The sequence below is a fragment of the Amblyomma mixtum genome, chromosome 3, assembly GCF_055824585.1.
Source record: "Amblyomma mixtum isolate Tamu chromosome 3, ASM5582458v1, whole genome shotgun sequence".
Classification (NCBI taxonomy): Eukaryota; Metazoa; Arthropoda; class Arachnida; order Ixodida; family Ixodidae; genus Amblyomma; species Amblyomma mixtum.
Window position 1 is genome coordinate 423,737,538 of NC_143014.1, and position 144,179 is coordinate 423,881,716.

At 47.7% G+C, this 144,179-nt stretch overlaps 1 protein-coding gene and 1 pseudogene across 2 annotated transcripts; one reads left to right on the forward strand and one right to left on the reverse strand.

Moving 5' to 3' along the window:
- Positions 1-16,089: 16,089 nt before the first annotated feature.
- LOC149357918 (uncharacterized) lies at positions 16,090-19,334 on the forward strand. The gene is made up of 2 exons (XM_089577993.1): positions 16,090-16,147; positions 18,544-19,334. The coding sequence occupies exon 2, from the start codon at positions 18,584-18,586 to the stop codon at positions 19,295-19,297; it is 714 nt and encodes a 237-aa protein (XP_089434119.1). The 5' UTR covers positions 16,090-16,147; positions 18,544-18,583; the 3' UTR covers positions 19,298-19,334.
- A 13,112-nt stretch (positions 19,335-32,446) lies between these two features.
- On the reverse strand, positions 32,447-78,480 carry LOC149357919 (uncharacterized; annotated as a pseudogene). Its single transcript, XR_016291902.1, has 6 exons — positions 78,185-78,480; positions 73,209-73,363; positions 72,143-72,474; positions 67,934-68,053; positions 62,525-62,584; positions 32,447-37,170 (listed from the first exon to the last, which is right to left on the reverse strand). The product of XR_016291902.1 is annotated as an uncharacterized LOC149357919 (transcript).
- Between the last annotated feature and the right edge of the window lie 65,699 nt (positions 78,481-144,179).

Sequence of the window (144,179 nt, forward strand, 5' to 3'; positions counted from 1 at the left end):
CCCCCACTTAGCGTTGTGCGCTGCGGAAAAGCTTGAAGGCCGTCGCAATTTTAATTGGTGATTACGTCACCGTTTGAAACGCTAGGCCAAAAGGACTTCGCATACTTTACCTGGAAGTTTCACACATTCGACCCTTTTAAGCTCGTCGATTTATAAAACCTATGCAGTTGCCCTTTAAGGATCCCCAGCTGGTAGAAATTATTCCAGAGCCCTCCCCTAGTGCGCCCCTTTCTCTTTTTTTCTTTTACTCCTACCCTCCTCCCCCTCTTAGGGGGCTGTTCAGGTGTCCATCAAGAAGTGAGACAGTTACCGCGCCATTTCCTTTCCTCAAAAACCACCATCAGAACGTTGTTTATTCCTCGCGCTAATATTTCATCTATTTGTGGGGAATGACGCAAAGAAAAGGAAGGCATTCTCAATAGGTGATTAAATGACTATAGACACTCAGTTTTACTGCGTGTTTTCTCTTTTTATATGATGCCATAGAATATTAGAATACATGAATCACCGTGTGGTATTCGCCCACTGCCACTAAATAATTTAGAAAATAATTTTTTTCCCATGCTGTTTTGGTTTCATCAACCGAATGATGGCTGTGACGTGAGTTCAACATTAGGTCACGTGATGCACGAGAAAACTAATACAAACGCTGATACGTTGTTTTTAATCACTATAGCACTTAAATCAGCCGGCTTCAAGACCTATAATTAAAACCAACGATGTATCAGCAGTTATATTGTGGTTTTATTGCACCTCGTGCGACCTAATTTCCACTACACGTCACAGCCATCGTTATGTTGGTGAAACCGAAACAGGGTCAAGAAGAAATTCAAATATAAATTATTTATTCTGTGTTGGTGAATACCACGCGGTGCTCCATGTACACCATTGTCTAACGCGTCGTTTGAAAGAAGAAAGCACGCAAGCAAAAATTTGATGTCTATGGTACTTTGTTGAGTTAGAGGAGGTCTAACAAATTGATTGAAGATTTACGCAAATATGTAAAAGGGGAGGAGCAATAACTCAAGATTTCACATAAACCTGACGTATAAGTCTTTATAATTGGCGGTAGTACATTACAGAAGCGTCCATTAGGCTTCTTCCCAGGCACCAGACTTCCTGTAAGTTTGCTGTCGCATATACTGGGTACCATCTTCACACTTCCCAAAGCAGACAGCTGCGGGTGGGTAAATCTATGCGCTAAATCATCTCATTTTGTCCGAAAACAAGAAGTATGCCGGGATGTAAAAAAAAGTGGGGCTGAACAGGGTCCCGAACCGGTTCGGAACGGTTCCTTTGAATTGTTCCGGTTCGGGTTCAGTTCCAAGATGGCGAAAAAAATATGGGTTCGGTTCAGTTCCGGTTCCGGGCGAAAATTCGGGTTCGGTTCCGGTTTCGGGTTCGGGTTCGGTTCCGGTTCGACACCCTGGTTGTAACCTCATATATCGCTGTTATCATCGACGTTTTTTTTTTTGTATAGAAACCAGCACTTCTCCGAGCCGTGATATCAGTTGTGCGGACACGCTTCATCTGAGTAATCGTTCCTTGTGTGTATTTTCGTCCGGTGTTAACCTGTACATTGCGCTTCCCGGCGCAACGAACAATCAATCAGTCCCCGTTCTTGCCTCTTTGCCTGGTTCAGCTAGGTTGCGGAGGATACCGAATACCTTAGTTGTTTCAGAAGCTTCTTTTAGGTCGAAGGCGACTGTAAAATATTCTTGTTTGTGTATGAACACCTCCCGCAGTGTTTTCAAGGCGTATGAGATGGTTTTTGTCGCGCACCTTCTACTAAGCCCACACTGCTGTATTTCAGTGTTGCTACACTTTCCAATGATTTTGCGATTGGACTTATGGAGAAGGATTTAATTAAGTCCATTCGACCTATCCTCGGAGTGCTGCGTACTTTGTATTAGGCAGCTTTAGAAAGCACCTCAACTGAATCCGCAAGGGCGCTTTACCGCATGGCAAAATGGGCTAAAAATGGTCTTTGCTCCAAAATCAACGCCGTGTTTTTGTCAATATGGCACCTGGAACGAGAGCGCGACATGCGTGCTCACATTTTAACAAAGGCCGCGGCCTCTGATATGCAATGCTGTCCTGACCAAGCGACCGAAAGGTGGCCTTGAGCCGCGTTCCCGCTCTTCCGAAGATGCCAACGCGGCGGCATCGCCCTCTGCACCCTCCATGGATGATCGCCCCGCTCGATGTCAAGCAGGCTTTTCCTGCACACAAAGTGATAGATCTGCCCCATGAAGGGCCCGTTTGCTTTTGTTCATATGCGTGTGATGTTTACACAGTTCGCACGTGGATCTATAAATCCATTAATAATAGCAAACATCGCATTAGTCACTTCCGATTTTCAGCCTTACACCAGAAGAGCGCTTTGCGAGTAACTACATCAGTCCATGACTGAATTTCGTTGCACGTAACAGTTCTGTAGGTTTGCAATCGGATCATATGCACCGATTAAAAAGTTGGGATTCAATATTTTAATCTTATGCTCATCAGTATTGCTAATGTGGCATCACGAAAGGACCTATGCGATTTGCTTTCAAACGGTCCTTGAAAGCACATTTCAGAACATCGGAAATTTTCCGAAACACACGCACAAATTCGACTGCAGAAACAGGCCAAAAATATGATTGCGTTACACGTCTCACAGAAGGACATGTTAAACCGTCCAGCAGCTGGTCCAAGTAATCTCCATTGGCCCGCAGCTGGTACCAAGCTGCAAATTGCTGCTTTTCTTCACAGCCTGGCATCTACTTCTCATGTCGATCGTTCAGCATACCCATGTGCGCTTTCTCCGCCCGAATATAGCGTTGAATGCGAAACTCCTGCATATTGTTAATATAGCGCATATCCAAACGTATGAATGTGGAAGACGAAAGCTAACATATGCCTCCTGCTGATAGAACGGCCCGGCAGACGAGCAATAAAGGCTTGACCGGCCCAGCATCACCTTTGTTGGTCTCTCAGAGCCTGTAACCATGGGAGAGTCCACTGTGAGTGGCACTTGGGTGACGGACTTCATGCATTGTTCACAGTGCGCACGTTCGTTGGTGTACGCTTGACATTCGAAGAGAATAGGTGGTGCAATCTCAACTGAGCCGCAGTTGTCACAATACGGACTGTCTGCTTGCTGGAAACGGTATCGTAGACTGTTCGTAACTGCAACATTAAGACGAAGGCGGTGATGAATTGTTTCTAGATGACGCGGAAGTCCGAGTGGAAGTCTTGATCTCAGCTGTGGGTCGATGGAATGGAGAAATGGGTAATGATGACTTGGCGAGTTCCAGAGGTGGTTCTTTTCACCCTGGGTATATCGTTTGGCGAGTTGAGACGTATCTGATTTTGTGAAGAAGATGCGCTTATTGTCATTGTGTTGTAGACCTTTGCGGGCCGCTTCGTCTGCTCTCTCGTTGGCCAGGATGCCGCAGTGAGCTGGAATCCATTGAAAAATTATATAGTGGCCTTCAGCAACAGCCAAGTGGTGCAGGTATCTAATTTTGTGAGAAATTGGCTGGTGATTTTTTGCTCAGCAGGTTGCAAAAGGTTTGTAGCGCTTTTTGCGGATCCATGAAGGTTCGCCAGCGTCCTGGGTTATGGCGCAGGATGCGGGAGACAGCTTCTTTTATTCCGTATAGCTCTGCTGTGGTGAAGGATGTCCTACTCTGTAGTCGCCATGAAAGCATTTGGCCTGATGAGAGCACATAAAGGCCGCATGATGAGGAGTCGTGAGAAGTTTAGCAATCAGCGAAGATGTATGTATCTTGCGAATACTGCTCAAATAAGTAGTTCAGAGCAGCTTGTAGCAGCGTAGCCTGCGGCATGCCGTTCTGCGCAGTGACACCCGGTATGAACTTTTCATTACCACAGGTGACAGTATCCAAGGAGGAAAAGTTGGAGCCAGTAGTTCACGTGGCTGACTGCAGGCAGGAAGATGCAATAGCTGCACAGCTTAACCAAAGCCGGAATTGCTGTGTGTTAAATAGACTCGGTGCCGGAATTGTTTATTCCCTTGAAGTACATGACGTAGATGGGTTATAATCGTTACCTAGGCTGCGATTACTTCGAGCGGGAGACATCCTGCTTCCGCAACTGTTCCCGAGGTGCAGGAGCTGTTCGGAAGGCCAAGCCCGATCCGCAGGCAGGTGTTTCGCGCTGCTTCCAGCGTCCTCTTATTTGTTGGAGACATTTTCTGCAAAATCGGTAAACAATATCGCAAAAGACCATCAACATAGGCCTTATAAAGGAGTACCATAGAGAAACAATTGCAGCCCCAACGTGTTCCTGCCATGAACTTGAAGATTTGTGATGGTACTGTTACTCTCGCACGGAGGTTTTTAACATGGGATGTCCAAGAGAGGTTTTGATCGATGACCATGCCGAGGAAGCGTTGGGTCCGTACCTAGGGTTGCAGCTTCTCGCCAAGAAGGAGCGGATATTTGGTCATTTTTTTCGTGGTGAATGCTATAGTAACACTTTTTTCCGTGGAAAGATGCAGCCTCGGGGAGTCAAGTACGTGGAGATATTTAGTAATGCTTCCTTTCCTTGACATAAAATGAGTGCCAAGAAGAGGATAACAAACGCAGTCTTGCCAGGAACACCCAAAAGCCGTTCAAACCGAATCTTGACCGGGTAGGTTACGAAAAGGTCCTTTATGCCTGAGAACTCTCGTGTCAGCTTTCATGGCAACTTTGAGCGCGCAGTCTCAAGTACGGCCGCCGTGGTGGCTCAGTGGTTGTGGTGCTCAGCTGCTGACCCGAAAGACGCAGCTTCGATCCCGGCCGCGGCGGTCGTGTTCTGATGGAGGTTAAATGCTATAGACACCCGTGTGCTGTGCGACGTCATTGTACGTTAAGAACCCCAGCAGGTCGTAATTGTTCGGAGCCCTTCATTACGCTGTCCCTATAGCCTGACTCACTTTGGGACGTTAAAGCCCTTAAAACCATTAAACCATAAACCAATCGCAAGTACACTAGGTCTACAACATGTCCCACGTTCTCAATGTTTATGAAGGTAGTTAACTTGCAACTCTGGTCCTGGTCACGGCACCTGTTAAATTTGCTTCTCTGGTCATCATCCTGGTCACAACACCAGTTAAATTTCTTCCTTTGGCCGATGATCGTATAGCACTTCACGTCTTCGTACGCTCGTCCGGTGACACGTTGCCGGTTGGGGCAGCAACTCCAAACTTCTTGAGAAGCAAAGGTTGTTTATTGAAGACGGGACTGGATACAAGGACTTGGAGAAAAAGGCGGTTTAAAAAAAGGCTTTTTAAAAGAAGGGCTGTAGAAAAGCGGCCGAGACTGGGATTCGGCGCGCTCCCCTGCTCTTTGATCGCAGCGGGTTTTAACACCTTCGATAATTGGGCGGAGCTTTATCAAATCCGCTCTCGCCCCATTCCAACCAATACTGCCGCGATGGCACTGTACATACAAGTGGGCGGAGCCCAGTGCTCGCCAGAGCCCGACTCTGGCGGACCGCGCACTTTTCCTGAAACATCCGCACTTTCCGAGGCGCCAGCAAAGTCGACTCCACCGCTTAACGCGACAGTCGGGTGGTTTCAGAAAGCGCCGACCTTATTGTCCCCCACCCCCACTTGACAGCTCATCTCTCTTCAATGTGAAACGGTCGCCGACCCTCTGCAGCCCTGACAAGGCTGTTCGCGGTCTGCTCCCCGTTTCCCGCGGCCTTGGAGAACGTCCGAAGCGCGCAACGCGCTGTCTCCATTCTCGGCCCCTCAAGACTTCCGGCGGACACGGTAGTAATCGGCGAGACGGGGGAAAGAAGCTACTGGCGCCGTAGGCGTCTAGCTTAACAAAGGTTTTTTTTTTGTTTTTTAGCGCGTTTGTTGCGTCTTGCGTCACCGATGGGTCACGTCATTTTTTTATGCAGTGCAGGAAAGGATAATGGGTCTTCACGATGAAGCGTGGGACAGATTTCATTTCATTTATTTTACCCTCAGGGCTTTCGCATTACAGAGGGGGTGAAGACCATCTTCTTAGGCCTCACAATGAAATCTGGATTCATCATATGACCCATTATCCAACGCCGCACAGCATGGATGAATGACGTCTCTTGCTAGTCACCCACGTCGCAGCGAAAGTGTTAAGAGAGGCAAGTCTTTACTCCTCGCCAAATGTAATCCGGATGTGACGGGCTGCTCTCTGGTGGCAACGCAGAATGTCGGTAAAAATGGGAAGGTCTGAGAGTAGCAACCACGTCACGAAGCGGGCTGCGATTCGCTTCCTGTTTTCGTAGGGGTTAACAGCGAGAGAAATCCAAGCGAACATGAAAGAATTATCACAGGATTCCGCACCAGATTCGCACACAGTGAAGAGGTGGGTGGCTAACGTTGAAAATAGGACGCCAATCTGTCACGTATGAACCCTACTGCACGGCCAGCCGCAGCTGCGCTGTGGTCACACGCGTATGCGCCGCCAGAGCTTTACAGCGCTCAGCTGGGCGTATCCAGTTACCATTCGCGCAACTCAATGGTTTTTGATGGATAGCAAATAGCTAAACAGTGTTTTTGCCTAAAAGATACCTGATTGGGAAGCCGAAGAAAATGCAACCACAAGTCGCCGGTGGGATCTGAACCCACGACGTCCGCATGGCGCACGCACGGTGCTCTACCAACTGAGCTATGGCGGCGGCTGTTCAACCTTCTACTTAGGAGTTTATTTTTGTTACGTATAGTATAACCTTGAGGGCGTTCACTAGCCTCACCATCGACCATAGAGGCAGACGTAGAACGCCTTTTAACGCCGTTAGTGCCAACGTGATCGAATGGGGAGGGCGGCAGCTGTGCGAAGGCCTTATATACGATTTTATTTATATTTACAATACCCTCAGGTAAAAAAAGAAACATTATAGAGGAGAGGAGCAAACATAAGGCATCGGGGAAAAACATACAAATCATAAAGGCATGTCATAGTTATAGCACCAAAAACACAACATGGTAACTGCGTCGGAAAACGTGTCAGAAAAAAAAGAAAACAAAGTACAACAAGACATGTTGCATAGAATCATTGACGAAAAGAAAACGCAAAATCTAATTCTAACGAAAAACACAAAACGGCAAAATGGTCGAAAATTACGGCTCTGCACAACAACAAAAGACTGATTCGCCAATCAGAATTCAAACTGATTCGCAAAGAGTGGCACTGATTAAGCAGCTGCGACGGTACAGAATTTTATGGCTGTTGGCATAAGTGCGGCGGACGTTGAGGCATCAGTATTGAAGGCAGGCGATAAAACGCCCTTGGCACAGACGCGACAGTGCTCATTCTGTTCTCGACAGGCTGAGAAAGGGTATAACATCCTGCTTTCGACTTGGAAATACCAGTAGCAAACGAAGGTTGCTTCCTGCACAGAAGCTTTCTTCACAAGCGACAGTGTCTTCCATTGAGTGCGGTTACTTTTAGTGACGCACCAGCATGACTGCAATTATTGTGGCCGGGGTGCATTGAAAAGCATTGCTGCTTGGGCCGTGGATGTATTACCTCTTGAAGTTCGTGGTTTTAAAGGGACGTGAAGGAGAAATCAAATTGGCCTATTTCGATAGACAGCTGCAACATTTTAACGACAAGAAAACCACCCTCACCGAGAACAGATCATTTTTAAGCAAGAAAACGCCAAAGCAAAACAAGGAAAAACTAAATACAGGTGTCACCGCTACAAGTCGATTTTGCAAGTCAGCAGTGTGCGTCGACAGTAAATTTATTTCGCGGATCTCCGAGGTTATGCAGCACTACCATTCACTCCAAAACGGCGGCAACCAGTCCTCGGTGTGCACACGTCGCGAGCTTGAATCGAGCGGCAGAAAAATTTTGAACTAAAACTTTTCTCACCCATTTCCACAGAAAATGTCGAATGTGGCAAGGGAGCTTAATTTAAAGGGGCTCCAAAAGGGTCTCTAATAAATTTGTGGTATGCCTGGAATGTTGAAAGACGCTGCTTCGTGAATACTGTCCAGGAAGAATTTTTTTTAATGTGCTTTGAGAATCTGAGTTATCAGTAGTCAAAGTTTGAATTTCAGCGTCTTCGCGCCTTTCCCTCTACTCTCGTCACTTTTTGCGCGCTGGAAGGTCGGCGCTCCATCGCCAGCCCCACCCACGGGGGCGCAGCTTCCTGACCCGCCGGAGCCACGCGGCTTGTTGGCCAGCTGCCTGAGTACTTAATCTATCCAATAGCCATCTGTGAACTGGTACACGCAAGTGCAAGCGACGGAGGAGAGTGCGAGCATTAAAAAGTCGCTGGGAAGGGCTCGCCAGCTTTCGCGCCATATTGTCAGTTCTCTACTGCGTGTAGAAGTGTATTATTCGGCTCAGGTGCTCATGACAGCAGAATGCAGGGATTGCAGGGATTGAGCGAGTTTGATGTGCCCTCCTCGGAAGGTGTGTCAGAGCCCCTTTAAGGCTGCAGTTCTTGTGCCTATCGTTGACACCGTACTCCCGTTGCGTTGAAACTCTTTCGCTATCACTGCCTGTCTTTCAGGAAAGCAGACACAGTAGTGCTTTCTTGAACAATTTTGAAACCAGTTTACGCAAGAAGCGCAGCAATGTGCGAAAAAAACTGAATCGCGACATTTTCAGGCACTTCTAAAAATGCTCTATAGCTATAGCTGGTTGCAAAATATGGGCATGCGCGCCGCTCCCGCAAAATGCGTAGGACTCCAGGTTTCCTCCGGCCCATGTAGTGTTACGCGTATTCATAGTCAGAGCGCCAGATCTCTCGAGCAAAAGGTAGTGCTTGGTGTGTTGCACGAGCCACACTATGTGGCCCAGCAGAAAATTCGACCGGACCCAAACCGCAAGAGAAATTTTTGCCTCAAAAACACTATTGCTATGTTGCCATGCTACAAAGGGTGGATTTATGGTGGCGAACAGTCACATTTGAAACATCTATTTCTTGGACATTTTTCATTGAGAAAAAGGTGTTCAGAATGGTTATCCTGAGTAAAGTTTCCGATAAATCCTCCCCTGCAGTCTACTATATAGGCCCTCTCCGTTTCTGTCACCTGTGTGAGTGGCCTTCGGAGTTGTGAATCAAAAGTCATTGTTGCCGCGGCCACAATTACAACACGTTATGATATTACATTTTGCGTTCAGGGTCAAGAACTCAAACTTTTTACTATATTTTCCCATCCTCACTGCTTCATGGGAAAGCATTCCATGCATGGCCAGCCGCAGGAAAACATGTATTTCTTGAACTTTTTACATTGAGAAAAAGGCGTTCAGAATGGTTATCCTATGTAACATTTCAGTCTTTTGGAGGGAGACGACACCAGCACCCCCATAAATCCTCCTCTGCCGTCTACTATATGCACTTTGACCCTCTCCGTTTCTGTCACCTCTATGAGTGGCTCTTGAGATATGAATCAAAAGTCATTGTTGCCACGGCCACCATTACAACACGTTATGATATTACATTTTCCGTTCAGGGTCAAGAACTCAAACGTTTTACTATATTTGCCCATCCTCACTGCTGTATGACAAAGCATTCTTTGCATGGCCAGCTGCAGGAAAACATGTTATGAAGATAAGTATAGTATTTAAGACCAACAGCAAAATACTGCACATTTTTTCTTATTTTCACTGCTGCAGCAGAAGGCGCTGTTGACACAGCCAGCTTCCCGAACATAAGCAATGGAGGCAGATTGCAACACTCAGCAACAAGAGCTGCATTAAAAGGCAGGTTTAACACTAAGGTGGGGTGTTACCATGCATGGCAGCATTGCTCACGTATCAGCCGAAAGCAGACAAGTGCACACTCATTCAGCATAAAGCTGGGAGGTTTGTGCTATCCACCAGAGAGCGCGATTAAAGTGTGGCCAGTATGTGGGACACTTTATACGAGCATAGCATGCAAAAAACACAACATCAATAACCTTGCTCAGGGATCTTGTGCATGAACCTCTAGACTCACTCTAGCAAAGAGGAAAGCATATTTGACAGCTGTCCACTCAAAAATCATTATGCTCTCAAATAGAAAGTGTTGCAGAGTACCATTGAAATATAAGCCTCGTACCAGCAAGATGGACATGTAAGGCTCCCAGGGTATAGCCATATACTAAAACATTTCAGGAAGCTTAAGTTTAAAGGCAGTACTTTACACTGGAACAAGGTGGGATAATTTGTTCGGAAGCTTCATGAAATACACTGTGAGATCCAAGACACACAGCATAGAAAAAAAGAAATTTAAGGGCTTTCAGGCGATGGGTATGTGAAATCTTTTAATTTTAGAATGTTGCCCAAATCTCTTATAAAATATATGGGTATTTAAATATCTTGTTGCGAGGTTTATTGTATACATACAGTGACTTTGTTTCCAGCGACACTTTTTTGTCCTTTGTCAAGTTGTTCAGTAAGGCATGTTGCGGGCTAGTTGGTTTAGCATTTTGAAATTTGGGATAAAACCACCTTGGCGCAAATAACTTCACAATTTCCTCATCTTGTTTGTGCTTGTGAAATTATTTGTGCCAAGGAGGTGTTATTCAAAATTTCAAGTTGTCAAGTTGTATCTTCACATTTCTAATACTCCATTTTATCTTCGCACTTCTAATGGCACTTCTAATGCATATTTTGCAGAACTCCTCGTTTGTTCATGTGCTCACTGCAACGACTAAAATTTCGGTGCAGTTACTCGCAATACATGACCGGTGACAGCTGCTGCTGTGCAGTACACTGGAACGAAGGACTGCGTCATTGAGATTTTTCCCTGGCCGTTGCATATGTACAAAAATGTAAACGTTCCTGAACGACTAAGATTCATTAAAATATTCGTCCTCTACTTGCTCATTTCATGGCGTTTACGTCTTTCATATCACTGTCGTGTACTGCTTTGCTGGTTTCGGACTGATATAGTTCTAGACTTCGTGTGATACATTGTTTACTTCGTAAATACGCAAAAACATGGAAGCATTGGTATCAGTAAACACGATTTTTAAGACATGCGAATCTACATTCTTTTATTTTAAAGAATACATATTTCCCTTGTCTAGACAGTGAGTAGCTTTATCTAATGCACAATGGCATTTTCAATGGCAATGCAGTTATTCTTCTTGCGTTTGATCCCTCACCAAATTCTATGAGTAGGCTGCGCTGCAACATGAGCTCCCCCCCCCCCCCCCCCCCCACGAACAAAATTTCTGGCTACGCCACTGCCAGGGAGGCTTATAATCTCCACCGTCTGAAAACAACGTAGTCAAAAGTGGCGACGGGTAGAGCATGTCAAGATGGGCCACCGCAGTAATTGAAAGCGAAGATCACTTCCCGCACTTGCAGGAGTTTAGATAAGCATTTTTCCCGCCTGCTACTAATTGTGACCAGGGCCGAGCAGATGGAGACGGCGCGGAGACGACGCAGTACGAAGCAGTAACTGAAAGTAGCGGCCTGTCTCACACGGGTATTTCCGCTTTATTACCGTTTCCGCTGACGAACACCGGTATAGGGCACCCTAAACCGGCAAGCAGCCAAGCGCCACCCACGCCGGGGCCTGTGCCCATGCGGGAGCACGCTCCTTCGTTGGTTTTGAAACGCGCGCGCCATCGGCGCGGCGGCGAAATGTAAACATGTTTGTAAACAGAGGAGCCCATTCGGACAAGGTGGCGCCGAGCTTGTTTCCGGCTTCACAAAATGTCACGGGACGGCCTCCCTAAATTTTCCTTCCTCCGAACTTGTATGCTTGTGTGGGCCCTCTTGCATTGCCCAGGGGGCGCTGCGAAAAAGGTGCTAAAGAGCGCCCTCTGCCCTCGGCTGGGTAGTACCGGGCTCTGGCACGGCCGCTAGATACAAAGCGCAAAGCGATTTGCATCAAGCGGCCGTGGCTCTGGCGTCTGCTTCGGAAAGCGCGTTGGCAGTACGGACCCGCGACTTTCGCTTGTGCTGTGCCATGACCTACAGCGAATATCGGGCGCCGAAGATTTTTTCAGGGCTGGCACGCTGTGTAAAGGGAAGAAATTATGCAACGCCAAGTACGTGTACTCTGTTCAAGAAATAAGCGGCGAAGTTTCAGCGCGGTGTCAATCGCAAGTGAAGAGAGTCGCGTACGAAGTTGAACTTCATGTAAGGTCTGCACGCTTCGAGATTTAAGCGCACCAACGCGTTGAAATATTTGCAATATATGAATTCGCAGCAGCGCTAAACAGACATGTATACGGGACTGCTCGAGCGCTCGACGGTACACGCCGCGCCAGCACCGGTCTTTCAGCATGCCACGAAACGGTGGGCCTCCTGCAGTCTTTGTTCACTGCATCTCGCTAAACAAGTATACATAGTCATGACTGCCTTGTAGTAGCCGCCGTCTGTTCCTTCAGCAAATGCTAACATGATGCAGTGCATATATGAGCTCGCAGCCGAATAACGCTGCAGCGCGAGCTCGTGCGCTGCGCGCTGCGCGCTTGATGTCGTTTTCTTGCTGTATTAACACGTTTTGGCGGGCTAGTTGGTTAAGCATCTTGAATGAACAGCGCGAACGAAGACGAGCACAAAAGACAAGAAAACGGACGACACAGCGCTGACAGCGCTGTGTCGTCCGTTTTCTTGTCTTTTGTGATCGTCTTCGTTCTCGCTGTTTATTCAAGATTCTTGATGTAGCTTTTCATCCTTAAAACGACATCGCTCGAACACGTTCGCTGCTATCAGTGATGCCGCGCTGCCACATACGTGCTGGTTTGAGGTCGACAATGTGCACATTTCACTCTCGACGCTGGGCTGCTCGTAGTGCGCAGCGAAATCGCACCTAATCAACCCCCCCCCTCCCCCCATTTGTGGTCATTTGCACGCACCTGGCCACCTCACCACGTTGCACCGGTCGAATTGTCAATTGTCTCAGTGGTCGGGTCTCTAGTCGTGAATCGCCAACCATGCCTGCTGATATGCCGATTTGCCTTAATAGTGATTATCTGAAGTGAGATGTTGACATGACATAATTATACCATGCATTTTTTTTGTGCTCTTTGCTGTGTTGTGCATTTCCTTGATATGATCTCTAAATTATGCTGTTCGGTTCTCACCTTTTGCTGCTTGCTCTGTTGTGTATTCCCTACTGTTTGGTGATTGTCATGGTACACTTTTTGCTGCTTTGCTGCTTGCTTGGTCCAACTGCCTATGTAGCTAGACAAGTTGTGTTGTAGAATGCATAAATTCTCATTCTACGCCTGCATATGCGGCTGCTCGCTAAATATACATTTTTTAAGAGAGGTAAGCGCCAAAAGAAGACGAAAACAAGGAGGATGAGACCGGCTGTAGACCGCGGAGAAGATTGTAGGTACATATGAGGGATGACTGGCATTGTTTTGCTCGTTACCCACAAAGTGGCTTGCATATGCTGGTGTTCGGCACTGCATCCCACGATTTGCCGTCCGGACTGCATGTGCAAAAATAATGAATTTCAGCAATGCGGATAACCAAACAAACATAAAGGGAGGCGAAGCAGCCAGCAAACGCGAAGGTTCGCTTACTCAGTGCGTCGAACTGCAGCTATCCAGCGCGCCCGGCGCTCCGCTTCGTGAGACCTTGAAGGAAAACGGTGGAATTTGATATTGGGATTCAGACCTTCTTGATCGTGGCAGCCCACGACGCAGCAGTAACGACGGTGATGCTTTTTCGAGACTGAGCGAGGTCTCTCGGGCGGATCGGCGTCGCAGATTCCTTCTGCTGCCTGCATTTCGTCCTAAGGCACACGGAGCGTCGGTTTTCTAAAACCTAAGCCACGGCCAGGCCGCGGCGTGGTTGGTCACAAGTGACGAGCCTTGTCGCACTCACAAGAGTGCAGAAAAACGTGCGAATCGACGCAAAACGCAGGCTAGAAAGGTACGCCGCCATAGCCAGCGCTCACTACTACCATAGCCTCCTCTATTTTTTCTGTGCCTGGTCAAAGGCTGCTGAAGCGCCGTCTGACTCCGCCGTATTTCTCCGCGGGGCGGCGCTGCCAGCCCAGGATGGATGGGCGTGCGCGTAGTTGCGGCCGGCTGCATGGGCTTCGGCGGCCGCGGAATAAATGTGGCCTTTGCCTACTCCACAAACGACCAACTCGTCCTAAGACATTACCAAAAGTATATAAAAGCAAACATTCGGCAACACAAAAACGACGTCCGCAACTATGCAAGAAAGCGCGCAGTCCTCTAACCGAACATTCCTAAGATACACAATCAACATCGACGAAACCAGCACACTCAGAGCCGGAACAAGTTAGCAAAAACGCGCCTAATCCTTGTGCACTGAAATGCGCAGCAACCCGGAATAAAGCGGCGCTAAAAACAGATTTCGAATTAGCTGAATGAAGCCCGGCCGGTGACAGAAGCAGACGGCCTGCACAAGGCGCCGAAGAAAAACAACAACACAAGCGCTTGTGATGACGACAAATCAAACGTTGAATGCGTGAAATACCTCATTGCTAAATAGGGGTTCAAGTTTGTTCTGACCAGAAAGTTTTCTTCGGACCCCATAGAGTCGTTTTTTGGCTGGTTAAGGCGGTCTGCAGGAAGCAATGATCAGACAGATGCTAGAGCGGTACTCGCTGGCGTAGAGAAGACCTTAAAAACTGGGTTAGTGTCTGCTTCCCAACACAGCAACGTAATAGAAACGGAAAGGCAAGCACTTGGAGCACTGAACAGTGCACAGAAACTTGCAGTCACCCAGCGCGCGGACGACTTTCCACCGCAGGCGAAAAGTCACCTTGAAGACCTTCTCAGGACACAGAAAACGTTGCTGCCAGCGCCAGACACTGCAGCACTTGCGATGTTAGGAGGTTATTTGGCTCGCGTCGTTCAAGAAAAAATTGATTGCAGCAGCTGCAATGCTCTTCTCACGCGACGAGCCTCATCTGCGCCAGTGACAGTTTGATCCGTCTTCAGGACAGAGGAGGCCTCCTTTATCCTTCAACGCAGTTTTTGTATATTCTGTACGCCCTCAAGAGCTACGTCGAGGTGTTGCTCAATAAAAGACGGTTCTTATCAAAACCCTGCAAGCTGCAGTCAACAATGCAGTTGAGGCTCTTGCAGAACATGGAGCACTGAAATGTGAGCTTGCGTCCAATGACCACCACAGCCAGCTTCTGAAACTCATCTGCGGAAAGTTTTTCCGTCCTGTTTTTGCGAACTATGCCTTATCGGTGACGGACAGGAACGATGTAGTGAAACCGCTGACATCAAAGAATCTATCTAGAAAGATTTTGAAGTTGTGGAAACATTTTTGCATGTATGTTTTATTCTATATACGACAGTAAAAATTTTTCCATTCACTCATCGCTCACAAAAATGCTTCCTTAATGTTTCTGCTTATATATTGGGTCAGATACGACCTATGCTAAGAATACGTGTTTTGTACAAAGAGGCACAGTAACAATTACCGTCGATATAGCTGTAAACTTAGACATTCATCTCGGTACTGGAGCAACGTTCGATATGTATGCCCGGCCGCCGATTTCATATTTTCCTTGATGAGCAGCTTTTACTAAAGTACATGTGCACATGGCTTAACAAAAACAATTTAGCACTTTAACGATCGTGTCCGCACATCAATCTTACTAAACGGAGAGTAGTATACACAGTAGCAGAATTGCGCGCCGTCTTTTACGCTGCGTGTAACTCCTGCCGCGTCGTCTGCTCTATCCTGGGCTGCGCGCGCCATTCGTCGGCAGCTTCGCGTACTAGCACGAACGGCGCCTAACAACGGCGTTTCCCGCGATTGAGCGGGCATGAAAAAAATAGAGGAGGCTATGCTACTACCCAACCTGGTACTACCCAGCCAGCTTTTCCTTGCTGCCACCAGGCGCCGCCACGTTACCTCAAACTCCAGCGCAAGAGGAGCTTTCCCTTTAGAGTCAGTGTGTTAACTCTATGTGAGATCAGTGGTGGTGGTATCAGTGGCGCTCACTCGCGCTTCTTATCACTACATTCTTTGCATGCTTGACTACAATACATTTTTGGAGTAATACTTTAATTTTAAAAGTACAATACAACTTAAAAAATGAATAAGGCAAAAATTATTGCTACAATTCTTGTTGAATCGTCTTTTTAGTTCACCGTAGAGGTTTTGTGGCGCTTCAATCGAATCTCCGACTTCAAACGCAGACCACCGTGACGCAGACGCAACGGTCCGCGCCGAGGGCAGAGGTGACATTTGAAAACGGAAAGGTAACTTTTTTTTGTATAATTGTATCGTTCGATTGATTCCTGCATCGCAGAATAGAATCTTGCTGCGAACTTTTCGCTGCCTGAATTCGTGCCAGCGCTACAAGTGTATACAACCGGCCCAACTTTTAGCTGCCGTTCGTAACGGCCACGCGTTCCGTGCTCCTGGAGCCTAGGAGGGCGCAAACTTGCGAAAATATCAAATCTAAGCCCTGGCTCCCCAAGCCCGCGCTTAATATTGAGCTTCCTGTAAGTTTGCTTCGTCGAAAAGCGCAAGAGTGCAGAAAAAGCGGCTGTCGCGCGACCTAGCTAAATATTTGGCCGGCTGTACGTCTGCGAAGTCTTTTGTCTCACGTTTTGAAAACGCCTTATTTATTCATGCACGCTATGAAAAATAAATTGCGCTGCTGTAGGTATACCACGACGATGGTCGCATTTTTTTTATTTAATTTGTTTCTCCGGCAAAAAATTTTCTGTTCTTGCAGAATTTGCTTGTCCACATGGTAGACCTACACGGCATCGGCGCTGTAATTTGCGAGGCACAATGGCTTGGTGGTACCGTTGGATGGCGTGGGGTCGCGTTTATGCGCGAAACATAGGTTAAAATACGCGTGTTCTGGGTGTACTGAGGGGGACGGTGGAGACGAAAGCCGAACCTGTAGAGAAGCGAAGGAATCCCCTCTGCTCGTGTTTGTGGTTGCGCGCAGTCACGTACGCCGCACGAATGTGCCTTGAAAGTGACAACATGGCGATGTTGAGCAGGAATGGTGAGAGGTCACAGCGTTGCAGAACGCCGTGTGCGCTGGGCTCGGCTCAAGCCGGGCTCCGCGAACGCGCGCGCGAAGCCTACAAGGACGACGCATTTAAAAGAAGATTGGGATGCGAGCGATAAATTTTTGGTGGGAAAACGGAAAACCACAATGGCCCCATGCGCCGCTGTGCATACGCAGTGGCCGGTGCGCGCCCCTGCGCAGCAGGCGTATACGTTGATCGGGTATATATCTGCACTAATACATCTCCGCTTTGCCACAGAGAGAGAGACTATTTGATGAAGAACTAGGCTATGCTAAAACTGTCTAATGGTTCGTTCACACCGGGCATTCGGGTTTACCTGTACTGCGACTTTTAGAGGGGAAAATGTTGCTCGGAGTGAAACAAAAAATCAAAAGATAGGGGAAAGCTTCGAGCCTCTCCAGATATCTTGTTTGGCGGCCGTGGGGCCTTCGCGCGAGTGTCGGAGTCATGACGTCGTGTCCGTCAAGAGCAGTACAGCGCTGCGCGGGCTCGATAACCCATGAGTTGCGCGTGGTTCATTGAGAGTCAGATGGCTTAACGGCGCGGTACACGGTAGCGCACCGATATGTCGGATTCGTGTCGCTGCATGGCGGCTGTTGCCTTCGCGTTTCGGCTGCTTCGCCTTCCGTGGCGCGCGGCTTGCCGCCCGTTGACGTGGTTTCTCGGGAGCGTCCGCTGCCCGGCCGATGTGGGTGATAGTCTCGTTTGCGAACGGGTTAAAGCTGGAACTCAAAGCAGCGACGCCGGGCCGGACGGCGTCTCGTCTGGCGGCGAAGCCAATGGCTAATCACTGACGTCTGGGGCTGGGCGGAGGGGACCAAGTCGCCGTGCATTGGCAGCCGCTTGGGAAGGCGCCTTATGTCAGCGTGCGCGTTGTGCGTCGCCGTTGTGGTGGAGTTTGTTCTTCGATGCTTTGCACCGTGCTACCGCGCGCATTGATAAGTGTATTAAGGCGAAAGCCTTTAATGCCTCATACTTTCGTGACCAAGTTGTATCAGCAAGTGTGTCCGCGTTTCGGCGTCACCACTTAAGAAAAAAACTGTCTCAAGGTTGGGAGGAACCAGGGCCTTTGGCATTTGAAGTGGAGATGCTAAAACTCCGCCACGAAAGCTCAGGGTTTGAGCATGAATAAAGGCGCATGTAGTGAATGCATGGGTTTCATAAATAAAATAAAATAACTTAAAAAAATAAGAAAAGAACAAAAATGAAAAACAATAAAAAACAATGTGTGAAAAATGTAAAAAAAACAGCGCGCCCAGAAAGGCTTTCGCCTTGCAGCACTTTAGAGAGCTAAAGTGCCCTCTGAATATTTAGTTCCTCGCCCATAGGTCGGACACTCACGTGCAGTGTTATTGCGCTGTCCCTGTAGCGGTCGCTTGTGAATATGGGAGTGCCTTCCAGCGCCCAGGATTAGGCGGCTACCGTTGATGTCTCGTGCCGAGCGCGTCATTTTCGCGGATAAAAGTAACAAAACGTTGGACAAGAGAGATACGTTCCTTGAAGAACGTGTGATTATCGGTTCTTTAGAGAGATAATGAAGGCAGAGCAGGGGTCCTTCGGATATCGCCTTGCCCATCACGTTCGCCTTTGCTCCGCTCTTTCAGGTGCTGGCGCTTTCAAGCCGCTGTGTTGGACGCACAAGCCATGTCCGGGGGCCGCCGGTTTTACGATTTCTCCACTCTGCCGGACGAAGTCTGGCTTAGAATTCTCGTGCACCTGGACACCTGCTCGCTCTTGGCAATTGAAGACACAAGCAAGCGCTTCGAGAGCCTTGTGTATGATGCCGGTGTTCTAAGGGAAGTCCGCTGCAACCCCAACGTGAGCCATGAAGCCATGGCAAATTTCTTCACACCCAGGCGAGCGCAGTTCGTCAGGAAGCTGAACCTCGACAACTGCATCATGACTGACCCGGCCAACGTTATCCGCTGCGCTCGCCTGTGTCCGAATTTGACCTCATTCAGCTGCTCGAGCTGCAAAGTGTATCCCGCGGACATCGTCTCTCTGCTCATCGCGCCGGAGAGTTCGTTGGAGAGCCTGACGTGGTCTCTGTTCCCGGATGGAGTGTACCCCGGTGCGTACGCCAACGTTTGGCAGCTGCTGGAAAACAACCCAGTATCTCGCGCCCAGCGCCTCCGCTTCATGACTGTCGAAACTGGGAAGCAGGAGGCCACCGCAGAAATACTGGGAGCCATAGTTGAGCGCTGCAGCGCCCTGGAGAACGTGGAACTGCACCCCTTTGACAGCGACGACTACGTGTCTATCGCGTGCTTCGGGGGCATTGCCGAAGCCCACCACGATCAGGATTCGCCATGTCTGCTGCCGCTCTTGATCAGTTCGTTGCTCGCATGCTTCCCGTAGACAGGGCCAGCGGAAGTTGTGCAAAAGCCGGCTTCACGCCCGCTTCTAGGGGGCGTGAAGCCGGCTTTTGCTCCCCGGCGTTTTTGAAGTAAAGTTGCAGCCGCCACAATTTTCCCAACGCCTTCATGTGTCCCTGATATGACAGCATTGCCGGACTGCGGTCCACCGCCACAATGTTGGCTTGGACGCATTGTTCTCTGCTTGCATTCGTTCCGAGATTACGGTTCGCGCAATTGCTGGCACCTTTATTAAGGCGTATTAGTGTCAGTGTTACTAGTCCGCCCTTGCAATGTTCGTTTTTGGAGAGAAGGCTTTAATGGAGAACTCAAATGAGGGGGAGCAAACACAGCTGTTTCTCTCCACAGGTAACAGCTGCACAAACGCAATATTAAGGCGAAAGCCTTTAATTCCTCATACTGTCGTTAGCAGCCATGTCGGCAAATGTGTCCGCGTTTCGACGACACTACTTAAAAAAAACGGTCGAGGCTGAGAATCGAACCAGGGCCTTTGGCATTTGAATTAACTACTTATTTGGCATTTGAACTAGTCATTAACCACTCATGACTAGTTAGTCATGATTTGTTAATGACTAACTAGTCATGACTGGTTAGTCATTAATCACTCATGAATAGTTAGTCATTAACCATTCATGCCTAGTTATGACTGGTTAATGACTTGTTTGTCATGGCTGGTTAACCATTACTAGCTACTCATTAACCAATCATGACTAGTTAGTCATCAACTAAGTCATGCCTAGCTAGTCATTCGACTCGACATAGACCACATTCACACTATCAATCAGGTGATAGAGAAATGCGCAAAATATAACCAACCCCTGTATATAGCCTTCATTGATTACGTTACGAGAAAGCATTTGACTCAGTGGAAACCTCAGCTGTCATGCAGGCAATGCGGAATCGGGGTGTGGAAGAGTGTTATGTGAAAATATTGGAAGATATTTAAAACGATTGCACAGCTACTATGGTTCTCCATAAAGTCAGCAATAAAATTCCAATGCGGAAAGGTGTCAGGCAGGGAGACACGATCTCGCCAATGCTCTTCACTGCCTGCTTACAGGAGGTATTCCGGGGGCTGGAATGGGAACAGTTGGGGATAAGAGTTAATGGAGAATACCTGAGTAATTTGCGATTCGCTGATGACATTGCCTTTTTAAGTCACTCAGGACAAGAACTGCAAAGCATGATCAATGAGTTAAACAGGCACAGCAGAACGGTGGGGCTAAGAATTAACATGCAGAAAACCAAAGTAATGTTCAACAGCCTAGCAAGGGAACCGCAGTTCGCAATTTGTAGCGAGGTGCTGGAAGTAGTAAGAGAATATGTCTACTTAGGGCAGGTAGTGACCGCAGATCCGGATCATGAGAGGGAAATAACTAGAAGAATAAGAATGGGGTGGAGCGCATATGGCAGGTTCTCTCAGATCATGAATGGTAGCTTACCAATATCTCTGAAGAGAAAAGTATACAACAGCTGTATCCTACTGGTACTCACCTATGGGGCAGAAACGTGGAGGCTAACAAAGAGGGTTCAGCTTATGTTAACAACAACGTAGAGAGCTATGGAAAGGAAAATGATAGGTGTAACGCTAAGAGATCGGAAGAGGGCGGAGTAGGTGAGGGAACAAACGCGGGTTAATGATATCTTAGTTGAAATCAATAGGAAGAAATTGGCTTGGGCAGGGCATGTAATGCGAAGGCAGGATAACCGCTGGTCCTTAAGGGTAACGGAGTGGATTCCAAGAGACAGCAAACGTAGCAGGGGATGGCAGAAAGTTAGGTGGGCGGATGAGATTAAGAAGTTTGCGGGGATACAGTGATGGCAACTGACAAAGGACAGGGTTAATTGGAGAGACATGGGAGAGGTATTTACCCTGCAGTGGGTGTAACTAGTCATGACTAGTTAGTAATTAACCAATCATGAGTAGTTAGTAAATAACCAATCATGACTAGTAAGTCATGGGTCATGACAATACCCAATTAGTCATGGCTAGCCAAACCAAGTAGACCCTTAGCCGCCTCGTGTGTGCCAATGACCGTGCGGCCAAAACTGCGTGGAAAGGCTTTCGCCTCGCGCACTTCAGATCGTCAAAGTGGCCCCTGAATCAAAGAAAAAACGTTTAACATCGTCGCCGTTCCCAGAATACGCGTGTTTAAAATCAGCCAAAATGCACCTTTAAGCATGGTAGAGAGAGGCTAGCTGGGCAGGTGGTTCTTGAGAATCGCCAAGTGAATGAGGGGAAAATCCTCGGGGTGCTTGCCAACGTTTCGAGAAAAGGATATCGTCATACCAAGCAGTAATATTAAAATTAGGGGCACGCTTAAGCTCCGCCTTATGGGTATGACGCGGCAACGTTAATGGTTTTACACTTTCTTAATTAGTAGATTTCTCTAATTACACATTAGCATACTAGACGTGACAGCCGACTTATAATGACCATCAGGTTCGTGATGAGTCCGCTCGACTGTAGTCTTCACGCACAAAAGTTTCCGAATCGTTCTGCACATCTTTCATCTTTGCGGTGTAGAGTACACGCGCCACAGCAATTCATTTTGGATTGACGCACCTCTGTACTTCCTCCTCCGAACCTCGCAGGTTCGGAGCTGTACACATTGTTCTTAACGTAGCTTGAAAGAACTCGCAGTATAATTACGGTACCCGGTGCTACATTCTTACAGCGCAGCTGTTGTGGGTGATTTCTGCGACCCAGTGAAGAAGGTCTTCTGTTATTTACGTATTTGAGGCTAACTGAAGCATTAAAGAGACCTCCAAAGGTGGGTCTTCTCGACGACCGCGCTGCGCTTCTGCTTCGGCAGCATTTTCAGCCATGCGCAGATTTCCTATCGTGATGAGGATTGCTTCTGGCTGCTCGCTTTGTAGCGGGCGCACACGGCATGTGCATACCAGCCGGTTGAGAGACACATGAAAGAAAAAAAAAGAAATAAATATTGCCGGCTATCAATTGGTTTGATCCGGAGGAAATTCGATAGCATGCGGATATCATCCGCCAATCTATTCCAGTTCTCACTGTATTCCAATTCTCAGTTCGTTCTTTCACTTCCCCATCTATTCGATATCTGATTCTATTGCAATTCCGACTACGCAACTGCGCGAAATTTGCCCCATTCACAGATTGCGGTGGGTCCTCGTACCACTACCTGTGCAGTGGCGTACCGTTCAAGCGATGCACCACTGCACTGGCGGGTTTCAAACGCAGCCTTCGGTGGGGCTGGTGGAACGCAGGTTGCGCTTCCCGACCAACACGGGAAGGATTGGCTCCTGCAAGCCTCGTTTTGCACTGAAAGTTTTCTGGCAGGCTGTATGTTTAATGCGTATAGGCCTGCTGTTTTCTGGGTCATTTTCTTAGCCATTTCACTGTTTGCTGGATAGTTCGGGCGTCTCCCTGCTCTCCCCCTACAGGTGGAGAGGGGGGGATAGGAGGAGAGGTGGACGGTTCACAGGTGGTGAGAGGATAATCCACCTAAGCACCACTCAGCTGGTGGAGGCTTCACACAGACACCGACGGACAGCTTTCGCCTTCATGACCCACCTAATGGTATCGCAACAAACACGAAGATAAAAACTAGGACGGCGCTTAACCTCCCCTTGAGCGTGTCCGCCTACTAAAACAAGAGCACTGCTGGATTAGACTAGCCTCCGCATCTGCCCGGTTGCGACTTGTATCTTCCAACTGGACATTTGAAGCTGTGTAAGAACCGCTGGAGAAGGTCCACCTTCATTCGACTGCTCGACGGGCAGCCGACTGTTACAAGGCAGTCCTTGATTCCTTGTTTCCTCCTCCCAAAGGCATATCTCTACGTTACACGACATGCCGTTGGGGCAGAGCATATTTATGCACGCCAATTCGGGTCTTTCAGACATACTGCGCAATAGAAAGGCGCTTTTCCTTCTCTACATTGAAACGCGGTAATTAATTCTACCCGCGAAACCAAGTTCATCAAAAAAAAAATTGTCGCTGCTATGGCTTCGACGACGTTCTATATGTAGACACAATTGGGTGTAAAGAAAACCCGATGCAAAGTAGGTCATTAAGCCTGCTCTGAACTCGTTTTCATTTGGCTGTCGGAATTTCGGCGACATTCAGAGATCAGTTTCCAAAAATGTGAGCGGCCGACTGAGCTTTTCCTTCTCGTTGTTTTTGTGTTTACCAAAGCAATATTTTCACGCGTTATTCCAATTTAAGCGGCTTTGCAGGCCCCTTCCTTCCATGTGCATAGCCCGATATAATTCAAGAATCAAGAGCCGCCGTGGTGGCTTAGTGGTTACGGTGCTCGGTTGCTGACCCGAAAGACGCGCACTCGATCCTGGCCTCGGCGGTCGAATTTCGACGGACGCGAAATTCTAGAAGACCGTGTACTGTGCAAAATGAGTGCACGTTAAAAAAAACCAGGTGGTCGAGATATTCGGAGCCCTTCACTACGAAAAACCCCATAGCCTGAGTTGCCTTGGGGCATTAAACCCCTAAACCATAAACTATCAAGAACGACGTGGCAGATGCCTCTGAGAAGAGACCCTCCAGCCAACGGCGACGAACGATTTTCACGACCCCCAGGTTAATACGAATAAGCAGCGGTTGTTCCCCACTTATCTGCCCCCTCCTGCGATTTCATGGTAGCAGCTCGGTGAAGGGGGAGAATGGGTCGACAACTTTGGCTGGAGAGGCTCCTTCGAGGGGCATTTGCCACTACTTCTCGAGTTGTATCCGATAATAGCAGACTAGATGCGCACACTGAGCACCTCTTAAGCTGCAGGGGGTACGGGCCGGCCCTCGCACACTACATGATGAGTCCGAGCCTGGCTCATTAGCTATTTAATAAGTAGCGGGTCCGGGCAGGGCTTTGAGACTCGGGGTAATACAGCTATCTCACAATGAGGCCTCAGCAGTGCTCTGCTCTGAAGGCGGGACGCGTTTAGTCACCCCCACCTAGGCATGGATTTCATCGCCCTTGTGAATACCGTCCCAGAAATTGATAATTGGTTTTAAATTGGTTTCTTAAGGAAAGGAAATGGCGCAGTATCTGTCTCGTATATCTCGGCAGACACCTGAACCGCGCCGTAAGGGAAGGGAGGAAGGTAGGAGTGAAAGAAGGAAGAAAGAAAGAGGTGCCGTAGTGGAGTTCTCCGGAATAATTTCGACCATCTAGGGGATCTTTAAAGGGACTATGCAATGAATTAAAAGTCACTTGTAAATGTTTTCAGTACTTAGAAATGATGCTAAGAAGCATTCACACCAAGTGTGAGTCTTCGGAACTGATCTGGCAATTTATTATGAATTTTTAAAAACCACGTTTTTTTTAAATTCGCGGGCCTATTGGTGCCTTCGTACTGACCTACTTTGAAACTAAAATCGGGAAAATAGACGTCACTAGTTCCGTGACGTCGGCAGGCCACCACACGTTGTCATTCGCTGGAGCCACGGCAGCCTTGACGTCACGGGTACGCTTCGGTAGCCGTGAAAATCGTCTGCTCGAGCTGCCGCGCAACCCCCTCGGGCACGAGCCAGGGCATTGCCTTGACACATATGTTTTCAATTTACCTCTGCCGCCTATTTCTGTAGGGAGTTCGGGAACCACTCGCAGTGCCTTTGTCGCAGTGATAAGCAAAGAAAACCGACGTGCGCCGCGATCCAGGAAGGCGGAGAGAGACGGGAGAGACGCTGCTGACGCTGTTGGTTGCTGGGTGCGACAACCGGAATTCGCAAACCGAACGTCAGCGAATGACGTAATCATGGGCGGGGCCCAGTCCCAGAGCTGTTTTCTTTATTTTTTCTTGGTGCTCCGCGCGTATGAGTTGAGGGGGGAGAGGAGCAGCGTGATTTTTAATCGTCTATAACTTCGTTGTTATTCATGCTAGCTCAAAAATTCTTGCGCTAGGGTGACGAGTGATGGAATGCCTATCTGTCGCCTGCTTTACGTAATCGCAATTAATTTACTGCATAGTCCCTTTAACGTGCACTGACATCGCAGAGCACACGGGCGCCTCTTGGGTTTCGCCTCCATCGAAAAGTGGCCGCCGCGGTCGGGTTCGAACCCGGGTACTCCGGCTCGGTAGACGAGCGCCTTACCACTGAGCCACCGCGGCGGGTAGAAATTAATAGGTTGTTTCAAAATTTGGTGCTAACGTAGTGATTGCAGACTAGTGCGACAATAACCGTTTAACCTGAGCAGCTGAATCAGAGTGACGGAGGTCCTGCACACGTATGCGCGAAGTTATGAACGTTTGAGTAGACGACTGCGCGTGCTAACGTAGGCTGCGCTATGCTTGGGGCTTGCACTGCGGAGGTCTTCTAATGCGCCATTCAACCTAGTCTAGGAGGCTTTGTGCTCTTTAGTTCTGCTGCTTCCAGCCCCTACTTGATTACGCACGTTCATCATTACACGCATTTCCGTGTCTCAAGACCACAGTTATTGGCTAGAAGCGCATTTTTTTTTTCGAATCCGCGCACCTAGACCCAAAGCTCCAGAAACCCTGCTGCAAGCCATACAAGAGTGTCCCTTCTATCCAGGAACTCCAGCCGCATCTCGTCAGGGCGAACGTTTAAAGGGTCCGTGAAACTGCCTTCAAGGTGCGTACATTATATGCAGTAAAAAAGACTATTCAGCGTTCATACCGCGTACAAGTCTTCAAAGTCGAGACGAGAATGGAAAAATTTGCGAAATTCGCCCTACCTCGCGGTAAGGTTCAGGGCCGAAGGTGCGCGCGAATTCTCGCCTTCGCAAGGCACACGTGATGCCACCTGTCAGGGGCTCTCTTAGGCTGGCCGAAAACCCCACTGACGTTTGCAAACGAAGCACGCGAAGGAGACGGCGTGCACAACCGGCTGGACACCTTGCTCCCTTCCACAGCGGAGGCGGAGTGGGCGGCGAAAAAGAAAGTAAACAACCCGGCTGTTGATCGCTGGCGGGGAAGATTCCCCGCCTGTTTTTCTGGCTCGCTCCGATGTACGAGTCTAGAAAAGTCGGAGGCCTGTTTTTAATAGCCAATATTTATGGTGCTACAAATGCTAGAATTTTTTTTTTCAGGGAGACCTATTAAATATTTATCAGTACTTCGACTTTTCTTACCCTCGCTGAAAACCGTTGCAGGGACCGTGTATAATTTTGATATAAAATATATATCTTGGTAAATCTTCAGTGCTGTTGATTTTTACGTCAGCAGCAGAATGACACACAACCTGATGAGAAGCAGTCATGTTTATTTATTTCCAGTAGGAGTACAAAAAAACATGCTCAATGATTCAGTGACAGGTGTTTACGATCAAATATTTTCCGAGTTCAAAGACATTGACAAAACACGAGTGGCAAACGCTTAATTACGTAACGTCTTCTAACAGCTGTGTACTGCTTGGTACCAGAAGACGGGCAGGGAAAGATGCTACAAAGCAGACGCTCTGCACAGGGCAGCCATCGCGCGCCAATTTGTCACGTTTGTTGTAGAAATTACAGCGGATGTCCACATATAAGCTCAGAACTGAAAGTTTCGGGGGATGGACAGTTTTATTTGAACGGCGAGGATGCAGCCTGCTGCATGACCGTCCAAACAGCTGAGGCCGGCGGTGGAAGCCTGAGGAAAGGCTGGACGCCAGCTGTGCCTGGGTTCCTCTCTGTCTCAGACGTGATTGCCCGACTAGAAAATACTTTCGGAGGCACCAGGTAGACTTCTGCCTGGAAAAAAAAAGCACGTGTGTTAAGCGACTTCGCCCGAATAAATTCGCACCTTGTGTTCCCCTCGCAGCAGCTTTTGTGGTAACAGGGTTGCAAAGCCAGTAACACCTGATCTTAGTGCTTGTGAGAATATATGGGTCGTTTCATCACCATCAAGATCACAGAATATATTGACACAACTGAGCGAAAAAATCGCTTCGACACGCCGCAGCACTTTAAAAATAACTTCTTTCTTACTATTTAAGGACCAAGTCAACCAGCACTAAGCGCCTACGAACGCTCACCTCCGCTGGAGGCACCCTGCGAAACTAGAGCGAACGAGCCCGCCCTTGCCTAGTAGCAAAACGCAAAAACTCTCCTCGCATCTCCGCGCGAAGAAGCCTTGCGGGGTGAATGCTGGATGCGGAGAAGTTCATGGAAGGAAGGGTTCCCTCATTTTTTTACGGCGTGAGCCATTGCACAGAGCCCACATCGAGCAGTCGCGTGGATGATGCTTTTCCAAGGTCACCGATCAAAGCGGCCAGGAGAAAAAGATGAGAACGAATGGAGAGGCGGCGATGGTAGAAATGAGGAAAGTAAGGGGTAAATTGCACTCTACTGGCGCAAAGCCTACAAATGAAAACGACGCTTGCCGCGCTTGCGCTGGCGAGGCTCGCCGTCGACAAGACCCAGTTGCACTCGCCGCTGAATGAGAAGCCGGTCGGCGGGTTTTTAGGCTGACCGAGTACCGGCCGATGATGACCTCGCAGCACCAAGGCCAGCGCCGGTGACAGCGTGTATTAAGCGGCAACTCGACGAACACTTCCTCGGCGTACCTGCGGAGCGCCTGCGCGCCCAGCAGCGCGCGGCGACGGACATCGAAAACGGGCCTGCATCTCCATGCTCCTGGTGCTGGCTCGCTCCAACTCGCGAGCCGACTGAAAGAACGGCAAGCCGTGAATAACGGATCGTTGGGGATCTCAAAGGCTTCCAAGAAAACTTGAGAGAACCTGAAAGAGCTTCAAGCCATGAAGAAGAGAGTCCCCGAAAGCCACCCTGTCCTCCGATTGTTATAAACCGGACCCCCTTTCGACGCGCGCGGGAGCGCCCGTGCGCAGGCGCCCATCTGACATGCACAGCTATCTGCGCCCCGCTCCCGCCTGTTCGCGCGTCGGGCATGTGCAGACAGGCTTCATCGTACGCCCGTGCGCGTAGTGGCCGTTGTACGATCGCTTTTGGGCGGATTCGCCAAGCAGGCGGACTGGAATAGACCTCTCCCTGATGTAAACAGTGTGACGTCAAAAAAGGTGTGCCCCGATGGGCAAAATCGTCGACTTTCGGTTCTGAACCGGTTTTTCTGGTGCCGAGCGTTCCCCCACAACCTTTGTTTCCCGATTCGAATCGCCTAGCAGCCTTTCTTCTCCGGGTGTGAGCCTTCTCGGTACGGCGCAAGTTTTGCCCATCGGACCGCAAACACGTGCGCTGATGACGTGGCCAGGAGAGGTGTCCCCGTTGCGTCTTCTGCGCAGCCATAGCGCGCTAGCGCGCTGTGCCGGCTGCATTTGGCGAAGACGCCAAATGCAGCCGGCATGTGCGAGCATGAAAAAAGACTGGAATTGTTAGTAATGTGCACACAATACATCACAGCCCGAATTATAGATTTTAGTAAAGAATTAACTATGTTGCGCCAAAACACTGAACAGAAATAAAAAGAACAAATTCCATATCGCAGCACAGTGTACGCCAATGCATGTGCTATTGTTTTCCTTATGTAAATTGGGCATAGTGCTTTAATAGAATATAGCAGGCCGGCTATTTTGTGCAGCCTTTCACAAACATTAGCCAAATGAGCGTTCCAGGACATGTTAGAATCGAAATGGACACCGAGATAATTGACACTTGAGAGGTATGGAATAGGAGAGCAAGAGCAATTGTTACATGCATTACTGTGCCTATCTGTGTCAGACATTCCTTGGTGCTTCTCTCTTACTGTCTCTTCAGCTAAGCAAGACATCGACTTCATAACATGGCTCAGTGAGAATGCTGCAAAGGCATACTTATGCATGTGACTTTTATATATTCAAGATAGTATTAGCAGGACTGCTGGTTCATCTTAAGCACAAAACCCGTCAACTTCAAGTTGCAGTATAGAGATGCCATGAAATGACAAAAGCCATCACTGCTTTTCTGTTTTTCTTTGGCATTCTCTGGCCTAACTTCATATTGGTCTTTTCCAAATTTCTGTTGCCTGTCAATGCCTCAGTTTATTTTTCTTTGAAAGCACCCTGGCAGTGATATGGGTGTATTTAGCAGAACATGTTGATAGTCAGCAACTAAAAGCACTCTAAAATTCAGCACATGTTAAGTGGTATGAACATCTATTAACAGTTAGCAATGCTCACTTTAGCTTGCTACCTTGGGAACTGGTCATCGTTACATTCAGCCATTCTACATTTTACTGATCAGTGAAAATAACTTTAGACATTGCTTTAACGCTGTATCAGAGAACGTATGCACATATACCTGTCACATACTTAAATAGCTTATTTGTAATTTCATTTTATTGCACGGCATCATAGCTCCCTTACTGGAGATATTGCAACTTGAAGTTGGTGGGTTTTGTGCTTAAGATGAACCAGCAGTCCTGCTAACACTATCCTGAATATATAAAAGTCACATGCAAAAGTATGCATTTGCAGCATTCTCACTGAGCCATGTTATGAAGTCGATGACTTGCTTAGCTGAAGAGACAGTAAGAGAGAAGCACCAAGGAAAGTTTGACACAGATAGGCACAGTAATGCATGCTTAGCTTTTCAGTGCATGAGTTTAGCTGGCTACACCTAGCTTGTGCAGTATGCAAGTTAGCCTAAATGCAACTGTATACCATCCGACAAACTATTGTGTAAATCTACCTCGATATTACTTGAAATAGATTGTGAGGAAAGTTCTTACGCATAAGATAGCATTGTGTTGGTTTGCTGAGCTGAGCAAGTGGCTAAGCACTTCATTAGAACTTATTTTAACGTTTATTATACCTAAAGAGTACTAAATGACAATACTTGAGTGGTGAGCTAACATGATCCACCATGTAGGAACTTGATGAGTTTGTAATTTACTAATAAGAACTAATTAACCATTAGCATCCAAGTACAGCCATACCACTACAAAGGAAAGCTTTGTAGGTTTTCTTTGTAGCCTTATGGCTTCACTTGAGTTGATACGAATGAGTAATTACTCCCCTATCACAAATTTTCGCCTTGGGAGATTTACCTAATTCTCTGGATGAACATCATTTTGCATGAATTTCTAGAGTGACCAGCTCAAAGCACAAGAGGATAGCTAGCCCTGTGAGTTGGAAGGCCATTCCAGCCTTTTGTGGCAAAAACAACAATGAATCTTGAAATGCAGTGGCATGAGCTAACTGAGACACAGCACTGCCTGTGCAACTAGTGCAGAAGGAACCATGAGTCAGAACAGATTAGTTGGTTATGTGACAATAAACAGTTAAAAAAATCAGCAGTTTCTGCACGACATGCAGAAATTTGAAGATTCACCTTTAGTGCTCTTACACTGGAGCTTCAAAAATAGTCTGAGAGAATAAAACAAGCGGCTCAGGTCTGAACTCATTCCAGAATTTTAGTTAAGTTAGATTTGTGGCATGCACCATTAGAATACCCAAGCTAATGCCAGACAGAGGATTTGAACACAAGCAACTTGGAAGACAATGATACTAAGGACACGTCGGGGTGTAAATATCATAGGTTGTAGGCGGGTGTATGAGGATTATTAGGTGAGTATTTGAACCAGTATACAGTGAATATACCTTTATTGGGAGGCCTTATAAGTCGGCAAAATCTAATGCTGAAAATAAAAAAAATATTGGTGAATTCTTAGTAACATTAGCAAACAGGCCAATCCAGAGAATGTAAAATGTTGTTTAAAGAACTGAAATGCTCGTGTTGATTGCAAGGTGGCAGACCCCATAAAGCTGTCAGTGAAGGCATATGATAAAACAGTGAAGGGAAGGTAATAATGCAAGTAATAAAAAGCTGAGGCCCAAGAGAGTGCCATGGGGACGTCCGAGATTGCAGGAAAAGGCAGGATGCCAGGATGGCAAGGGAAATCTGCTGACGGCTGGCTGTTTAAGCTTGGATCCAGTTAGGGCTATTCGATGCAAGTTAAAGAATGAGAAAACCAGCCTTACATAAATAAAGGACTCACATGCTTTTTCAAAGGAAAAGAAAAAAGCATCATAGGGAGATGTTGCAGTCGAGGTGCATGTCGTGAAGAACAAGAGAAAGATGGCTATTGCAGAAATGTTTTCTAAAAGCTTGCCGATTTGTATGAAAAAATTTAATGGGCCAAAACAATCTAGCAGGGGCAATAGTATGAAATGTGTTTTGTGATTTGCAGTTTTGTGATTTTCCAATGCCCCAAAAATGGGCCTTAGGTGCTGGGTGATGAAGGGTAAGAAACACAGAGGGGCCAGGCTATGATGAGGCAGGAAGCTATCTGCACAGCATGCACTAGATACGCCTACACAACCTGCTTTCTCTCACATAGTTGCTTAATGTAAATTTCACAGAACTTAATCATAGGGTACGCTGGGGTGAACCAGTGGCAAGTTGGGATGTCAAAACTGTGCTAAGGGACGACGACAGAGCAAGAATTGCTACCCTGTGCAGTGGTGTTGTTCCCATTATCTTTGTTCCTAGCCTAGCTTTACCAGCTCCACAGAGCTCATTTTGCAGTCTGCAAGTAACCATGTCCGTAGCAAGCAGTCACAGGCAAATGAACGTAGCAGATAGACATATGCAAATGCATTGCAAATGCATGTAGACAGATAGACATATGCAAATGCATGTTGTCTTGTGAAACAAATTGTTGTGGCTGGCCCAGGAAGTGCTGCTGAACAACTGCTTAACACCAATAAAGCCAATTTCGCGAGCAGGTCTGCAACAATAGCATTGCGAACACATCCAGTTTCGTACCACTGATCTCCGGATCGAAAAGGACCGTGGGCAAAATCAACAACAAACACTATCATTGCCCATGAGGTTTTTGAAGACCACTGCATTTTTCTGATTGCAGCGGAAACCAACATCCCACTTAAACTGAATACTGCCAAGCATTTGTCAATATTGACTTAACACTGCTAAGCAGAAAGAGAAAAAGCAATGGCAAAGGTTTTCTCAATATTTTTTTCTTCCTTTTCATCAAGACTCATTATGCCCAACTTGCTCTGTGGACAGTTTTCATTGCATAAGCTGCTGCCACACTTTTTTTTCTGCGCTACATCAATTGAAATTTTCATGAAAAACAGACTGACGAGTTGGCATATATTAGAGATTTGTACACTGTCAACCAGCCGTGATTTAAAAGTGGTAGTGATTCTTGTTTGTAATCGTGTAATACCATGTTGTTACAACCTAAATCGAAATGGCTAGAGGAAGTGTTCAGTCACCCATTCATCACGCCGATATATTTATTGCAGGCAAATGTGCGCACAGCCAGCAGGAAATAAAAAGAAATGATGCTCCCGAAGATACATTTGCACTGTACCGATGTTTTCACACAGGTTACACAGTTCCTCCGGAGAGTCGTAACCCGAGCACCCATCATCACAAAATGTACTGAATGGAGCTCCAAGGCGCAGAAGGATGGCGACATCGCTGTTGTCGCCGCAGAAAACAGTCCGACCGCCGTGCAGCCAAGCTCGCGTCACGTCGCACACACGGCAATTCTCAAGCACAGTGACAACATGAATCACGATCAAAATGGTAATGAATGCGTAGCAGAAACAACGTCATGTGCACGCTTCGGTCGCGATCACTACAGCCATCGCAACGAATGCTTGGTTTGGTTTGGTTTATTGGGGTTTAACGTCCCAAAGCGACTGAGGCTATGAGAGACGCCGTAGTGAAGGGCTCCGGAAATTTCGACCACCTGGAGTTCTTTAACGTGCACTGACATCGCACAGCACACGGGCCTCTCGAATTTCGCCTTCAAGAAATTCAGCCGCCGCGGCCGGGATCGAACCCGCATCTTTCGGGCCAGCAGCCGAGCGCCGTAACCACTAAGCCACCACGGTGGGTTATCGCAACGAATGCGACTAGCTGCACAGCGCCACGTTCATTTCAGCATTCGGAAAGCAGGCGTGCGTAGTAAGCTCTCGCAGGTGCACATTTCACTGCCTTGACGTAAAAGCACTCGCTCCGATCGCAATCACTTTCACTACGCGGACACTCATGCAAGTACAGTTCACCGTGAGCAGCTGTTACTTGCCGCTGTGCGTGATGATCCTTGCAGGAATTAGGAACGCTTCTAACAACCACACACAGCTCCATATAAACACTGCGTGACACCGCCAGCGCGTAGGTGTTGCATCAGTTTGAAGAGGCGCTCTGTCAACTCCATCAGCGTCGATGATAACAAAATTCAACTCCGGAAACTGTCGCTCGCCGCTGCTGCACGCGGAGAAGTTCGCAGTTGCTCTGAACACTTGTAATATCAACATGATTGTGGCCAATATAATATGCTTCGCGGTATAGCTGCCGCCACTACAGCCATGACCTATGCCTCGATCCCCAGTTCAGTCGACGGACAGCCATCTTGCCCCGGCAGAGTTCCCGTAAAAAGCAGCCAATCGCTACAATCCGGTCGCCAGGCAGATCCACTCGTCCGCCCAAAAGTTGAAGTTGACCAACTTTCCATCCGCCCGCCGGACGGGGCGGATACCTATTGTCTGGTCGGGCGGTCCGCCAGTCCACCTGTCTGGCGGATCCGCCCATAAGCGACCGTACCGTACAACGGCACTTAGCCGAACCTTCAACTTCCGGAACTGCTGTCTTGGACGAGGTTCATGCTAGGTGGGCAGCGCTTGAGCGGGAGCATGGGAAGCTTCAGCACGAAGGAAGCACCGCCGCCCTGCCACTGGCTCACGCCGATTATTCAATTTGGCCGTTTTATAGTTCTGCTTACTTTAAGCCTCCTGCTTGCGTCGATAGAGCCCCGTGGACGCTCCGAGAGTATTCTTGTACGGATTTGGCAAAAGTCGCTGCCACTGCAAGAGTCTGTCCTAACCGAAGGACACGCGAAGTTAAAGACTCTTACATTCATTTCACACCGAGTGTATAGCCAACCAACCAGGTGTTCTCGCATTCTTCATCTGTACCGACTGCACCTTAATGAGTCTACTGTATGTTCGCAAGTCAATTTTAAAAAAATTATATCGGAAGTTACTGCAATGTTTAAGCAGGGCAGCGCAGGTAGAAGTTTCTGAAATGAGCTAATATTAGAGATATAGCAGCCCGCTATAAAGTGGATGAGAACAACAAAATTATTAGTTTGAAGGCGAAAATAAAGAGCCTGCTCCCAGTATTGCATCCCTTAAAGGGATACTACATTAAATTGCGACTTTCTGTCAAATCGCCGAAAATGTATTTAGAAGGAGCGATTGTCTAGGGTTGCAGTCTTAAATACAAGCATTTTTGCGCGGATGGTGTTATTTTGCAGGTTTTGTGCGCACGCGCCAGTTGCCGCTCGGCCAGGCGGGAGGAGTGTGTGACGTCAAACGTCTCGCGGCGGCCTCCTCCGGTCGCACCGTGCTGCCACCGGTTCAGGTGCCGCACCTGGACGCTCAGAATTGGTGGCACGGAAACGTGAAACACAGCGAAAGTCACAGCCTAGAAAGTGGCAGTGAGAGTACATTTATATCATTCAGACATCGAAATGACCATGGACTAAAGGCATGGCTATGCCCCGCAGCCTCACAGAGCAACGACGAGTAAGATGAGCCTGGAGGATGACATATAGCCCAGGAGTGCGCCCCGCAGTGGTAGATGTGGGTATTATAATACAGTTTGATATTACCCAGACAAGTTTTCCTGAATTAGTTATTAAAATATTTTGTTTGACGAAGGTAAATCAAGGCATCACCTTCATTAATTGCTCCAGCCACACAAAATGACCAGCCGCACCACTGGGAGGGGGCGGGAAGAAGTGGGGAGGGGTAGAGATTTGAAATAGGACTTATACAACAAGTAAGCAGCGCGAACAGGGGGGTGAGTGCTCGACATATACAAACAGCCAACTTAATTGCATTGCACAGTGATAAAGTATGCGGCACGCAGTTTTTGTAACTCGAGCATTGTTACTACGCTGCCAGACTTGCGTGCGCAACTCCCACGAGGAGGATCTGGCATGCGATTCTCGTGGCATTGTCCTGTTGTTAAATTGCCAACATTGTTACTCTCTGATGGTTTTGGGTTACCAATATTCCTCAAGAGAAAAGTCTACAACAGCTGTCTCTTACTGGCACTCACCTATGGAGCAGAAATGTGGAGGCTAACAAAGAAGGCTCAGCTTAAGTTTAGGACAACGCAGTGAGCTATGGAAAGACAAATGATAAGTGTAATGTTACGAGATCAGATGCAGGCGAAGTGGGTGAGGGAATAAATGCAGGTTAATGACATCCTAGTCAAAATCAAGAGGAAAAAATGGGCTTGGACAGGACGTGTAATGCAAAGGCAAGATAACCGGTGGTCCTTAATGGTAACGGAGTGGATTCCAAGAGAAGGCAAACGTAGCAGGGGGCGGTAGAAAGTTAGGTGTGCGGATGAGATTAAGAAGTTTGCGGGGATACGGTGGCCACAACTGGCAAAGGACACGGTTAATTGGAGAGATGTGCGAGAGGTCATTGCCCTGCAGAGGGCGTAGTCAGGCTGATAATGATGATTTCATTTCATTTTATTACTCTCAAGGCCGGTCAGGCATTACAGAGGAGTGGGGAGAAAAATAAAAAATAAAAAGAAACAAACAAATAAACAGTTGCAATTGATAAGCATTAACAGTATCCTTTAATTTCTCAGAATCCTTGATGACGACAATGTGGAGGGCAGGTGATTCCAGTCCGAGGCAGTTTTCGGGACGAAGGAATTAAAATATGGGACAGTCCTGCGCTGTGGAATGTGCACCTTTAGGTGGTGATCTCTGCAGGATGATATGTCCACCAGAGGAATAAACAGGGACTGCTTTAGGTTTTCGTTGCCGTAATATATTTTATGAAATGTGCAGAGGCGTGAAATGTCGCGCCGTATGGCAAGATCCGGAAGATTAAGCGTTCTTTTCATTTCTGAAGCACTGGCATGGCGGGAATAATTAGACAATATGAATCTTGCAGAGCGATTTTGGACGGATTAAAGCAACACAATGAGAGAGTTAGTGTATAGGTCCCATACTGGAGCAGCGTACTCAATTTTTGAACGGACGAGTGTTTTGTAGAGCAGTAGTTTCACAGGGATAGGGGCAAGGGAAAAGTTGCGACGGATGAAGCCGAGCATGCGGTTGGCATTGTTAGTAATATAGTTTTCAATATGAGCCTTCCAGGACAGATCATCTGTTATTTCAACACCAAGATAGTTATACTTGTTAAATTGGGTAAGTGGGGCGTCATCGAAGGAGTATGAGCACGGAATGTTGTGACTAGTCGTGCGCGTAATTCTCATTAATTTACATTAGTTAACGTTTAGTTTCATAAGCCAGGTATTACACCAAGTTCCAATTATGTTGAGATCATTTTGAACAGTGCATGCATCATCTGGGTTAGAAACTTCTCTGTATAAAACACAGTCATCAGAGAAAAATCTTATTTTTGAAGTAACTGAGAAGATCATTAATATAGATAACGTAAAGAAGAGGTCCTAGAACTGATCCTTGCAGAACGCAAGAGGTTATGGGGGAAATGGGGGAGTCATGATCGTTAGCATTTACATACTGACTTCGATTACTAAAAAACACTCAATCCAATTTAAAATACCATTATCAATACTTAATTTTTTTAACTTATAAAGCAACAGTTGGTGTGACACGGTGTCAAAAGCCTTTGCAAAGAAAATATATATACAGTCAATGAGAGCAAAGTGGTCCAGTGCAAAAATCAAGTCATTAGTGAATGCAATTAACTGAGTTTCACAGGAATGATGCTTAAAAACCATGCTGTGAATCTGTAAAAAACGAATTAGATCCCAGATAATCAGAAAGGTGTGAATAGATATGTTCAAGGAGCTTGCATGGAATAGACGTTAAGGAAATGGGTCTGTAGTTATTAGGATTATGAACATCACCAGACCTGTGGACCGGAACCACCTTGGCAATCCTCTAGTCGTCAGGCAGTGATGCGCTGCGGATGGACTGCGTAAAAATTTCGGACAACACCATGTATGAATATAAAAATGTACTCTTCAAGAACTTGTAACTAATACTGTTGACTTCTGCAGCTGAAGCAAGCTTTCCTTTCTGAATAAGCCTGGTAAAACCTTCATCACTGATAGTTATAGGCTCCATGTTTGGTTTGGTTTATGGGGTTTAACGTCCCAAAGCAACTTAGGCTATGAGAGACGCCGTAGTGAAGGACTCTGGAAATTTCGACCACCTGGGGTTCTTTAACGTGCACTGACATCGCACAGTACATGAGCCTCTAGAATTTCTCCTCCAAAGGAATTCTAGCCGCCGCGGCCAGGATCAAACCCACGTCTTTTGGGTCAGCAGCAGAGCACCATAACCACTGAGCCACCACGGCGGCTTATAGGCTCCATGTGAACCATAACATAACATAAGAGTAGCACAAAACCAGGACGACGGACAAAAGGGAAGAGAACACAAACCCACAACACAGGCGCTACGTTGTAGGTTTGTGTTCTCTCCCCTTTTGTCAGTCGTCCCGGTTTTGCGCTACTCTTATGTTATGGATCATTACCGACTTGCCAAAATCTCCACCCTGGTGAACCATGTGAACCAATTCTGAAACCGCAATATCAGGTAAAGTGGAAACCATGGAATTAGTAAAGGATGAGAAAAATGTATTCTTCAAAGCAATGCAGCACTTGTGAAGTGGAACCGAGATATTATTTATGGAGCGAAGTCGCATCTCTTTTGTTTTGTGCATATCAATGACGTTCCAAAATTTTTGTGGGTTGGAAACGAGCAAACGAGGCAGTATGTCACGATGAAAAACATGCTTAGCGCTCTGCAGCACCTGCTTGTACTCTGACGTGACAGCACGACAAAGGTGCCATTTATCAGCAATTTTTGAATTTTTCAGCTGCCGGAAAATGCACTTTTTCTTATTTAGGAGACGCTTTAGCGATACACTGAACCAGGGTGTTTGTTTGGAGCAGGAAACGCGACGAATGGGAATAAATTCTTTTACGAGATCATTCACCTTCGTTTTAAATATCTGCAAGTTTTCTTGAGTGGACCGACTCCAGAACTGCGCGAAGAAGGTGTCGGAAAAGCGCTCGAGCTCTGCATTAATAGCTTGAGAGTCTACCTTGCTGTAGTTCCTAAGTAGCTTGTATCTTTTTGGAGAGCGAGCCGAGCGTGAAGGCATAGTTAGGTGGATTGCACTATCGTCACTTAAGCCCAGAAGAAAGCTGATTGAAGATATAGTTTCAGGAGAGGTGGTTAGCACAAGATCAAGTATGTTGGCAGATATCTGAGTAACACGGGTTGGTTCTTTGGTTTGGTTTGGTTTATGGGGTTTAACGTCCCAAAGCGACTAAGGCTATGAGAGACGCCGTAGTGGAGGGCTCCGGAAATTTCGACCACCTGGGGTTCTTTAACGTGCACTGACATCGCACAGTACACGGGCCTCGAATTTCTCCTCCAAAGAAATTCAACCGCCGCGGCCGGGATCGAACCCGCGTCTTTCGGGACAGCAGCCGAGCACCACAGCCACTGAGGTTGGTTCTTTAAAGATTCAAGGTTGAACGTAGAACACAATTCAATGAATGCAGGACATTTTCAGAGAGGACGTAAGAAATGAAAAGAGGGGCTGTTCCATGAAATTGCGGGAAGGTTGAAATCGCCAAAAATATAAAGAGGAGACCTCGGAAACATAGAAAGGACCGAATGATCGGTGTCATGTAGGTCATCGCAGAAGCAAGGCTGTGAGCTGGGTGGTCGATAGCATACGCAGAATAAAACGTCCTTGTGGTTCAAATGCAAGCAAGTGCAGAGAAATTCCAGTGAAGAATTCACGGGAACTCTATAGGAAGCAATTTGATCTGATACAGCAATCAAAACACCACCACCAACTAGCTCGCAGCAATCAAATCTACAAATGTTATAATTTTTTTCACAAAAGAACAGTTCCCGAGAATCAACTTTTGCAGACAGCCACGTTTCGGTCAGGACAATCACATTGGCAAGCAACGTGTCGGCTAGAGCTAACAATGAGTCTGGTTTATTTAAAATTCTGTGAATGTTAGTGAAAGGCATCGAATAATCTGGATTCGGTAATGCTTGAACGGCTGCGTTTTCCTATGGTGAACCTGAGGAAGAAGTTGATGCAGGCATGTCTGATGAAGGTGGAGGTGATGCAGGCGGGGCTGTTGCATCATTTTCAGAGTCCCACCGTTAGGCGCTTCAACTTCGCATACGGCATCTGTGTCAGCAAAATATACATAGATTTTCTGTTTATGTACAGCCTGTTGTAACGCAGGTTGTATTTATGGCCACTCGCTCTACCATAGTCCATGAGCTGTTTCCACGAGAGCCTAGCTGCTCTGCAAAAGTCCTCCTGTATAGACAAGCCTGTATTCTTCAGTTTTGTTCTCTGAGCCCGAATGCCATCTTTAACTTTGAATGACGCGAACTTCACGACGATCGGTCGGGATTTCTTTTGAACGAAAGCTCCAAGGCAATACGCCCTTGCAATGCCTTCATCGGTTATTTCCAGGAAAAATGAGCTCAGAAGGTGCCTCCGTATCTCCTGCTCAGATTCCGCCCATGTTTCATCTGCTGCATCATCGACACCGTAAAATATAAGATTATCTCTTCGAGACTGATCTTCAAATTCACCAAGGCACATCCGCAGAAGATAGCTTTCATCATGAACTGCTTTAGTTACAAAGTGTTTCACGTCAGCCCCATCCAGAAGAGCTGTAGAATCGCTTGCCTTTGCTTCGAGAGCTGCCAGTCGATGTAATGCATCTGACACCGTATCTTCAAGCTGCTTTTGACTGGCCTCTAACTGTTTCTCACCGGCCTCAAGCTATTTTTGGCTGGCCTTTACCTCGCTCAGAGATGCCATTACTTCCCCAAGATGTGATTCCATAATATTTTGAGGTCATTAATTGCAACTAATATATCCTCATTACACAGGCCTTGCTTGTTGGGACCAGGGTTCGACTCTACATCACCTGACAACAAAAGTAACTTCACAACATGAATACAATCGGCAACGGTGCATACCCAAGTGTGTGGGCATGGGACAAGCAGTAAACAGCGATTACTAGTACGCTTAGAATATAGTGAAAGTGGGCAACTGATCTGCGTAAGCAAGTAGAAAGGCTTTAGCACCATCATCGCTGCTGTCCCACGCCCACTGACGAGTGGATGCATGAGTCGACTATTTATACACTGCACGCTGGTTGATGATGGTGGCAGTGCATCTTCCTTGTCGTAGTGCGGTGGCAGCGCGCTTTCGTGGTCCAACGGCGTGAAGTTCAAAGTGGCAGGACAATGTCCGGCTGAGAAGAGTCCGTGGGAACGGGCAGCATTTGGCAGCAAGGGTAGTCCTCCAGGCAAATCCAGGCAAAAAGCAGGGAAGTTGTAGTCGATACCGAGCGACTGCGTAAGCAAGTAGAAAGGCTTTAGCACCATCATCGTTGATGATGAGGGCAAAGTTGGATGAGGACAAAGGCAACAAACGCCTGTCCTTTACTTTTCTGTGCAAAGTGAAGTCGCATCTTTGTTTTTGGCGTTTTTCTAAGCACTGAACAGGCTAAGCGCATGCCACACTGGCGCCAAAGAAACCCGGCGAGCTGCACCACCAAGCTAGACCAAACAGAGTGCATCATAGCAGGAGGTTTTAAATTCCGAAAACATTGGGAACGGAAGTATTTTGATGCACCCTCGCGAGTTCCTGCATTGTGTCTGAACAATTTTTGGAAAACGTTTCTTAAACTATGCTAGTCCCGGCTTCAAACTGTACTTGTCGATGGTAAAGAACCTGGCGAATGCAAATATGACGAACTCAGAAAATCGATATTTTCATGAAAACGCTCCTCTAAACCACCATGACCCATTTAAACTAGTTACACACACAAAAGCTGTGTGTATCTACTTATCACACTGACAGCAAAATGCAATGTTGGTAAAATGCATTCCGTAGAAAAGCACCTATTTTGCAGATTCAGGAGCAACAGTTAGGAACACCCTCCATAAAGGTAAACAGCAGCACGAAATGACTTAAAAAAAGAAAAGCAACAAACCATTCAGCACAACTCATCAATATTGTTACAGCTTTCCACAATGACAGCTATGTCCATACATATTCCACAAAAATTCTACCTAATAAAGCAAAAAGTTCATAAGTAAAGAAATGCATTCAAAAGTTAAGAAATGCCCACGGCCCAATCTCGTGTCTGCCCAAAGTCACCAACAGGCATTCTGCAACATGTGCATTGATATGAGGAAACATGGGTTGCAGAATGTTCAAGGAAGGAAGTGTTTCTGTATCAATGCTCAATGTGATTCCAATGAGTCCGGCAAAAAAAAAATCTGCGTGTAAGAGAAAGGTCCCATTACCACAGCGATGGAAGAAAACAAAAAGATATCGTAGTTGCACGTATCCAAACATGACCACGAATATGACAGGAAGGAGAACTTGACATTTAAAAAAAAAAGAATGATGATTCTAAAGCCAACACAGTTTCCAAGCCATGCAAGTCCAAACAAGGCACAGAAGGCTGAACAAAAATAGAAACACAGATGGTGCACAAGAATAGCAAAGCATCAGATATGTTGCCTTCATTGGAAACACACCAGAAATCCTGCGTCCCTCCGGCACGCATATCTCACCGCACTCTCCATCAACTCCAGATCAGCCGTCCACGTGCACGCACAGTCACCTTCGCAGCTTCATTTTTTTCACGCACCGCCGCGGACTGGAATGGCCTTCCCGTTGACATTGCAACAATAACCTGTCCCGCGAACTTCGCACGCAGAGCTAACACCTTTTTGTCATCATCATAACGCATGATTACTTTGTCGCACCAAACGTTGTACCCACCCCTTATGTAATTCCCCTGAAAAGGGGTCTTTAAGGAAATAAACATGATTGATTGATTGATTGAATGTGTGACATTATCAACCGCTGCAGGGCATCAGACTATCAACACGTGCCAATGCCGCCGTGTGTTTCAAGCAGCTCAATCCCAGTGCCCATTTTCTTTTTTGTTTCCACTACTTAAGCTTCTTCTAGTACCTTCTCCTTCTCAATGGCCTGTGCCACCTTCTTTATTCCTTCATCGCCGCCTTCTCCAGTGCCCATTCACGGCCTGAAGTCATGAAAATGTTGCCTTCTCCTACTAGGAGATGGCAAGTCAAGTGGTGAAGGTCACTGTACAATCGTGAGAAACAGCAAGTAAAAAATCCTGTTACATTCGTAACTTGGTTTCAAATATAACACGACAGGCTTTCTGAGACTGATGAATAGAGGAAAATAAAAAACTTGCATTATATTCGTGTAACTAGTCTATAACCCTCACCCCCTCTAAAAGCCTCATACAAATTCATAACAGCTAGAGAAAAGCCAATGTGGATGTGATCTCCACTGATGCTCAGCCTTGCATTCTTTGTGTTTCCAGTCTCATTCTACACACTGGTTGCTGAGAAGTCAGGGTTATAAGGGTGTCTTCTAAGCTTCCATTGACAACTGAGTGTACCCATTAACTTGCCTTTATCACAGTTCTCATTTAACTGGGATGTGCGCCACCTCATCCGTAACATCGTTCGTACTAGTTTTCCTGGTGCTGTAGGAGCTTATGGACATATGTGATAATATACATTGCAAAGTTGTCCACATCCATGAGTGCAGAAGTTTTATGGGACAGCATAACGAGCTCATCGGTTTGGTTAGCAGCATCTCCTGTAACACCCAGGTCGATGCCAATTAAGAGGTCTCATGATCACACATGGTCGGTGGATATTATGAGGTGTATGACTAATCATGACGTGATGCATGCTCTTGAGAAGAAGGCTCGGACACGAACGAGAAAATAAGCTTCACTTTCTCATGTTATGTGCCAGCACATATTAGGGAACGTCAACAAACTAGAAGCGACGACACATCATGATGCCATGAAACTGGAAGTAGCGACAGGAAAGTGTCAAACATCTTGACGGGCTCTTTGTGTCATCGCAAGCCATGCTAGCCATTGTCGAAGCGCCCGCTCATTTTTCTTTTTTGTCATAGAACCACCTGTCCCCTTTTTACATTTAAATGAGGCAAAGAAAAAATCTCTGAATACGCTGGCCTCCTGCCCCTCCACATCTAAAACCTCTCCTTCCCATAGATTGCAACAGATCTGCCTGCCTTGTGTACCCATACAGGAGCCTATGTACTCATGTGAAGTCTAATAATTACTGGTGCATTAGTGCGCACATGGACAACACAAGCAGCGGAAGAGATCGCCATAGCTCTAGCCCTGACTGAAGCCAATCGGCAGGGACTGAGTTACTGGATAGCGACGGATTCTCAGGCTGCAGCAAGGGCATACAGAGATGGAAGGATCGGCCGAAAAGCCGCGAGTATCCTCTTCGAACAAAAACAACACAGACATGGATCAAACAACACAAGCATTCAACACACCATCATTTGGGTCCCTGACACTGGGGTTGAGGGAAATCTCATGGCAGACACCGTTGTCCGAGGGTTCACGAACCGGAGGGCGGGTTTGCCGGTCGAACCCTTCAGCGCGCCAGAATCTTACGGGGAGGCAATGAAGGCGTTGTTGGAAGCGCGCAAGAAGTACTCGGCTCCTGCGGATATCCTCCACAGAGAGCAGGCCACCACGCTCAGACGACTACAAACAGACACCTACCCAAGCAGAGCCATGTATCACAAAATGTGGCCGAACAGATACGCAAAAGAGTGCGTGTGGTGTGGGGGCTACGCCACAACGTACCACGCCACCTGGGGCTGCGAAAAAAGCCCTTTACTACCAAAGGTAAATAGCCCTAGTCTAGAGCAGTGGGAGGCCCTCCTGGCTGACTCCGACCCGAGCACACAGCTTATGCTGGTGACGAGGGCCAAGGCAGCGGCGGAGGCCAACAGGATCCTGGACTAGGGAAGACCGACCACTGAAGCTCCACATCTATCTATCCCCATACCCCTACTCCCTAACTCTTCCTTTTGAAAATAAATAAATAAATAAATAAATGTTTTCACTACTACTACTACTACTACTCATGTGAGTACTAAACAAATTAATTCCTATTACTACCGTCATTATTACACTAAGTACCACTCCATTAGAAGTATACATCTCAATGGGTTCCCTAGCAGCCTCGAGTCATTCGGAAAGCTGGTAAATCAAAGACACCACACTGCATGGTCCAGAAGCAAACTTGGTGGGCTGCATATATTTTGACAAAGGGTGCAGATTAGGTGTGATGAACACAATGCAAGGTAGACATTGGCATGTGTCCATTTTTGAACGACACTGCATCCGTTGTTTTTAAAGACCGCCGTCAGAGCTCACAGCAGAACGACAATTTAGCAGACTACTGAGATCCTTGTGGGAAATACTGCACAATGCACAGGTACAACCCAAGTGGCCTCCAACTCAATTCTGTAACAAAATAAGACAGCTTTCTCTATTTGGCAGAGGATTTTATGTGCTACAATACAGGTTAGCCTGGCATAGGAGGGAGAATGATGCATTTATGAATTTTTAGATGCAAACTGGCTCGTTGCTGGAACTACATGCAGCTACTCTTAGCAGCTTGCCTATGCCTAACCGCACTGAACACTTGAAACATTCTTAGATATTTTTTACATGGTGCAACAGACTCAAAGAAGAAACAACAGGATGTCATGCCAATGCTTTTGTGTGCCTGCCTTACGCATTCCCTCATGAAATCCCAGCAACTTGCAAAGTACCCACTAATTTTGGGGCCATGTACTTTACAAAGCAGACAGCATATCCGAGGAACACAATGCCTCCTTTCCAACGTACCTACCACATAAAGCAAGCTCGTGTGAAGACAAACCTGGTTAAGATGATTTCTCTGACAATATCAGCATTGTGAGCTCATTAGGTCACTTTGATATACGAGCTAATGTGAAAAAATATCTGTTTAAAATGAACTGTTAAGGCAATATTTCGCAGCGATCGTGAACCATGATGACCCCCCCCCCCAATGGGGTGTTCACGCGGCACAGTAAAGGAAAGAAAAAAAAATATATATATGAATTGGTTCTATGCAAGAAAGCACGCAATGGAGGGAAGCCGTGCATTCTTAGGGTAAAGCTCACGGCGCTGTGTTTCGATGGAGGTGAAATGCAAAACACACCCGTGCGCTATGTGATGTCAGTGCATGATAAAGATCCCCAGGTGGTCGAAATTGCTCTGCAGTCCTATACTACAGCACCTCTCTCTTCTTTCACTAGCACCTTCTTCTCCTACCTCACGGTGCTGTTGAGGTGTCCACCAACAAGTGGGATAGTTACTGCCCCATTTCCTTTTCTCAAAAACCACTAATATATTTCTTGCCCGTGCAGAGAAGGAAGCGCCCCATCGCGCTTGTCAGATCTCTGCATCGCGTGCATCAAGTGTCACCTCCCACAGACTGAAAAGCGCACGTGCGCAAAGTGCACCCGGGTGGCTCATTGATAGGGGCCTTAAAAATTCCAGGGCCACATTTTAAACTCATATGGCATCGCAACATGCGCATTGCCTGTGGAGTACAGAGAAGTGCATGTGAGTAAGCATGAATTCTCGTAGCTTGCAAAATGGCCAAATAACTGCAGCAACACGCACTCTTGTCTTACCTCTGGTCTTACGCATTAGACAGACAAACCTAGGAATAACGACGTTACTGAAGGCAGTGAGGAACCACTTCCTAACAATCATTGCCATTTATTTTCCACTCTAGCCGCCCACTACGCAAGAAAGTGTGGCCAGGCAGCCCTCCAACCGAGGTTCTAGCTTGGCGCACCCAGTTTTGCGTGCGTGACTTCTAAGGCTTGTAAAGAAAAAAGCGTGCAGCAGGGATAAATTTATAAAGGTCTTACGAATTTCCAACGCTGTTTGCGGAGAGGCAGATGGTGTCGCTAGAAATTTCGCTTGTTGTTATGAAACCGTTCTTGAGTGTCGGAGGCACACTGCTCAAGGGAGTGTTGTGTTTAACTTCACATAGGCAGCTAAGGCCTTCTTGCGCCAAGAACAAGGTATAGGAAAAGCATTCAGGAAGATTTAATAAATATGCGGAAAATGATCGGTGGTGTAGTGTGCCTAAAAAATTTAAACTACCTAGTAATAACAGAGGAAAAGAAATTTAGGAATCGCGAATGGTAAAAGCTTTAACAAAGGCCAGATAGCCTCAGCAGCTATCCTTGGCTGGGCAAGGATGCCGAGGCTCTCAACCAAACAAATAAAAACTGCAGCCTGTTTCTCAGAAATGAGAATGTGGCTGAGGGGCATCAGGTGAAGCACTGTGTCATGGTTTACATTTTTTTCAAGAAAACATGCTTCTGCTAAAAATCTAAAAACATGAGACATAACCACAGTAGCAGTATCACCTAAGAGCAGTGCTGCGTGAAAAGGGTTGCACTGATTATAAAATTGTGAAAAGCACTCTTTCTTTAGCTTTTTGAGGTTCGAGCATGAAAATAAAATGTGATTTACTATAAGTTCATCTCCACATGTACAAACTGGTTTGTCTTGTTTCATCAGCAGAAAGTTGTGTGCAAGGTGTGTGTGGTCTATACGGAGATGGCAGATAATGACTTCCTTGAAACGTTCCTGGTACACTTATCTTCCATTCACCTAAAAGTGGTTTTACCAAGTGCAGTTTGTAATTTACTTCGTTGTTCCAAGTGAACTGCCAATTTTTCCTCTCTTCCGGATGCACTAAGTTCATGCAATCTTTATAGGGCGCATTTACATTTTTAATTTGCTTTACCACAAGCTTGAGTAGTGTACAAATCTGCTGTTTTATTGCCTTTTATGCCGACATGACTTGGAACCCAGCAAAGTTTTATGTTTTGTCCTTGAGCTATGGTGGTTATGTTGTGCATGATGCGGCCAAGCAGGGCAGTGATTGCATTTCTAGAGTTAGGACTGTAAGCACACTTAGCGAGTCTGTGTAAAGTGTAAATAGTACTGTTTGCGAGGTTCTCATTTACTATTTTTTCTATGGCTACACTGATGGCATAACATTTGGCAGTGAAGATGCGTGCACGCTGCGGACTAACTATATTATTACAACTCTCATGTATCACTGCACTTCCAACGTAAACATCAGTTTTTGAACCATCTGTATAAAAAGCTGTCGAAGTACTGTACTTTTTCTCGAGTGTAAGAAATTCTTGCATCATACGTTGTTTTCTAATGTTTTATACAGCATTGTGTAAAAGTGAAATAAAAACTTGCAAAGAAATTTTCATATGACGGCAGTGGATCTAGTCTTCGAGCAATGCTTGGCAGTGCGTCTAGTACGCCAAAGTTTTGGCACACCGCAAGAGCAGTGGCCGGGTAGCTTGCTGTTTGTTTTAAAGAATGTTCTAGATGGGCACTTTGTGGCAATGGGGCAACATATGCTTCTGCAGTGAACGGATTTTTAGAATGTACGAGCATGTGAGCATGGCTCTTGTGTCTGGCTGGGCACTTTTATTTCTTTCCTTTTAAACCCTTTCTAGCATATGTAAGTGATGGTTCGTTAGAGTCTACATACAGACTCTTTATGGGCGACATCGTGTACGCCCCAGTGAAAAGACACAAACCTAAATTATGCACTGGATCCAGTTGTTTAAGGTACAATGGCCACGCTGACCCATAAACTATGCTTCCACAATCTAATGTAGAGTATACTACACAGCAATAAATTTGTAAGAAACATGTCCTATTGGAGCCCCAGTGTTCTCGTGAAAGTATTTTTTGTACATTCAGGGATTGAGAAACTTTCTTTTTGAGAATGTTTATGTGTGGCAGGAATGCGAGTCAAGTTAATCCCCAAAATTTATGCTCGTCTTTTGCTGTTAATGTGACGTCACTCAGGAAAAGGGTGCGATCAGTCTACAGCCCTCTTATTAGCAAGGATAGAACAGCTACTCACTTTTGCGTGGAAAACTCAAAACTAATTTTATATGCCCATGTCGTTAGTACTTTTACCGTCATTCGTATTTGTGTCCAGCATGTTGCTACATTTGAGGATGTGCAGGCTATTTGAAGATCGCCAACATAGACAGAATACATGACGGCTTTCGGGATTATCTTAGTGATGGAATTTATTTTTATAATAAATAGTGTCGTGCTTGTTGTACACCCGAGATACTCCATTCTCCTGAATGATTCTCCTTGAGAGGGTTGAGCCTAGGTGTACATGAAGAGAATGGTTGGAAAAGAAGTCATTCAGGCAGTTCAACATCCTACCGCGGATACCTAGGCCCCCTAGGTCACAGAGGATCACAAACCGCCATGTATCATAAGCTTTATCCATATCGAAGAAGACAGCAAGACAGTGCTGTTTGTGTATAAAAGCTTCTATGATTGTGTTTTCGAGGCGGACTAGATGGTCAGTTGTTGAGCATGCCTTTTTAAAGCTGCATTAATGGATGTCAAGAAGTTCGCAGGATTCGAGGGCAAAAGTCAGTCTAATATTGAGGACATTTTTAAAAGATTTGGTGAGATAGTTTGTAAGGAATACTGGCCTATAACTACTAGGGGAAGTTGGTGGTTTTCCTGGTTTCAGGAATGGCACTATGATGGCTCTTTTTCACTCCTTAGGTATTTTCATTTTATGAATATTTTGTTAAAGAAATTCAAGAGTTTTTCTACGGCTGGCTGGCAAAGATGGGCAAGTATTTCACAGTGTATCTGATCCTGGAGCAGTTGTTTTGCTGGCAGACAGTATTCTATTGACTTCTCCGAGGGTAGTTAAATTGTTGTATCGTTCATTTGCATCTCCACTCGTTAGAAGGTGGTTTTCGGCCATGTTTTTCCGCTTTAGAAATCACCTCGTACAGTGTGACGAAATGGCGACTGCAGCCAAGTGCTCTCCCAAAATATCTGCCTGTTCCCTCATCCTGGTTTGCGTACCAGATGTTGTCAAAAGAGGAATTGTGAATGGTGAAAACCTGCCATTTAAATTTCGAACCAGCTCCCACATTGTTTTTGATGTGATTTGACTGTTTATAGATAAACCATAGCTGTGCCATGAGGCTTTCTCGGCACTGCGCCAGACGTACCGAGCCTTAGCTCCATTCATTTCGTTTCATTTATTTATGCTGTCAACCGTGATCACGGGATATAACAGGAGCAAGTAATGTGGTACAAAAATGACAAAAACATTGAAATGGGCACAAAATTTGCACATAAAGCATTCGCCACTCACTTTTTTAGAATTTACGAGTTTCTCCTGTGTTGGGTAGCTCAAAATTTTAGCCCATGCTTTATTTTGTTGTTTTTTTGCTTCTTTGCAGTCTAGTGCTCACCACACTTTGTGGTTTTTGTCACACACTCCTGAAGGCTGAGGAACAGCTAGGTGTGCGGCAGTTTTGATACAATTTGTAAATGATTCATTTATCTGATCAATTCTGAGATTTCTCTAAACCAATATCTTCTAAAGGAGCTTTTGCTCTAAAAAGTTGCCAGTTTGCTAAATGGAGCCTCCAATGGTGCAGTTTTGATGGGATAATTTCAGGTGTACCTGATAAACTAATTAGTACAGGGAGGTGATCGCTGCCATACAGGTTGTCAGTGATATTCCATTTAAAATTGCTAAAAACAGCCGGTGAAACAATAGACAAATCTAAAGAGCTCATTTTCCCAGAAGCTGGGAAGCAGTATATGGCCTTTCCTATATTTGGAAGAGATATATTATTTGTGAGGATAAAATCTTCGATAGCTTGGCCCCTAGAGTCATAGCATTCACTTCCTCAAAAAGGAGAATGGGCAATAAAATCTTCAACTACCAGATATGACTCTGGAAGCTCGTTGATGAGTTCTTGTAGAATATGGACTGTTAATGCAAACTATGGAGGAAGATAAACAGAACAGATTGTTATCGTTTTGCAACTGACGATGCTGACCGCAACCACCTCAAGTTCTTTCAGTTTGATTTCTTGAGCAAAGACGCTGCTTTCAATGACTATTGCAACGACTGCTGAGAGTCTAGTCACATGCTCGCGATCACGTTGGAATGTTTTATAATGTCTCAGGATATTCACAAGCTGTCGACCAAGGTTGGTTTCATGGAGACATAAAGCTACAGGCAACACTGACGCTAGAATATGTGTCATGTAACTAATTCCTGAGTAGTTCTCTACAGTTACACTGAACCAAGAATTCATGTTTGGATTGTATTCTTTATTCGCCCTCTGCCCTTTGTGCACATCCCAAATCTGTCATGCTCCCGGATGCCGTGCTCACACTTTCTGGTGGTTGTGGCGCCCTGTACATCGCAAACCCGTTGCCTTTTCCCACCACTTTACTTCGGGGAGAATCGCTTGGCACGGTAGATGTCATCGATCTCGACGACGCTTCCCCTGTCCTTGATGACCCTGACATTCATGACATCAACGCCCTCACTCCTCCCATCGCCGTTGCCGACCCGTCCTCCCCGGATATGTTTTCCCATTCTGTCAATGCCGCTCTACCACCTCACCAACGCGCCCAGCTCATCGCTTTGCTGCAGCGCTTCCGCGCGTCCTTCGACTCTCACTCAGCACCTCCACCAAGTGTAATGAGGGGACTCGCACAGTTAGTGTTGACGGCCACAGTCCTTGTTCTAGCGGTGCTGCTCAGCAGGCCGGCGTTCGGAAGCGCAAACCCGAACTTTGTCAGCTTCTCCTTTCTTCATCTTTCTCGCCTTCGTCGGCGCTAGCTGCTGGGGCACCAAACCCCAACTCTCTTTCTTACAGTATGTTTTTTGGTTGATACGGAAGGGATTTAGTTCTTTTCTGGACCCGTTATCAGGGTTCTGTCTTTTCTTCGCTCAAGAGAGCTGGTCCACCACTGCAAAGCGGGTGGACTGGGAGTTACATCCATCACCTCGCCAGAGGTGCCAGATGACCGTGGGTGTGTGGGTTTCAGGACTTCCCCAGAGGGGGAAACTCCTGCGGGATGCCGACCCATGGACCCGTGCTCCATGCTTTTGAGATGGCAGAGCAGCGTTCGCTGTCCCTGCCTTGGGCATGGATGGCCCTGCCATAGACTCAGTGGTAGTGGCCTGGGAAGATGCCACAGTGCTATGTGGTGCACCTCCTCTGTGCACCACATTGGCAAAGTTTGTTAACTTGAAAAAGTTGAAACCAGTCAGAAAACACACCACCTGATTCAGAAAACACACCGCGGATGGTGTTTAGAGATCGATGTGCTGTAACTGGCGCAGGGATTTCCCCAATGGACACTAGGCTGGAAAGTGTCCAGTACTGGGCAATGTCTCTGAGTTTAAGCAGCAGGTCACCACTAGGCATTTTAAATAGTCCCCTGGCCCAAGGCATCAGTTAGGCATTTGGGCACTAAGAATGGTGACTTGGCTCTAGTGGGTTTTTTTCTGTTTCTTCACTATGAAGAGCATGGTACTTTGTAAATGTTTTTGGTTTCTGGAAAAATTGTGCCCTTGCATCGGTCTGCCCTTTCTCTGCAGGCCAATTGTTTTGTGGGATAGGGAGAGCCAAAAAATATATGTGTTGTTCAGCTGTGGTTCCAGCCACCCATTAAGGAGCTCAACGATGGGACGGGGCAGGAGCACAGCCTTTTTGTCAACAAAATGCAGTAACCTGCCAATGTAGACAATTTCAGTTTGAACTCAATGTCGCTTTACCCTCTGCCAACATGATGATCGGCACTCGCAAGATCAAAGACATTTTGAGGGCATCAACCTTTCTAAAAGTTCTGGAAATTACTGTACAAGCAAAAAATATCAGTGCTACGCTGCAGTCAAACAAAACAGAGGCACGGACAGCAAAAATATCTCTGCGACATTTCCATAAGAGCTCTCCTTCACCAACCTCTAATTTTAAAGCTTAGTTAACCCTCTCGTGCATTCCACAGGCATCATATATAAGGCTCAGACTTTTTCGGTTTAAATTGAAAAAGGTCTGCATTTTTGGATTGCAAGGTGTAGCTACCTCACTGCTTAGCATGAGTTACTCTCCAGCAAAACTGAAAATTGACTCATTAGGGAAGAGAGGGGTGTGATGGGACGGTGATATTATTCGATAAGCATTAGCACAGTTGTGCGATTTCAGGGATTGCTCCACTAGCTTACACACCCCTGCAGACCAGGAAGCACTCTTCCTCTCCTCCTGATAGCCAAGCACTGTTTGTCTACTATCATCCTCCACTTAGAGGAATTAGCTGATTGAATAGGTTTACCAACTGAATGCAGGACACTGAGATGAAACCATGAATGGGCATCACAAAAAAGTACCATGTTCTGGCTACCGTGACAACTGAGTAACAGTTTCATCGCTACCATACACACACAAACCATGTGATGCCTCACGCTCCTGCTCAACCCGGTGCCACAACCCAATGACATGTCAACCTAGTTCTTAGAAGCAAATTGCCACGTGCACTTTTTGGCTGCCAGCTATCTCATTTAACTAGCTTCACTTTCTTAATGACTGCAGCAATTTCTTCTAAAAGCAGTGGTCAAATTACTACCATTTAAACATTAATACTGGCTGACAAACTTTTTTCTGCAGACAAATACACCGAGATAGTTTGCCAATGTCTATGTCTGTTGGACTGGCACATCAAATAACCGTAAAAGTCAGTAATGCATTTTTCGAAAACAATATTCACCAAAATAAACCTGGCACTTGCGTTCTGAAATAAACATAGAAAAAATTCCTCCAAATTTTCAAGAAATAAAAACTGAAAAGCCCAGCCACTAAATGTGTACAAGAGTAGTGATATACACAATAGCCAAAATATATATTTAACCACCCACTCTTCCCACAGGCTATACTAATACAGGATATGATTTTTAATTAGGATCAAATATTGCCTTTCACTGCAAGTCCATTTCTAGAAGGACGTGCACAAATTTCACTTTTAAAATAATTGTTTACTGACATAAGGTTGTTTACTTAAGCTTTTTTTTACTCACGCGGGTAGTACAAAATAAGGGCAAACTGTTCAGGAGCACTACATATATTTTCTATGCACGTGGTTATTTTTGTAATTTAGAGCTCACAACTTCATCATGATAGTTGAGTAAGCATGCTTATTAGTCCTATGTTCAGATTTACTTTTCCTAAGAAACGAATGTATGTACCCACTCCACAGCTAATGTCAGTGCGAGCTATGTGCTAGAGCATTCGGATTAAGTTTACCAGCTCTAGAACTTTACCTATAGAGACTGTAGCAAAGAGGAATAACTAGTCAATCACTACGAGAACGCAGCAAGACCTAAATGTTCACGTATTGATGATGATGATGAATTTTCAGGGTGAAATACATCGGCGACCAAAGAGTGCCAAGACACAAGGTTTTTTCTTCGATACTCAAAGACCCATTTCCCACGCAATTCACCCTTGAAGAAGCCGAGCACCAGACCAGGGGAGAGCTGGTACCCACTGTATCACCGGTGGTCACCCGGCGACACTGGGGATCGAACCCCGAACCTCCCGCATGCGAGGCGGACGCTCAGACGACTAGGCCACTGCTGCGGAAAATGTTCATGGATTAAATGGCTCCTCTCACCTCCACACTAAATGCAACACCAAAACAAAATGCCCTCAAAATACTCCTTTGAAAAGAATTGAACCTTACATTCTGGGCTATAATGCATAAAAGTGACAGCAATACATTTGCCGCACCTGAATAAGTTGTCAGTACCAATGTTGCTGACTTGAGTCAACAGCACTCCAACAGATGAACTGAGATGCTTCCCGATGCCTGGGGTACGAAAAATGGAGATCAGCACATGACAACTGAAAGAATTCATTCTCAGAGACAAGTGTAGTACATGCACACAAAAATTACTTCTAAGGTAACAACAGTATATAGGAACTACAGAGAAACATATGAGCGCATTTGCTTAAAAACAGTAAATGAGCACCTGACACCGACTGTCTTTGAACAAACACCTTTCCTTGAATTTATAGCCAAGAAGCTATGCAGGTTCTGCAGAGCAAAATAAACTATACAGAAAGATATTATGAAACAGAATAAAAATGACTGCAACTAGAAAGAAGAGGTGGAAAAATTGAATTGCTTGTCAACATGTACAACACTGCATTTTGAAGAGTGCAGAAAATTGGTGTTTGTTCCGACAGGGTGAAGAATGCTATTCTTGATAAGGGCAACACTAAACACTATCAGTCGATCCGCTAGGTGGCGCCGCCCTGGTTAGCTGGCTGACTATCGTGCTCCGTTTTTCACCTGCCCCTGGCCTGGTCCAGGGCCTTGCCCGCCCCTGGATTTACACTCCATCACGCCAGGAAGACATCCGCACCACGTGGACACCATTGGCATCACGGCCCGCTGTCGAGCTGGCGCTCCAAGCGCCTCCAAAAATCTGCTGCGGCGCGGCGCCTCACTAACCCTAACGCGCCGCGCCTGCACCTCTGGCATGCAGCGTCTCAACAAGCCCCTGAAGCCGAGACCCACCCATACCTCGCCGGTGTCAACTTCTCCCGACGCGGCCGCCGCGGGGCCTACTCCAACCACGCTTACAGCCATGTCTCAACCGGCTGTGTTCAACACCGGCCACACCACCGCGCCCATTCCCGTCGCGTTCACCGACGCTGGGAGCTCCGAATCGACAGCCGCAACGCAACCGGCAGCGTTCGTCACCGCCGCGGCGTCCACTGCTGGCCAACTCCACGCATTAAGGGAAGCCAAGAGCTTCGGGCACACAGACGCATCGCAGTCGACTGCGTTCGTCGCCGCCGCCAGTGCCGCCGCACCTACTCGGACCACACTTCCCGCTGACAGCAAGTCCAGCACCTTGGTACCTGCGTCGCAGATTGCGGCTCAGGCTGACGACACAGCAGACATGGACCTTACGGCGTCCCCGGTCGACGGCCATCTCATTCCGGCCTCTGAGGTCGGCTGGACCACCATCGGTGCCTGCCGTAAGCCTGCCTCCGCCACCCGGCCCCGCACCGAGCTCATCACAGTTGGCATCCAGCTTCCCCCTGGCACCCTCAACCCCAAGATACCGCTCTACGACGTGCTCGCCGCAGTCGTCTCCGCTGCACAACTGTCCTCCGAGAGCAGTGCGGAGATTACCCTTCAGGCCAAGCCAGCCCAAAGCCTCGTCTTTTTAAAAACTCATTCCCCTCTCACTGCCCACCTCCTGCTTTCTATCACGCATCTTCAGCTTCACGGTAAGCCTATCACCATTAAAACATATGCCCCTAATCCTCCCATCTCATGCCTCGGCGTCATCCATAACGTCGGTGGCCACTTCACCCCTGATGACCTCATGCATGATATCGAATCATTCAACACCGATATTCTTGCTGCTTGCATGATGGGCACCACTCAGTCGGTGCTCATAACTTTCGCTGGAACCGTAATCCCCCACTTTGTGTATTTCAAACGTGTTGCCTTCCGGTGCCGTCCCCATAAGCCTAAGCCTCCCACCTGCACCCGTTGTCTCACTCTTGGACACTGCACCCACCAGTGTCCACAGCACAGCGTTCCGGCAAAGTGCCGTCGCTGTGCTGCTCCTCTACCCGCCGACCCTTCCGCTCATGTATGTGCCCAGCCCTGGTGCGTTCATTGCCAGGTAAACACCCACCCCTCCCTCGACCCCACTTGCCCCTTTCTCCTTGGTAAACAACGCGAGTGTGCCAAAGCTGCATACCTACGACGCCTAGCTTTGCGCCGGGCCACGCAACCCACCCCCTCCTCCTCCTCTAATCATGAACCTCCGTCAGCTCCGGTCACGTCACCACCAGGCTCCTACGCCGCCAAAGTTAAAGGCTCCTCGGTTCCAGCGTCCCTTTCCAGCGTCTCTTCCACTGCACCACCCTCTCCATCCCTGACTGACGAGAGCCGCTCCTTCGACCTCCGGCTCGCTATGCTGGAACGCCAGCAGCGAGAGCAACAGCGCATTTCCCATGACCTACAACAACAGATCCACGCCTTGACCCAAACCCTCCAGACAACCACCTCATCTCTTACCTCCCAGCTTACCAAGCTAAATGAGCACCTTGCCACACTCACCACTCCCTCCTCCACCGCCCAGGTCGCCCCTTTGGCTGATCTTCTCGAAACCACCACACAGGCACACCACACTCGCTTGGTTCAGCTAGAGACATCGGTTCTGCAGATTCTTACCACCCTCCAAGCACAATCCAAACAATTAGAATCCTTCACTTCTACGCTCCAATCCCTGCATGAGTCACTGCCCCCGGCCAAAAAGAAGGAACGCCTACCCTCACGAAGTTCTACCTCTACACTATCATAATGGCTTTTGGCGAAGACCTCGAGATTGTGCAGTGGAACTGCCGAAATCTGTGCCATAATAAGACCCCCCTCCACCAGTATCTACTCGCCCGCCCCTCCCTGCCCCATTTCCTCCTTCTCCAGGAGACCCGGACGGCCCGCACTGTCCCAGGCTACCGCGCCTACCATGCCACTACGGCCACACCACTTGCGTGTATCTATGTACGTAGCGATGTGCTCGTGGAGCCACTTGATATCCCCTCCGTCCTTCTTAAATATTTAGTTGGTGTGGTCTATTACCACCCTTCTTCCCGCGTCTCACTCGCCCTTTTGTCTTTCTACAACCCACCTGTCACTTCCTCTTTATGCTCTGCTCTGGGCAAATTCCTTCACTCTCTTTCTTCTACCTCCCATCTCCTCTTTGGTGGTGACTTTAATGCCCCTCACACACTCTGGGGCTACCCACAAACCCTCAAACCCGGCCGCCTCCTCCATTGTCTGGCCCAGGAACGCCACCTCACCCTTCTTAATACTCCTGGCTCTCCTACTCGAGCGGGCACTGCCTCAGCAGCAGAAGCGATTTCAGTTGAAAGGTGATGTGAAAGCAAAAGTCCACTGATTTTGCGGACATCAGCTAGAGGACTACCACGGTGTATAGCTCTGACTTCCCGCATTCCCCGGAATGGAGACAAAATGAGCCTTTTACTATACAAATTTACTACACAAACAGTGCCAGTACAAAAAGATGGGGGGGGGGGGGGTAGTGCAATATCCACATTCGATCGCTTATTTTCTAGACAGGTGCTGCCGCATGCTCACATCCGTGTTCACAAGACAGCAGGGAATCAGAACTGTTGGAATTATCACAATTTCGTGCTGATCACTAATCATACCAGAAAATCAGGAACGTTGCCTCGTGTGGCAACAAAATGCAGTTCCAATGAATGGATGCAAATGATATGCTAAGGCCACAGTAGGGAGAAACTCGACGCAATTGTAATGAGTACTTATTAGCTCTTGCCAGCTATGTCCCGCAGTCTCCAGTCGAAGTTTCACAGCCAGTGTTTCCTTTTCGTTTTTCGAGCCTTGGTGGTGGTAGTGGTTTATTTGGCAATAAAAAGTGAACGAAAAGAATGTTGCCGGCTGCGGCCGTAAGCGCTTTCGGGATCTCTGTTATCATGCATGGATGCGCGGGCAGAAAAAAAAAGTTCAGCATTACTTGCAACGCATCTCTATGTCACAGACTGAAGCACAAAAGAGTTTACCTCTCCCAAGCTATTATCGGGAATGGGGAGGAGATGAAGGGGGCTAACACACTGTGATATTGGTTTTTTTTCCTCTTTGCAGCTACTGACCCAACAACATTAGTACTTGAACGCAATATGTTTCTAACATTCTGATATGCCTTATTCTGCCCATTTTCTCTTATTTACTGTTACCATATCAGCTTTCTCTTAGAATTCTACATAGCACTGGCAGTGTGTGAGTAAACAATAAAAACACTCGCCATGCTTCGAAATCTCGGGTTGATGTTTCACTGCAGGTGTTTTTCCTAGAATTGCAAAATAAACGTTTGTATGGCGAACGGGAATCAATAGCACACAAGTCTTACGCGACACCCGCAGCTGCGTAGCGTCACGTGCCTCTGACGGCAGAAAAGGCTGTGACAACACACATGACAAATGCCCTTTAAAACCAAGAGGTCATCTACTATTCTGCTGCATCCATTTCAACATCATCCATATTGTTTTACGAAGGCCATAGCCCATAGATGTCTTGTGGCCCTTTGTTATGGATGCCAGTGGAACCTACGAAGCTTTATTTTGTAATATTGCTTGCCGTGGCTACCGCTGCTAGTCATAAAAATATTGTTCAGGGTCCTGAGAAAAGAATAACTACAAAACAACGTGTACAACTCTGGAAAAAATGGAAACAAAATATGATATCTGTAAATGTCAAAGATATAGACTTTCCACATTCGAAATAGTACCTCGTAAAAAAGAATCGCTAGGCACCATGGCAGGGCCGCAAAGGGGTGCGTAGGGGCAAAAAAAGCAGTATGAGTGTGCCAAACATGTTCGAGCGCGGTTGTCATTGTCGGGGCGTTTATCCCCCTTCCGTGACTAACCGCCTCCTTCTGCCACAATGCGAGGAAGAGAAGGTCAAGGTAACGCAGAGAGGAGGACCAGACCGTCTCAGAGGAGCGCTTTTACGCTTCCACGGACAAGTGGAGCCGCCCTGGTGGTTGAACTAACGTCTTGTCCAAGATGGCCGCCGTGGTACCCCCCCCCCCCCCCTTAATATACGGAAACAGCATGGCCTATGTGGGCAGCTGCAGTGAAAGGCTCCAGATTTATTATGAATAAACACAATGTACACAAAGAATATATAAATTGAAACCCTCACATCTTTAACAGAATCTGGCAGTCGTATACTAAGTATGGGAGGCTGTGTTCATGACTTCCACTTTTCAATGCAAGTCGAACGAAAATAATAGCAAGTTATGTACAAGATCTGACTCGATGTATTCTTTTATGGTCGACATATACGGCGAAGCTATAAAATGCAGTTCTAGACTTTTTGAAAGAAAGCCTGCATATTAGGCTCTTGAACAATAATGTTTAGACGAACAGTTCCTACTTCAACCTGCAAGTCGTGCACTGTGTCCTCCATGAAGCTAACGCCTTGTCAGCAGCATACATTTTTGTTTCTGAATGGTTTCAGATGGGAGATCATTTACAAAGACTCAGAAAATGAGTTGAAAAACAGAGCCCTCGGCTACGCTAGCAAGTAATGTTTGTGCATGAAAAATTACAGTTCTGATAACACTCAGCTTACAATTCAAAAGATAGCTTGTAAAAAGGTCTAATGATTTCTGTCTGCACCAATAATTATACACCTAATTTAATAACATGTGCTGACTGTTGGTATAAAATGTCTTTTCAATATCAAAGCATATCACTATTTCAACCTTGTTGCCATGAAGGGCAGTGTTAACGAGTTGTGTTCAAGCAAGAACAATTAATGTGGGCAAGTGATGCGTTAAATACCCATGTTGGCTGGGGTTACAAACACCGCATCTAGTCAAAATTTCTGATATGATTATGAAGTGATTTCCCAAATATTCCATTACTTACGTTTAGAACTTCAATAGATGTCTACCTACTAAGCTCAGCATGCTGTCCGTTTTTACAGATAGGAACTACATTCAGTCTTTACCCTGTCTCGATATAATGAGCACTCTAAAGAATTTTGAGCGTTTAATCATCTTGACAATGCTAGTATCAAGCCCCGATTTTTTGCATGGGGATACGATACTTAATAATTAAATAATTACCTGGCTATTTTATATTGAAGGAAAAAATCAAAATGAAGGTTAGCTCAAATGGGGCGCCATTTATAGGGCCATATTGTCAAGCTAAGGTGGACCCAATACTATCAAACTAGATGCTAACCGAGCTAAGAATCGCATCTTCAATTACAGCAGGTAATACAGACCTTTTCAAAAGAAGTCAATGGGCGCCACCATATTGGGCACTGGCCTATGCTCGTAGTACAGAAAAGAGTTGAGGATTAAGCTCCTCCACTTCTCCATACACAGCCCACAAGACCTGCTTTCCCGAGGGTCATGAAAAATTCTATATGCTGGCTTAAAGGGAAGCCAACAACACTGTTAAAGCTATCCCTAACTTCTTTGGCATTTTTCTTGGTTTGATGCATTAGAAAAGAGTGACATTCCTTTTGCTCACCATGGTGACCACACTATATGTAGCAGAGGTGAAATTTTTTCACTCATGCTCACGTCATATGGTATAGTTTGAAGGAATCTTCCTTCTAGTAATACATTAGTCAATTTTATTGCATTCTTTAATTCAACTTGGTTTTATACTTTCTGGCAAATGACTAGCAACAACAATGATGTGGAGGTCTGGTGATCGCCATGGGCACTAATATCATTGTTGCCAAATTATCATCGGTCAAAGTGTTGGCAGTGGCTGTTACAGGGTTCACTGTGCTGTTAAATTAAGCATGTTAAATCATTCTAAGAGAAACCTGCAATACTGCTGTGCATCTGAAATATAAATATTAAAATCTCCAAAAATAAGGCCCAAAGGTTCAGAGGCTGGTACATGGCACCAAATGTTACATCGAATTGGAGGTTCTTATAAGTACCTCAAGGCATGTGTCACTAAATGAACACTGCATAGATACTGAAAAGCAATGCCCTCTTATGAATAACACTACTACACCATATCTCACTCATGAATCACACAATTGTGAAGAAAATGTACAACTGGGTGTAAGAATAGCTTCACTGTCAATAAGCAAAGCCAGGTTTAACTGAGCACTCAAGCCAAAAATAAACTTCTGGTCCTCAATGGACATTATTAACCACTGAGACTGTTACAAATAATATGAATATTGCTAAATAGCACAGAAAAGGTACTCTTTGTTATGAAATAACAGATCAATCCCAGAAGAGGTAAAACATAACTTCAGAAACAAACACTACAAGCCAATAGCACACGAGATCTTTGCAGTTTGTGAGGTCATCGTCCCAGCAAGCATGCTGTGAAGATAACTTCTGTTTTTCTCATTCTTTATCACTTTCACCTGGCCAAACCAACAGCCTTTATCTCTCTTACAGGCGACTGTTGTTTTGAACCTACCTCTAGACCCTCATGAGCTTAATGAACTGTACTAAAGCACAAATAAGTATCCACTGCTTCAGGGTCCTCACTGGACCATCATTAAAATCATTAGTCTGAATACCATGCAAAAACACTTAACTAGACTAATACATAAGGCGTACGAAGTAATTGAGTTCGGAGGGCCATCAGCTGCTCCAGAAAGGCAATGTGCGCTGGTCACACTCCAGGCAGAACAAAAAGCTCCCACATCGTCAACAATGTATGGAATCTATACCCATTAAAAAAATTGCCATGTCTTGATAGCAGATTATAGTTCTTATACAAAGTACAACAAAGAAATGGCACTAAACAGTGTAATCAATTTTTTGAACCTGTGAGAGCATTATACTAGCCTTATCGCCTACTAAAGCAATACACAGCTGAGCAAGTGCCACTGTTCACAGCACTGGCCCTGCAGCCCAAGTCGTGTTATGTTGCTTCAGCATGCCTTACATGCCTCACCAAAAGTAGACTGTGACCCATGTTGTAATACAAAGCTCTGCATTCCTTTAACCCCCTAGGGATTCTCAAACATGCATATTTCAGTACATGGGTGGGCACACTACTTCACAGCAGATAGCTTGCAGCGGTGTCACACCATTCACTGTGATGTTGAATCAGGAATGTGGGGAAGGAATTTTAATTCGTGCAAACTGCTTATTAGCACTAGCCCCGATGTAGCTTGGTGGGTGCTATGTAGCCAATCATCGTGGTGCCACTGACATCATACACAAGCCACCCAAGCCAATGTTGGCTCAAACATTGTATCATATGTTGAAGGCCTGGCTATTATGCCTTGAAAAAGACCTCCGGAGCACACGTTACCACTCATTTGCAATGCACTACCCTGAATAATGATGCCCAACCAAAACCCACACTGCTTTCTGTCCAGAATCCACACACAATGCAAGCGTTGACTGTTTAACGTAATTTTCTGTTTCCCTACCGATTTTCACAGCTTTAAACCTTTGTGCCTGCCCTGTATATCAATAATGATTACTCGCTTACAATGGAGCCTATTCCTATTCACACAAAATCTGGAATATATGAACATGAGAAAATTCTCAGCTACTGTACTTTGCATGTACCATACCACAAACGTACTCTGAATGCATCCACATGTACCCAGACCCAATCTCTTCACTAAAACTGACATCCAACAACTGAGCAAACAATGATAAGGACATGAGGTCCCTCTCAGGACATACGTATGAAGGAAGCTAAGAAGCTTCCTTCACACGACATCGCACAAGACAAAAAAAAACCTACAAATTTTGCGCTTCATTTCCTGAATGCCTTAACCCAAATCTTTGCACTGCTCTCCTTCAAATGGTAGTGCCATAAAAAGCAGCAGGACACGTATGTGCACCACACAATACCAAATGCAATACCAAACTAAAACTATACATTGTAGTGGCAAGTGAGACTCACCTTTCAATGCTATACAGCTCAGCAGTTCTCTTGTGGTGGCAGGATCCATGCTGCACACTCCTAAATGAATGCAGACATATGTACATCCATTAGGCAAGCATTGTTTGGGATACCTGACCTAATGGCAGATGGCAAAAAACAAAGTAACACTAAAATAGCCTATTAAAACAGCATTACATTCAGCATGATAAGCTATGGGGCACCAATAACAAGCAACACCTAAACTCCTGTAACGCACACAATAAAACTGAAAATAGATGCGCGTAACTACAGGTACACACTATAACTATGATGGCCCCTTCAAAGTTCAGCAATCTCTGTGACAGCTACACGAGACCAAAATGTCGCCATGCATTGAGCATAACTCCGCCTGTATAAAACAGCTGAACCGCAATGTAGATCATGAAACCTAGAAGTGCAGTTCGGTTGGTTACAGCCACAGGAAAAACTTGGCAAGCGTCACCTTGACTTTAGGCGCGCAAAACACGTTACGGCAAAACATCAACATACTCAGTCCTGACCCACAGAGCCAATTAGGATCAATAAAACTTTTTGCTGGGCTAGTTAGTGATACATACTTGAATAAAAAGGTAGCACAAAAAAAACGACCATAGGGGGAAGACACCACAAAAATGAACATAACTCAGCAATACAGCAAGCCAAAAATGCAACTACCTAGAGCACATAATAGCCTGGCTACAATATCCATCACACAGACACTTTCGATCCTCATTTAACTCGGTCTGCATTAAGATTTTCCAGCACGTTCGAAATAGCCGGTGCTATAGAGGCATTTTCAATCCTCAATGAGAAGTTTCCCTCCCATGTGTTAGGTGGCGGCAAATTTTCCATCGACAGCCATAACATGGTGATGTCCGGCGACACTGCGTAGTCGGGTGCAGCGGCAGCCAAATCTGTAGCCAGACGCTGTGATAGCAGTTGGCGCCAAAATCAAAAGATTTGTTCTCACAGCTGTGCAGTTTATTATCAGAAAAAAAAAAGAAACGCCAGACTGCTCTCAAGACGGTGGCGGCTGCTGACCTTGAAGCCGAGATTGAGGCAGCTAGAGGAGAGACAGTGTAAAAAGGCAGCTGTTTTTTTACGAACGGGTGGTGTGTCGCAGCTGCATGGAAATATACAGTCCACCAGGACAGGTGAATGTACAATCGCATCAAAGGCAGGTTCGAGAACACCCTCCCCCACCTCAGTGAGCGGTTCTCTAAACAGAGTTTCTGTGTGATGCCGTTGCGATGCATAGTCGAAGCTTGCTGGCCCCTGCTAAAGTGCATCGACACAAATATGCTGTTGGCCATCTCTGTTGAGAAGCACGTTGCAGTGGAGATGCACAAGCTGTGCTCCTCACAGAGGATAGGTCTGTTGCCAATCTTTTCGGCCTGGGGCGATCTACTCTCAACCCCATCTATCAGGAGTTTTGTGACACCATAGTGTGCCTACTCAAGGACAAGTGTATCAACATGCCTTCTCCAGACGCAATGGGCGACCACATTAGAGAGTTCAGTGCCGTTTGCAATTTTCCACAAGCGATGGGTGCACTCGACGGGTGCCATTTTCCCATGTAACCACCAAAGGAAAACACATAAGATCGACTACTACAACTACAAAGCCTGGTCAGTTACCTTATACTTGGCTTATGTAGAGCTTACATGTTGAAGCCATAAAGGCAGCACTGCAACAATACGAATTTGCTAATGCAAAAGTCAGTTCACAACTCCTTGTGCTCGTTCATGATTTGTGAAGAATTCTTTTAACTCTTACAGGCGCTTTTACACAATTGCATAAGTGGCAAACTTACATCTTTTTCTGAGAAACTGGAACACTTAACAGTAATTTCATTATTTCAGTCAAATTGAGCACCCTTCTTCTTCCAAATAAGTTGCTTTTTTGTACCATGTAGCAAATGCAGTAAATTATATTTCACATAAGTGTGAGCTAGGTAGCGCTTTGTCCGCCATTTTCGTGCAGACAGATTTTGCCGTGAGTGAAAACATAGATTGTTTTTGCTCAATTTCGAGCGTAATGCGAATCTTCGAAACACAAAGTGATTACACGATCCCTAAGCTGTTTACCTGACACACGAGAACATTTTGATGTTACTATTTCTATCAAATCTGACACTTCGTACGGAATTCTCCACATCGTTTAAAACCTTACGTGCTGGCCTTTCAATTTTGAAAACTAACAAATTCCCATCCTCGAGGCCTGAATATACTGCTTAGGTAAAAAAAATAACTGATTTCAGTCAAAACAAAAAAGGGCTAATGCTGTTTTTTTTTGACAGGCACAGCATTGTGCTGCTCCCCTCCGTACACCACCAGTGCCACTTTTAGTACACGAATATTGGCTCACCAGGGTGCTGCCACAATGCCTACATTTATCAACACTCCCTGCAGGCAAAGTTCATTAAAGGGCCAACATTTCAGGCTCCAGCTGTTGTCATCAGTGCTGTGCCTCCACTAATACCCTGAGATGAAGTGCTTCCCCTCAGAGCAGACTTAATGTAACCCGTCAGCCATAGCATCTAATTGAATGCCGACATGAAATGGTTAAATTACCACTTTTCGAAAGCTAGAAGGGCGGTGGAGAATGCGTCTTACACAATGAAGGCAACATTTAGGTTCTGCATGAAGAGGATGGTGTGCAGCCTAAATACAGCTCCAATGGTGATTCGCACCTGCTGTACGCTGAATAACATCTGCGAAACATTTGGAGACATCATGCAAGACTGGACCTCTGATGCAAAGGTTTCCGAGGCCCTGTATAAGGTGCAATAGAGAGTTACAGACGCTCAAACCGAAACTGGTGCAGCAGTATGAGTTGCAATTCTAGAATCCTACAAGACGCGAGCATAAAACTGAGGTAAACAGTGCTATCCATTTACAATAACCACGTTTTCTGGCTGGCAAGTTGATGCATGCATTCACTTTCAGAAACTGTGTGAAAAGATGACAGCAGAACACACAGAAGATGCACACAAAATATGAAAGGTTACACAGGAAGCCTCTCTATAGGCTTAACTGCCAACACTTAACAAAACAAGGTATGTGTCACATTCAAAGGAACCAAAGCAAAAAGATGAAGGACTAGACAAAGAAAAACATTGGCTAGCTTTATCTTGTCCTTCATCTTTGCACACTGAGCCCGTTGTTTAAACATGAATTACCAACATCCCCACAATGCTATGCTGCTGCAGAATATATCCCCGGAAAAATATCACAAAGCGGTGCCAAATATTGCTAATGTACTGGAACAGCTGCAAGAAGCACAAAACAGCAAGAAAAATAAAATCGACTAAAATCGGAAGGAGTAACCTGAGATAACGTGACATGCATGTGGTTAACATAGCCTTGATTGAAAATCACTCTGGTACTGGGAAAAAGTGCAAAAAATGCAACAAATCAAGAAAGAAAAACAAAACGATAGATAAAATTGGAAGGAGTCATATTAAATAATGCCGCATAACACATAGTTACCACAGCCTTGAGTATCACAAATCACTGCGCTGGTGCCAAAACAAATGCAAAAATTGAGCAAGAAAAAAAAAACAGACAAAATCTGGAGTCACATCAGATGATGTCATATTACAGAGGTCGGCACACTCACTCATGAGTGCACTCATATCATGTCACACTCATGTCTGTGAGTGTGAGTGAATGGTTGTGTTAGTGCAAGTGAGTGGATGCAAGTGTGGGTGGTCATGAGTGTCAATGAGTGGATGTGAGTGAGTAGAGATGAGTGAGTGTGGGTGGTCATGAGTGTGAGGGTGGATGCGAGTGTGAATAGAGATGAGTGCGAGTGAGTGGATGAAATTGGAAATGAGTGTTAGTGAGTGGATGTGAGTGTGACAGAGATGAGTGGTGATAGGACATGAGTGATGAGAGAGAGAGAGAAAAACTTTATTGAGGCAAGTGTGTTAGACCCCCTTGGGTCCCTGGACCACCGCACGGTCCCACTCTATGTCAGAACGTTCATGTGGTGTTTGTTCATATGGAATCTTCACGTGCGTTTCCGAAGTGCGCGCACCTCTTATCGCCTTATCTGGCGATCCTTCATAGCTTCGAGCTATCGCTATGTACACGTGCTCTTTCCTATCTTCCGGCCACTCGGCTGCTTATAAATACGTCCTACACTTTTGAATAAACGTTCATTTTTCTGGTTCTACTGGCTGTGCGGCTGCTTCCTTGGTTCGGCGTTCTGCGGGCACGCTATGGATATGCAACAGTTCATGATGTCGGCACCCCGAAGCACCGCAGCAAGCTGCGATGGCGGGTCCAGAGACGAGAGCACGACCTCCCAGTCCTCCCAACTTGATAACGTGGGCTGTCCCTGCGGGGGAGGATTACCAGGGCAGCCGAAAAGGATGTGGGAGTGTGTGGCATGAGGGTCGCTGTACAGGGTGCATGCAGGGGAGGTGCCACAGTAGAGAGATAGCAGCTGAGGGGATGAGAGAGAGCGGGTCTGGAGGCATCTCCAGAGGATCTGTTGGGAATGGGTAAGGGAGGGATGTGGAGGAGGGTAAGTCCAACGGTCCAAGCGGGGCATTTGCATAAGCTCTGCAAAGGTGTGTGCCCGTTCTCTCGAGATGCCTGGACCGAGGCCGTCCTGAGCCCGGCAAATCAAACCTCAGGCCAATTTATCGGCAGCCTCGTTTCCTGGATTCCCTGAGTGAGCCGGCACACACTGGAGCTCTACCCTGTGTGGTAAATGTTTGGAGGGGGTGTTCAACAACTCCCAAGCAGGGGCGTGAATCCTGCCTCTCGTGAAGTTGAACAGAGCCATTTTGGAGTTGCTAAAGATGTAGTTTGCATTGGAATGTACAAAGGCTAGGGCGATGGCGGTTTCCTCTGCCTCCTCAGGCGTACAGCCCGAGGGAAGGCGGTGTGAGAGGAGCTGTGCTAGGGCTGGATTGTAACCAACTGCTACAGCTTCATGCGCTGTGCATGCGGCGTCTACCCAAATGGCGTCCTGGGCTTGTCCGTAATACTTGTGTAGGGCCTTAGCGCGAGCCATGCGGCGAGGAATGTGGTACTGGGAATGAACGTTCCGGGGAAGGGGTTTCACAATGAGAGGGATGTGAATGTGTTGAGGAATGGCTATAAGAGATGTCTGATTAGCGGGAATGTTGATGCGAAGAGAAGCAAGGATATGCCTGCCAGTTGCGCTCGCGGCAAGTCTTAGGTACTGTGTCTGAAGGTGCGCGTCTACTGGTTCCTGAAAGGTGTTAAGCATGCCTAGTTCAAGGAGCTTGGCTGTGCTAGTGCTGCGGGATAGGTTTAAGGCTGCCTTGGTTGCTAGATGAATCATGGCGTTCACTCGCTCTGTTTCCATGCGGTTCAGCTTAAGATATGGGGTGGCGTATAAAATTTGGCTAAGTGTAAAAGCATGCACTACCTTCATGTTGTCCGCTTCGTCTAAACCTTTGTGCAGGGAGGATACGCGGCATAGAAGTTGCAACACGGATTGCGTGGATGCCTTGAGTGTTTTAAGGGTATGGTCGTTGCGTCTGGAATCCTGCAAGTAAAGGCCAAAGATGAAGGATGAGTGATGAGTCGACATGAGTTGGGGTGAGTGGTTGTGAGTGGACATGAGTGGCAGCAAACTTCATGTGATACTGAAGCTTGTCACATGTGTTTAGCTATTTTCATGTTGTTGACAGTTGAGGGGCGTATATATTCACTGCTGAGGACACTCAAGGCAGCATGAGGCATCATGCCGGCATCTATTTAGAACCTAAGGATTACACTGGAGAGGAAATGGCAATCTTTTATTCCAGTTCACCTTACTAGTTCACCGCTAGGCACGGGCGCAGGCCCTTCACGGGTGCATTGAGCCATTACAAGTTGTGTCAGATCCGTTGATCGCATTTCGCACTGCCATTGCTAGAAAGGCAGACGTCTCTTGACACGCCTCCTACGCGGCTCGAGCTCATATACACAGTGTTCCAATGCTTGCTGCCGAAATTATTGTCAGCTTCTTGGCAGTAACTAGCACAAGGTGGGATCTCGAGCACTGCAGTGCACGCTTAGGTTTTTCTGTGCCAAGCCATGTGCATTGTAGAGCTCTGCTCTGGCCGCAAATTTTTTTACTAGGGCCGGAACCATGCAAAGAACCTGATCTACTTGGCCTGGCTACTCAACCACCCAAGCTAGGCTCAAGCCTGGAAATGATGAGAAAACCAAGTGTGCTTTTCGGTAACACCAGAGGTTCTCGTTTCTGTCATGTACTAAGGAGCACTGTGTCACAAATTAAGCATGTGGTTTTTATTTTTTGTATGCATAGCATCAGGCATGGCAACGCCTTCACACCAAGGAGACAGCCAAAGTGGTAGTATTTAATGTTTTAATCTGCTCCAGAAATCATTGTTTCGTGGCGATGATGAAGAAATGGTGCGGCTATTTTCGGCAGTGGAATGAGGTGGCAGCAAAAATGGGCGCACACTTTTTGATTGGTTGGCCGTACAGTTCAAATGAATTTCTTATATACTCGGGAAAGGGACCTAAAATACATTTCTGAGTATTGTCACATTTTCATTCTAGAAAAAAAACTGCAAAAGAAAAGGCGTACGAGCGAATCAAAGCCAATAAGAATCAAGGTAGGGGCAACACAGTTTTCATTTTACCTAAAAGTATTGAGCAAGAGATTGCTGCTGTTCAAACTGCCGGTACTGATAAAGCAGCGAAGAAAAGTTGTCGGACGGACATCATAGCCAAAAATATGACAAGAGAACAGGAGACTGAGAGCGGGGAGGAAGAGTTTTTCATAAACATGTCTGAATGGTGCCGACATGTTGGACACTGGACTGTGCTTGAACAGGAAAGTTGATGACTAAGCTCCCCAATGCTCTCACTAGAGTTGAAAACAAAACGGTTTTTCTGTAGGGTCATGAAAAGGCTCCCGTCAGTGCCATGAACATGGAACTACACCGCTGGCAACTTCGGCTGCTGCGGGCTGTCCTGGGAAGTCAAGAACTGCATACAAGCTTCCACTGCATGTGTGCCAGGCGTGGTTCCAATTTGTGGTGCCCAATCTTTGGCACTGGGCAAGTGAAATGGGCTTGTGAAATACGATTTTGTTTTATCTTTGTGTTTGCAAAACTGTAAGGGGGCAAACTTCTATCTGGACACTCCAATTTCAGTAGTTCTACTCACACTGATATCTGGACACCTTGAGGAATCCTTTGAACCGGACACTACGATTTCCTCTAAGAACTTCAGGATAGGTCTTTTTTCCAGTAAAGTTCCACTGTTTCAGGGCATACACTATAAACCGACTCACAAGCTAGCTGCATACACATTCTTCCATGAGCGTTTCCTCCACAATGAAGTGAACTATGGGAGAATAATTAGGTTAGAGTCACCTTATACCTTATCCAGTCTCTAAATTAGGTGCATTGTTAGCGCCCTCCATGCCCATGCAGATGCGAATGTGGTCTCTGCACGGACCGGCCTCAAGCAAGAGCACTGCACTGGTTTCTGAGGCCTCCTTCAGATGGGGTTTGTGTGCCGCGCAGACAACGCACTGCACGCACGCATATCCACAGATCGCTCATGCATACCTGCTCTGGCTAGACAAAGCCAGCCCTGCTCTTAATTATGCCCCAAAGAAAGCCCAAGAGTCTGTCCTACAGGGACTAATAATGGCCACTCCCCTTTTGATCGTTTTTCTGCAGGGCAAAACTATACTTGAGGCCCATTCCAGTCGTTACCCATTTCGTGAGGAACTCACTTGATCTTTTCGAAGATACTCTCTATTTCCAATGCCGCTAAAGGTATTCAGTCACCACTTGCCTCCAATGTATTCATGCAGATGAGAGGACACGTCATTGTCAAGGCAAACCCAACATAGGTACTGGACACCATCGACGACCATTGTCAGATGCCGTCATAGGCATGTACACAGGGGGAGGGGTTGTGACCACCCTCTCTAATCATCAAAGGGGCGCCAGGTCTGGCTATACCTTTACTTTGTCGGATCTGGCACGTCATTTTTTATCGTGCAGTGTTGCGGTCATTCAGATTTTCTGGCGATACAGGCAGCCGAAGACCCATGATGTTGTATTCCAAAAAATGTTTACTAGCTGGGTCACTTTGAGGCAACCTTTTCAGGTTCTTTTTTGCAGTTAACAAGACAGATGTGTCATAATTTCTGTGGTTTAGAGAAAATGTAAATTCATTCGGAAGCGCGTTGGTGCATTCATGCCTCAGCAGCATGGGACTGCCTTCCTCTGCCGATCTTGCACATGAAAGTATAAACTACTGCTTAATAATATTTCGTACACATCGAAATTCCATCACACTGAAATAAATATTTTAAAATCATTCCTCATCTTTGCACTCCGTTTTGACCGCAGGCGCCTAGGGGAGAGGAGGTTGGGGATAAGAGGATGCTGCACTGAAACTTGGCTCCCCTTCATGAAGAACCCTGCACACGCCTATGGAAATCATTCAAAAACGTTTCTAAGCATTTCAGCTGACGCTAAACAGACACTCATCGTCTCCACAGCAAGCCCGGAAGCACATGTGCGTAACATTGGTTCAGGAGATGGAAGTAATGCGTGATGAGTGACCACTTCCTTCGGTCATTGAAACTGTGAAAAGTGGCCAAAGAGCCGGGCAGAGCCCCGGGCGACTCGCCACCACATCTGTGCGACCAAGACTCTGCCAGAGGAGCCACAAGCACAGTCAAGGCAGTAAACCTTTCATCCTCCTCTTGTCAACAAACAAGAAAACAGTGAGTAAGCGTGAATGTGAGTGAATGAACATGGGTGTGAGTGAATGGTTGTGCGTGTGAGTGAGTGGTTGCCACTGCGAGTGGTAGTGAGTGCAAGTGAGTGGAAATGCGAGTGAGTGGTTGTGAATCTGAGCGGTTATGTGTGACTGGTTGCGAGCACGAGTGTGGGTGATTGGTTATGAGTGTGAGTGGATATGAGTGTGAGTGAGTGGTTGTCACTGTGAGTGGTCATGAATGTGAGTGCGAGTGGACATCAGTGCAAGTGTGAGTGGTTGTGAGTGTGAGTGACATGAGTACGAGTGTGAGTGGGTGGATGTGAGTACAAGTGACCAAGAGTGTGGTTGAGCCACCTCTCATCATGCCGAGGTATGTATATTGCATGTGGTTAACACTGCCTTGAATATCGCAAATTGCTGCACAGCATCGCGCAGGCACTGAAACAAGTACAACAAATGTACAACAGCAAGAATGAAAAACAAAATCAATAAAACTGGAGCCACCATAAATAATGTCGTACAGCACAGCCTTGAAGAAAACAAATAAAAAGTGTATGGCGTGACTTGCCGAGATGAAAGCAGGGGTAAGATATCGAGAAAACCGACGAGTCTGAAAACTAACACACACAGAACACTGGTAGGTAAAGTAAAAACTGGCAAAACACAAACATACACCGCTGAAAAAATTGGAAAAGCCATGAAAATTTCCCGAGATAATGGCAACTACATTAAAACGAACCGTAATGAGCTGTGTGGTACAGTTGCCAATAAAATAGGTTGTCATTATGAATCAATATGCATGGAAAGCATGTGGCTGAACCAGTGGCCTTAAAAAAATTCTTAGTGATTCAAAAAACTTTGTAATTGCATTCACCATTTTTTCTTGCAGGGTGAAGAGCTGCTGCCTCACTTCAACCTCTCTGGCATGACACACTTCGAAGCTCTCATGGAACATCCTCTGCTCCGTGAGCAAAGCCTGTCTGAAGTCTGACGACGCAGTTGCCCGCATCCTTTTAGGGGTTTTGCTGCTGGCAGATGCCTCCCTGCCCCTCAGCTCCTCCGTCCTCAATAGCCGCGGACTCGGCTGCAGCACTTTCATCGACTAGACTGTCGTCCACTTTGAATGAATTCTTCAGAAGGTGCAAGTACGGGGCTCCCATCATCAGCACTGCTGGTGTCAGTGCCCATTGCAATGTCAAGAGTGATCTGCACCACATAGAATAGAGAAACAACAATTTATGATGTTTGCCTGCTAATGTCTTTGGTTCACAGATAGGTGAGAAGTGTGCCATCATTTTTGTGCGTGTCAAACAAGGATACCTCCAGTTACTAGCTGTGTACTGAAGCAGTGATATTAGACGTATTTTGTTTCTGGCACACTTACATTCTTTTCCGATCTAGAGGAGAGAAGTGAACCTTTAATCAGGCTTTTCCAATACATTGGCAATGCTTCTTCCAAGGACATGATTTCTTTACTTACTGCCTGAGCAAATGCGTTAAGGGGCCATCTATGGCAGATTCTGATGACATCATGACCACACTTGAAACGTAAGGTGGCCGATGCTTTGAATTAGGCGATTCTTTGCAGCGCTAAAAAACAGGATGACAGCACTAACAAATATATGACGCTGAGATGATGGAACTAGAGATAAACCTCACTATGGTTCAAATGCAACCTAGCACATGCTGTGAGCTACGCAACGTGCAGCAGTGCTGAAAGAGACTAGAATGTCAAGCTGTTTCCATTTTGTATGTGGCATCGCCTTGACCTTTTTATTTAGCATTGCAGCATTCCACATATTTCATGACCACAATATCATAGCTACTCCAATACAGGCCACTTTTCAAAGTTCACGGTGATCTAAATGAAAACATGAGAAAACGATAGAGCACCACGTTTTTGGCAAGTGACTTGCCAATCTTAAATTTGATCTACATACCTGCTCTACAGTGGCTCCCCCAGCCAGTGAAACGGGCTTCTTGAACGAGGGAGGGGCGATTCATTGGTAAGGACCCCAAGAATGAATGGATCCAAGCGTAATGGGGCCATTGGATGGCGTCCGAGCCTGTTGTCGTTCAGTTTTTGTTGAAGTCCCTGAAAAGGATCGAAAGTTGCACAAGTTTACATACCTGCTGAATGGCAGACCATTCTGCATTTAAAAGCGAAAAGAAAAGCCCGTACAGGTGCCCCAAAAGTAAAACGTAGCACGCGAGCGGTGGCCGAATAGGGAGAAACTGCATGCCAGTGTGCTCTACCAGAAGATGCCGAGAAAAGAGCAAGAGTGCGTCGGCACATCTGGCTCACCCATCTCGATGATCTGATGCTTGCCTCATCGTCTGGTCGAGCGAAGCTGTGCCGCTACCATCACTGCTCACCAGGGGTGCTTTCAGTGCTTCGTCGGGAATGTCACCATTTTCAATCAGCGTGAACGCCGTGGTTCGTGCTTCACTTGGCGACGAGTTTGTTGCACTATGGAGCATAAACGTTTCTGCATCGGTTTCACAAGGGCGGTCAAAATTTCGCTTGCCTAAAAGGAACGCATGAAAAAAGAAAAGCATGGCTCCGTTGTCGTTATGACACTCAAGAGATCACCAACGGCACACGAAACAAGGTAACTGCAGACCACTTACTTCAGCACAAATTACCTTTCTTAAACTGGAGAAAACAAAGTTAAACAAATTTTCATAGCAAAAAACGTTGTCTCTGCTAGAGTCATCCTAGATAGGTTATATTCTGAGCGTCTATTTATATCACAAGACAACGCAGCTAATACATGCATGCTTTTTTTTTTTCATGCATTCCCTTTAGCCAAGCAAAATTTTGACCTCACTTGCCAAACCAATGCACTAGCTTTTAAACTCCATAGCGCAGCAAACTCGCCGCCAAGTGAAGCGTAAATCACACCGCTCACAAGACTGAGAATGGTGGCATTCCTGACGAAGCAGAAAGCGCATGCCGCCGAAGGCCAGCTTTCCTGCACGATGTGGGCAAACAATAAACCCTTGCTGGAAGCATTGGAAGCGCCCCTGGCGAGCAGTGACGGTAGCGGCGTGGCTGCGCTTGACCCGACGATACGGCGAGCATCAGATCATCGATATGGATCAGCCGGATGCGCCGACGCCCTTTCGCTCTCTGCTGCGCATCTGCCTTGGAGGAAGAAAAATTTAGAGGAGAGGCCGTCACGTGACATTTTGTGAAGCCGGAAACAAGCTCGGCGGCAGCTTGTCCGGATGTTTACAAACATGTTTACATTTCGCTGCCGCGCCGATTGCGCGCGCGTTTCAAAGCCAACGAAGGAGCGTGCTATCGCATGGGAACAGGCCCCGGCGCGGGTGGCGCTTGGCTGCTTGGCGATTTAGAGTGACCTATACCGACGTTCGTCAGCGGAAAAGGTAATAAAGCGGAAATACCCGTGTGAGACAGGCGGCTACTTTCAATTACTGCTTCATACTGCGTCTTCTCCGCGCCATCTCCAACTGCTCGGCCGTGGTCACAATTAATAGCAGCCGGGAAAAATGCTTATCTCAACTCTTGCAAGCGCGGGAAGTGAGCTTCGCTTTCAATTACTGCGGTGGCCCATCCTGACATGCAGAACCCGTTGTCACTTGTGGCTACGTTGTTTTCTGACGGCGGAGATTATGAGCCTCTCTGGCAGTGGCGTAGCCAGAAATTTTGTTCGGACGGGGGGGGGGGGGGGGGCTCATGTTGCACCGCGGCCTCCTCATAGAATTTGTGGAGGGATCAAACGCAAGAATAATAACTGCATTGCCATTGAGAATGCCATTGTGCATTATATAAAGCTACTCAGTGTCTAGACAAGAGAAATGTGTACTTTTAAAAATAAAAGAATATATATTTGTATGTCTTAAAAATCGTGTTAACTGATACCAATGCTTCCATGTTTTTGCGTATTTACTAAGTAAACAAAATATCACACAGTCTACAACTACATCAGTCCAAAACTAGCATAGCAGTGCATGCCACTGATATGAAAAACGTAAAGGCCATGAAATGAGCAAGTAGAGGACAAATATTTTAATGAATTTTTGTCGTTCAAGAACCATTACATTTTTGTACATATGCAACGGCCAGGGAAAAATCTCAATGACGCAGTCCTTCGTTCTAGTGTACTGCATAGCAGCAGCTGTCACCGGTCAAGTATTGCAAGTAATTGCACCAAAATTTTAGTCACAACAGCGAGCACATGAACAAACGAGGAATTCCGCAAAATACGCAATACAATTAAGTGCGAAGATAAAATGGAGTATTAGAAATGCGAAGATACAACTTGGCAACTTGAAATTTTGAATAAAACCACCTTGGCACAAATAATTTCACAAGGACAAAACAGACGAGGAAATTGTGAAGTTATTTGCGCCAAGGTGGTTTTATTCCAAATTTCGAGATGCTAAACCAACGAGCCCGGCAACATGCCTTACTGAACAACTTGACAAAGGACAAAAAAGTGTCGCTGGAAACAAAGTCACTGTATGTATACACAAAACCTAGCAACAAGATATTTAAATACTCGTATGCCTCCACTACATCTACGTGTCTAAGCAAAAGTCAGTCCAAATGATGCGTCAAACAAGGCAAATAAGCTTTTGTGGAACGTTCTAAAATTAAAAGATTTCATATACCGATTTAAATTACTTTTTTTTTATGCTGTGCATCTTGGATCTCACAGTGTATTTCATGAAGCTTCCGAACAAACTATCAAACCTTAATGCAGTGCAAAGTACTGCCTTTAAACTTAAGCTTCCTGAAATGTTTAAGTATATGGCTACCCTCTAAGCCTTTCATGTCCAGCTTGCTCCACAAGGCTTATATCTGAATGGCACTCTGCAACACTTTCTCTTTGAGAGCATAATGATTTTTGAGTGGACAACTGTCAAATGTGCTCATGAGGTTGTAAAAAAAAAATCCTTCTTAGCTAGAATGAGTTTAGAGGTTCATGCATGAGATCCCTGAGCAAGGTATTGAAATTGGGTCGTTTACATGCTATGCTCGCATAAAAGTGTCCCACACACTGGCCACACTTTAATCACGCTCTCTGGTGGATAGCACAAACCTATCAGCTTTATGCTGAATGAGTGTGCACTTGTCTGCTTTCGGCTGAATCGTGAACAATGCTGCCATGCATGGTCACACCCCACCTTGGTGTTCAATCTGCCTTTTAATGCAGCTCTTGTTGCTGAGTGTTGCAATCTGCTTCCACTGCATATGTTTGGGAAGCTGGCTGTGTCAACAGTGCCTTCTGCTGCAGCAGTGAGGGTAAGAAAAATTCTGCAGTACTTTGTTTTTGGTCTTAAATACCATACTTAATTTCATAGCATGTTTTCGTGCAGCTGGTGATGCAAGGAATGCTTTCTTATACAGAAGTGAGGATGGGCAAATATACTAAAAAGTTTGAGTTCTTGACCCTAAATGGAAAATGTAATATCATAACGTGTTGTAATGGTAGACATGCCAGCAATGACTTTTGATTCACAACTCCAAGAGCCACTCACACAGGTGACAGAAACAGAGAGGGCCAAAGTGCATATAGTAGACGGCAGGGGAGGATTTATCTGAAATTTTACACAGGATAACCATACTGAACACCTTTTATCTCAATGAAAAAAGTCCAAGAAATGCATGTTTAAAATGTGACTACCCCCCTCCATCAATCCACCCTTTGTAGCATGGCAACATAGCATATTTCACATATCTACAGATCTAGTATTGTGCATAATATATATTACCATAGCTTTTCAGACTTCTAGAAGTTTAGGAGTACCCAATGGCAGCAGTATAAGTTTCACGGTGTTGTGCATCATTTCAATACTGTGTTTCATGTTTAATGTGCAGAGCTACAGCTGTACGCACCGCTTTTTGCTACTTGATGAAATACTAGCTTGTAATGTCACAGCATAGTGGCACACTTTACTTGTGATCGACAATACATAAAATGAAAGTCGATCTATAGTACGGAATGAATGTATTAAATTATTTTTCTTCAACATAACCACAGGCATCAATGAAATTCAGCACACATGTGGATCCTCATTTCACTAAGTACTTTTTACCCCAAATAACACTATCACAGGACATGGGCTCAATAAACACGTGAGAAGAGGCCTCCTAATTCAGTTAGAGCTTCGCCTTTTTCGCACTTCTTGACCATGACATCAGATAGAAAAGCAATTGCAAACCTGCAACGCAGTAGACGAAATGCCCGTGCGATCGTGGTCGCCGAGCACGTTGAAATCCATGCACGCAACAACGAGAGTTTTGCAGCGAATTCAACGTGAGATATGAGTGAATGGCGCCAATGTCAGCTTGTGAGCACGATCAAAAACAAACTCGAGCAGTTGAGAAAAGTACGCCTACGCCGCACCGCAAATGCTACGCCGTTGCCGTCTGTTACCGCGCGGTTTGCAAGCAGCAACTACGACGCCGTTGCTAAGCTGCCCGAACAAGATGGCCTCACGATCGTGAAAAACCACGTGATTTCCTACACATTTTTCTCCCAGGGTGTTGTGTGGAAAGGGCCTCTCTTTTTTTTCCTCCCTGCGTGCTTTGGGCTTGCTTTCCGTTATTTCCACCGGGTCGCAATAACGATTTGGCTTGGATTTCCGTTATTGCGACTGGGTCGCAATAACGCCGGCCGTATGAGTACCAACCATGCAGCACACACACGCACACAGCCACAACATAGCCACAAGGCAATTCAGAAAACCGGAACCAAAACTAAACAACGATACCACTCCATAAAGTGCAATGACATCTCTTGAACGTGAATTCAAAGCAACTAAACAGAATAGGTGCAGGTGAAAAAAACCAAGGTCTACGCACTTGAAGGGTGTCGAAAAATGCTGCGCCGTTAAAATGCGCAGGTCCGCTAATAAGAAGTGCTTCGTAGCAAACACTTACTGGTACATCTGGGACAGGTTTCTGATTTTGTGGCTCACCTCCGCTGCTGTACAAAGAAACCCGAGGGTCCGCAATGCCTCCGCGTACACTGCGACGTTCCTTTTCTGGCGCCGCAAATCATCTAGACGGCCTTGCCAGCAGTCGATGAGAGCGGCTGTCCCACGCTCGCTCCACAGTTTGCGCGCCGACGCTCATACTATAGTGCCTAGAATATACTGCCTAGAATATAGTGCCTAGAATATATATATATAGTATATTCTAGGCACTATACTCATACCGACGCGCAGCAGGACGCCATTTTTGTTTACACTGACGACAATACGGCAGTGTTGCCACCTCTGTTTCCGAGCATTACGCCAAAATGGATTCAGAAGTCCACTAAATATTTTCGAAAAACACCAAAATATCCGCTAATATGCACTGTGATGCTAGGTGTAAAAATACTTACAGTGCGTCTTTCTTTAGCTTAGAAATGCAAACAAATGTAGCGATCCAGTGTCAGAACGAGTGGAAAAGCAAAAACGAAACCAGAATGCGCAGCGGCGTTTGAAGCGGCGTCTGCTTGTGTGCGTATCATAACCAGTCATGAGCATGAGGTCAAGTAAAAGGTGGCGTATTTTATCCCGCAACTGTGCCTAGGAGTCAAGCTTACAGTCCCATTATTTTTTGAGCAACATCCGTTGGCAGTGTCCAGGGCAGATAGCCGCATCGTTTTGCGCCTCCTAGCTGCGTCCTCAGCGGTACGCAATGCCCTGTATAAAAAGTCCTTCACAAGGTGCCATTCTTTATGGATTTATTGTATATAAACATTAGGAGATAGCAACAAGCGTTACAGAGTACATCTATCACATTGCTTGAGCAATTACAAGAAAAAAAATGGCGGGGGCTTTGGTTAAGCTTGGTAGGTTGCGAAAGCAAAAGCGCAGCGCCTCCAACTGAAGGAACGCAGTGCGCCGCGTCTACAGGTCACGCGTGGCTACCGGCCGCCGCTGCGCGACGACTCAAAGCGTTTTCGGTAATTTTTTATATTTTGTTTTTGATGTTGTTCCGACTAAGAGAAAGGAAACATAATCTACAATTGATATCACGTCACAGCGGCAGTTGCGCCACAGGTGCGCAGCGCGGCAAACACACACCGTAACTGCAGCCGGGCTCTCTGAAGGAGCGAGTTGGTCGCCCATAATCTATAGCTGGTATGAAGTCCCAGCGGCAGTAGCGCCACAGGCGCGGCGCGGCGTAACTGCAGCCGAGCTATCTGAAGGAGCGAGTTGGACGCCCATATTCACTCCGCTAAAGGTCAAACGTAACTGCGGCCGGGTCACGCGAAACTTTGCAAGTGCGAGTAGTATTGCTTTCGCAATAAAAAAAAACATGAGAGGAGTGTAAATATGTTTGGACTAGTCACGCCTAGCCCAAAGCAACTCTATGCGAGCGTTGAAGCAAAGCTACGGAAAAACTTTGCGACGTCAAAACACAAATGCGTCAGCATCTTCATCGGAATCTTCGTCATCCACCTGCAGGTAAAGTGGCCGACACGTAGCACTTCCGGATGCTGATGGTTCACTCTGTCCACTGCAACTGGTATCAGTTTCAATAAGTCGGGTAAATTTTTCTGGAAGTTGGTAGTCAAAACATTCTTTATCGTACCTCTTCAGCCCCGCTCTGATCCCTATACTATGGCATTGACTGCAGCTGGAGCGAGCCTGTTTCGCAGTATTGTCTTGAGCAAGTTCGTTTGGCTGAACGATCTCTCAGCTTCCGCGTTCGAATAAAGTAGGACCAGAATTGAGATAGTAAAGCCTGCTAGTTCTCTGAATAAGTTCTCCCCTCTATAATTTTTTACTTCACACCAGAAGCTCGAGGTTTTTATGCGAGAGTCGTGATGCTCTACCATTGGCTTTCCGCCGCATCTATTTTGCCTGGCTGTACACCTACCGCTTCCATCAGTGGGACAAGAGAGAACTTCAGTGCACACAAGGCTTTTTCTACTGACAACTGTCCCACGTTTTTTAAAGTTTCAACGTTGTTAGGAAGCCTCTGCCGTATTTGCTCGATGAGAGAAACCAAGAACTTTAAGCATCTCTTTCTTAAAGGGACAGTGAGGAGAGCTCTATTAGTATTTTTTTTACCGCAAAATCCGATAGTTCGGCATTTCACGGCTCTGTTGCCACTTCGCCGGCAGCGAAAGATGCATGTATTTCTAAGAAATTTGGACTCGAAATCGAAAAAGTTTTTCCCGCCGCTCTGATTCAAACTTGGGATTCTCTTATGACGACACAGGACTAAGTGACGTGAAACATGACGTGCGCATGACGTAACGCAGACTCCGTGATTTCTGGCGGCAAGCATTCGGTAGCCTTTGGCAGCCGCTCTGTCTGGGAATGATTTCTTGATGATTTCTGCCAGATGGTCGGCAGTCATAATGCTGCAAAGTTCATCTATGAACAACGCCGCCCTACTCTCTGCTGTACTCGCTGCACCGCTTTCAGTTCGTTTCGGGAAGGCAGTCTGCTTTTGCGACGGGCCCAATACGCTGGCAGCATTCTGGTGCTTTTTTGTATCTTTGTGCGCCTTCAGGTCGTTGTATTTGGATCCGAGTTGGCAGCGGAAGAATTTACATTCGGCAACCTTCAATCCATTGGGTGCTGTCTTGCAGAGAAGCCAGCTGCTCAGATCCGGATCTTTAAGCCATTCGACTCGAAACTTCTGAACGTAGTTCACTTTTGGCGTTTTTGGCATGACAATCTCCCATGCACGTGCGCACCGTCTGGGATGGATTATTTTCTGGCGCAGCGCCGCAGACAATGCCGATATACCAAGCGGACTGCTTTATTCTGCACGGAAGCAAGGGGAAGGCGGAAGCACTGAGAGATAGCGTTCAAAGTGCACAGCGACTGTAAGATAGAAGGCTGGCGCCGAGGTAACCTGCGAGGTGTGGGTAGCAAAAGTGACTGAGGCGCCTGCGCCGGCGGCGTGTCGCCTTTCGCCGCACCTCGCAGGGTCGATTCATGCATATGGCATCAGTTGACGCCCTACAGCAGCCAGGTGCGGAGAGGCGCAGGCTACGAATCTCTCCGTTGGCTTCTTCAAGGCGTGTCACATAATAACGCCCCATGCCAACTGGCCAGCCAACGAGCAGGCTGCCGGCGCCGCTCCTAAACTCCCTTCCTCGCACATAACCCGCGGGCCGCTTTTTTTTTTACTAAAGCCCAATGACAGAATTTCTCATTTTGTTCAGATCCACTACAAATCCGCTTAAATAGCTGAAATCCGCAAAACAATGAGACCCAATAATTAAAGGGCAACTCCGGCGATTTTCCAGCCATTTTAAGTTAATGGCTGTTTTGTGTTCCTAAGAACCTCCTGTATTGTGTACGATACAAGGTTTTCAAAAGCAACCCTAAAATAATTTTTAAACAGCAAAAAAACGCAAAACTCGAAACCGAATGACGTCACTGGCTTGTTCGCCGCGCTGTGAAGTCCCCGAAGATACCTGAAGTACCCTGAGCACCGCTGTCGACGTGACTGAAAGTGCGGAGAATAGCTTTTCCGAGACCAGCGAGTCTTTAGAATACGACTCATGCGACGATTTCGGGCTGGACGAGTCGCCTTTCAGGTATGATCCACCGCCGCGCGAGCCAGCCGAGTCACACCACAGGCCGCGTCACCTGCAGCATGGAGACGGTCTCAACTCGGAGAAGTAAGTACTTGAGTCTTTTCTCGTGCATGCATTTGTAACACAATCGTCAGAACAAAAGTTAATGTGATGCTCCCGCTGACAACTGTTCGTGTGGCGAGCTCCGGCCGACCCAATCTGATGAAAGAATCTGCTGCCGGAACGTTGCCGTGGTGCACAACGTCCTTACAGGGGCATGCATCACCAACAGTCCTCTCTTTGCGAAGCTTTGTCTCGATGGCGAGCTTTTGGAAGTGAATTCGCGCCAGCTACACTTCTACAATTCAACATACTTTCAGCACGGTTACCATGGTCCACTTCCTTTTGACGGCCGGGCTTCGTTCAGCTGGCCGCTGCGATAGGCTGTTGTACTCGAATAACGTTGACACAGAATCTGCCTTCAAGCGTCGGCTGAACGAAGCCTTAGCGAGTCCAAAGCTCTCTCTGAGGTACACGCGCTGTCTTCATAGCAATCTGGCGCGAAATGTTCTAAGCACAAGCGGGAATGCTTCCTCGCAGACCAGTTGACATGGCGGACAGCTCTCACCCACTTGTCGCGAAGATTCTTATCGCTAGGAAACCTATGGTAGAGCACGCCCATTGTCCCAGGTGAAAAATTTGTGCATCCCACAGCACAACAGAAGTTGCCGTGACCCATCACTCCGGCGTACACACCCCATCAAGCACGTTGAGACGATGCGAAATCGCACAGGTGGTCGAAATAATTCCGGAGACCTCCACTACGGCACCTCTTTCTTCTTTCACTCCTTCCTTCCTTCTTTCACTCCTCCCTTACGACGCGGTTCGGGTGTCCGTTACTTTCCTCCGCGCTCCGCGGGGCGCGAGCGCATCCGGCGCGGTCGCGCATCGAAGCTCTGCGGCGCAGGCGCACACGGGTCTGTATGCGGCGCTTCGTGTCGCCTGCTACTAGGGTGCATCGAGGCACCCTCAGTGCTTGCTGTGCGGTGAAGCGCACCTAACTCTCTGCGCGCCTAACTTCTGTCATATATGACAGAAGCTAAAGTGTTCGAAACGGAAGTGGCAGGTCTGACCCTGACAGCGGCGGCCCCGTTTCAATGGAGGCGAAACGCAAGGCACCCGTGTACTGTGGGATGTCAGCACACGTTAAAAACGCCCATGGGGTCGACAATAATTTGGGGTCCTCGGCTATAACGTCCCATGTAGTCTATGTCGGTTTCGGACCCCATAAACGAAATCAATTCAAACCCGCAATGACAAGTTTGTAGCAATACATGCATAGCCCGAAGGCGTTATAGACCACATGGGACGTTATAGCCGAGGACCCCAAATTATTGTCGACCCCATGGGCGTTTTTAACGTGTGCTGACATCCCACAGTACACGGGTGCCTTGCGTTTCGCCTCCATTGAAACGGGGCCGCCGCTGTCAGGGTCAGACCTGCCACTTCCGTTTCGAACACTGGCTTCTGTCATATATATATATATATATATATATATATATATATATATATATATATATATATATATATATATATATATATATATATATATATATATATATATATATATATATGGGGTTTCTGCACAAATGGTACAAGGCGTGGTGTTCACAGCGGGCGACACAAAACGGCGAGCAGAACGGTGGGCAGCGCAGAAGACCGCCAGTCCAACCCAAGCGATCTCGTGCAGCGCGGCCGCACTTCTTCGTCGTCGTCGGCGCTCCGGCAGCGATCGGCCTAGGCGGTATCAGGCGCGGCCGTCGTGGTTCGCTACAATTGCCCCGGGAACGAAGATTAGCCATCCTGGCGACTTATGGCGAGGTCAGGAGGAGCGGGTCGTAGTAAGTCTTCAGGCGGCTGACGTGGACGGTTTCTCGGCCGCGATGGCGCAGTTCCGAAGAGGGGTTGAGCGGCTCCACGATGTAATTGACCGGCGACGTTTGCTGGACGACGCGATAAGGCCCGTGGTATTCCATGCGGAATTTTGATGACAATCCTGGTGGTGTGCCGGGAACCCAGAGCCAAACTAATGATCCAACCGGAAAAACGTGTTGCCTGTTAACGTTATCGTGGCGATGCTTTTGGCGGCCTTGGGATTCAGAGGTAAAAGAGCGCGCCAACTGGCGGCAGTCTTCTGCATGCTTTGCGACTTCGGAGAGAGGTGTCCACTCGCAGGCGTCAGGAGTATAAGGTAATATGGTGTCCATCGTGGACGAAGGCTCACGCCCATACAGAAGGAAGAAAGGGGTAAAGCCGGTGGTTGATTGCGTGGCGGTGTTGTACGCGTATGTCACGAAAGGAAGGACGGCATCCCATTTGGTCTGATCTGCTGCAACGTACATCGTGAGCATATCTCCGAGAGTACGGTTGAAGCGCTCGGTGAGCCCGTTAGTTTGAGGATGGTAGGCAGTGGTGGTCCGGTGTACGATGCGACATTCGGTAAGCAGAGCTTCAACGACGTGTGAAAGGAAGGCGCGGCCTCTGTCACTGAGCAGATCGCGCGGCGCGCCGTGGCGAAGGACAAAATGGTGCAGCAGGAACATAGCAACTTCGCGGCTAGTAGCAGCAGGAAGGGCGGCTGTCTCGGCATACCGGGTGAGGTGGTCGACGCCGACGATAATCCAACGGTTCCCAGAGACCGTACAGGGAAGCGGGCCATAAAGGTCAACACCAACGCGATCGAAAGGACGTGCTGGGCATGGGAGTGGTTGCAAGGGGCCGTTCACACGGAGAGTGGAAGTCTTCCGCTGCTGACAGGCGATGCAAGATCGGACGTATTTTCGAACATAGGCGTACATGCCGCGCCAATAGTAAGGCTGAGAAATTCGTTTGAATGTTTTCAGCACACCAGCGTGCGCACACTGTGGGTCAGCGTGGTAAGATGCGCAAATTTGGGATCTTAAATGGCGGGGAATCGCGAGAAGCCTCCACCGACCATCAGGCATGTAGTTGCGGCGGTGTAGAAGGCCGTCCCGGAGGGCAAAGTGCGGAGCTTGACGCCGTAAAGTTCTAGAAGACGCAACGTTTTGTGATGAAGACAAGGCGTCTATGAGGGACGCAAGCCACGGGTATTTCCGCTGCTCCGCAGGCATATCAGCGATGGTAAGAGACGAAAGTACGGGATCTGTCGCCGAGGAGCAGGCAGCGTCGCTGGGAAGGGGAGACCGAGACAAAGCATCGGCGTCCATGTGCTTACGGCCGGAACGGTAGACGACGCGGATGTCAAACTCTTGAAGGCGAAGAGCCCACCGAGCGAGGCGACCGGATGGATCTTTAAGCGACGATAACCAGCAGAGTGCATGGTGGTCCGTGACGACGTCAAACCGGCGGCCGTATAGATAGGGTCGGAATTTCGTTAGCGCCCATACAATAGCTAAGCATTCCTTCTCCGTAACGGAATAGTTGGATTCAGCTTTGGTAAGCACGCGACTCGCATACTCAACAACGTATTCTTCAAAACCATCTTTGCGCTGGGCCAGGACAGCTCCGAGGCCAACGCCACTCGCATCCGTATGGACCTCGGTAGGTGCTGTGGGGTCATAGTGTCTGAGTATCGGCGGCGAAGTCAAAAGATGGCGCAGGGTAGTGAACGCTTCGTCGCACTCGGCCGATCAGCCAGATATGTCATTGGTCCCGCCAAGTAGCTTCGTCAGCGGCGCAATGATGGACGCAAAATTGCGTACGAAGCGCCGGAAATAAGAGCACAATCCTATGAAGCTTCGAAGTTGCTTGAGCGAAACCGGCTTAGGAAATTGCGCCACAGCACGGAGCTTGGCCGGGTCAGGGAGAATGCCTTCCTTGGAGACGATTTGCCCCAAGATGGTCAACTGCCGAGCTCCGAAGTGGCACTTCTTGAGATTCAGCTGCAGTCCGGCGCAGTCAGGCAACTCAAAACCTGCTTTAAGCGTGCGAGGTGTGTGGTGAAATCGGCGGAAAAGACAACAATGTCGTCCAGGTAGCAGAGGCAGGTCTGCCATTTGAACTTCCGCAAGATGCTATCCATCATCCTTTCGAATGTGGCGGGAGCGTTGCAAAGACCGAACGGCATCACGTTGAACTCGTAGAGGCCGTCGGGTGTAACAAATGCTGTCTTTTCTCTGTCATGTGCAGCCATCGGTATTTGCCAGTAGCCGGAACGTAGGTCAAGGGACGAAAAGTACTCAGCGCCTTGGAGGCTATCAAGAGCGTCGGCGATGCGGGGAAGAGGGTAATTGTCCTTGTGGGTAATCTTGTTGAGGCGGCGGTAATCGACACAAAATCGGATTGAACCATCTTTCTTCTTGGCAAGTACCACCGGCGCGGACCAAGGGCTGTGAGACGGACGGATGACACCACGGTGCAGCATGTCCTCAACTTGTTCGCTAATCACGCGGCGCTCTGCCGCCGACACACGATATGGCCGCTGGCGAATAGGCGGGTGAGAGCCGGTCTCAATGCGATGAGCGACGGTGGAAGTCCGGCCTAGAGAAGTGTGGGCGACGTCGAAAGAGGAGCGAAACGTGTGTAGGAGAGCTAAGAGCTGCGTCCGGTAGGTGGAAGGAAGAGCGTCGTCGATGGCGGCTTGGAAGAAGGCGTCGGGCAACGGATCAGGTGCTGAATCAGGATGAAGAGCATTGATAGTTTGGTTTGGTTTATTGGGGTTTAACGTCCCAAAGCGACTGAGGCTACGAGAGACGCCGTAGTGAAGGGCTCCGGAAATTTCGACCACCTGGGGTTCTTTAACGTGCACTGACATCGCACAGCATACGGGCCTCTAGAAATTCGCCTTCAAGAAATTTAGCCGCCGCGGCCGGGATCGAACCCGCGTCTTTCGGGTCAGCAGCCGAGCGCCGTAACCACTGAGCCACCGCGGCGAGTAGAGCATTGATAGAGGAACTGCGGGAGGTCACAGGGGCATCCAGGTTAGAGAGAAGGTGGGCAGGTTGAACTGAACCAGGAGACTCGCCACGTAGCAGGGTAAGCGTGCATGATGGTAGATAATCATCGTCGCGAGACCTGCGTGAACATCGAGAACAGCAGACGGCAGCGGCAGGTTTTTGAGATGGACGAAGGAAGACGATGGCGTAAATAAAACGGCGACGGCGGGTGTGGCAGGACACGAGAGGGATACAAGCGCTGAAGCCTCCGGAGCGATGTCGACGTCTTCAGTTACGGTGATCTTCTGTGGACACAGGGAATGGAGGTCGTCGGCTGGTTCGTCACTCAAGGCAGAAAATTCAACTTCAGCGCGGGCGCAATCAATCACGGCATTATTTTTGGACAGGAAGTCCCACCCGTGAATCATGTCGTGGGAACAAGACGGCAGGACCACGAACTCAACACTGTACAAATGTCGGCAATGACGACCCGCGCTGTGCATGCGGCCAAAGGTGCGATCAATTCTTCGGTAGCAGTCCGAAGCGACAAACCAGAAAATAATGTCGTCACTTTTCGTAACCGACGGCACAGTTTCTCATGAATCACTGACACAGCAGCACCCGTATCGACAAGCGCGTGCACAGAAAAACCATCGACTGAAACCAATAGAATGTTCGCGGGAGGAAGTTGAGGCCTTGAGCTGTTTGAAGAGCACGCAGTTCTTGCCTCGGGAACTGCGGAATTTAGTTTCCCTCGTCAGCAGATGTAGGACGACGGCGCATTGGTGAAAGTGAACGGCGACGTGGGGACGGGGATCGACGGGTCGTATACGGACGATCGTGATGTCTAAAGTCAATATTTGCTGTCTAAAGTCAATATTTACGCATTTAGAAAAATTATTTTAGTTGCTAAATAATTAACTGCAAAACATAAAATTGCCTATGATGCGCAAGCCGGTTGGTAGATGTATGTAAGTGGTTTCCCTGGCCTACCTCCAATATTTTATTTTTTAACCCTTGGCTAAAGTTAGCGTGGACACCCTGTATATATATATATATATATATATATATATATATATATATATATATATATATATATATATATATATATATATATATATATATATATATATATATATATATATATAGGCACCCGAGTACTGTGGGTTGCCAGCGCACGTTAAAAACGCCCATGTGGCCAACAATAATCGGGGGTCCACGACTATAACATCACTTGTAGTCTATGTCGCTTTCGGACCCCATAAACCAAATCAATTCAAACCTGAAATAAACGGTTTGCAGCAATACATGCATATCCCCGAGATCGTGGCTCTGAGACGAGATGCCGCTGAGTTGTGCGCGCAACCAGCGACAACGTACTGTAGTTAGTGCGCTTTCTCGCGACACGACGTGCCGCCTCCGGGCCCGTGTGCGCCTGCGCCGCAGAGCTTCGATGCGCGACCGCGCCGGATGCGCGCGCGCCCCGCGGAGTGCAGCCACGCTGCGCCGTGTTCGTACTTAGAGTGGACTACCCTGTACAGTGTTCTAGAATGCCTTCTAGAACACTGTACTCACGGCGAAGCTTGCAGCGTGGTGCTGAGATTATTTATAAATACGTTTTCATAAAAGCAGGCATAGTGCCAAAAAATGTTCAGTCTGATATTTGATTTATTACAGCAGTAACACTTGTAGTTTTGTTTTTGAACTAGTGTTTATGCTTATAGTTTAGCGAGAGAGAGAGTGCTTTCGATTGAGCTCGGACAACGCCTCCCGGAGGCATTAGATTGGAACTTCCACGGCCGCTCTCGACGCGCGAGCGCGCGGGAGTCGCGACCGGCCGTGGAACTTCAAACCACAGTAGGTCGTGATCCAAACGCACTCGAGGAATCGACAATGAGTCAAACAGGAGCGAGCTCGATTTCGCTTGAAAGTGACTATGTGACAACCTCCGGTCTGCACTGAGTTCGATAAGCATTGAATCAATGAGGACCGAAAGTGCTCGTGTGACAGCTAGGGTATGACAGCTGCTGTTTCATATGGCAGTGCCTTTCCACGTTACCTATCAAATCGAAATGCATCGCCGATACCGCTGGCGTGTTCTGGGGATGCGAGCGTCGTTCCCTAAAACACACTTTTTTCTTGCGTTCTGTTAACTCAAGACGAGACTTCACAGCTATGCGACCGCGTTTTCTTTCTGCGTCGGTGCCAACCCGTGCGCACAGGTACGCGTAATAAGTCGCAAAGGGATTACCTTCATATCGTGACAGCGTTGTAATCAGGTGTTGTCTAAAAGTGAAATTCCAAATGCATACGTACCCTGGACGACAGCAGCACGTTTGAAGCCCGAAACGGATTATCCGAAAAGACGTGGCAACGAACAAACGCCTTCCATTCACCAGGGCTGAAGGCATGTGCCGCCCACGGTCTCACTCCGCGCGCTGGGGTTCCGGACTTACTTGCTCCGCGCACAGTACGCCTCTGCGAAAGATTGAGGTTCCAAGAATTTTAACACGTTTTTACGCGACAGCGCATACATCTCGTTCGGTCGAAAAGCCGCCGGCGTCGTAGCAGTAGTAGTTGTCGGCACCGCGCGTCGGAAAAAATCGTATCATGCCAACCGTTCGCCGCAGATGTCCCGGATGGTGTCATACGATTCAGTGTTTCGTGCAGCATAAACTTACCTGTTAAGATAAAGCCCAGCTTACGGCAGGAATTCGCACCGTCGACCTATAATCGGATGTTTGTTGCGGGTGTCCGCCGAGATATGTGCGACAGTTACTGCGTCAATTTCATTCCTCAAACCCAATTTTCGTTTCCTTAATTACGGCACCTCTTTCTCTCTCTCTCTCTCTCTCACACACCTTCCTCCCTTCTCTAACGGTGCGGTTCGAGTATCCACCGAGATGTGAGACAATTCCTGCGCCATTTCCTTTCCTCAAAAATGCGTTGCGTTCAAAGGTGTTGTTCCTGACGGCAAGGCGTCGCGCCGAACGGGCGGTGGCATTCCGTGGACTCCCTGGCAGCGCTGCAACACGCTGTAGCGTTACGCTCCTAAAGGCGAAGCTTAAGCATCTTCCATTTTTTTTTTCATTTAAGTAAGATGGAGAGTGTGTCATGTTTAGCCTGGATATGCAACGTTTTGCTGTAGCACAATGCACATTCCCGCGCAGACTGTAACGCTTTCAAGTGTCCGCTGAAGCACCTACCGGCGTTAACGCAGATTTTCGCTTTGGAACACGATCTGCAATAGCCCTCTGCGCGGGGCATAAGCTCTGCTTAGCATTTTTTTTCCGTACAGTTTTGATCACTATGCATGTAGTGATCCCGAAACTTTCAGATACATGGCCTCAGACCAAAGGCGGAATCAGGCCGTCACAATTAAGCAGCCGTGATTACCGATTTTTTTTATTCCTTCGCCCGTGCCGCCAAGCAAGCGAGGCGAGGAAATAATACTATGTATTTCTTCCTCCTTACAAGGCTTAGGTGTACTACAGAGGCCAACCACCCGAACCATGGACGCCTAGTGCATCGAAGTAAAAAAAAGAACGTTGTAATGAAAATCAAAGGAAAACAAAACCAAAACAACAACAAACGAACACGTTTGGAGCAGTTAAGCGCACACAAGAAATGCGAATTCTCGACAAAATTCTCTCATATCTTCTAGGTCGAAACTACAGTTTCATTCACAGGTTAACCTGCAGGTTATACTCGCGCCACGAAGGGCGAATTGCAGCGGCAGCAGCGCTGATATTTATGGTCCACTACAACGTTTATAGATATATGGTCCGCAACCCAACCTCACCACATGTCCCCATCCACACGCCGTAACCAAAATTAGGCGACAACCAGAGTAGGAAAAAGTGCGCATATCTAGACAGTGGCGAAGAAAATTAAATAGTGTGAATTAAAAAAATCAGCGGGGTGTACAACCGTTGTTTCTGAAGGCAGTTTTGCAGCACGCTGACCGATAGAACATGGTCAAGACTGTCAGCTGAGCAAAGCTATTGCTTAATACGTCATGCTTTTTTTGAGCGGAGCTCCTTGGCGCCCGTTTCTGCGTTTCGCTGCGTCGCCGTCGCCGTTGTCCGTTGTAACCAGCAGTGGACACCATAGTCGCGCTTTAAGCTGCGAAACCAATGGAGCGGGAGCTTGGAAAGCAGAGGGAAGTCGCATAACTGCCCTCTTGGAGCAATGGACACCTCAATCGTCCTTTAAGCTATGTGGCAGTAGTGACAGATGTGCGCTGCATTGACAATGTTGTGCCAGAAACGCGCTGCTGAAGCCCTAGGCCGTCAGCGTTCGTTGTGTTCATTGGCGTTGGCGTTGACAAAGTTTTACACTCTGGTCATTTTAAGGAAAGGAGAAGTGCGCATGACTGGCTTCCTGGGTAAGTGGACGCCTGAATCGCGCTTATAGGTACGTGGGGTGATGAGAGAGAGAGAGAGATGTGGGCTGCATGCGTTAGCGCTGACAACGGTGAGCGAACTCTCGCGATCAACCATTAACTGCCACCTGCCAGGGTGGCAAAGTGGGTGGGGACTTTAATGTAGATATAAAGGCAAATAGGAATTCGTTACCACTTATGCGGGATAACATCCCGTTCCTCTCGCTCGCATAACGCCTCCCACGGCTGTGACAACCTCGCGAAATACTTGCACAGACCTCGTCTTTGAGAACCCAGCATTGGTGCAGCAAGTCGAGCATATATCCATCTATTTCCTCGACCACAAACTTCCTTCGTGAGAGTCAAGAACTGGTAGTGGAGTGTTTCTTGAAGAACAAAAATTTGTGAAAAATAACAAGTTGTCTGCAATCGTACATACATGTCTTGCTCGAATTCTTTGCCTCTATCTATCGAAAAGCAGATACAGCTGATGAGCTGCGCTCAAATTTCACATTAAAAAGTAACGTAATCGTCGGCAATTTTTTTTTCCGCTTCCATTTCACTCAGGGCAGATACTGCGGCCGCGACAGTAGGATTGTCCCTCGATGTGTGCTTAAGCTTAAACAGCTTGTTGGTTCTCGGAAGTTGCCACTGATAAGCTCCATCTTGATGCGCACTGCATGGGGGATCATGGAATGTTGGTTTTCGCAGCGTTGGCTACAGTCGTTCTCTGAAAGCGCACGCTACAGTTATCGCTACACACGAACGTTTGCCGCCAAAACTCCCACTGCAGCGCATTACGCAGCTTCACAGCCGCCCAACGAAGCACTGGCGCCCATATTTCGCTTCCAACAAAGCATTTTATGTCTGTAAGCAACAGGAAGCGTCGTTCGGTCGAAGGAACGGATGGTTGCAACCGCGAAGGAAGACAGAGGAAATTCTGTGAAAACAGGGGGTGTGTGCGTGTTTCTATTGCGTTTGCAATCTGGTTCAGCCCATGGCAGTCACTTATTTTCTTTATTTCGTTCTTTTTGCGCTGCTCTTTCCACTTGGTCGGTGCGGGAAGTTATAGCGCGCGTATTCTCTGTACGTGCGTACGTAACCTGCCACGAAGCAAGCCATCCATATATCTTGGTGTTTGCCGCTGTGTTTCAGTGTGACGAAGCATATTTTTCGCGTTGTTGACGATAAATTACGCCATTGCTTTCGCCATTTCGCTGCAAACTGCTCGTCAGTCTATCGCCCTAAAACCGGCTTCTCGGTTCTTGTCGGCGAGCTTCACCACAACTCTCGACCCCAAAATATATGCAATTTCCACGTTCCCGACTCCATAATTTTCAGCCTATTGTAAGATTTCATCGCAACAACTAATTATATCTGAACATCTACTCACGGCAGGCCTCTCGTTTTGCGTACTTTGCAGTCAAAATTACGCCCCATTAGTTTCTATGTTAGTCGTAACTACCAGGTGAGAGCTTTGGAATCCTTCCCTAAGGCAGATTTTGCGACGCGTATAGGAAGATCAGACCCTTCTCATCAATGCGTTTTCAAAGCATCTATCAATATTCAGCAGTTGTCTTAAAATTAAAGGTTGAAAATTTTCCCATTCAGTTACGGAGAGCTTGCCGCCAGCGGCGGACAGATAGCGTTAGCAGGTGTTGTCCAGTGGAGTCACTGGAATAACTTCTGGGCGTCCGGGCTTTGCGCTACTGCCAGAGCACCGCAAAGAGCCTCTCCCCGAAAACGGATTTGGAAGGTATAAGGTGGCCGCTGCGTGACGCTCGATCGCTGCGTGGCAATTACGTCGGTGGTGTCCTGCGTATCTCCCATCGTAACGTTGGTGTTATAAAATGCAAAATAATCTTCAGCAGAGTTAGGAGAGACACCTTTAGTGACGTTGTGAATAAACACTCAGAAGAAACTGGAAGCAATGATTTTTGCAACTCGTCTAAGCCGCAAGTTGCATGTGTATTCAGTCCCTAGGAAGAAAGCCCAAATGCTTTGCACGGCCGCCAATCCATGCATTTCCCTGCAAATTTGGTGCTTGTTGTTCCGGCAACGTGGGACCATAGCGACCATATTCCTTTCAAGCCCAGCGCGCGGGTAAAAGGTATGCGGTACGCTGGCCCATTAGGGGCCTGGATAAGGCCGATTCACACGACGGACCGTTCGCCCGCGGCCCGCGCACTACGTCTGCATGCGTCAGCACTTTGAGAGGCGCGCTGGATGCATGGATGGATGGTGGCCGACAGCGCGCCCCTCAATGTGCTGACGCATGCAGACGTAGTGCGCGGGCCGCGGGCGAACGGTCCGTCGTGTGAATCGGCCTATACCCTGTTGGGACTGGGGCATCCCACCGCTGCCACCACTGTTGGGACTGGGAGTCCGAGCCAGGAAACGGTCGAGGCGACGGTGAGTCAAATGAACTTTATGTACAGTATGTACAAGGGCTTTTACTTGGTACAAGGGTCAAGAGCACCACGGGCTAGCACAGAGAAGAAGGGCGGCCCCGGCGGCGAGCGTAGCTCCGGCGTGATGGCTCTTCTGCTGCCCGTCTGCTGCTCGGGTTCAGCGCGGCTCCGTTTTTATAGCCGCTGCAACGGTTACGGCAGCCAGCCGTTCAAATCCTCCAATCACTGGCCACCGTTCAAATTAGACCAATGGTCGAGAGCCGGCGAGCGTCTGAGGAGTTCGCACCGACGGAGAGGAGGAGAGGAGGAAGGGTCCGTGTCGGCGCCGCGGCGTCGGGGTGAGTCACGCTGCATGTCGCGACTTGTCCGAGAAAGTCTGGGCCTGCTTTGAGCGTCGGCGAGCGCGCAACGCTTGTTTCCAGGGGGGCCAGCCAGCGAAATGGGAGCTCCGGCACTACAGCACCACCGCCGCCAGACAATGCGCCACGAAGACGAGCTACTTCCGCGTGGCTCGGATGCGGGGCGCGCTCGTACGCCAGGCTCCTCCAAGTTCTCGTCCGGTGTTCAGCCGCAGGTAGCTCCAGGCTCCTTTCCGAGAACGGGTCCCGCTCGTCAGGACAGGATCACTGCTCCGCCGCCTTGTCGCCCAGGTGACTGGATCAGCTTCGCTCGGTCCTTCGGAAGTGCTTGCTTCTCAGCATCGGTCGTTGATCGTTCTGCAGGTTGCCAAGAACCGACCGACAACAGGCAACACCCAACACGAGCAAGTGCCCTCCGTCACCCGTCAAAACACCAGACTTCAAGTCAAACAAACTCTGCTGGCTATATTTCTGTCCCCTTTTTGTTCCCTCTTCTACAAGAGACACATGTGGGATACAAGAACTCCAAAGTAATTAACTCAGACAAAGTGTCAAACACATGAAACTCTCGGAATGAAATGAATGCAAAATAAATTCGCTCTCTTGAGATCACTCGGCCAGAAGACACTCAGCTGAGGCCACAAATGAGGATATCAATTTTTCCCCGATCTACGAGCGAACTTAACAGCTGTTCGCGAAGAGACAAAATGTAGGTCACGAGGAGGCGAAGCCAGCCTTGCTTAGAACACACGGCTTAGTGCGTCTACGTTCGCGTTTTCCTCGCTTCTAACGGACGGTAAACGACACCCGCTACAGCGGAAACTAGTGACTCTGCCTCTTTCGCTGTGCTGCGCTTTTCTCTCTCTCTCTCTACTACCGTGGTAGCTAACGTCTCTGCCTCTTTCGCGGTAGACGCGCTTTTCTTTCTCTCTCTACTACCGCGGTAGCTAATGTCTCTGCCTCTTTCGCGGTATACGCGCTTTTCTTTCTCTCTGTACTTGTCCTTCCAGTTTCTACGGGAGCTACAGTACGAGAGCAATTCGCTTTCATAGACTGGCAACTTGTCCCTTTCTTTGCGCTTCGCGCGCCAGTCGCGACGTCCCATAGCGAGTGCGCAACGCTTCCGATGGGACCGTTCTTTCTTTCTCTCTGTTCGTGGGGGCAAGTCAGACCTTGCACGAGTCTTGACTTTCTCGCGCATCCGTTTGCCTTTCCGCTCGGTGTGTAGTTCGCCTCTACACGGCCTTTTGATTTTACGCCTACTAAGTGGCGTCATTTCGAATCGCGGCTTTCTATCGCGATAACTGTGCTTGGCTGAGCGCTTAGACGATTTCTTCTTGGCAATTTTCTTGCCCCTGTCACTGCGGCCTCGTACAATCTTTCGCTCTTTGAGCCGTACTCGCGTTTTCCTTGCTCGCGCGTGCCGCTTTCTGTGGGAGCGCGGTTTCTCCCGTGACTGCAGCGGAAAGCGAGAGTCTTCATGAGAGTACGCGCCTTTGCGCGTCTTGCTCTCTCCGTGCTGGCGGGAAGATTCGCACTTATCCCGCTCCTTAATTTTTCGCCTCCCGGGCAGCGCTCTCTTGAATCTCGGTTTGGTGCCTTGGTGCACTTTTCCGCGCGAATGTTTGCACGATTTCTTTTTGCAGTTTATTCTACTGCCCAGACCTATGTGCCCCGACACACTTATGCGCTTCGCTTTGCGCGATAGTAATGCCTCGCACATTTCTTTAGCTCTGGTTCTGACGCTAGTTTCAGGGCTGACAACGTGACTGACTTTACTGAAGTCATTTTGCCGGCGACGCTGGCGCTTCCGATGGTGGAAACCCGTTTTCGCGCGTTTGCCCTTTCTCTCTTTTCGGCGGCGCCTGTCTTTCTTATGCCTGCCTTTCATCTTTCGGCGGCACCACTCTTTCTTTTGCCTGCCTTCCATCGTCTTTCGGTGACAGCTCTCTCTCTTGAGCTTGCCTTTCCTCTCCTTTAACGGCAGCACTGTTTCTCCTGTTTCGCTATCACCTTGTGGCGATAGCTCACATTCCTGAACTGGCGGTGCCTTTCCTTCTGGTTGCAGCTTTTTATCGTGAGCTTTCCTTTCACTTTCGCCTGTGAAAGCACATTCTGCTTCCGTCGCCTAAGTTTCTGCTCTCTGACAACGTCGTTTTGATTGTCAGCGGATTCATACGTGCTACCTAGATCAGGCCTGTCTTTGGCGCCTTTACTAGCCTCCTCCAAACTGCTTTCTTCCTTGTCAGCGTCACTGAGTGCGCATTCGTCCTCATCTTTCTCGGACGGGCTGACGTCTACCGCCCCTATGTCGTCTGGAACGTTCTGTTCTCCACTGTCGTCCAGCACCTTAGTTTCTTAAGGCGCAGACGAACCAGTGTTTTCTGTCGACATTACTGCTGACACGCAGCTCTCGTCATGCTCCTGACGCGTTTCAGCCCATTTCGGTTGAGGGTCGGCTGTGCACTCAGTCGCGGTGTTCCCGCTACTGCAGCTGCTTTCTGGAATGTCGCAAAGCTCAGAGCAGTGCGAAAGCACGGGACTCGTTTTGCATTCCTCATCAGAGACACTAACGCACAACTCAGCGTCCGCAAACTCTCCATGCGCCTGCTTCCGTTGATCGTAAGTTTCGGGTTTCTGCATCTCTGCCGAACGCGCTGAACAACACGGTGTGCCGTCCTCATCTACTTCGCTTGCGTCGGCGCAAGTGTTTTCACTAATGTCCAGACGGACGTCCTCTCTGCCCTGTTCGGCAACTTCTCCTGCTTTCGACACGCTAGGAGATTCGCTTTCCGGTAACTCCGCCACAATCTCAATGGGCGAGACCTCTGTTAGTGCATCGTCCGATGCTGTGACTACCTTATCCGATGGTGTAGAGGTTTTCTCAGTTGGCGAATGCGGGGCAATTCCCAATGTTACAGCAGCAGTTACATCTGCCACGTACGGACTACCTTCCTCTGTGCCGCACTGGCAGCTCTGCTCTACAGCTACGCACTCTACCTCTGCGTCACGATCTTCCGACCCTTCAGCATTTTCGAGCCACTCTAAAATGTCGGCTTTAAACTGGTACGGAAAATCGTTAAACGATGGGGTGCTATTCTCTCGCAGGTACCTTTGGCGAAGGTCCAGCGGTGACACGTTATATCTCGCCAGTAAGAAGCTTTTCAGCTCATCGTAGTCCGCCAAGCCGTCGTCCAACAGGCGCTTGACAACGTCATACGCTTCGCTGGAAAGCAGGGCTACCAACTTCTGTGCCCAACCATTCCGCTCGACGCGCTTTCTCTCGCAGACGCGCTCGAACTCCGCAAGATATTTCGCCATATCTTCGGCTATCACGAAGGGCTGCGGCCTGTCTCTCAGCTGATGACCCTTGGTCTCACGCAGAGCGAACAATGTTCTATCTCTCTCATAAAAGATCTCGTGTGCTTCAAGCTCCAGGTCCATCAGTTTCTTAGCGCGAGCATGCCGTTTTATCTCAAGCTGCCTCCGTTTTTCTGCCTCTTCGCGCTCAAGCTGCTTCTGTTTTTCAGCCTCTTCGTGCTCACGGCGTTCTGTGATCTCTTCCCAGGCCTCATTGGCTTCCTCAGCCGTTACCTCCTCTTTCCGCATGATCTCAAGAATCGCATGCTTTCGTTTTGCGGGGCCCAAATCAATGCCCAACTCTTCACAAATTTCGATGAGTTCCTTCACTTTGAAGTTGTCCATCGCGCACAATAACCTCTTGTAGTTTGCCCTTTTCTTAGAATTCCCTTGCCGTTCACTACTATAGCGCTACTAGTACGACACGCGCAAGTAATTCTTTCCAACAACGCCTCGTTTACGCCCTCTGCACCAGCTTTCGTTTCAAAGCGCTCCGACTTGGCTCGAAACAGCAAAGCTCTCTCCAGTGCAACACACAGCCCTACTCTAAACTACAATCACGTGTGCTAGAGCAGTCTGGCGAATTGAGGGGAAAACATCAGGCACTCACCGCGCCGAGGTAGCTGACGCCGGTCGATCCCGCAGCTGCCATCCACTGTTGGGACTGGGGCATCCCACCGCTGCCACCACTGTTGGGACTGGGAGTCCGAGCCAGGAAACGGTCGAGGCGACGGTGAGTCAAATGAACTTTATGTACAGTATGTACAAGGGCTTTTACTTGGTACAAGGGTCAAGAGCACCACGGGCTAGCACAGTGAAGAAGGGCGGCCCCGGCGGCGAGCGTAGCTCCGGCGTGATGGCTCTTCTGCTGCCCGTCTGCTGCTCGGGTTCAGCGCGGCTCCGTTTTTATAGCCGCTGGTAACGGTTACGGCAGCCAGCCGTTCAAATCCTCCAATCACTGGCCACCGTTCAAATTAGACCAATGGTCGAGAGCCGGCGAGCGTCTGAGGAGTTCGCACCGACGGAGAGGAGGAGAGGAGGAAGGGTCCGTGTCGGCGCCGCGGCGTCGGGGTGAGTCACGCTGCATGTCGCGACTTGTCCGAGAAAGTCTGGGCCTGCTTTGAGCGTCGGCGAGCGCGCAACGCTTGTTTCCAGGGGGGCCAGCCAGCGAAATGGGAGCTCCGGCACTACAACCCGCTCGCCTCCGCCATCGAGGCACCCTATTTATTGTCCAGAAGAGCTGGACTTGCGTGTACTTCCCTTCAAGAAGCCAGAGGCGGTTACGAGCTCGTTTTGTGAATGGAGCCAATGGTATTGTAATCCTTGTCACACGGGCAAGTTCAGTGTCACTTTCAACGAGTGACACTCGTCTTTAGTGTCACTCGCGCAGCGTCACACGATCCACTTCAGCGATTTTCGCCGCAGAATGTACTGGGTGCGAAGCGAGTTCGGCGAATTCATTATCCTCAGCTTTTAACGCTGTCCGCGTGCACAGACAGACCGTGCACTAGGTAGTCAGGTTGGCACTTGATCCGCGTTTTTCGAAGGCAGCTAGCAAGCCAAACTTAGTCTTCTTCCTCTGTTCAGGTTGGTGCGGGGACTACGTCCACATCTGCCTGAGCCAAGAAGATACTAGCACAGCACCTAATATATCGTCCCGAAGTCCGTCGTTTCATTACTCGAGGAATAACTTGTCCTGGATGAACAGGTGCGGCGGCTTCGTCTCGCGAGAATGGTGGCGAGGAGGCAACGTACCGTCGTCAGCTTTATGAAAGGGAACGCGGTAGTGCGTGGCAGATAGTCTCGAACTCTACTTGTGGCAATAAGCGGTGGCCGCTTTCAGAAACGACGCGGAAAGGGAGGTTCGATCCTCCATGCCAGAAGCAGACAAGGCGGCAGAGCCCGTTCCGCCACGTTGGGAAACGCGGCCGGTATGTATCGCCACAAGTAGAGTTCGAGACTGTCTGCCACACACTCCCGCATTCCCTTTCATAAAGCTCACCACAGTACATGTGCAGTACGCTGCTGGAAAAGCTCCATTCTGGATGTCATTTTCTTTCCCCGTGTAGCAGCATGCTGCCACACTGACATTTCACGAGGTGAAGTGAACCTGACATCAGTGTCTGATTTCGTTAATATCCCCAGTGGACACATTACCTAAGTCTGATGATATTACCACGGACGAGCGAAGACGTGGTGATAGACAGACGGAGGGCTGATTTTGAGAGAGAAGTGGATGTTGGGTCGGCTGGACGCTATCTGCACCAGACCCAGGGCCATCCCCAGCGTGGGTATCTGTCATCGCTTCAGAGGCAACAACAACATCGGGAGCTGACTTGGTACGCCTGGTCCGCCTGGCGTAAACCGACCTTGAGTAAAGGCATAGGCCTTCTATGGTAAATAACAACTTGGTGGAGGCTTGCAAGGTACGCTCTAACGAAGAACGGAGCATCCGCCAAAGCCTCGCCGCAGTCGACGTCCTGGCGGCCCACCACCTCCCGTGCCAGAAGTGTCCCTGGATGGAGAAGCCACCCCGGGGCCTGCACTCAGCAGCTCCTGGCCGCATTACCGTGAACGCATTACCTTCGCGCGCGCAGCTGGGGATGACGCGGACGAGTGGCTCCCGCATTACCAACGAGTGAGCCTCTGTAACAAGTTGTATACAAACGATCAGCTAACGAACGTCGTTTTCTCGCTCACGGACGTGGCCCTTGCATGCATGGTACGAAAATCATAAGAACAGCAAAATATTAGAATTATGTTATATTTGTATCTAACATATTGTCACAGATGGGTCCTTAATCACACAGTCTAGGCACAGGCCGCAAACAGAGAAGCAGAGTCCCAGCTCCGAGAGCACGCGAGTTCCGCACTTCATCGTCCTTTCGGCGCCGCCCGGGGACACCTGGCGGCATTATTCCCACTCCCCCAAAAATGAAAGCCAAAACGTGGGCGCACATTGAGTGAACGGGAGGAAGTAAGCAAGTGAACAAACTGTCACATGCCGCTCAACGGCTGCAGGTACAAATAAAAAGAACACGCGGAAGAGGCTACGTTCCTTACTGCGTAAAGTAAGGCTTCATGCGCAGTACGTGCACGACCTCAGGCTGAGGTCGACGGCGCGAACTCGGTACAGTGCCATCGGGGAGGACTTCATACGTCACATCCGTGATACGGCGCAACACTGTGTACGGTCCAAAGTAGCGGCTCAGGAGCTTCTCCGACAGGCCTGGGCGACGTACTGGGGTCCATACCCACACTTTGTCGTCGGGGTGGTACTCTACGTGTCGATGTCGTTGGTTGTAGCGTTGTGCATCCGTGGCCTGCTGCCGTCGGATGTGCATACGGGCCAGTTGCCGGGCTTCCTCTGCGTGCCGGGTAAACTCCTCGGCGTCCGACGTGAGCTCCTGGTCGTCAGGGGCGCACGGAAGCATGGCGTCGAGCATTGTCTGTACGTCACGCCCGTAGACGAGGCGAAACGGCGTAAAGCGAGTCGTTTCCTGAAGCGCCGTGTTATAGGCAAACGTCACGTACGGGAGGATCTCGTCCCAGGTCTTGTGCTGTACATCGACGTACATGGCGAGCATGTCCGCTAAGGTTTTGTTGAGGCGCTCCGTGAGCCCGTTTGACTGCGGGTGGTATGCAGTAGTCTTGCGGTGGGTCGTGTGACTCAGCTGGAACAGCTCGTGCATGAGCTGTGCAGTAAACGCAGTGCCTCTGTCGGTGATTACGGAAGACGGGGCGCCGTGTCGTAAAACGATGTGGTGTATGAAGAAATGCGCGATTTCCGAGGATGTACTGCGCGGCACCGCCATGGTTTCCGCATAGCGCGTCAAATAATCAGTCGCAACTATAATCCACTTATTGCCAGATGCTGATACAGGAAATGGGCCCAGAAGATCAATGCCTACTTGGTCAAAAGGTGTGCGAGGTGGTTCAATTGGATGGAGCAAACCTGCAGGCTTTAGCGGTGGCGACTTACGACGCTGGCACTCACGGCAACCTCTGACGTAGCGATGGATGGTCGCTGCAAGTTTAGGCCAATAATAAGCCTGACGCCCTCGGGCGAGCGTGCGTGCAAATCCCAAGTGGCCAGATGTGGGCTCATCATGACACGCTGAAAGGATGTCGTCGCGGAGGTCTGATGGCACGACTAGGAGGTAGGTCCGGTCACCGTTACGTGAGTTTTTCTTGTAGAGTACGCCATTGCGAATACAAAAAGAGGACAGGTGGCGGGAAAAGGGTCGAGGTACGTTGGAAGCATGGCCCTCTAGGTGATCCATGACAGACCGCAGGTCAGCGTCAGCACGCTGCCTTGCCACCAAGTCCGAACTGCTGACCACACCTAGGAAACGATTGTCGTCCTCTGAGCTGTCATCAGCTTGCTCGACGGGTGCGCGCGAGAGCGTGTCGGCATCTTCGTGTTTACGTCCGGACTTAGAGACAATTGTATAATCAAATTCCTGAAGGCGAAGGCTCCAGCGTGCCAGGCGGCCTGATGGGTCCCGGAGATTGGTCAGCCAGCACAAGGAATGGTGGTCTGTGACGACTTTGAAAGGGCGACCGTAGATATAAGGCCGAAATTTCATCGTGGCCCAGATGACGGCGAGGCACTCCTTTTCTGAGGTGGAATAGTTGATTTCGGTGCGCGAGAGTGTGCGACTCGCATACGCGATCACACGTTCCACGCCTTCTTGATGCTGAACGAGGACGGCACCAAGCCCAATATTGCTAGCGTCGGTGTGTATCTCGGTAGCAGCCTCCTCATCAAAGTGAGCAAGCACGAGGCCGGCGAAAAGCTGTTCTTTCACACCACGCATTAGGTGGCGCAGCTTTTTGGCTTCCGACATGGCTGGGTCAGCCCGCCGGAAGAGACGCGTCATGTCTTCGACGTACATGGTAACCGTTTCATTGGGCATCTGCATGCGGGACTGCAGGGCGCGTTCAGCTCGCTCCCGACGATCAGCGCTGACATACGCGGCGAGCAATTGACGTCGGAACTCATGCCATGACAAAAGAGCGTCCTCACGGTTTTCGTATTACGTCCGAGCACCGTCCTCCAAGCTGAAGAAAACGTTCCTCAGTTTGGCGGCGTCATCCCACTGGTTAAATGCGGCGACACGTTCAAACTGGAGGAGCCAATCTTCCACGTCCTCCAGCTGAGTCCCGTGAAAGGATTTTGGTAGCCGTGGGTTTTGGAGGGTGTAGTACGCGGCGCCTTGCATGACTGGCTGAGGGGGAGGCGCCGAGGTAGTGTCAAATGGCCTGAGCTCAGGAGGCAGCCGGCCAGGTGCCGAGGTAGTCTCCAACAGCCCATGCTCAGGGGGCAGTCCTAGATTGCCGCGACTGACCCGATGCACTGGCGTGTCGATAGGGAGAGGTCTGGGGTCCTCGGTGTTAGGAGGGGTGTGCGACATATTCCAGGGCGATGCACCCAGCACCTCCACCACAAATGTCACAGATGGGTCCTTAATCACACAGTCTAGGCACAGGCCGCAAACAGAGAAGCAGAGTCCCAGCTCCGAGAGCACGCGAGTTCCGCACTTCATCGTCCTTTCGGCGCCGCCCGGGGACACCTGGCGGCAATATATACAAAATGCATGTTATGTGTACAAATTATACAACAAAAACAGCCAAACATATAGACAAACTTGAGCAAATGCGAAATTTTCTTATATCGAAGTTTGATGCCTAATCGTGAGCACCTCTGTTCTCCTCTGCAAGACAGTGAATCCGATATAGTTGCTTTAACTGAGACTTGTTTGCACACCGGTAGCAAAGACAATGAAATATTTCCAGACGCCCAAGCTTACAATATCTACAGACATGGCCGTGCAGATAAAAGAGGGGGTATGGTGCTTCTTGTTTTTTAAAAAAACGTTACCATCCACTGTTATCAAATCCTTTTCTGACCTCGAAATAGTATGGGATCTCTGCAAAACTGTATTTTCGAATTTACTTTTTGGGGTGTGTTACCGTCCGCCTGATTGCGCGATTTCTTTCATTCATGATCTTGGGTCTAGCATTTCTGCCGCTGTTGAACATAGTTCACCTAGTGACATCCACTTGATGGGTGATTTTAATTTTTCTGAAATAGATTGGTCTTCTTTGTCTTCAACTAGTCATGCTGCAACAGAATTCATCAACCTAACAATAGATTTTAACTTATTTCAAGTGATTAGCCAGACTACGCGTGGTTCTAATATACTTAATTTAGCTCTAGCCACTGCTCCCGATACCATAGGGCCGGTTATGTATCTTGACGGGTTTATGTATCATAAGATGTTGCAGTTTGATATTCTAGTTGCACATGGCCGGCTGTTTAAAAAATTATTTACCCTTTCCCTTGATTCCCCCACATTATCTTGGCTTCGAAACTTTCTCTCAATGCGGCAGTAATTCAGTTATCAGCGGCTCTTCCTCACCACTATGTGACGTAACCTCAGGCCTACCACAGGGAAGCGTACTTGGACCCTTACTTTTTCTAATCTACATTAACGACCTTCCAAATAAAATTTCATCCCGCTTACACCTTTCTGCAGATGACTGTGTCGTTTACCGTTAGATCACTTCCGAGACTGACCACCTGACCCTTCAAAATGATCATGACTCTACTGTTGATTGGTGCAAAAACTGGCACATGATTCTTAACCCTAATAAATGTAAATCAATGACTTTTAGCCGCAAGCATGTTATTTCAACTTCATATGCTCTATAAATAATGCCTTCCTATCAAGGTTTATGTCGTACAGATACCTTGGAATTCAGTTCACACCAAATCTTTCATGGTCTTCTCATATTTCTGCAATCTGCAACAAGGCATCGAGGACGTTAGGTTTCATACGCCGGAACCTTCGCAACTCACCTAGCTCCGATCGAAAACTTGCATATTTGACATTTGTTCGCCAACAGTTAAAATTTGTCTCACCTATATGGTTTCCCCATCAAAAATATCTCACAGAAATGCTCGAGTCCATTCAAAGCAGAGCTGCCCGGTGCATTTTTAGCAATTATAGTCCCCTCGCAAGTGTCTCCCAGCTTAAAAACCTTAATGATATACAGATGCTTGAAATTCGTCACTCCATTTAACTTCTGTATTTATTCCATAAATATGTTCACACCCGTCCTTCGGTGTTACCTCTGGAATCACCTTTCTGCTATTCACAACGCTTACATAGTCGATTCAGCTTCAACCGGATATATGGTAAGACCCTGTCATTTAATTCTTCTGCATTACCTAGAGCAATTAAGCTCTGGAATGATCTTCCTGACAACATAGTCTCTTTCATTAATCCTGGGGAGTTTAAAAAACATCTATGTATACATTTATTGCCCTAGTAATGTTCGAAATGTACGACAGTTTCATTTTCTCTTGACGTTGTTTTCTGGTTTACCACTGTTTCTGTTGCCCCTGGTTACCTTTTTTCCGCATGTTCGTGTTTCACTCTTTTTTTCTTTTATATTTTCGTGTTTGATGTTATTTTAACTCCCTTTTTGTATCAGCTTCGTGTTCCTTTCGTGTATTTGCCTTGTACCGCGTTCGTTGTACCGTTATTGTGGTTTTTTACTTTCGCATATTTTTTTTTCGATATGCCCCCCTCACCCAATGCTCTTCGGGGACTGTGAGGTACAAATAAATAGATAAAGTAGTTCGATCTATAATGGGGAATTGCGATGGAAAATTAAGCATGACCAACAGCAAACGTTATCTTCGATGCAGTGAACTGAAAGACCGCGGGGAAAATCTTCGCCTTAAACTATTCCGTAGTATCTCTCTGGATTGTTTTCGCTGCGGGAATCCTGCACAAATTTCAAAGTTTTGCCACAGCCGTCGGTCTCGCTCGATCAGTCAAAAGCCTTATCGTGTGTCTCCGTCGAAGCACAAAGCAATCCGCCAGCAAGTCCAAGAGATGCTTGAGGCGGAGGTCATTCAGGAGTCGTCGTGCCCTTGGACTGCCCCGTAATTCTTGTCAGCAAGAACGACGGCACGTGGCGATTCTGTGTGAAGTACCGCCGTTTAAATGCCATCGCCGAAAAGGACCTTTGCCTTGCATTAGTGACGCCATAGACTGCTTCTCTGGTGCTTCTTACTTTTCCTGCGTAGATCTGCGATAAGGTTACTGACAGATTCCGGTGCATCCGGCAAAGAAAAAACGGCGCTTGTAACGCGGGATGACCACTTTGAATTTAATGCGATGCCGCTTCCACTTTGCAATTCGCCTGCGACTTTATTGACATTTATGGACACGGTATTGCGCGGCATGAAATGGATATTTGGTATGCTCTCTTGATGGCGTCGCCATTTTTGGTGAAACGCTCTTGCATCCGAAATCATGGGCGCCAAAGCCAGACCATATCGATTGGAGCGTAGAAAACATGCCGGTGGTGGCTATCGTATCGGTCCTTGAAGCGCTCTTGTGAAGCAGGATCTCGGCCATACAAAGGTTCTCACTGGTAGAAAATGGTAGGATGGTGTCCAAGGTGTAGAGCGGCGGGCGAGCATATAAGCGGTGGAATGGACTGTATCCGGTCGTGTCATGAGTGGCGGTATTGAAGGTATTGAAGGTGATGAATAGCAGTATGCTGTCCCAGTTCTTATGGTCAGAGTACGCACGGCAAGTATGTTGGCGAGTGTTCTGTTTGTGCGGTCCGACAAACCGTTTGTCTCTGGGTGATATGGCGTTGAGTGCCTTTAGGTAACTGTGCACAAACGGAACAGCTCTTCAACAATATCGGCTGTGAATTGGCGGCTTCAGTCATTGATTACCAATCGCGGTGGTCTATACCGTAAGAGGACAGAGCTCAGAACGAATAGCGACACTTGATGCGCGATAGAGTTCCCGTTGGCAGATTTTAAAAGCAGCCAGAACTGAAGCTAAAAGTAGCCAAAAGTAGCCATGCCTTCCATTCTCAGCGCCAAATTTTTTGGCAAATGTAACAGAAGCAATATTATACGTTAAATGTCTATTAATGGACAACAAATAAAAAAATTTGAATAATACAAAAATAAAGACTGCAAAACTTTGCCCTTTTGCTTTGTCTTCAAGCCACAGGTACGTTGCAAATAAATAAATAGATTGAAATTTCGCTGCGCATGAATATAGCTCATATGTAATCAATAGTTTTCTTGGGCTATTGTTTAAGGGAATCCTCCAATGTGGAGCAGATTTGTAATAAGGGAGTATATTGATGAAAAAATACAGCTAAAGGAACACAACAGACGGAAAGGGAATGACGCCGACCAGCGCTATTTTATCATCATGAACGTTGTCCAACTTGCCCAACTTTCGGCTTTGCTTAATAAGGGAGTAATTACTCATTAATAACAAGCCAAGCACTTTCATACGGGTGCAGAGGAAAGCTATAGAGTTTTCACAGGAACTCTGTAGCTGAAGAAAAAATTTTTCTCGTCCAGGGTTGCAACACGAGACCACCGCCTATCAGGGGCAGTTTCTCTACAAACAGCGCTAACCAGGATGGCTAGCGATGGTAAGGCGAGAGTGAATTGACCTGCTCGAAGTGGAAACGGTGTGGTTTCAATATTTTAGATAATCCCACCAAGGTGGATCGTGGAGTAGATAGGGAGGGAGTAAAGTAGAGAGTAATTACTCATTAGCATCCTCCTGAGAACAGCCAACGGCTACATCAGCATCCACTCAACTTTCTTGTCCTTTCGACATTCTTCTGGGAAATTACGCTTTGCACTTGTATTCTAACCTATGGCAGACGGGGACCTCGGCACACTGAATGCATTAAACAGAAGCTCTGTCAGCTTGGGCTGCACCAGTGTTTTCTCTCCGGTATTGCGATTCTAGTGTTTTAGCGTTACGCTGAGTTTCGCTTTCCACATGGCTTCAGCTTCGCGCATTGCTTCAGCTGCTTTGATGCACACCATTCCCGCTGGCGGCGATCTCAGACGCGTGCTCAGAAAAAAAAAAGCAGAAGGAAAAGGAAAAGCTTGGTTATGCAATGGAGGTACTGTAATTCACGCTATACTCCGACACAAGTTAAAAATGCACCGTCGAATGCCCCTCAAAGGAGGCCTTCCGGCCAGTGACGCCGACCGTTTGTTGTTGTTGTTGCTGCGACTGAAGGAAGGATGAAAAGAAGACTGCACGGGCCTGCCCACTGGCTCGAGTTGCGCCACACTCGCTGCCACGTGCAGGCAGAGGAGAGTTGAAAGATTTGAGAGGAAAGATGGAGAGAACAGACGCGCGTCGCAACCCCGACAGCTTCCCATGACGTTGTAGTTAATCCCCTAGTGTGACACGACAGGTGGCTGGCAGTATCCCCCGTGAAATGGGATATACGCGACGACATGACAATTTGTAGACGCCATTGGCTGAAGGGCCTTCTTTGAGGGACATTTGCCGCTACGTTCTTGAGTTGTATCCGACTATAGTAAATTTCAGTCTGCAGGATAAACTAACCATACACGTTCTCCACACTCTACAAGGTAAGTCCACTTCTCGTCATGGCTTAACCAAGTCCACTGCAAGACAAAGGCCTCTCCCAATGACCTCAACTTAACCTACTCCTGCATCAGCTGCACTCACCCTATCCCCGCGAATGTCCTAGTCTCAACACCCCTACCCGACTCACTGTTAAACCCCACTACCGTGACATTTTCTGTGACCCTAAGAACCAATGGTTATGTGTTCTTTGCAGTACGTCCCTTGTGCGTGTTTATTTCCTCTTGCTGATTTCAGCTGAGATATCATTAACTTGGTGTCTGTTCCCTAGCCCACTCTGCTCTCTTTATGATAATTTTCCTTTTCGTAGCTCGTTGCACCTCCCAATTTAATTCAAGCCTTTTCTTTAATGTCCAAGTTTCTGTCCCCTTGGTGAGCACTGGCACGATACAACTGTCGTAACTTTCCCATCGAGGGATACTTTTAAGCTGTTCTTCGTTACCCGGGTGTACTTCCATCCCATTTTTATTCTCCTTCCTATTTCACTCACATAGTTGCTGTTAATACCTGTCCCAGATAGACCCATTCCCTTAACGTATCCCGTGAACTCCTCCTCCTTTCCAAGATAGATCCATTCCATTAGCTATCCTAGTGCACTGCAGCCTATCGTAAACTCCTGTTCCTTTCCAAGGCTGTTAAAAAATATTTTAAGTTTCTTCATATTAATTTTTTTAGGCCCGCCGTTCTGCTTTCCCTGTCTAGGTTCTCGATCGTGGTCTGCAATTCATCTATCGAGTTATTTAGCAAGCAGAGTTGTATGTAATGCGTTACAAGTAATTGATTACTTGTAATCAGTTACATTTTTGTGATTGCGTTATTAATTTATTAACCTCTCAGCATTATGCAACTAGATTGAGTCACGGGCACCACAGTGGTTCACAGTTAGCTCTACTATGGAACTGCATCTATGAATTTTGTGAGATACAATGTGAAATAACAAGGCGGGTAACAAGGCGGCTGTGGCGTGAGCAGCACGGACGGCACTCCCACTTACCTGGCTATCCCGGCTCTTTCTTGTGCAGTACCACTGGCCTCGTGTGAACAACGTCGACTTCAGCGCATGGGAATCGGAGAACCGCATCGACAGTTATCGGCACGCCTGCGCACAAGCTACGCCTGGATAAGCTGTGACGTCAACGCATTTGCATCTATAAAACGTGACGACTGACCGGACGACTTTTTACAAGGCGGCTGTGGCGTGAGCAGCACGGACGGCACTCCCACTTACCTGGCTATCCCGGCTCTTTCTTGTGCAGGTTGGTGCTTTGAAAATTGTGACATAACCGCTCGTTCTGTACTTTAAAGCTGCTACGCCACTGCTGCCATTTTTTGCATGAAACTGTATTTGCATTGAAACCGCGTTCCTCGTGCAATCATGCCAAATAAGGATTTGCTAAGTGCGTTTGAAGATCTGAAGAATGAAATTAAAGGTGACTTGAAAGCTTTCAAAGAATCCCTTGAGCGGGACATCCGCTCAGAACTCAGAGACATAAAAAGCAGCCTGAACTTCATAAGCGAGAAGTACGATGAAATGAAAGATGACCTTAAGAAATCACTTGATGAAAATGAGCATCTGCGAAAGACGAATGAAGCATTGCAAGAGCGATGTGACTGGCTAACAACTCAGACTAAAATCTGCGAGGCACGCTTGGTGCAATGTGAACAATATTCAAGAAATGCTAACATAGAAATCAAAGGTATACCCGTTGAACCGGAGGAGGATCTAGCGGAAATCATGGGAAAAATCGGTAACGTTATTGGCGAAGAAATCTCGGCCTCAGACCTTGATGCATGCCATCGCGTTCCTGTGTATGGAAACCCTTCTGCATTTAACGTTGTTGCCCAGTTCGTCCTCCGCAAAAAACGCGATGCAGTCCTTCTAAAAGCGAGAAGCAATAAGAACCTTTCCTGCAAAGAACTTGGGTTCAAGGACAAGACACAGGTGTATATAAATGAGCATTTATGCCCTGATCGCAAGCGTTTGCTAGCACTGGCAATCACAAAGAAAAGTGAGGCAGGCTGGAAATTTGTCTGGGTCCGTGGAGGTCAAATCTACGCACGGAAAATGGAAAAGAGCAAAGTGCTAAAGATTATGACCACTGAGGACGTGAACAAAATGACCTAAGTCAGTGCACTAAATCGATGGCTCCTCTTGAAAATGGAGAGTTATCATTTGCTTGCTCCGGTAGCTTTAAACAAGGTTGCCGAGGAACCAAGTCTGAAGATTTTCCATTTGAATTGCCGATCGGTGAACAACAAGAACGATGAAATACAGTCACTTTTCGACTCTTTTAAATTTTCCTTTGAAGTCGTAATGTTCACAGAAACCTGGTATCATGACGAATCGAACTATTTAATTTTAGAGGGCTACACGCATTTTGCCCTCAATAGATCTGACCGCAAAGGTGGTGGCGTTTCAATCCAAGTTTTGAATACTCGCGCAGTTACAGAGGTAAAACAGTTCACTTTATCTACTGCTGACTATGAAATGCAAACTGTTGAGCATGATCGCGAAGTTTACACTGTTTTATATCGCCCCCCAGACGGTAGTTTCGAGAAATGCCTTGATATGCTTGAAAGCCTTTTTGATTATGTGTCCACCAATCGACAATCACTGGTTTTAGCGGGTGACGTGAACGTTGACATGCAAAGCATCTCGACCAGACAAACAGAAATTATGTCCCTTTTTGATGCTTACGGACTTTCAAACCTTATCAATACTCCCACTCGCATAACCTGCTCTACATCTTCCTCTCTAGATATCATCGTTACTAACTCGGAAATTTCTAATGCAAAGGCTGGCACACTTCTGTCAGACGTAAGTGACCACATTCCAACTTTCGCTTTCATTCCTGCTGCAAGGTCCAATTCTGCCCGACAAAAAGTTTGCAATAGCTATCAGCGCATAGATATGATAACCCTGGAACGCTTCCGAACGGATATGTGTGCAGCTAGGTGGGATGATGTGATGCGCTCAAAGGATGCGAATGACGCATACAGCATCCTGGTTAAGAAACTAAAGGCTGTGTACGATAAATGCTTCTTGGTTGATCGTCCTCGCAAACAAAAAGCTAAAAAGCCGTGGTTAACGCAAGACCTACTGCGCAAAATAAAGGTTAAAGAAAAGCTGTTTGCACAGTTTATTAAATCCCGCGACCCGTCAAAGCTAGAGAAATACAAGAAATACCGCAATTCTCTTAACCGAGAGCTGAAATCCGCGAAGTTCAATTACTACAACAGCACTTTCTCATCCATGTCTGGTAAAAATGTGAGTGCGAAATGGTTCCAACTAAACAAACTCTTAAACCGAAATCCCAAATCTCCTGTTACCTCAGTAATGAAAGACGGCATCGTTATTACCGGAGACGATCTCTCAAATGCATTTAATGAACATTTTTCGAGTATCACAAAAACCCTACTTTCTTCCACCGCACCGAATCCCGGCTACGCTTTGCAAACACCAATTGTTGCCGAGTCTATATTCCTTTTCCCCACAACTGAAACTGAAGTCGTAACAGTTTTTAGCAACCTAAAATGTAGCAGTGCAGAGGACAAAGATGGATTCCGCATAAAACCTTTTAAGTTTATTATTGACTTACTTGCTGTACCGTTAACTCACATTTACAACATTGCTCTCGCTACAGGGATCTTTCCGACAGAAATGCAAGTCGCAAAAGTTATTGCCATTCATAAAGGAGGTGACACATCAGAATTATCAAATTACCGGCCGATCTCGATCCTGCCTGTGTTATCAAAGGGTTTAGAAAAAATTATGTGTTCCAGAATAACTAAATTTTTAGATAAGCATGGTGTCCTATCTGACCAACAGTTTGGCTTTAGGCCTAAAAAATCGACAGAGACAGCTTTGATCAAACAAAAAGAACTAATAGTTGAAGCCTTTGAGAAGAAATGCCTGGTCCTTGGCATTTATGTCGATTTTTCAAAAGCCTTCGACTTGCTCAACCATAATCTGCTGCTGCAAAAACTGGAACACTACGGAATTAGGGGAGTCACTTTGTCTCTGCTCAAATCATACTTAGCTCATCGCAGACAAATGGTTTCTCATAATAACAAGTTATCTAGCCTTGAGCCACTTCTCTCTGGTGTTCCCCAGGGCAGCATAATGGGGCCCTTACTTTTTCTTGTTTACATTAATGACATCTTTTCTACCCCTACCGTTGACCTCGTGGGCTTTGCTGATGATATTACAGCACTGTTGTCGGGTAGCACAGAAGCCGAATTATTTTTGCGAGCAAATAAGTTTCTGGAATATCTTCACGAGTGGTCAAGAAATAATCATCTGAAAGTTAATTCTGAAAAAACGAAGGCCGTCTTATACCGAACAAGAAACAAAACTGTTCACACCAATTTCACCCTATCATTAGGAGGCAAAACAATTGCAATCGTGAAAAACATAAAATGCTTAGGAGTTATCTTCTCAGAGTGTCTCACCTGGGACGAACAGGTCAATCATATTCGGAAAAAACTGAATCGCTTCAACGGTCTTATTTGCCAACATAGGGACACACTTCCGTCTCGAGTAAAGGTCCTCATTTATCAAGCATTCTTTCTCCCATCACTGACTTACTGTCTCACAGTTTGGGGAACGACGACCCAGCACAACATATCCAAACTAATAACAGTACAAAAGCGGGCAATTAGACTCATAGCAAACGTATCGAGGCAGACCCACACACATCCATACTTCATTAAATTTGGCATTCTAAAGTTCACTTCTTTGTTTCCTTTCAGATTGCTATCAATGTACAAAACTGCGGTTTTTACTAACAATGAAACCACTCTCTCACTTCTAAAAATGTCTCGCTATTCAACCGTCTACGATACCCGCTCTCATTTTCCTTGGTCACTGCCTCTTTGTCGGACCAAATACGGTATGCAATCTTTATCTTTTATTCTGTCGAAATACCTAAACATTTTAGAAAATAACAACATATCGCTAAAATGCATCACGGTAAAGAGCTTAAAAACCATTTTGTATCTTTTTGAAGACATTTAATTACAACTTGTTCCGAACTGTGATTAAAGCTGTAACACGTGTGAATTCTGCTGTTGTACACCTGGTTGATGTGATGCTTTTGGTTTTTTGAGTATTTATGACGCTTTTTGTTGTGATTGTGATACTAATGTTTAAGTGCCACTGTAGATATTATATTCATGTTGATACTTTATTTATTGTTTTCGAGTGCCTCACCTGTAGCTGTCTTGTAAACTAACAACTGAGGCAATACGTTGCCTCAGCAGTGTGGGCGCAGGGTGCCTCTCAAGCTGCATTCAAGCAGCTTTTTTCCCTGCGTCCTCTCTCTCCCAGTAATACTTGTACTTGTACCACTGTAATACTTGTAATACTTGTAATACTGTAATACTGTAAGTAATACTTGTACCACTGAGAGCGAGAAATAAACTTCAACTTCAACTTCAAAATGCAACGATTTGCTTGATGACCTTCCAAGATACAAGCAAAATGAAGTTTGATGCCAGCACTATCACAATTTGCCGAGATAAAAAGCAAGCCTCAGAGCGGTGTTTCTGGCTTTTCTTAAAACTGCAGCCAAAGGGTGGCATGTCAGTTATTAGAATTAAATTTTGGCACTAACTGATGTACAGGGGCGATGGAACGAAACGCTAACAAATAGGAGCCAATGCGCTCGGCTGTTAGCATATCTTTTCATCACGCTTTTACTTCGCAGGTAGCAAAAAGGCGCTAGAGTTGTCAGTGAAGCATTCTAGGATGACTATAGCGTCCTTTTTAACAACACAGGTAAAAGCACGATAAAAAGAAAATCGAACAGTGAAGTGCGTTGGCGCAGCGCTCTTCGTGCTTCTTTCTATCGCTATAGTATGGAGGCCAATGTACTGTGCGATGTCAGTGCACGTTAAAGGACCCCAGGTGGTCGAAATTTCCGGAGCCCTCCACTACGGCGTCTCTCATAGCCTTAGTCGCTTTGGGACGTTAAACCCCATAAACTAAACTAAGCTATAGTATGTGGTAATAATGTCCGGCAGCTAGAACTTCAACACAATATATTAATACTGCAGAGATAAATTACTAGTTTCATTTGCTCACAACAACTGTAACAGGAGTGTTCCTAAATGCTTCGAATAAAATTTGCAGACGACCGGCACCATGCAGGAAAATGTCCTATGCAACCTGCACCATCAGACAGTGCAGTGAAGTTCTACTGCGACAAACGTAGATTAAGTCATACACAAAACATTATTTCGACCCTTTCATGTGCTCTTTAGACACTACAAAGCAGCACTCTGGCACTTCGATGTAAGCCAGACAAATTCCTCAGACCAAACATCCAAACCAGCAGTACATTGTTTGAAGGGAGAGTAATGATATTTTCATGTGCCATTGATTTGCTTCCAGAAGCTGGAATCGGGTCTTAGATCACATTCGCTTTTTTATGGACGTTTAGAAGCATTTTCTCTGAAGAAAAGTGCTTTAAATCAGGTTGTGAGTAGTTTCTGCATTTTCCATGTGAGAGGTGACAACATCCATGACGTCATTAGAAAAATCTAAACTTGATCTCCGACAATCATTTTGTTCACTCTCTTCGCAACAGCCCTGAAGGTTAATTTTTCTGTGGCGCCATTTAAGAGAAAGGTGCTGTAAAGTGGTCCATTTGGCTGATCTTGATCCCTTACCGAAGGGCATGACATACTTGAGCCAGCATTACGAAAAATAGAGCATATTATGTCAGCCTCGTCACAGACTCATGAGCTGTTTAAGGCAAGCTAAGGCTACGCAGGGTATTAAAATGATCTACCAGTGTCTCAAAGTTTAATCTGCAAGAAGCGGCCTGTACTGACACATTAATGTAACCTTTAGCCAGAGCCTACCAGCAAGTAAGGCAGCATGGAAGAAAAAGCGAATAAAAAGCTGGCTGTGAGTACATTAAAAGCGCCCCAAATCATGTACTATCGCCCTCAATATGACTTGCAACCCGCGAGCGTGTGGCCGCAGCGTTTTCGGAAGCATGATGGGGCCGACAAGCGGCGCGCCTGAAAGCTATTGGGATCAGGTTCTTCCGTTCGTGACCTATGCATATAATACCGCATCTCAAGCAACCACCGGCTTTTCCCCATGTTTTCTTTTGTTCGGGCGCGAGCTTTCCAGTCTGCTGGACACAATCCTTGCCTACTCCGACAGCTCGGAATACACTTCCCTTTCTGACATAACCAGCCATGCTGAGCAGTGCCGCCAGTTGGCTCGCTCCTTCACCGCAGAACGTCAAGGACTCCGCAAACATGAGTCCGATCAGACACACCCGCCGTTCACTTCTCCACTGGCTCATTCGTCTCGCTCTCTGTTCCGGCTGCGTCCAAATTTTCGGCCACGCACGTCGGCCCATACCCCATCTTTGAGCGTACGTCACCTTTTCACTATATCATCGAACCGGGGACACTTTCTTTGGACCATCGCCGCCGTGGCCGCGACGTCGTTCATGTCAGCCGCTTGAAGATCTATTGCAGCCCCCTCGTGGTAGTCTTGAGTAGCCAGGATGGCTCCCTCTTTTCGCCGGGGCGGTTGGAATGAAGAAGATGATTCAGCACCGCCGCCAACGACTACGAAGCGCTAGTGCCGCCCGTCGGATGCTCGAGCTGGAGAACTGCTGCTTGTGTTGCGGTCTCTCGCCTCGCTGGTTCTTAGACTACATGCGCTAGGGTCTTCGTCGCCGGCGCTTTCAACCTGCCAATAAACCGCTCTACATTATATATATATATATATATATTGTCACGGGCGCCGGTAGAACGTTCTGTCCCTGGCGAGCACACTGGGCGGAGCACAGCCGGCCGACCCTAGCACCGAGCAGAAGAGGACGAAGTCCGGCGCGCGACAAAGGTCGAAGACAAACCGCACGGGGGCGCTGGTAGAGTGTGGCATTGCCCCTCCCCTCTGGAAAGGCATCGACTCGATGGCTGGGATTGAGGGGGAGCCACGTGTGTGCGTGAACCGAGTCCCGGGCGCGGAACGTGGTGAGAGTTGTTCTAGCGGGCATGGTATGGCTTGAGTCTTGCGACGTGCACAATTTCGGATGTCGGCGGGCGTCTTGAAGAACGAACACTCCCTTGCGGGAGCACTTCATACGTAACGTCGCTGAGTTTGCGGAGTACCTCGTAGGGACCGAAATAACGGCGCAAAAGCTTCTCCGAGCGACCGCGGTGACGGATGGGGCTCCAAACCCACACTTGATCTCCAGGCTGGAAAATGACTTCGCGATGACGAAGGTTATAGCGGTGAGCATCGACTTCCTGCCGCACGCGGGTTCGTTGCCGAGCCAGCCGGCGGGCAGCTTCTGCATGGCGAACGAATGCATCAGCGTCGGCAACGGATGGGTGCGCAATATCGGGCAACAACATCGTGTCCAACATAGTCACGACTTCACGACCGTGTACCAAACGAAATGGCGTGAACCCCGTCGTCTCTTGAAGGGCAGTGTTGTAGGCAAACGTGACGTACGGAAGTATTGCGTCCCAGTTCTTGTGGTCATCGTCGACGTACATAGAAATCATATCAGCGATAGTCTTATTGAGGCGCTCGGTTAGGCCGTTGGTTTGAGGATGGTAAGCTGTGGTCTTACGATGACTTGTGCCACTGAGCCGCATAACTTCCTGAGTAAGCGTGGACGTGAACGCTGTGCCTCGGTCAGTTAAAACAACAGAAGGGGCGCCATGGCGGAGGACTATGCTGATGATGAAAAAGTCAGCAATTTCAGCAGCAGTACCGCGGGGAAGGGCTTTCGTCTCACAATACCGGGTGAGGTAGTCGGTGGCAACCACAATATACCCGTTACCCAATGATGACGTGGGAAATGGGCCCAGTAAGTCCATGCCGACTTGGTGGAAAGGAATTCTCGGCGGAGCAATGGGTTGGAGCAAGCCAGCCGGCTTGAAAGGTGGTTTCTTCCGACGTTGACACTCGCGGCAAGTGCGCACATAACGCTTGACAGCCGCAGAAAGCCTGGGCCAGTAATAACGGTGACGAACTCGTGCCATCGTTCGAGAAAATCCGAGGTGGCCGGAAGGAAGCTCGTCGTGGCACGCCTGCAAAACGTCAGTGCGGAGCGCCGTTGGAACCACGAGCAGGTAACCAGAGTCCGTCGGGCCGTAATTTCGTTTGTAGAGGACGCCATCTCGCAAGCAAAACGACGACAAGCCACGCGCGAATAGACGAGGTGGTAACGAGGCGGTTCCCTCGAGATAATCGATGAGTGGGCGCAATTCCGTGTCGTCTCTCTGTTGTTGAGCGAGGGCGGACGTGGTCAGAGCACCAATAAATAGAGGGTCATCTTCGAGGTCATCAGAGCTGGACGGGATAGGAGCACGGGACAAGCAGTCTGCATCGCTGTGTTTGTTGCCCGACTTGTAGACAACTGTAACGTCAAATTCTTGCAAGCGAAGGCTCCAACGAGCTAGCCGGCCCGAGGGGTCTTTAAGATTCGCGAGCCAACACAGTGAGTGGTGGTCACTCACGACCCGAAACGGGCGACCATACAAGTAGGGCCGGAACTTCGTTATCGCCCACACAACAGCTAGGCACTCCTTTTCAGTGGTTGAGTAATTTGCCTCGGACCGAGACAACGTGCGGCTGCCGTACGCAATCACGCGTTCAACACCATCTTGCCACTGGACGAGGACTGCACCGAGACCAATGTTGCTGGCATCGGTGTGAAGTTCCGTGTCCGCCTCCTCGTCAAAATGGGCAAGAATGGGCGTTGTTTGTAGGCGTTCGCGGAGCTTTTCGAAGGCGTCCTGCTGTTCCTGTGCCCAGACGAAAGGCTGATCGTCTTTTGTCAGCCGTGTGAGAGGCTCAGCCAGCCTGGAGAAGTCTTGCACGAAGCGTCTGTAATATGCGCAGAGGCCAAGAAACCGACGCACAGCTCGCTTATCAGTGGGAGTCGGGAACGCAGCTACAGCGGCCGTCTTGTCAGGGTCGGGGCTGACGCCCTCAGGTGTCACAACATGGCCCAAAAACTTCAGCCGTTGGTACGCGAAGTGGCATTTTTCGGGTTTTAGAGACAGACCGGCTGATCGGATTGCCGTCAATACTGCACTCAAGCGTTTGAGATGTTCATCGTAGGTCGCAGCGAAAATAACCACATCATCAAGATAGACGAGACACGACTGCCATTTGAGGCCAACCAGGACAGTGTCCATCATTCTTTGAAAGGTGGCAGGAGCGGTACACAGGCCAAAGGGGAGCACCTTGAACTCGTACAAACCGTCGGGGGTTATGAAAGCGGTCTTTTCACGGTCACGTTCATCGACTTCGATCTGCCAGTACCCACTGCGTAGATCAAGAGAGGAAAAGTAGCGGGCATGACGCAGGCGATCGAATGAGTCATCAATTCGGGGCAACGGATAAACGTCCTTTTTAGTAATCTTGTTGAGGCGACGATAGTCGACACAGAATCGGAGAGTGCCATCCTTCTTGGCGACCAGCACAACGGGCGAAGCCCACGGGCTTGTTGACGGCTGGATAACCTCGTCGCGGAGCATTTCCTCAACCTGCCTCCGAATCACCTCCCTTTCTTTCGCAGACACTCGATAGGGGTGGTGTTGTATAGGCCTCTCGCCTTCATCAACTACAATGCGGTGTTTAGCGACCGATGTTTGCCGAACTTTAGAAGTGGTCGCAAAGCAGTCGCGAAAAGAGTCGAGGATCATGTGGAGGCGGTGTTTCTGATCGGCGGTTAGGTCGGGGTTCACGTCAGTCAGAACGGGGGCGTCAGACGTCGATTCATGGGTATCGTTGAGGGTCAAGGCGCAGTGGGAGACTGAGTCACTAATTTCATCGAAATAGGCTATGGCTGTTGCTTGCGGCAAGTGGCGGTATTCGGCGCTAAAGTTGGTAACAAAAAGCTGCGTTCGCATTCCGCGGAGGGAAGCAACACCACGCGCAACGCAGACTTGTTGACTCAACAGTAACGACAGGTTACCTTCCGCAATCCCGTGAGGCGTGCGTGGGTTGGAGCATTCCACCGTAATAAACAAACTGGAGCGTGGTGGTAGCGTGACATTGTCATCACACACGCGAAAAACAGGCCTGTCGGGCTCGCTTCTGCCGGCTGTGGCACACTGAGGTGAGCACGTCACGACAAGTTCGCGGAGGTTGATTATCGCACCGTGTTCTCGAAGAAAATCAAACCCGAGGATGAGGTCCTTCGAGCAATGAGCCAACACAGCGAAACAGGCAATGAAGGTTACACCGCGAATCTCCATTCTAGCGGTGCAGACACCTAGCGGTGTCACCAGATGGCCTCCGGCTGTCCGGATGTGCGTTCCAGGCCAAGGTGTCAGGACTTTCCTCAGGACAGTCGCGAGACCACGACTCATGACGGAGAAGTCGGCGCCGGTATCTACGAGAGCAGTCACGCGGCGGCCATCAACGATGATCGGGATTTCAGCCGAAGCTTGGTCACCTTCGGAAAAACGCTGTGTGGGGGTGGTCGGACTTGGGGATCGTTCTCGCGGTCGAGTTGGTGCGTCAAGCGGAGACGTCTCTGGGCGTCGAAAGGTCGTAGCGGCGTGAGGTCGGAGGTCGGGTGGCATGCTAACGTCGGTGAGCGGAGGATGTTCGTCATTATGTCCAGTGACGGCGGCCCTACCTCCGGGGGTCGCCGTACTCAGTTTTCCCGGCGCGGGCTGGAGGACTGCCGGACGTAGGACTGGCGGGCTGGTGAAGACAACCGTCGAGGTGACGGTGACCTGGACTGACGTTGGGCAGTGGGTGCAGGTGGGACGTTGGCCGCTAGGTACTGATCGATCTCGCGGGGTCGTTCACCATAGCGTGGCAGGGGTGCGTCTGGCGAAAAGCCGCGCAGGCCAATCCGGCGGTACGGGCAGTGACGACGGATGTGGCCTGCTTCGCCGCAGTGGAAGCACAAGGGCCTGTTGTTCGGCGTGCGCCACATGTTTGCCTTCGTGACGGGTGGGCGGTCGTCTGGCAGCGCTGCCGTATACGGGAATCGGCGGGACGGCGCGGTAGGGGCAGGAGAGTAGAACGCCGGCGGTGGTGGCGCAGTACTTCGCAATGCCTCGCTGTATGTCATCACGTAGGGCGCTGGCGGTTGGGGAGGCGGAATGGGCTGCACCGTGCGGCGTATCTCGTCACGGACAGCATCCGAGATGGCGGTCACACTAGGAGGCTGCTCCACAGAGCGAAGCTTCTGCAGCTCTTCGCGCACGATGCTCCTGATGAGCTCTCGGAGGGAGGTGTTCTCATCCCCGGGCTTCGGAATGTGGCACTCCACAGCAGTTATGTTCGATGGACGGCCGTAGTGCGCAAACCGCTGTTGCAGGGCGCGCTCCATGCCTGCCGCTTCCTTCGCAAAATCGGCGACTGTAGCCGGAGGATCGCGCACGAGCCCAACGAACAATTGCTCCTTCACTCCCCGCATCAAATGGCGCACCTTCTTGGCTTCAGACATCGAAGGATCAGCGCGGTTGAAGAGCCGGGTCATGTCCTCCACGAACATCGCCACGCTCTCGTTTGGCTGCTGCGCCCTCGATTGCAAGGCCAATTCGGCACGCTCCCGCCGTTCGTTGCTGCTGAAGGTATGCAGCAACTGCCGCCGGAAGTCTTGCCAGGTGTGGATGGCGGACTCGTGGTTTTCGAACCACGTCTTGGCGGCGTCCTGGAGGGCAAAGTAAACGTTCCGAAGCTTGCGGTCTTCGTCCCACAGATTAAATTCAGCAACCCTGTCATACCCGTCCAACCAGTCCTCCACATCCTCAAACTTGTCACCATGAAACGACGCAGGCGTGCGAGGCGTATGAAGAAGTAGCGGTGGCGAACTCACAGATGGCTGGAAGGTCTGGCTGGCCACCGTAGAGGTATCGTGCGGGATGGCGCGGTGAGGGGTTTGTACTCGGGAGCTAAGCCTTTCAAGCGGCGGCTTGACTTGTGGACAGGTGTCGTGTCCAGGGGGTGTGGCGGAGCGCTGGAGGTTCCTGGGACCTCTTCGTACATGGATCGTACCCCGCACCTCCACCAAAATGTCACGGGCGCCGGTAGAACGTTCTGTCCCTGGCGAGCACACTGGGCGGAGCACAGCCGGCCGACCCTAGCACCGAGCAGAAGAGGACGAAGTCCGGCGCGCGACAAAGGTCGAAGACAAACCGCACGGGGGCGCTGGTAGAGTGTGGCAATATATATATATATATATAGCACAGACATATAAACTTACTTGGTTGCTAGAGGTAAAATGCGAAATTGAGAAACGCTTCATTTAGGTAAACATATATTGGGAGTCGACGTTTCGGACAGAGCCTGTCCTTTTTCAGGTCTTGAAAAAGGACAGGCGAAATGTCGACTGCCAATAAACGTTTACCAAAATGAAGAGTTTCTTAATTTCGCATATATATATATATATATATATATATATATATATATATATATATATATATATATATATATATATATATATATATATATATAGTGATACATGCCTTCGAAGAGACAGAAGTAGTGCATGCACTAGTAGTAACAGAGGAAGGAGTTGGTGGTCTCTCGCACGCGCGCTCAAATCACTGAGGGACCGCCGTTTTCGTCTCTGCTCCGGTGTTCTATTTCGCGAAATAGAACACTGGAGCAGAGACGAAAAAACTATATATATATATATATATATATATATATATATATCAAAAATTATTTCTTGGCAGCTGATTCATTAATATAAGATAAAGTCACCAGAAATTGAAAAACATAACAAGATTTAATTCACGATGTTTCGGCTGGAGGACCATCCTTTTTCGAGTGCATTACAGTATTTGAAACAAGCAGCTTTTATAGCATCCGCGAGGTACAGAAAAAAGTGTAAAACACAAATGCAAACAGTGGTGAGGGGAGAGGTTAAAAAAAAGAAAAAAAAGAAAGAAGAAAAAAAGGAAAAAAAAGTTGGTTACAACTTGAAAAGGCGGCAGGTGTTCGGAAGGAGGTAACGACAGAAAAGTCGATGACAAGCGCGAAGCTCTACAACGCACAGCTGCCACAGGGTTGTGACCAAAAAAGAAATTTACTGCACAAGACTGCGGCGCCTGGCAGCCGCACAGCGCGATACACAACTTTCAAGGAAACACGAAGCAGCTAGCGAACACCTTGCGCTCACAATACCTCAATCAGGATCAAGACCCGCGCGGGCAGGATTATTCGTATGCAGGCTGCGATAATCCGGAACTGGATCAACTTTTCCAGCTTCACGACCTTCGCGCGGCTCTTGCCAAAATGCGCAGGGGGACGGCGCCCGGGAGGGATAAGGTCACAGTCAAATTATTGGCGAACCTTCCTCATCGGGCATACGAAACCCTACTCGAATATATTAACGCCATTTGGACCGGGGACACTTCGTTGCCACCGGATTGGAAGACATCATTGGTAACCTTTATCCCAAAGGCGGGGAAACCGGTAAACACAGACAACCTCCGGCCCATCTCCCTCACTTCATACGTAGGAAAACTGATGGAAACGATGGTCCGTGACCGCCTCTCAGAATATCTCGAGAGCAAGAACTCCTTTGCCGACACCATGTTCGGTTTCCGACCCAGTAAGTCCGCACAAGACATCCTTTTACAGCTTCATCACGAGGTTCTCTAACCCATAGAACACCCACACAACGACGAAATAGTCCTAGCACTCGCTCTCAAGGGTGTGTTTGACAATGTTAAACACGGCGTCATACTAAAGCACCTTAGCGAGACCAACTGTGGTCCTCGTACATTCAATTACATCAAAGATTTCTTAACAGACCGCTTGGCCTATATACGTATACAAGAGACCGAGCACGGCCCGTTTGAGATGGGAACGCGGGGCACACCACAAGGCGCTGTGTTGTCCCCGCTTCTCTTTAACATTGCTATGATGTATCTCCCGGCACAGCTGGCGGCTGTCGGCGGTGTTCAGCATGCGCTGTACGCCGATGACATCACCATCTGGGCCACTACGGGAAACATAGGAGAGATGGAGGAATGCCTGCAAGCAGCGGCGAGCATAGTTGACCACTATGCCACGTACTGCGGCCTCCAGTGCTCCCCGTCCAAGTCTGAATTTGTGCATATTCGATCTTCTCCGAAATGCAAAATCTCCGTTCAGCTTTCTCTCGCAAGCGGCCCCATCCGTGAAGCGAAGGAGCTACGAATACTCGGTCTCTTCATTAATCAACATCGTAAGGCAGACACAACTCTTGCCAAACTCCGCAAAGTCGGCGACCACGTGGGCCAAATGGTTCGCCGCGTTTCCAACAAGCGAGGAGGTTTGCGAAGTAAGGACGCGATGCGGCTCGCGCATGCCTTCGTAACTAGTCGAGTACTGTACTCGGCTCCTTACCTCCGATTACGGAAACATGACGAAGATCACTTGGAGATTGTACTCCGCAAAATTTTCAAGAGAGCCCTCGACCTCCCGATATCCACTTCCAACGCGCGACTCCTCGCGTTTGGGGTGGTGAACACCTATCGAGAACTCCGCGAGGCGCATCTCGTTAACCAATACACGCGTCTCGCCCAGACCGTGTCCGGTCGCCGCCTCTTGCACCGGTTACATATCAGACATGATCACCATACCATGGAACGGGTTCGAGTGCCAGAACTGTGGAGAAGCGCCCTCTACGTTCGACCCCTTCCGACTAAGATGAACAAGGAGGACCATAATGGCCGGCGCCAGGCGCGGGCGAATGCCCTGCACCGCCACTATGGCTCAAAGAAACACGTCTTCTATGTCGACATTGCAGGCCCCTACCGCTCCAGGGGGGAATGGTACACGGCTGCAGTCATACACGAGGGAAAACAGGTGGGCGGCCTCTCGTTCAGAGTGCCCAACTCAACGCATGCGGAGGAGGTGGCGATCGCCCTCGCAGCCTCCCATCCCGACTATAAATTCATCCTCACAGACTCTCGCGGAGCCTGTCGTAACTTTGAGTTCGGTTGGATCACTCCACTCGCTCACCAAATTTTACACCGCAGTACTCGCGACGGTGATCCAACTCATCGCTCAATCATATGGGTCCCCGGCCATCAAGGCATGCCAGGTAACGAAGCCGCCCATGAGGCAGCCCGCGCACTCACTCACCGGGCACCAGGCGTCCCTTGCGAGGAGCTTAACCCAGATCCCAGCCCTCTCCTTTCTTTTAAAGAAATTACTGAGCACTATCGTGCCGAACACCGGCGATACCCAGTTCTTATGAAAGGACTGGGTAAAGCTGGCGAACGAATTCTCCTCAGGCTCATTACAAGCACCCTGCTGTGCCCGGCGGTTCTCAAGCACTTTAATCCTTCTTTTGACGGCCGCTGCTCATTCTGTGGGGAGATGGTCGACACCTTCCACATGGTTTGGGCTTGCAGAAAAAAATCCTTCTCTCCCCCCAATCACCCCTTCCCCTACCCGAGAGGACTGGGAGGCGGCCCTGCTCAGCTGCCAGGAACTATCGGCCCAACAGGCCCCGGTTCGGCGGACTTGTGTAGCGGTCTCGACCAACGGGATCCCGGAATGAGGGACTCCGCCTAGTATTGTAAGGGGTCAGACCCATTAGGGGCCTCTCCCCGAGCACCTCTCTGTAAATTACTAAATAAATGCTTTTCACCACCACCACAGCGAGAAGGCAACATTTCAGGAGAAAGTTCTAGGCAGGAAACACTGCAAGAGCGGGGGCTAGTTGGTGCTTCATACTGATCAATTCGCGCTACACACGGAAACACAAACGGACGAAGCGCGTTTACGCGCTCCGTCCGTTTGTGTTTTCGTGTGTATGTTCCTTGTAGCGCGAATTGATCAGTATTTCTAGGCAGGAATGTCAAAGAAACACCTCCGATAAAAAAAAGTAACAGAAAAAAAGAGAAAGAAGAAGAAAAACGCTGCTACACAAGAATATGAAAAATCCCACTCAGAGAAGGGTTGTGGCAGCACAACACGATACAAGATAGGTCATTAGCAAAAAACACAAGTTTCTAATGAATCCTTACACAACCACTCAATACAACAAAAAAGGGAGAATCCTTACACAACCACTCAACAAAAGAAAAAGACGCAAGGCTAACAACAAACACACACACACAACACCAGAAACGAACCGTAGTCAGTGGCAAGTACAATGTGCCGTGTTAAGACAAATGTAATTCTTCACTGCGAGTGAGCGCGCGCAGGAGGGAAATGCGTGACAATGCAATACAAGGCATGACAATACAATACAAAAATACTTAAAAAACAAAAAATAAAAATATATAGAAAAGGGGGAAAAACACTAAATACGTGGCAATGCATGTGACATGAAAAAAAGAAGAAAGAAACGCTTGCTATGCTTTCTGACGCCCATTCTGTCAGCCTCTGCCATCAACATGTCTTGGATATTTATTTGGTACTCTAGGGGTGTAAGCATTATAGCCGGCCTACTGTTTCGTTGATGCCGCTTGAGAATGTGTTAAATTTGTGAATAAGGTATGATTCACAGCTCTAGTCTCTGGCATTGGAACTGTTACTGAAAACATCTCGAGTTTTGTCGACAGCCTCATCAGAGATATCCCTCCCTTATATCCCTCCCATGTTAAGGACACCACCCATTTCTAGAGCGAAATTCTTGACTTAGTAATTCCAAATGATTCCATTCTGGTAACCCTGGACGTCGCTTCATTGTACACCAACATACCGCATGCTGATGGCATCAAAGCAGTCGTCTCTGCTTATGAGCGCTTAGAATCCAAACAACCGGTTGACGGCAACCCGCTTGCAGAGCTTTTAAAACTTATACTCGAGTTAAATAACTTTGAGTTTAATGGCCAGCACTACGTACAAATAAGCGGAACATCAATGGGAACAAAAATTGGACCTTATTACGCTAATATATTCATGGCCGCACTTGAGAAAGAATTCCTCAATAGTTCTCCATACAAACCGATATTTTACAGAAGGTTCATACATGACATATTCATGATCTGGACACACGTGGAGGAAAAACTAACGGAGTTTATTTCCAACTTCAACAACGCTCACACTAGCACCTCGTTTTCATCTTCATATTCAGCTTCGTCATTGAATTTTCTTGATGTCCAGGTGACTATCACGGGAAACAAACTTGAGACAACAGTTTACAGAAAACCCACAGACCGACATCAGTACTTACATTTCCAGAGCAGTCACACCCGACATTGTAAAACCTCCATCGCTTACAGTCAGTCCCTACGTTTCCTGAGGATTTGCTGTAAGGATGGCGACTTTGAATCAAACTGCGAGCAACTCCGGGCAGACCTAGCACGACCGAAACACCCATTGTAAGTTATCGACGATTCAATCAAGAAAGCTTCAAGGCATGACCGGCGCGAACGCATAAATGGCAAGAAGCAGCCACGCCCGAACTCTCAAGTCAATCTTGTCCTTACACATTCGGCGTCAATCCCCAATGTTAATCCAGTTCTTAAGAAACACCACAACATCCTTCTGCAGAGTGAAAGGATGAAAGAAGTCATCCTTGCTCCCCCACGCGTCGTGTATTGGCGTGCAAGGAACATCCGTGATATCATAACATCATCTACAATCGGGAACCGTAGCTTCAGAGGATCTGCGCCATGCAATAAACCTAGGTGTAAACTCTGTCCGATGATGGAAACAACTACCAGCGCCAAAAGCACAGCGTCATCCTTCTCATTCCAGATAAAAGGCAACTTCTCATGCGACAGCGCTAATGTTGTCTACCTCCTGGAATGTGGCACCTGTAAAGCTCAGTACGTGGGACAAATAGTTACACCGTTCAGAATTCGCATCAACAATCACAGATCACATGTGCGGACGCAGCCAAATCTCCCACTTTCAAAACACATAAACAACCTTGGGCGTCCATTCGACAACTTTAAAGCTATTGTACTTCAATCGGGGTTCAAAACGCATTATGAGCGCGACAGCTGTGAATCATACCTGATTCACAAATTTAAGCCGCCGCGGTGGCTCAGCGGTTATGGTGCTCGGCTGCTGACCCGAAAGACTCGGGTTCGATCCCGGCCGCGGCGGCTGGAATTTCTTTGGAGGAGAAATTCTAGAGGCCCGTGTACTGTGCGATGTCAGTGCACGTTAAAGAACCCCAGGTGGTCGAAATTTCCGGAGCCCTCCACTACGGCGTCTCTCATAGCCTTAGTCGCTTTGGGACGTTAAACCCCATAAACTAAACTAAACTCACAAATTTAACACATTCTCAAGCGGCATCAACGCAACAGTAGGCCGGCTATCATGCTTACACCCCTAGAGTACCAAATAAATATCCAAGACATGGCACAGACTGACAGAACGGGCGTCAGAAAGCATAGCAAGCATTTCTTTCTTCTTTTTTTCATGTCACATGCATTGCCACGTATTTAGTATTTTTCCCCCTTTTCTATATATTTTTTATTTTTTGTTTTTTAAGTATTTTTGTATTGTATTGTCATGCCTTGTATTGCATTGTCACGCATTTCCCTTCTGCGCGCGCTCACGCGCAGTGAAGAATTACATTTGTCTTAACACGGCAGATTGTACTTGCCACTGACTACGGTTCGTTTCTGGTGTTGTGTGTGTGTGTTTGTGTTTAGCCTTGCGTCTTTTTCTTTTGTTGAGTGGTTGTGCAAGGATTCTCCCTTTTTTGTGTATTGAGTGGTTGTGTAAGGATTCATTAGAAACTTGTGTTTTTTCCTTATGACCTATCTTGTATCGTGTTGTGCTGCCACAACCCTTCTCTGAGTGGTTGGTTGGTTGGTTTATGGGGTTTAACGTCCCAAAGCAACTGAGGCTATGAGAGACGCCGTAGTGGAGGGCTCCGGAAATTTCGACCACCTGGGGTTCTTTAACGTGCACTGACATCGCACAGTACCGGGCCTCGAATTTCTCCCCCAAAGAAATTCAACCGCCGCGGCCGGGATCGAACCCGCGTCGATCCCGGCCGCGGCGGTTTTTCATATTCTTTTTTCATATTTCATATTCTTTTTCAATTTTTCATATTCTTGTGTAGTAGCGTTTTTCTTCTTTTTCTTTCTCTTTTTTTCTTTTATTTTTTTATCGGAGGTGTTTCTTTGACATTCCTGCCTAGAACTTTCTCCTGAAATGTTGCCTTCTCGATGTGCGGCTGCCAGGCGCCGCAGTCTTGTGCAGTAAAGTTTTTTTTTTTTGGTCACAACCCTGTGGCAGCTGTGCGTTGTAGAGCTTCGCGCTTGTCATCGACTTTTCTGTCGTTACCTCCTTCCGAACACCTGCCGCCTTTTCAAGTTGTAACCAACTTTTTTGTTTCTTTTCTTCTTTTCTTCCTTTTTTTCTTTTTTTCTTTTCCTCTCTTCTTTTTTTCTTCTTTCCTTTTTTTAACCTCTCCCCTCACCGCTGTTTGCATTTGTGTTTTACACTCTTTCCTGTACCTCGCGGATGCTATAAAAGCTGCTTGTTTCAAATGTTGTAATGCACTGGAAAAAGGCTGGTCCCCCAGCCGAAACGTCGTGCATTAAATCTTGTTATGTTTTTCAATTTCTGGTGACTTTATCTTATATTAATCAGCTGCCAAGAAATAATTTTTGATATATATATATATATATATATATATATATATATATATATATATATATATATTAGGGGTGTGCGAATATTCGAAATTTTCGAATATAATTCGAATATTATATTTTTAGTATTCGTATTCGATTCGAAGTCCAAGTATTCGTGTTGTTTCGAATGTTCGACAAGACGCGAATATTCGTATCCAGCCGAATATTCTGTTGCGAGCACCGGCGTTCATTTCGGTCCGCAAGTCCTATCTACAGAGACATAACAACATGGCGGTGCCCAGAGCAATGCGTAACGTTGGGCCATGCAGTAGCTGACTGCACTGGTTAGCTTCTTTCTGGCTATACCTGCGAAGCTGGTAAAGTCAGAGCTGTGCACGAAATACCTCGCAATACGAGCCAGTTCAGTGCCAATTGAGAGGGCATTTTCTGTGGCTGGAGAAGTCGTTTCAGCTAGAAGGGAACTACTTCTGCCTGACCATGTGGAGCAGCCGGTTTTCCTTCACGACAACCTTTTATGTTCATCCCAGCAAACGCGCTTTTGTGCTTATGGCAAGCTAGCCTTGATCAATGCCGTGTACCAGCCATCTTCTATGATATTTACACTCTTCTAAAAACAGTGTTCGAGACTTTGATACTTTTTGTGCAGCCACACACACCTTTTGTGCTCAGTTCATCACTGATAGTTGAATTGTGATGTTCTTGGGTGCTCAAATAAGTGTATTGTAGTGTTTAAATGTGTCTGTCCTTGATTATTCGATATTCGATTCGATATTCGGAACCAAGTATTCGTATTCGAATCGTATTCGAAAAATTTGATATTCGCACACCCCTAATATATATATATACTGGTGTGACAAAAGTATATATATACATGATTTTAGTTTCGATACCTGGGCGCCGCCGTGTTTTTTTTACTCGAGCGTCGCCTACCGCCGACGCCACCGTGGGCTGATAATTTGCAGCTAGTTGGCTGCAGCCGAAACAGCATGCGATCTCTGAAAGTGTCATTCGCCCGTTTTATTCCTGTCAAGCCTAGAAATTTTGGGTGGGCGTTCGCCTCGTGACCATCCTCGTGTGTGCTACGCCATTAGCTCCTGCAATAACCAACTGGGAGCAAGCGACCATGCCTGGACGCAGCGAACGATCAGCATCAGTGAGTGCCATGCTCGCAGTTCACGCGTGTAGTTTTTTGTCGCCGGTTGCCTGTAGGGCAAATGCGGCACGGGGTTGCATGTTAGAAAAACGAAAGCAAAATGTGTTGAAGCACAAGATTGCGGAGAGCAATGAATATCTAGTTTTTCGTGGAGCTCAGTTTTTCATGAACGATTTCGCTGCCTGCTTGGACATGGCGAGTGTGACAGTTTAGATGCTGAGCTTGTGACAGAGTACCCCGTTTACAAGCTGAACATTTTTGAAACAGCGAGTGCATGACCGAAACGAATCCACTTCTGATGATCAGAATGTTTGTTTGCGGAGATACGCGCGATGAAATTGAAATTCGGCCCCTCCTGCCGCTTGCGTAGGGCTGATCGTACTACGAGCGATACAAGCCAGTTGACTGAAAGCAATTCGCATTCTCGCCTTCCCCGCTCCCGCCAGTACTCACTGGTGCACAAATACCAGAAAATGTGCAATTACACGATCTAATAGGTTGGTACGCTAATGGAACGCTATTACCACTTACTGGCAGGCAGAATCGCCGTACCTGTGTTGAGAATTCCAATCTCAATCGGGTCGGGGCACTGCTCAAGTCGCTGCGTTTGTTCTATCTCTGGCACGGTTATGCATAGTGTGGATTTTTTTTACAGTGCATTCGATGCGATTTCAGTCGAATAATTTATCAGAATGCACGGCAGAGTTTACCTTCTTGTGTATGCCGTGTATTTTTGCATCTTACGTTGCCATGGCTGCATTTTTCTTCGCTTTGCAGTTCGGTAAAAGTTCATGTCGCCGCTTCTATTCATGCCATACTGTGCAAATTAAATTAGTATTTTTGCACTAACGACATGTTTATTTTTTTCAGGTGGCGATCCCCACACCCTCCCGATATTGACGATCATGTGGGGCGGCGAAACGAAGTTGTGGCCAAATTTGTGAAGTCCTCACATAGTGTACTGCTGAATTAAAAGAGCTCTGCCAAGGCCGTCCAAATACTTGGTCTCTTAAAGTTATGCCCAGAGTTAGTTTGGCAAGCCAGGCGCTGCGCTTCGTTCCGCGCCCGATATTAGGCACACGCAGTGGGTTTGTTTCTGTCTGCACTTCGTTCACAAAGTGTGCTAACGTTTAAGCTTTTTGTTGGCGCAAGTATTTTTTGTTCACCAACTACGTCCACTGCCAATGCAACTCGGGACCGGAGGAAAAGCGGTGAAGAAATGGACACCGCAGACGTGCTGAGACCTTCGCATAACATGGTGCGCGTACATACTGGCGGCGTTTGTTTTTTTCTACTTTCGTCGACGATTTCCGCAACCGACAATAAAACAATGATGTCTAGAATACGTTGGTGTTCAGTACAACATTGCTGCTTTTGTTGTACAGACGCAAACACGCGCTTGACCGGTAGCTAAGCTGCCGCGGACGTTGCTCCGCGCGCCGGATTATCAGCCCAGGGGAGGACGGCAACAGTGGGGTGTCGCGCAGCGCACGTGTTTGAGAGTATTTCTCCCTCTCCTGCCCGCTCCTCGTAAAATGGTGTATACGAGGTCTGTGAGAAAAGTATCCCACTTTTTTTTTTTTTTTGCGAACACCTGATGGATATGAAACAAGCGCGCTTGCACCAGCCGACGTTCAACCTTCGTGCGCATGTACGAATATTTTCCGGCCTGCCGATAGCGTCACTCGCTGGGACGCAGCGTTTGAGTGAAGCAGTGCGCAGTGCTCTCGTCGGTTTTTTATTACAAGTGTAGGGGTGCGTTTATTAGGCGTCCTCAAGAGACCGAACCGCTGTGCAGGGTCTGGCAGCGTAGACGGGCGTAGCCAGCACCAAGAGAGAAGAGAGCGGGGGAACTTCGTCGTCGTCAGGCACAGCGCAGTGTCGGCGCATGGTTTTAGCGGAACCTGTCACACTTGGCACACTACACAAGGAAAATGGCGGAGCGACAGGAGCAGCGCTACTGCATTAAATTTTGCCAGAAACGGGATGGCAACCGAGTGGAAATTGTTCGGAATATTTAGTGCGGTTTTTGGTGAAGATGCTATGAGCAGCACACAAATTAAACAGTGGTACAATGGGTTTAAAGATGGCCGCACATCGGCGGAGAGCGAGCCACGCACCGGTCGGCCATCAACATACCGAAATGACCAGGTCATTGCCGAAGTGAACGCTGTGGTGATGCGAGACCGCCGTGTGACTATCCGAGAAACTGTGGAAGAGGTGGACATCAGCATTTTTTCTGCACATTCCATTATCCCCGAAGATTTGGCCATGGAGAGAGTTGCGGTGAAATTCGTACCGAAGCTGCTCACGGCGGAGCAAAAGCAGCTGCGTGTTGAAGTCTAGCAGGACATGCTAGATTCCACAAACAGTGACCCCGACTTCATAAACACCATAATCACTGGTGACGAGTCTTGAGTGTACGGGTAGGACCCGGAAACCAAATCCCAGTCGTCACAGTGGAAGCATTTCATGTCACCGAGACAAAAAAAGGCCCGCCAAGTGCGCAGCAATGTCAAAGTGATGCTGACAGCTTTCTTTGACTCCCTCTGTGTGGCACACCACGAGTCCGCACCCTACAGGGTCAAACAATGACCAAAGAGTACTATAGGGACGTCCTCCGTCGCCTACGTGGTGCTGTGCGGCGCAAGGAACCGGAGTTGAGGTTAACAGGAAATTGGCGCATCCATCACGACAATGCTCCTGCACATTCCTCGCACTTGATTCAGACTTTTTTGGCGAAAAACCAGACTACTGTAGTTCAACAGACTGCTTAATCTCCTGATATGGCCCCCTGCGACTTCTGGCTGTTTCCCAAAGTCAAGAGGACATTGAAAGGAGCGCGATTTCAGACAAGAGAGGACATTATGGCTGCAACGACAGCTGAGCTAAACTCCCTTCCGAAAGAGGCCTTTTCGGAATACTTCCAACAACGGCAGCACCGCTGGGAGAAGTGTGTGGAGTGCCAAGGAGACTACTTTGAAGATGATTAGGTTTCCAACGCTCCAGTTATGCCAGTTTTTTTTCTTCGGCTAAAGGTCGGATACTTTTCTAACAGACCTCGTAAATTCTGCTCCGGTGTTCTATTTCGCGAAATAGAACACCGGAGCAGAGACGAAAAACTATATATATATATATATATATATATATATATATATATATATATATATAAGCTCGGGCCGTCCTCCCTCTCAGAAGATGTGTGTGTGTGTGTGTGTGTGTGTGTGTGTGTGTGTGTGTGTGTGTGTGTGTGTGTGTGTGTGTGTGTGTGTGTGTGTGTGTGTGTGTGTGTGTGTGTGTGTGTGTGTGTGTGTGTGTGTGTGTGTGTGTGTGTGTGTGTGTGTGTGTGTGTGTGTGTGTGTGTGTGTGTGTGTGTGTGTGTGTGTGTGTGTGTGTGTGTGTGTGTGTGTGTGTGTGTGTGTGTGTGTGTGTGTGTGTGTGTGTGTGTGTGTGTGTGTGTGTGTGTGTGTGTGTGTGTGTGTGTGTGTGTGTGTGTGTGTGTGTGTGTGTGTGTGTGTGTGTGTGTGTGTGTGTGTGTGTGTGTGTGTGTGTGTGTGTGTGTGTGTGTGTGTGTGTGTGTGTGTGTGTGTGTGTGTGTGTGTGTGTGTGTGTGTGTGTGTGTGTGTGTGTGTGTGTGTGTGTGTGTGTGTGTGTGTGTGTGTGTGTGTGTGTGTGTGTGTGTGTGTGTGTGTGTGTGTGTGTGTGTGTGTGTGTGTGTGTGTGTGTGTGTGTGTGTGTGTGTGTGTGTGTGTGTGTGTGTGTGTGTGTGTGTGTGTGTGTGTGTGTGTGTGTGTGTGTGTGTGTGTGTGTGTGTGTGTGTGTGTGTGTGTGTGTGTGTGTGTGTGTGTGTGTGTGTGTGTGTGTGTGTGTGTGTGTGTGTGTGTGTGTGTGTGTGTGTGTGTGTGTGTGTGTGTGTGTGTGTGTGTGTGTGTGTGTGTGTGTGTGTGTGTGTGTGTGTGTGTGTGTGTGTGTGTGTGTGTGTGTGTGTGTGTGTGTGTGTGTGTGTGTGTGTGTGTGTGTGTGTGTGTGTGTGTGTGTGTGTGTGTGTGTGTGTGTGTGTGTGTGTGTGTGTGTGTGTGTGTGTGTGTGTGTGTGTGTGTGTGTGTGTGTGTGTGTGTGTGTGTGTGTGTGTGTGTGTGTGTGTGTGTGTGTGTGTGTGTGTGTGTGTGTGTGTGTGTGTGTGTGTGTGTGTGTGTGTGTGTGTGTGTGTGTGTGTGTGTGTGTGTGTGTGTGTGTGTGTGTGTGTGTGTGTGTGTGTGTGTGTGTGTGTGTGTGTGTGTGTGTGTGTGTGTGTGTGTGTGTGTGTGTGTGTGTGTGTGTGTGTGTGTGTGTGTGTGTGTGTGTGTGTGTGTGTGTGTGTGTGTGTGTGTGTGTGTGTGTGTGTGTGTGTGTGTGTGTGTGTGTGTGTGTGTGTGTGTGTGTGTGTGTGTGTGTGTGTGTGTGTGTGTGTGTGTGTGTGTGTGTGTGTGTGTGTGTGTGTGTGTGTGTGTGTGTGTGTGTGTGTGTGTGTGTGTGTGTGTGTGTGTGTGTGTGTGTGTGTGTGTGTGTGTGTGTGTGTGTGTGTGTGTGTGTGTGTGTGTGTGTGTGTGTGTGTGTGTGTGTGTGTGTGTGTGTGTGTGTGTGTGTGTGTGTGTGTGTGTGTGTGTGTGTGTGTGTGTGTGTGTGTGTGTGTGTGTGTGTGTGTGTGTGTGTGTGTGTGTGTGTGTGTGTGTGTGTGTGTGTGTGTGTGTGTGTGTGTGTGTGTGTGTGTGTGTGTGTGTGTGTGTGTGTGTGTGTGTGTGTGTGTGTGTGTGTGTGTGTGTGTGTGTGTGTGTGTGTGTGTGTGTGTTCTGAGAGGGAGGACAGCCCGAGCTTCATTGCCACTAGCGGCCACTCCTCCAAAGACGAAGCGATGATGATTATTTACAGACGAAGCCGAAGGCCGCGCAGTGTGCTTACAATGTATATATATATATATATATATATATATTTATATATATATATACTTTTGTTTCACCAGTGTAGTGTTAGCAGTTGCTGTTCATGATGGCTAATGACGATAAGGAGCTCATAACTGCATTTTCCGTAGCTACTTTATGTGCTCATGAAGCTGAATACGAAGTCTAGCGATCAGGATGTATAGTACTGCGCCGCAAATGCCAGCAGTTAAGATTTTTGTTTTTTGTCGGCGGGCCTGTCTTTACGCTGTCACTAAGCTGCCTTTGTGAGCTGTCTTCCCCGCACTTCATAATCTCCGTGACACGGGTGAATTCAAGTTCCTTTCCAGCGCGTGGGACTGGCCTCTATATTCGCTGGTGTCTTCTTACAGGGTTACCTTTATTGATACTCGCCGCACATCGCACTCGCCTCGAAGTGAGTTTCGCGAAATCACTTTCCTCTCATGAGCACACTTTGCTTTGCCAATGTCAGATTCCTCAGTACCGGTGCGTTATTAATTAATTAAATTATAAGCGCCTGGAGAATACGGTGATGAAGCGTTTAAAAAAAACATTTTTGTTGCCACAAATACGCGCGGCATTTAGGTTCGCAGTACCCACGCTAGCGCAAGTAACCCTATCTGCTACATTATTAGAAATGGTGTTCGGTATAAGTTTCACACTTGGCATATCGCCGCTTATATGCAGCGCGCCTACACGTTGATGCAGGAAATGATAATTCCCTAAAACAACATGATAACTCTCTACATAACGAAAACAACTTACGCAAAAGCACGTAAAAAGTAATGGAAAGGAACAGTTGATATACAGGGTGTCCGCGCTATCTTTAGCCAAAGGTTATAAAATAAAATATTTGAGGTAGGCCAGTGAAACCAATTGTATACATCTACCAACCGGCTTGCTCATCATAGGCAATTTTTTATTTGGCAATTAATTAATTAGCAATTAAGGTAATTTTTATAAATGCGTAAATATTGACTTTAGACAGCAAATGTGAATAGCAAAGTTGGAGAGCCCCGTCAGAAACCCCCATTACATTTATTTGCGATAAAGAAAACCTCACTTGTATCTTTTTTCCGAGCTCCAAAGAAAGCCCGCGAAATACAAAAAAAAAATCACGTGACTAGCGCATTTGCGCGCCACGATTGTGCTACTCTCAACCGTGCCTTGAGTGAACGAAATCAGCTCAGTGCGCCGGCAGGCCGATATGTCAACGGTGGTTGCGGCGCCCGCGCGAGCCAGTCTGCAAGCGTGACGGAGCAAGTTGCAGCGAACGCGCCGGGCATTGTCAGCTCTGACATGATGGCCAAAGGTGATAAACACAAATTCGACCAGTTTTATTCGCCACTGAGAGGCAAAAGAAGATAGGCAAGTCTTCTTTTGCCTCTCAGTGGCGAATAAAACTCGTCTTTGCCTCTCAGTTGCCTCTCGTGCTGATGACGTTAATGACCTCAGGTCCATACAAATTGGCTTTCGTCGCAATTGCTGCCTATACTTCTCAATCAGCCTCTCGACAGCCGAATCCTACTTTCAGTGCGCAAGGAGGAAGTTTTAGCGTTGGTGACACTTGATGTCGCCAAGGCCTGCGACAGCGTTGAGCATACGGCCCTTCTTAAAAAAATTTTTCAGCTACATGCATCGCACTGTATTTATACCTCGATTTGTGATTTCTAAAGGACAGATTTTTCTTTTGTAGAGATGCACCTTTTGTTCTAATGCCTATTCTCAAGCAAGAGGTGTGCAGCGACGATCTGTTCTTTCTGCATTGCTTTTTCACACATTGTTTCGTGACATTCACATTCATTAAGACATCACAGTTTTTGGGTACGGAGACGGTATAGCTTTTTTCGCCTCTGCCAGGGATGTTCCTGCTATTTACCATTCCTTGCAGGAATATCTCAATGGTCTCGAAAACTGGTCCGACCAAATTATTTTATCCCTCAGTGTCAGCAAATGTGCTTTCCTTGTATTTCCGCCAGACACCCCTTTGTTCATCTCGCTATTCTACCACTCCGACCCAGTTCCACAGGTGGAGTCGGTACGCTATCTAGGCGTTAATTATGACCCAAGTTTGGACTCGCGGGCTAATATTAAAGATAATGTGCTTGAAGGAGAACTGGGGGGGAGTAATAAAACGTACGACATGCGTCGAGACACACTACTGCTTCTCTGTAAGGTCTGCAAGGGCTGTAAAAATCAGTTTCAAACACTGCGGTTTTCCTGGAAGCGCGTATCTCCGATCTTTGCTCCCGCTTCCAAATTTTCACGGTCCGAACTTTCCTCGGGTCCTTTGACACGTCCCACGGCGTCATAATCACATTTTGTTCACCCAATCACCACAGTTTTTCTCTAATGATTGGCCACGGTATCTGCCTCTACAACTTACGTTCAGACAAAACCTGTTAGTCCATATTGACCTTGATCCGTGCTCCTTGCAATGAGTTGGCGACAAGCAGGCTGACCCGGCCTTCTATTACGATCATATTCCACCAACAATGCTAAACATAAGCCTCCAAATATCCCGAGTAGTCTTCTTAGAGGAGCCTATCCCCCTCACTCTGTTCAACCCACTCAAGCCTGATGTGAGGAATGAGTTTGCTTCGTTTCGGACTATATTTCAATCAGGAGCGGCTAAAAACAAACTCGCGTCATTCGCATATAGAACATATTTTGGATCAATAGAACTGTTTTTTAAGGTCACTATTATAAATATTTAATGGTAGTGGACCCACAACACTCCCCTGTAATGCACCACTTGGACTGGTCTTAACTCAGATTGACAGGATTCAATTTTACAAATTGCTGTCTATATTAAGATATTTTTATTTTTATTTATTTATGGCATGCTGCAGGCCGTGAGGCCCAAGCAGGAGTGGATACAGAAACAGACCACGAATTGAGCAATATTAGCAAAGTGCAAACAGAACACGAGCAGCGCGAAGTGACATGGAAGAGAAGAAGAAACTAACAAAACAAACTAAAAAACAAACTAACAATGGTCACTTATCAGGTCGAGAGACCGTACACACGAAGCTGGTAAGCTGTTCCAGTCACTGATGGTTTGCGGAAAGAAAGAGTGCTGAAATAAGTTAGTCTTTGCAAAGTACAGGGTCAGAGAAAGGGGGTGGGAGTGTCGGGTTTGTCTGGTGTTCTGTAGAATAAGATACGGTGAAGAATTTATTCCAAGTTGATGGTTAAATAACAAAAATAAGAATTTCAACCGAAAAAACTTGCGCCGGGACTGAAGGGTTGCTATCGAATTCGACTGCATTAATGCAGAGACAGAAGCAGCTCTATTGTATTGCGAAAACATGAATGATTGTATAAGTTGCAAAAGAGGTCCTCGCATTCCCTATACTTCCAGCTTTTTCAATAACGTATCATGATGCAAGGAATCAATTTGACTGAGACAATATACGGCCAATTGCCTTAACACAAAATTTAGTCAAGTTGATAGAAACACTAGTACACAGTTGCCTCACATGTTAAGGAGCTTAATGACCTCAGCTTCGCAAAAATTGGCATTCGTTAGATAAGCGTACCGTTCATAAATGAAAGTTACATTAGGGCACAGACTATCGAAGACATATTTAATGGGCGAATTTGCAAATATTCAGCCTCAGACTGGAACTGTATTTCAGGGAAGAAAAAATTTACCTCACCTCAGCCTTGGTTATCGGTTTAAGAAATGTGAAAGAGGAGTTGTGGATGAGCATGAAGTCGACGAACTCATTATATACACCGCAATCAAATATGGAAGGAAATAATTCTTAAATAAATTTCTTCTTTTTTTTGGTTTTTCGTCCCAAAGAGGCTCAAGCTATGAGGTACGCCGTAGTAAAGGGCTCCGGAAATTTCGACCACCTGGGTTTTCTTAACATGCACTGACATCGCACAGTACACGGGCTTCTAGAATTTCGCCTCCATCGAAATTCGACCCGCGCGGCACGGACTGAACCGGCGTATTTCGGGTCAGCAGATGAGTACCATAAACATTGAGCCGCCGCGGAGCCAAAGTAAAAAATAAATATGTTTAGTAGTAACTTTGGGTAAATAATTGTGTAATTATTCACCAATATCTGTTTCATGATGCCCGCCTTGCTGTACAAACCAGCTCAACAGACCCACCAGCGTATCTCTCGCCGTTTTTAAAACTGAAATCTCTGAAGGTAAAAAAAAAAATCACCCTGTATAGGGGTTGGTTATATTCTGCAGATTTTTCTATCACCAGATTGATAGTGTTAAGATTATTGTCGACTAGTATTTACGAAAACCTACTTGATCAGCTGGTTCAATTCTAAGCTTGTCCTGACTCTATTCGCGAGTAACTCAGTAAATACCTTGCTGGCAACAAACAGTAAGCTGATAGTTCTGTAATTTCTCAAGGCTTGGAGTCCACCTCCTTAGGAAATAAGATGATAATAAGGGAGTAATTACTCATTGGCATCCACTCCATCTCATTGGCATCCACTCCATTGGCATCCACTCCATTGGCATCCACTCCAAATCTACTCCACCTTGGGGGATTCCCCTAAACATTTGACCGAAATAAGATGATGTTAGCGTTCTTCCAAGCTTCTGGTATGCTCGAGGTCGTAAGGCATTGCGTACACAGGGCGGATAGCTTTTCTAGCACACTCTCCCCACCGTCCATCAACAGATCTGCTCTTACCTGATCATCACCAGCTGCTTTCCTCTTCTGCACTGCTCCTAAAGAATTGCTTACCTGAATCCTACAACTGGCGCATCGCATAAACTTTCTATAGCATAGCATTCATGTAAACAGCGATAGTGCACTAGGAAAGCGCGTCGCATCAATGCGCCAGACAGACGATGGATTGAGACGAGTAGTCGACTTCCGCGGCACATGTAAACGTGATCTCACCGCATTAGGATTTGTCGGAAAGTATTCATTACCGGTGATAAAATTTAGATTTCAATGGCAGCTCCGGAAACCGCCGCAATGTGCTCTACCCGGATCTACGAGGGTCATCCCAAAATTAAGGTCTCCATTTATTTTATAAATCGAAAGAAACGGTTATTTTAAGCAATTTACAAATCACTTAAAAGGCAGACCATTCTTATTCTTTTCCACATAATTGCCGTTGCGGTCTATGTATTTTTGCAGACGCTGGGGCAGTTTTTGTATGCCCATGTCTTACCAGCTCGCCGCCATGCGGTTAAGGAAGCGTTTTACCGCATCTTTCACTTCATCATATTCGGTGAAGCGCCTCACAGCGAGATGTTCTTTTAGCTTTGGAAACAAGTGGTAGTCACTTGGTGCCAAGTCCGGACCGTAAGGCGGTTGCTGATGACGTTCCATCCTAACTGTTGCGGGAGAGAAGCGGTTTGGCAGGCAACGTGGGGGCGAGCGTTGTCGTGGAGAAGACTCATGTCCTTGCTCAGCGTTCCTCGTCTGCGATTTATAATCGCACGTCTGAGTTTCTTAAGGGTCTCACAATATCTGTCCGCATTTACTGTGCTGCCAGCAGCCATGAAGTCTACCAACAATACCCTTTTTCGGTCCCAAAACACAGTTGCCATGACTTAACCGACAGACTGTGTTCGCTTGAATTTTCGCGGCTTGGGCGAAGAGGAGTGCCGCCACTCACGTGATTCTTGTTTGGTCTCATGTGTGAAGTGGAATGGCCAGGTTTCGTCACCCGTAACAATGGAATCGAAAAAGGTCTCCTTTTGATCACCATAACGTGGAAGAAATTGGTCGGACGAGTCAACGCATTGCAGTTGATGGTCATCTGTGAGCATTCGCGAAACCCATCTTGCGCACACCTTCAGATATTTTAACTTTGCTGTCAAAATCCTATGAATAGTGCCTCTAGAAACGCCAGGAACCAAAATGCAGAGTCCGTCGAGTGTGATCCTCCGATCTTGCCGAATCATTTCTTCGACCTTCGCGACTGTCTCATCAGAAATTGACGGTCTCCGCTCTTCATTCTTCGTCGTGAATTTCAGTACGACCAGCGGTGAACTTCCTACACCACTTGCGGACGTGTTTAACATCCATGCACGACTCTCCGTACACTTCCGTCAACTGGCGATGAATTTCGATTGGTTGACAGCCTTTTGCGTTCAAAAATCGATTAACTGTGCGAACTTCGCACCTGGCGGTAGCGACAAGCGGAAGCTCCATTTCAAATGGCTGCCGTGCCAAGACTGACAGTCCCTTTAGTCATGGCTTGTTTGGAAGACGGGAAACAATGAACACATCAGAATGGCGAGCAGCCACGCAAATAGTTTCCCTGAGGCCGCAGCCCTTTTCAGACCTTACTTTTGGGATTACCCTCGATTTTTCTCCAACAACACGCTTGACCTCCGTACCCGCGAAGAGCCATCTTTAAAATGCATTTCCTTCGTGTCTCTGCTAGCGCTAATCGTATATTCTCACCTTGCATAACTGCCCAGTTTTTTGACGTCTTTCTTGACTTTCTCTTTCGTTACTGGTGTGATGCCTCATTGTTGTACCGTTACTGCCTGTCACATTAACGTCCTGTTTACATAGGCTACAATATAGAATTGTGCCCAACTATTCGGTCACATTACCTATGTTATCCATAGAGCTTATGACATTGCCCTCTTCGTACCTCAACACATGCATATGACTCTTGCATAGGCGTTTCTTAATCAGATCTTTCGTCTCCTGAGAGAGCTTCCAAGTATTCTCACTAAACATCCTACCGCCCACTTCTACTGTGCACGCCGTAATGATAGCTGTGAAACTGCCGTTCATTACTTGACCATTAGGATGGTCGTCCACGGTTAAAACCGGACACCTGGTCAGCAGCGAGATCCTGAATTTCTCTACTTTCACTCTTACCGCTAGCTCGTTAGTGAGCTTCCGCTTCACTAGGTCCTTCCCTTCCCTCTTCAAGTCTAAGCTAATTCGAACTTTACCATCATGTGGTGGCGACAACACTCCTTTCGGAGCACCTCCACATCCAGCACGAAGCACATTGCAGGAAGTATGTTTCATTTTTTCCCCATAGGGGCTTCCATCGTTTGCGAAGGAAGGTATTCATGATCTGTAAATTATTTCTCACTGCGATCTTCACTACTCCCTCCCCCCTTGCTGTTCCCCCAGAGCCTATGTCATAGCCGCCCACCACCTGGTCTCTTGCTTCTTGCCTACCATCGCATTGAAGTCGCCCATCATTACAGTGCACTGTGATTTTAATGCGAAAGCATTTCTTGTCTCATCAGTGACGTGTACAGGACCTATCGGCAGAGCGTGTCCGCAAGAAATGTCAATCACCCGTTATAGGGGAAGTTATAGAATAGTTGAATAAATAATTACGTAATAGCATCACTGAATAATTATTTGTTTGGATTATTTAAATATTTTAATTTGTCAATTACTGTAGTAGTTAATCGGTAATTTCGTTGAAGTGATGAATTAGTTATTGAATTGACTAAATTCAATTTCATCGCATTAATGTATCAAAATGGTTACTTAACTGATTAAATTGTTGAGAATTTGCGGGGTCGCAGCGGAGCACCAGAAAGAGACGACCAGCGTGGCAGGCTTCAAGTTCCGGACTGCCCGTGCCGGGTGTGCGCCCCGAGGTCGCGCTGTCCATCTTTATTTTCTTCTAGCTCGCGCTGTAACGCCGATCTCAGCGCCGGCGCTTTATAGCGTCGCCGGGCGCTATAGGGCCCCCCGCCTAGACGGAACGTCGAAATGGGGACTCGGTTGAAGAGAGGAGAGAATGAGTAACCAGTAAGTTCATGTCAGGGACCGGGAAGAGCCGTCGGGTGGAGGGCGCGGGCTCAGGTGGACGAGCCTGGCTGCTGCGCAACGGGCGAATGATGCAGGGTGCCGAGCTGACAATATACATGGGGGCAGGGAAGGCCATGATCGGACCGTCACCGACTGTAGTGCTGCCCGGGAACACAAGTGGCGTCGGTGTTGGGACGTTGGAGCTGGTGTCGGTGGGAATCTGGAGCGCCGAGTACGTCGTCACAAGCGCTGGAGTGGGCGAAACGGCGCCGTGGACTGACAGCAGCGGTGTTGTGACCATCGACACAACGGTGACAGCTGTGACGATGCCGGAGGAAGTTGCTGGGCTCAATGCGAGGTGCTTGGGTGAAGCTGGAGTGACAGTCCGGAGCGACTGGCCAGTGCTGATTCGCGGGTGGGCATGGTCGGCTGTGGGTGGCTGCAGCCGTATAGCTGAGATTGCTACGTCAGACGGCTGGCTGACAGAAAGAGACACAGCTTTTGGATGGACAACTGCCGCACTACTCGGTGTGGGTAGCTCGACCATTCGGTGCCGAAGGTGGTTCAAGTCAGGCACCAAAGCAGACGCTTGCTGCGGCAGTGTCGAGCTGCCAGGGTCAGACTCCGAGAAGCGTTTGACCGTAATGAGGGCTTGGGGTGGGGCCTCTTGGGCAGGCGGTGTGGCCGCCGAGCTAGTGGGGCTGGTATGTGGCATATGCTGCGGTGGCGGCAAACTCACTTTGCCTGTAGCACGATCGCTCAGGTCAGTGACTGACGACTTTAGGGGAATGATCGATGAGGCGGCAGGTGAGCGTTCGGCTGGCAGCGATGCTACGCAGTAGGGTACAGGCGTTGGCGGAGTGGGGCACTCGTTGAGGAAGAGCTCGACTGACGGCGGCACTATTGCAGAGAAGAGAAGTTGCTCACCGGGCTGTGCCGTAGATGCTGTATCGTCCGTATGGGAGGCGGTATGGCCGGAGGCGCTGAACAGGGTGGCGCGAGGCGCATCTGTCGCCGAGTTCGCTGACGTGGCAAACCGCGGTGGGCCAGGCACCTCAACGAGCTGCTGAGGGAATGACTGCGGCTTCGGGCCGTGGAGTCGTCGCACAGTGCTTCTAGCGAAACCGGGGTAGCAGGATGTGCTGCCGGAAGCGATGCGGTAGCGTCTGGTGCGGTCGGTGCTAAAGAAGCCGGGCCGGAGGCGCTGGACTGGAGTGGCGGCGAGGCGGCGAGGGCCTGCTGAGGCGGGCCGGATTCTGATGAAGGCTGCGTGGACGCGAGCGAGGCCGGTGCAGGGCCAGAGGCTGGCGGCGGCGAAATCGGGTCCGCTGCGTCGTAGAGCGGCGGCGGAACGTAGTAGGCGCCGAAGTCCGCCAAGACGGCCGCACGCAGCTCATCGTATGGCCGGCCGCCGAAAGCAGAGTAGGTGAGCCGACGCAGGAGGTTGGCCGGGAGGATGTCGCAAAGGACTGCGTGTTTGAACGGCTGGATGGTGATGCCGTTCAGGTACATCGCAGCCTCCAGTTGGGCGAACCACCCGCCGACGCCTGCAGGCCGGAACGCCGGGAGCGGCGGGTCGAAACTTGGGTGCTGCCAGTACGCCATGCTAGGACGCCGCTGGGACAGAAGGCACGGTTCGCCGGGTCACCCCTGTTGAGGATTTTTGGGGTCGCAGCGGAGCACCAGAAAGAGACTACCAGCGTGGCAGGCTTCAAGTTCGGGACTGCCCGTGCCGGGTGTGCGCCCCGAGCTCGCGCTGTCCATCTTTATTTTCTTCTAGCTCGCGCTGTAACGCCGATCTCAGCGCCGGCGCTTTATAGCGTCGCCGGGCGCTATAAAATATTTAGCCGAATTATAACACTAGTTCACTTAGTGAATTACGACATACCTTCATTGGTAATTGAATCGAATTCATAAATTACTTAATTATGTTTATTTAATTATATCGAACTGAATCACTAAAACGATTTCTTAACTGCAGGTAATTAACGGTCTGAAATAATTCCTGAGTTCAGTTAATGAATTACTTCGCAGGCTCATCGATAACTGAAGTGAACTGATCAGTTGCTTAATCACTGAGGTAAAAAATAATTAATATGAATATACTTGTGTCAATTAGTAATTAATTAATTAATTGGTACTTTGCT

What these genes read in the sequence shown, in the direction of transcription:
- LOC149357918 (XM_089577993.1), top strand. Translation starts at nt 18,584, where the DNA reads ATGTCCGGGGGCCGCCGGTTTTACGATTTCTCCACTCTGCCGGACGAA.